The 144,179-nt window shown below is 41.2% G+C and overlaps 6 protein-coding genes and 2 non-coding genes across 12 annotated transcripts; 5 read left to right on the forward strand and 3 right to left on the reverse strand.

Annotated features, from left to right (window-relative positions):
* The first annotated feature begins 13,678 nt into the window (after positions 1-13,678).
* Positions 13,679-74,116, forward strand: LOC100707373 (small conductance calcium-activated potassium channel protein 2). The gene is given in 12 exon segments (XM_074527748.1): positions 13,679-14,257; positions 14,885-15,489; positions 15,491-15,596; positions 15,599-16,005; positions 29,724-29,819; positions 46,296-46,592; positions 47,665-47,786; positions 49,795-49,936; positions 57,186-57,296; positions 66,651-66,778; positions 67,931-68,000; positions 69,491-74,116. Coding segments are annotated over 11 exon segments (2,478 nt in total). The 5' UTR covers positions 13,679-14,257; positions 14,885-14,910; the 3' UTR covers positions 69,911-74,116.
* A 17,605-nt stretch (positions 74,117-91,721) lies between these two features.
* rps27.2 (ribosomal protein S27, isoform 2) lies at positions 91,722-96,911 on the reverse strand. 2 transcript variants are annotated; one of them, XM_013274856.3, is made up of 5 exons: positions 96,860-96,911; positions 96,703-96,758; positions 95,872-95,980; positions 95,363-95,473; positions 91,722-92,795 (listed from the first exon to the last, which is right to left on the reverse strand). In XM_013274856.3, exons 1-5 carry the CDS (start codon positions 96,894-96,896, stop codon positions 92,767-92,769), a joined length of 342 nt encoding a protein of 113 aa, XP_013130310.1. In that variant the 5' UTR covers positions 96,897-96,911; the 3' UTR covers positions 91,722-92,766. The 2 variants fall into 2 exon arrangements, with proteins under 2 accessions (XP_013130310.1, XP_003450940.1); XM_003450892.4 differs by lacking the exon at positions 96,860-96,911 and having other exon boundaries at positions 96,675-96,758.
* LOC112848291 (small nucleolar RNA SNORA13) lies at positions 94,719-94,850 on the reverse strand. Its single transcript, XR_003222334.1, has one exon. It is a non-coding gene; the product is annotated as a small nucleolar RNA SNORA13 (small nucleolar RNA).
* LOC112848292 (small nucleolar RNA SNORA13) lies at positions 95,545-95,676 on the reverse strand. The gene has a single exon (XR_003222335.1). It is a non-coding gene; the product is annotated as a small nucleolar RNA SNORA13 (small nucleolar RNA).
* Positions 96,912-98,579: 1,668 nt separating the features above from the next.
* rab13 (RAB13, member RAS oncogene family) lies at positions 98,580-106,231 on the forward strand. The gene is made up of 8 exons (XM_003450893.5): positions 98,580-99,177; positions 99,882-99,942; positions 101,031-101,091; positions 101,223-101,300; positions 103,983-104,072; positions 104,393-104,458; positions 104,584-104,634; positions 104,741-106,231. Exons 1-8 carry the CDS (start codon positions 99,054-99,056, stop codon positions 104,810-104,812), a joined length of 603 nt encoding a protein of 200 aa, XP_003450941.1. The 5' UTR covers positions 98,580-99,053; the 3' UTR covers positions 104,813-106,231.
* Positions 106,232-108,057: 1,826 nt separating this feature from the next.
* fam189b (family with sequence similarity 189 member B) lies at positions 108,058-119,033 on the forward strand. Its single transcript, XM_005472649.4, has 15 exons — positions 108,058-108,470; positions 108,618-109,578; positions 109,678-109,734; positions 110,141-110,248; positions 110,399-110,512; positions 110,651-110,758; positions 112,002-112,162; positions 112,287-112,386; positions 112,468-112,540; positions 114,315-114,612; positions 114,709-115,022; positions 115,104-115,145; positions 116,555-116,730; positions 116,835-116,975; positions 117,063-119,033. The coding sequence occupies exons 2-15, from the start codon at positions 109,345-109,347 to the stop codon at positions 117,315-117,317; spliced, it is 2,181 nt and encodes a 726-aa protein (XP_005472706.1). The 5' UTR covers positions 108,058-108,470; positions 108,618-109,344; the 3' UTR covers positions 117,318-119,033.
* A 1,264-nt stretch (positions 119,034-120,297) lies between these two features.
* Positions 120,298-124,849, forward strand: fdps (farnesyl diphosphate synthase (farnesyl pyrophosphate synthetase, dimethylallyltranstransferase, geranyltranstransferase)). Of its 2 annotated transcripts, none has more exons than XM_005472647.4 (10): positions 120,298-120,496; positions 120,943-121,095; positions 121,179-121,319; positions 121,764-121,844; positions 121,972-122,094; positions 122,668-122,756; positions 122,859-122,931; positions 123,017-123,094; positions 123,218-123,352; positions 124,336-124,849. In XM_005472647.4, exons 1-10 carry the CDS (start codon positions 120,494-120,496, stop codon positions 124,534-124,536), a joined length of 1,077 nt encoding a protein of 358 aa, XP_005472704.1. In that variant the 5' UTR covers positions 120,298-120,493; the 3' UTR covers positions 124,537-124,849. The 2 variants fall into 2 exon arrangements, with proteins under 2 accessions (XP_005472704.1, XP_003450942.2); XM_003450894.5 differs by lacking the exon at positions 120,298-120,496 and adding an exon at positions 120,657-120,813.
* A 1,702-nt stretch (positions 124,850-126,551) lies between these two features.
* rusc1 (RUN and SH3 domain containing 1) lies at positions 126,552-144,149 on the forward strand. 3 transcript variants are annotated; one of them, XM_005472646.4, is made up of 11 exons: positions 126,552-126,681; positions 129,156-132,479; positions 136,504-136,626; positions 136,745-136,821; positions 137,254-137,428; positions 137,778-137,883; positions 138,800-138,846; positions 139,512-140,032; positions 140,125-140,369; positions 140,533-140,700; positions 141,719-144,149. In XM_005472646.4, exons 2-11 carry the CDS (start codon positions 129,275-129,277, stop codon positions 141,882-141,884), a joined length of 4,833 nt encoding a protein of 1,610 aa, XP_005472703.1. In that variant the 5' UTR covers positions 126,552-126,681; positions 129,156-129,274; the 3' UTR covers positions 141,885-144,149. The 3 variants fall into 3 exon arrangements, 2 of the variants coding, with proteins under 2 accessions (XP_005472703.1, XP_019220483.1); XM_019364938.2 differs by having other exon boundaries at positions 126,618-126,756; XR_002063826.2 differs by lacking the exons at positions 137,778-137,883; positions 138,800-138,846; positions 139,512-140,032; ... (1 more) ...; positions 140,533-140,700; positions 141,719-144,149 and adding an exon at positions 134,518-135,406 and having other exon boundaries at positions 137,254-137,267.
* The last annotated feature ends 30 nt before the right edge of the window (positions 144,150-144,179 follow it).

The following is a 144,179-nucleotide window of genomic DNA, read 5'->3' on the forward strand; positions in this document are numbered from 1 at the left end:
ATTAGAGTCATACTGAGTAGAGAAATAGTGTACACTGGATTCGACTTGATTGTCACTGCGTGATGTGAAAATGCATATATATATATATATCTACAGCAAAGATAAATGAATCAGGACTAGAACAGTGGGGTTGTAATTGCAAAAAAGGATGTGATATATTCCATATAAAAGTAATCGTGGTAAAGTCTAAAAAATTAACTTGAGTATTAGAATATTGGGGAGAAATTGCATGAGATTTTAGTTATGTGTAAATCATAAAAGCAGATTTCTTGATACTTCACGCTGTGTTAGTAGTGTCATAATAGGATGCAATAACACAGTAAACATTTAAGCAAGCCGTTTAGAGCTGTCGCTCCCTGCAACATCTCACTGGGAGAAAACAGTGAGTGGCAGCAATATCACGAGCCAATCAGTGCAGTATTTTTATTACATTTTATTAGATGTGGGTGCACACAAGTCAAATCACGAACACCCTAAGAAAAATGCATTTTAAAAGTCATTTAAAGGCATACAATGCCCCCGCTGATTTATGTGTACACACAATCATACTTAACTACAGTTTGGAGCTAAGAAATAAAAGAGGTTTCTCTGATGTTGTACTCAAAACCTGTACATAAGCATGTTTTTGCTGTTCCCGGTGGTCAGTCTGCTATAGAAAAGGCCTGTTTTTACTTGGGATCTCGACCCATCGAGTTGGATTCCTACTGTCTCTCAAGGCAAGTGTTTGGATGGTGGGAGGGCAGGACTAATGATAGGGGGAGAGGAGGAAAGCACGGGTGGAGGAAAGGACAGACGAGTGGAATGAGGCTGCATGAAGTGAAATATTAGTCCAGACTGAGGGGCTTAAACAAGCCAATCGATGCTCTCCAATGGAAATAAATGAGAGAGGGTAGGGAGAGAATACATGGAGGCTGAGAGGGGAGAGGAGTGGCTTAAAAGCTAAGCTAAAAAAGCACAAGATCATGGTCATCTGAGGCGTGACCGGGTGGAGTGTCAGATCATTGAGGCACCAGGGAGGAAAAGAGAGAGCCTGAAAAGTATCACGGTGCTGTGAGGGTAATGGATGGTATTTTGAGTTAATGGCAGTTGTACTGCAATGCTTCTTCCTGTGGCACAAAATGATGTATGCCTGACATGGTTAATGTGCCTAAAACTTGCAGTGTTAGTGCCGCAGTGGTGTAGTCAGTGCAGGGGCATGTATGCATGTAGAGCATTGTTTGCAGTGGTATTGATCATTTTGAAGTGGTTCTCAGAGAAATGATACTTAAAGACTAGTTCTGCATTAAAACATAATGACAAGCTGAACCACTGGAAATGTATTTTGCCACAGGCTGAACCATGAGTAATGCCACAAAGTGTCATTATTAGAATGGTCTGGTAGCTTTTGTATTGACCTTTGGGCTGACTAAATCTATGAAACATATCTAATGCTTTATTGATAATGCAGATGTAGTAGTTGAGGTTGAATGCTACAAACCTATACATGGTATTTTAGTTGTGACCTAGGATTGGTAGAGGTAAATAGATTTTTTTTTTTCTGCTACTGCAACCAGTAAAGCAGAAATACAAGAAAAGCCCATTTATGAAATGAAAAATGAGGGGCATGCCCCCGATTTGGGAATTATTAGTATGTACATAAAAAAATCTGTCCTCGAGACATCAGGAGGACAACAACCAATGGGAAGACCTGAGGGGTAGGGGGTGGGGGGTGGTGAGTCTATTCCTGTAATATAATCAAATGAAAACTGTGGATTGTAAGAAGCAATGCAAAAATTGAAGACTGTATAGCCTTTCTATGGCTCTGAGAAATTTCAGCCTGGTGTACGTCTAAAGTTCTAGATCAAGTAGTTTTTCCCTTTTTGTTACTTCAGATTGGCCAACTGTGAACCTTTTATCCAGTTCATTTGTGAGCGCTACAGTATATCGCTAATTAGAGACATATTTTATAGCCTAATTTATCAGGTTATCCGGCCATAAAAGGGTAGAAAGCAGAAAGATGAACTTGCTAATAGGGAAGAAGCTTAAGAAAACAGTTTAAGAGCCTGAATAGTTAAAACTGTATCTAACTATTTATGTACTACTATCTACTTTTTAAACCATAACGAATACATAGAACCAGTTATTTGTATTTTACTTAATTCATATTAACCCTCTCAGGCTCAAATTAAGTTTTAGTTACAGGAAAAATCTGATATTTGGGGAAAATTATCAAAAAAAAAAACCCCCTCATAAAATATGTATGTGGGGTAATCAGGTTGTTAGTTTTTAACTGTTGCAAATCGGCAACGCCTGCCTCGAGAGGGTTAACATACTGGCATTTGAGGTGTTGATTCTTTTGCAGTACCAGTGATTTTTTTAGGTCGCGTGACATTGTAATTTGGACTCTGCCGTGATTGTCAAAGTACCTTAAATCAAGGAAAATTGACTTTATTGTGCAATGGTACTGTTGTGACCAAAATAAATCCGCGTCGCTCAGCTGAGAGACAGTAGACAGCTGACTCAGGAATATTGCGGTCACCTCAGAGACATACGATCACCAGCGCTGCATGGATTTTACTGTCATCGTGACGCTTTAAAACTGGGCTTCGCCTCTGAACTCCCTGTAATACTTTGAAATGTTAGCATGAGGTCATCTGCACACACTTGCAGGCATACTTAGTGAGCTGCCTCTTCAATCCAGGGTGGCACGTAGCGCACAGCATACCACAGCATTCCTTTTCTCGGAGGCCTGGAGGGAGCCCTTGACCTCCTGCTACCTATACATAAAAGAGATCTAAATTTGAGACCACCTCTGTGATCTGTGAAGAAAGAGAAAAGGCCACATATCTCTCATACCCCCTACATCACAAAAACCATGACCGTCGTTACTATCAGTGGGAAAAGGACAGCAGGGAGGGAAATAAGAGACAAGCACATTTTTTCTTTCTCTCTTTTTTTTGCAGTTGATCTGTAGATTCAGAATAGTGGTGAGGTCGATAGAGGCCTGGAAGTATTTTAGCTAATAACCTGATCATCTTCTGTTTGCCTTTGTTGACGTCTTAAAAAAAAGCCTATGTAGTAACATGGACTGGTCCTATATAGCGCCTTTCTACTCGAGCGCTCGGAGTGTCTCATTCATTCGTTCACACTCACACATTCATACAAGCACTTTTTTCTGTATTTAAGTGTTTCTGGCTAACATTCACAACTCAGGATTTGCCATCTTGTCCAAGGATACTTTGGCATGCAGACCGGAGCAGCTAGGGATCAAACAATTAAGCTTCTGATTAGTAGATGACATGCTCTACCTCCTGAGCCGCAGCCTCTCCCGACGAGCTGTGAGGAAACAGAAACCTGGACGTGTCAGGAAAAGTTAAAGTGATAATTCAGAACCTGCTCTGCTACTTAATCTTGAGGGAATGAGTAGCCATTAAAGTGGGCGTAAAGAAACTTCCTGTGGAGGGGGAAGAAACTTAGAACGAGGATAATTCCTCCTTTAGAACGTGCCAGTTTCTCTTCTCCTTTAAACCAAGTGTTTCTGTAATAAAGTTGTCTATTTTCTATGTGTTAATCTCCCCGAAAGACCATTTCTGCATGAGAAAGCCTGGTCTCACAAAATTTCCATAACAAGCATGACTCCAGATACTGCTCCCATATTTTCATGGACTCAACCAGGCTCCTTAATGACCGCTTCTGCTGGTTGGAGCAAAAAAAAAAAACACAGATTAGGGGACAGGAATGTCGTTTTCTTCAGGCCTGCGGGTTTAAGGCACAAACCATGAAGCGCAACATCCCAACCAGGTACCTTCACTTATTATCATTCATTTTCTACACCAAGTAAGAATAAAAAATCCCTAAAGATATCAGCAACAATTCTTTAGTCAGTACAGCTTGACGATGACGTCAATGGGACAGTAAAGTCATTTATTTTTGGAAAAAACACTGAATATGGTGACAATAATTATGCTGTGAAATGAATTCTATCCATCAACCCAGATGAAGAACGTCTAGCTCGAGTCTTTGCCACAAAATAACTTTGTTGGGGTCGGTTAGAAGCAGCTGTAGGCAACAAGAGCTGGGGAAGCAAGAAACAGCACATCAAAACACTCCTTTACACATCCAAGACATCTTGAAAGCGTATTGAATTTCATTCAGCAGAGAGGATACCAAGCCAGAAATTGTTTTAGAGGCGCTGAGCAGCGTGGACTATAAAATCTGGAAGAGAGACGTTCAATAACGGAGTTACCGCCTCCAGCCACGATCTGGGTTGACAGTGCACCCCGGAATATGAGCTTACCAGCTTCTCCGGCCCTGTGATAGATTTCTAAATCGAAAGCCAAAACTAATTACTAATTACCTTACTTGTGGTATCCCTGACTTCAAACCTTAAAGCCATGCATGACTATGAAAGAGGGAAAATGGTCCTTGAACTTGAAAGTGTCAGGAAAAGTGTGAATAAGTGGAAATCCGGCAGTGACACTAGTCTGCTGACTGCTGGGTTTTTTTCCTTCTTTTTTGTAGTCAGCAGACAGCTGACACAAACACTCATCCAGTACATCAGCATCACCACAGCATACACTTTGGTTTCATGCTGACACTGTGAAACTGTAGTTACCCCCTGAACTCTTCAAACATCGACTATTACTAACGTGACAGCTGCACACACTTGTGAGCGGCGCACTTAACCAACCGGCTCTTCAGTCGGGGGTTGATGATGCCCTTTTCTATATACGTTTTAGAAAAGATGGAGTGGTGACTAATATTTTGCTTGGCGTATGATACGGTTTCTGATAGACACAGATTCTGATAAAGCTGCGCAAATATGCTGTGTTTACATATGTTTGTGTGTCTGAATTTGTGTCAGTCCTTTCATTAAAAGGGCACAGTTGTTTGGAGGCGAGATGTTCTGCACTGATTGCCCGCCTCTTAAACAGGAGAGCGCGGACGCATTACCCGCGGCTTTCCGCAAGCTCCACCATTCACTCCCCCTCTCTTTACGCCTCACCCTTCCTTTATCTTTTACCCCCTGCAGTCTCCCATTCTCTGGATTTGATTAGTCTGTCTCAGGCAGCAGATTCAGGGAGCTGTTTGCTCCGCAGAAATCCATCTGCATACATCCATCGTTTCTAGGCTGCGGGTTAGACTACACAGCTTCTAGGGCTCTATAGTGCAATCTGAGCCATTAGCCGGTGTAGGGCAACGATTAGAGCATGTCTGATAGAGTGAGGCCAGCCCAGTGGTCTATTAAGAAGAGTCATGCAGCTATGCAATGCACTTACTCATCACTTCCCTGACATCTATCATAAATGCAGTCAACAACAGCTTCATTATTTGGACACAGAGAAAAATCGGCTTCTCCATTTCCTTTCATTCAGTGGCTTTGTAGTTCGGCCAGAGTGGGTTTATCTTTCAGAAAAGGAAATGTTTGCAGAACATTTCCTTTGTTCCATTTTTTAGCTTTACTTGTGTATTTTGCAACCCCAAGTCCAAAAGGTTGGCACACTGCGTGTAAAAAAAAACACACAAAAAACCCAGAAAGCAACGATTTTCAAATCTCATGAACCCATTGTGAAGTATGCGATACACACGATGTTTCTGCTCACAAGAAATGTATTTATTTGACAGTTCTGGACAGGTAACAGTCCGTTCCGGTCCAGCTCTCTCTCCCGCTCGACTCTGCCGTCACTATATAGGCAAACAGAAAGAAGACACTGTCATCACACAATCGCCACCACCTGTGGCTCACCTGCCTCCCGGTACCGCCCCCTTGAGCTCACTGCACCACTCCTCCCCTGCAGCTGCACCAGGGACCACACCTCCACCACACCCATATTTTATTAAAAAAGAAGATAGGAAATGTGCAAAGTGTTTAATCTGAGATTTTACTATCTTAGCTCATTTTGATTGTGATGGCAGCAATACATCTCAAAAGATTTGCGACAGGGCAATGTTTACCACTATGTAGCATCCCCTCTTCTCCAAACAACATCAGTAAACATCTGGGAACTGAGGAGACCAGGTGCTGGATTTTCTGGGAGAGGAATTTAGGATGTAGGTTGTTCTTTTTGTTTCATGACGTTTTAAATTGGTGTATACATTGTGCAGTTTAGCACTGATTTGCTGAGATTACTAAGACTTGCCTGAAAAAGTCATTTGGATGTGCGCTATGATGCAAGCTCCCAGTTCCATAGGCACTAACGCACCCACATACCGGCAATATGCAGCCTTTTGAACTAAGTACTAATAACAAGTTGGATGGTCCCTCTTCTCTTTAGTTCAGAGGACACAGCATTCATGTTTTCTAAAAGGAATTTAAAATTTTGATTTGTCTGACCACAGCAGCTTTCCACTTTGCCAAATGAGCTTTGGACCAGAGGAGTGTTTGTGGTTCATTGACAGAGCTTTATTGTGCATTTGTGGCTGGTACAGCGAACTGTGTTCTCACACAGTGGTTTCTAGGCATCAAAATTAAAAATGATATAATGTTTTTTAGGTAACGATTAAAGTATCTCGGTTCAAACATTTGATATGTTTTCTTTGGGTTTGTGAGATTTTCACATCATTGCACTCTGTTTTATTTACACAATTTATACCTCCTCCTTCCTTTCCTCCTTCCTTTCCTACTTCCACTCCACAACATTCCTTTAAAATGTTTTAGCAGGTCTGCTCTGTTTTTGTGTGACAGTGGAGAAACTTGTTAGACATAAATATCTGTCAATATTTAAAAATATGATGAGTTGTAATTCATTAAACTGCCCATTGGTGTATGAACTACTTGAAATTGCTTTCTTCCCCTAGCTGTGCCATTAAAATGATGGCTATACATTGATGCAAGCATAAGACTGATTCAGTCATAAAAAAGCATATTATAGAGGCATTTGGTATAATGATTTTTTACACAGTAAATACACTTTTCTGTTTATATATTTAATATCTTTATATGGTTTCTCAAGCAGAACCTTTTACAGCAGAACTTTTACTTGTGATTTAATTTTTCAGTGTGCTACTTTTGATTAAAGAGGGAAAATGCAGATATAATGAATGCGTGTTTCTTATCACCAATGAAAATTGAATGCCTAAGCAATAAAGCCCACCTTTCAAAATGCAGAACTGTCGCAGTCCTTATCTTTGCCCTGCTTTTGTTTTTATTCTTCCACTCCTTCCTTTACCCTATCCACCCACTAGCTCTCCAGCGCCTTCCTTCTGTTCCCAGTCACCTGACACACACCCACGTCACTTATTCCCAATTTCTCAATCAGCCATGTTGTATTTATACCTGCCATCTTGCTATTGTTTTCTGCCAGATTCTCTCACACGCTCATGCTGTGTTCTCAATTCCTAATTCTTTTCTCTTGCCTGCCAAACTGCCTGTAAATCTCTACTTTGCATTTTGAATTAAACCAGCTGGACAAGTGAGCATTTAGTTCTTCCGGCTTAGTCACAGAAATGTTAACAGAAAGTGAAGGTAGCACTTCTTAATACAATCTGTGACTTGGGATATAATTTCCAAATATTTGCTGTATAATTCTTTAAGTTTCAGATGTAATTTTTCAGTACCTAAAAATACCAGGAGGTACAGCAGAACACGGGGGTAGAATTGTAGTTTCGAAGGAAAAGAGGCACAAGTTTTCTACATGCATGGTTAACCTGAATGTTAAAATTATGGATTTTCCTTTCCTTTAAATCGGTTATGTTCCTTCCTCTTGTGTTTGTGTCCTCTTTCCTTCTTTTCTCTCCTCTCTCTCTCTCAGCCGATTGCACAGCCCCAGACTAGAAAAAGTTTGTGACCAGACTGTGCAGCTCTCCAGCATCCTCACATCACTGGGGTTTTTTTCATGAGTATTTTGTTTTTTATTTCCTTTCAGGATTGAGCCTGAAAGGTAGTCAGTTTTTTGTGGCTTTATTTGATAATCCAGTTTTGTTATTTCATTAGTTTAGGAAGGGAATTTCTGGGTCCTACAGCCCATTGTGTGTCCTCTTTATATGTTGATGTCACTGAGATGAGTTGAGCCTTTATGTTTGTGGCTATAAGTCTGTCAACTGTTACTCCCTTGTTTTTACTACACCTACAAATTTAAGCATAAAAAGGTCCAGTAAATAGTTTTAGGTACTGCAAAATTGCACCGGCCCTAAATTTATTAACAGTAAATGTTGGGACGTTGTTTTTTGGCCGTAGTGAGAAGTGCAACCAAATTACCACACATAGTTTGTTTGTGTTATTGTTTCCTCAGGGGTACGGGCACCAAAACCCTTTTTGTACCATGCTGTAAACATGTAAAAACTGGGCGTTTTAACATGGTGAAATTGACTCACTTTCAGATTTAGCCTCATTTGAGGAGCTGCAGTTTTTACCACTTTGTATTGGCTTCATTTTTTCACGTCTAGAGATTCCTGCTTCAATGATCAGCAGCATATGGAAATGCTGGTAATGTTTGTAACCTTTAGATAAATGCTGCGCATTATGTATTAGACTCACTGAATCAGAGTGCTTACATTAACAATCTTCCAATTCATATAGTTTTTTATCTAAATAGTCTCTACATATCATTTGTGCTGAGAGTTAAATGAGAAGACCACTACCACTCACATATCTGTAGTAAATATGAATGTTCGTTACCCCGTCTGGTGAAAAAACCCACTTCCCACAACCCTAATGGTTCACTGTGTCACATCTTGTTCAAGAAGGCCTCAGCTATATGTGCCTCCCTGTTCACTTCCTGTAATGACTACACTGCAGGAAGCTACAAGGCTACACCTGCCCAAGAAATAGTTCTAGTGGTGGTCACATAAAACCACAACGTGCAAAACATTTCAGCTTTTTATGCAGTACTGGTAAGCTGATTTTGTTTCTTTAAGCAAAGCCAGCCTCACTATTTCTCCTGTTTCCAGTCTTTGTGCCATGCAAGCACAAGCAATTTCATATTTACTGGAGAGACACGAGAGTGGTATCGATCTTCTCACTCTCATCTAGCTATCCCTTCTAAGTACAGGACTTGAATGGAGTACTTCTTCCACCCCTCTTGTTGTTGAAAGGGAGACTTAACAGCCAGAAGGTGTAAAGGGAAAAGCAAACCAGTGTTTTCTGAATGAATGAACCTGTATATTTCACCAACAGGAAATAAAATGTGTAAAACAAATGTGAGTAGGTTTGTGAGAAATATGAACGGAGGAAATGCACGTGTGATTGCTGCTTTGTGTGTGGAGGGGCAGAGGGTCAGCTGTCCTTTCAGTTAGAATCTAATCAGCCGCTCTCTCTTTTCACTCATGAGCTTCCTCGTCCAAATTCTCACATTTCCTCCACATCGCTTTCTCCTCTGTCCGATTGCACATTACTCCCATCTTCCATTTCCTCTTCCACCCACCTGCTTGTTGTGTCATTTAGAAGTTTTATGTGATTTATACAGTATCATTTCCTGTAGTCGGGCTTTTATGTGGCGCTAAACTCAGAGGGAGACCAGGAAGAAAGATGGATCGGCAGAGTGAGAACTCATCTGTACGCTACAGCGTTGGCATAGCAACTGTCAACCCACTTTATTATTTCTCTTTGTATTCTATTATTCACTTTCTCTTTTACATATTTCTCACACCATACATATGACACATGCTGCAGGGCAAGACTGCGGACTAACCTTTTCATTCAAAGGGCCCATCATTTCTCTTCCTCGTCACTCCCCACTCTCCATCTTTTCCTCCTGCACCCCAACTGCTGCGGACAATATTAAGACTTGTGAAGGGTATACATTGTGGCCGGCCACCATTCCCATTTCCTGTCAGTTCTAATCTCCCCCAGGGCCTCTGGCACTCCTTTTTCCATTTACCAAGCTTCACTGTGTTGTGTTGCGTTTGTCAGACTCCCCCTCTTTCTCTTTCTCTTTTTTGTTTTCCAACTTTCTCCTCTGTGTTCTGCTGACCAAACACCTGTTTGAAAAAATCATGCCAGAACATTCAGGTTCAGGTGGGATTAATGCTGTTTTACATAATGTACTTAAGGGTTTTATTTCAGCAGATGAGATGAAACAACACATAAGCGAGAAACAGACCGACTTTGCCGGCTAACGCTCCTTCACAATCAGCCTTCGCACCGTCTATTGTGTCATTTTAATCGCCTATTTCTAGATATAATGCGGTTGTTTGAAAAAGAAAAAAAAATTGATCTGTTAAATTTTGAGGAATTGTAAAAATGTTCTCGTCAAGAACAGTTTTTATGCAACATGACATCTGAAGGAATAGTTCAAATAGTTGGTATAAAGGATGGAGCTGGAACTGAAAAGCGTTTGATGAAAGACATAAAAGACATGAATTATATTAAAAAAGATTTGGAGAAATTTTTAATAGAAACATTTTTGCAGCTTTGCATTCCTCATTTGAAACTTGAAGCTTAATCATAAAACTCGCTTTCTACACTAAAACGCACACATCCTTTTCCCCCCTTGTTGATCTAACTAACTCTCACTCTTAGGCTACAGCAATCCCATAAATAATCAAATAGATATTATTTGTAGAGGAGCATGCATTACCTTTGACCCTTACAAATAATGTGTTGAACCAGCCACTTTCCAACCGTTACCCATACATTTATTCCATGTCATGCTAATGAAAATCATGAATAAAATATCACATTTAGAGCATTCAGACTGGACAAGATATACAAACACAGAGGCGTACTGAGAGAAGATTAAAACTTAGATGTATAAGGTCACCATCATTTTCTCTATCACTGAAGGACTACTGTCTTTCTTTCATAGTGAGCGCACAGTGAGCGAGGTGTTGGTGTATGGCTGCTGCTATATAAATACTTGGACTCATCCTTCACATGCTATGATTTGCTTTATTGATGTCTGTCATGTTGCATAATGGCAGGATAGGCTGACCTGTCATAAGGAAACGGTCTAATCCGCTCCCACACAGTTCTGTGTCTGCTCTCATCAGATTACACCGTACCCAGAAAGCCACAGCCTAATGTTAAACCGATTAGGCCAGGTAGAATAGTCTAATTATATAAGATTATACCGGAGGATATAGACTTGGCTGAATTGGGATTATAACCTGATAAGTCTATAGGAATCAAATCAGAGAATCCCAGTGAAAATCTAGTATAAGTAGTCTCCTATATATTGTAGATCTTATAGATTTTTTTAAATTATTTTCCTGTAGAATAACTATAATATGTCAGTGACGTCATGCAACAATCTAAAACCCATTGCCCAGCAGGAATATTATTGCAATAACATAAGTAGTGATACTCGTGTTATACTTAACCCTGGTCAATATGTGGCTATCATCCATGACTATTTCATTTTTATTTATTTATTTATTTCACACCTGGTACAATAGTTCAAACAAACCAACCACACTTTCTATCAATAAAACACTACAACCATGTGTGAAAAGGAGCAGGAAGAAGAAAAATATTCTTATTAAACCCTGCCCCCTATCTATCTATGCATGGTACCTTGCATGGTACAAATATATGCATCTAGATTTCTTGAAGATGAAACATTTTCCTGGTGCTTTATAAAAGAAAAGTGCTGGATGCCAAGACTGCAGATCATCACAGCTTTACGGAGTCTGACAATAGAAGCAGGACAGCAGCACAAAATGAGAGGACAACAACTTAACGAGAGGACTACAGGAGGAGAATTCAAAAGATTCTCGACCAGACCCCGAACCTAAATGTGTTTTTCAGCTCTGCAATTTTCATGTAACTCTCCTCCGCACTTAAGAAGTTATGACGGATCATAATGCTGGAAAAAATAAGGCGACTCACAGAAAGTGCCAAATTTCAACTTACCTCTAATGTGTGCACTTTTGGGACTGTAACTTGGAAAATATTCACAGTAAGAAGTTAGAATTTTGAATAGTTTCCTTAGATATCTCAGAGTTCTCACAAAATATACATACAGTACTGTGCAAAAGTCTTGAGCCACCCTTCGTTCTTTGTATCTTGCTTTCAAGGCACCAGAACCTCACATTTGTTTTAAAGTGGTCTTCAGCAATAGTTCTCCAATAGTTCTCTTTGGACATTGACTGCTTTTTCATTTTTTTCAGTCCCATCCTTATATCCTTATCCCATCCGAACATTTTTTGTTTCTTTGTTTGAAAAAATCACCTACTTCAAGGGATGAACCAGAGTTGTGTCTACACACAACAGACAACTTAGCAAAGAAAAGCTTTTAAATAACCAACATTTTTCCCAAAGGGCTGTTGGCTGAAAAGTTGCCATATTTTTTAGCTTGATGTGCAATGTGTCCTTAAAATTCTGAGCAAAGCGGCAGCCTTTAAAAAGCTATCTAAAGCAAATGAAAAGTACCTGAAAGTCGTTTCCTTAAGCAATAATAAAAAATCCCTCAAAGATCTGACACCGGACCTGAGAGATGCAGCTCTCCCTTCAGTCGATCCATCCACCATTCACTGAAGCCTCATCAGAAATGGTCTAAATGGAAGGGTGGCTGTCAAGAAGCCATTCTTACAGAAGGGCAACAGGGGAAAGGCTGAGGTATGCCAAATTACACAAGAACTTCAGTCAACAGGATGGAGTGCTGAATTCAAATGCAAAATATTTGGTTTACATTATTGTCAATATGTCCAGAGGAGGTCAGGAGAGAGGTACAACAGTGTGTGTACAGCCATCTGTTAATCACAGTGGAGGCTCTGTTGTGGTTCGAGGCTGCATTTTAGCCAGTGGTGCTGGGGATCTTGTTAAAACTGTTGGAATTATGAATGCAGAAAAGTACCATCAGATTTTGATCCACCATGCAGTGCCACCTGGAAAGCATCTGATTGGCAGCAGCTTCATTCTTCAGCATGAGAATGATCCCAAACACACTGCCAGTGCAGTAAAAGCCCAGATAGAAAAACACACAAAGGAGAACTCTTAATCATGGACCGATCTCCCAAGAGGCAGAGATCATCTTGGCAGAGAAGAAAAAGCAGCCAATATGCAAGAAAAAAACGAGCCTTGACTGTCCTTCAAGAAGCCTGGAGAACTGTTTCTGGAGACTACTTATAAAGACATTACAAGAAAGTTTTAGTTCAGGCTGTGCTAATGAATAAAGGTGGTCGTACTAAACCCATTTCAACCTCATTAGAACTGAAAAACTATATTTTTACCTTATATAGTGTATTTCCATGTAAGTCTCTGAACCCCTCTGAAAGGTGGCTCAAGAACAATATACCAGCTAATGGTCTCAGATTTGACTGATTACATATCAGAAGTGTATCGGCATTATCTAAACTGGTTTTCTGAAAGTAATTCGTTTCACTTTATAATCAATCAAAATGTGATGAAATGATTTCAAACATATATTGCATAAGCTATGTTGCAGGTTTGCTTTTATAGACCCGCGTTAACATCTATATTTGTCTTAGGCATGCGTCTCCCCTCCACTCCAGTTTTGATTTACACGTGTGTTTGTTCTGGAAATGTTTCTCTGCGTGTATTTCTGACGTGGATTTGGCGGTCCCAGCATCCTTCAGTGCCGTATTTCAACAGGTGCCATAAAGAAAAACAACAACAAATGGCTCATATAGTCTTTATTACAGAGGCAGCAGCTACGAATGCCACACGGATCACTGGTTTTCCGAGGCTACAGTAAAAATAATAACCCCGAAATAACCCGGGTACAATAAATCTAGACAACCGTTTGGTGGCCACATCTTACAAATCCTGCCACCTGTTATTTCGCCTTTCCGACTCCGTCCAATGGGAGTGAGCGGCAGGTCTGGAGGCGGAGAAAAGAGGGAGAGAAGTTGGAGGAGAGAGTGAGAGACAGAGTCGGAGAGACGGAGAGCCGTAGATTGAGTGTTTGTCGGTGGAGTCACATATTAAATCGCAGACTTTACAGCTCATCTGGGGACTCTTACTTCACATCCACGCCGTCGTCTTTTTCCCCCACCACCTCCGGTTTCATGCTGCTTACGTGCAGCCACAGGTTGACCGATTTATCCCAGTCACCATGGATTATTCCTCTTCATCCACTGCCGATTGTCACTGACAGGATCAAAATGGGAACGATCAATACATCACCGATGACTGGGAGAGAGACAAACTGATCTTATCAAGTGAGCGGAAGACGGAGCCATCATCAGCGGGGAAGCGACGCGCATTTTCGAGAGATAAGACCTGTGGAGGACCTATATGAAGGGAGACGAAGCGAAAAGATGATGGGATGGCCGTGACAACATGAAAAAGAAAAAGTGCTGTGGTCTGCTTTCATCCAGTCCGTGATTCGACACAACTAACCTGGGGGGAAAGGGACCGAGGCAGAAGAGGTCGGAGGTAGGTATATGGGAAACAGTCAAGGAGGAGATGGGTGGTCGTGAAGGTGTCTGGTTATATCATACTGGAAGTAGGCTGTTGTTTTGGATCAATCAGAAGATACCAAAACGCAAGCCAACTTATGGTTAACTGAGGCTTTCGCACAGTCACACTTCTCCTGCTCTGATCTGGAATTATTATCCTTTAGTCTCTGAGGCTGATCTCATTTTCATAGTGTAAAGCCAGAGGATTTGCACCATCCTCCTGGCTAACAACACAGATGACATTTATGGAATAGATTGCTGGAAGCACTGTGGGATGTGAGAGAACAAGAAGACACTGGGAAACCGAGAGGGGAAGCGCTGAGAGAGGCTGACTGGGCAACTGACTCAAATGTGACTCAAGGAATAACATATTCCCCAATTATGACCACTTGTCTTCACTCTGTGTTCCCTCTTTGTCACACATCCTCAGCTTTTGGAGTTCAGTCTTCTCCCTCATTTGTTTTAACCATCCATCACGATGTTTTCCCGCTCCTTCCTTTGTTTTTTCTGTATGTCCTTCATTACCACATTATGATAAGGAACCTGTATTCTCTATCGTTTTCTCTGCGGGCCACTTTATATTTCTTCTCTTTTCTCTTCCTAGACAGGTGTGCAGCCACAGCTGTGATCATGGAGCCTCCCCCTTCTCTGAGCTTGGCTCTGCTAGGAGGGAGCGAGGATGAGGACCAGCGATTCCTCCTTCCCCTGGGCAGTATATCCCATCCTTCCACCGCTGGCACCCAGCCAGGATCAAACCACTCCAACCACATGGGAGGATCAAGCCTCGACCGTCTAAACGGCAGCACCTCATCCCCCTCGCCTGCCACGCCCAACTTGCCCCCAGCATCTCTCCCGAAGTTACCACTTTCCTCCGCTGGAGCTCAGCCTTTGCCTCCACCCATCCCCAATGCCCTGCACCCCACCAGCACCCCACTCTCTTCCTGTCTGGGTTCACAGCACAGCCTGAGTGGGGACAACTCCCCAGTCTACAACGCCCTTTTTTACTCGTCCCATTCGCCGTCCATGGAGCGGGAGAGGGACAGAGAGCGCGACAGGGACAGGGAGAGGGGGTGCAAACACAGACAGGCCAGCCCTCTGGTTCACCGTAGGGACAGTAACCCCTTCACGGAGATTGCCATGAGTTCCTGTAAGTACACAGGTGGCGTCATGAAGCCCCTGAGCCGCCTCAGCGCATCCCGGAGAAACCTAATCGAGTCAGACAGCAGCAGTGAAACCAAAGAGGGCGCCGTTTCAGCTGTTGCTGGCGCAACTGCTGCTGGGGGACATGACCGGCAGCGAGAAGCCCCCCCTACCTGTTCGGTGACCCAGTCCTCCACCAACCAACCCCCAATTCAGAGCCCACCAGAGATTGTGATTTCATCCAAAGAAGATTCCCCGTACCTCAGAGGAGGTTATGACATCACCGACTCCACATCCAACCAGATGTCCATCTACCACCAGAACCACGCACTAGTGGAGAGCAGGCGTTCGCAGTCAGGGAGGGGCAGCAGGCAGGGAGGGGTTGGGGCAGTGGGCACCGGGGCCAGGGGCAGCACCTCCAAGGCTCCCAAACGAAAGAACCAAAACATTGGGTATAAACTGGGGCACCGCAGGGCGCTGTTCGAGAAGAGGAAGCGGCTGAGCGACTACGCCCTCATCTTTGGAATGTTTGGCATCGTAGTCATGGTGATTGAGACAGAGCTGTCGTGGGGCGTGTACACGAAGGTGAGGGACACAAATGAGTGACGCTTAAAAAGACACACCAATAAAGATCACTTACGCTTAGCGCTAGGGCTGGGCCATGTGTTGAAATGTTCTAACCATCAATAAAATTAATTATTTACTGAGTTGGAATCTTAAGGAGGCAGACCACAAAATTAGAAACATAAACTAACAGCTCTCACTCAGAAAATACTGCCCAGAAGTCATCCAATCGCTGATAACTGAGCGCAGTCGGTAGTGCATTCTCTTTGGGGAAACCAAGCTGCACTCCAGCCATGTCTTAGAAAATAAGCCTGATGATGACAAAGCACAGTGAAGAGGGTTACCTCAGCTCACACTTGAAAATTAATACAAGAAAGCATGCATTACAAACTTGGAGTGTGGACAAGCCTGTGAATTTATCAGGCAGAAGGGTCTAGAGAAAGACATTATGAAGTTCCCCTGTGGGAATTGTAGGAGCCAGTGTCTTTAGCTAAGGACTGATACTCACAATATCTTTGCCTCTGCTGCTTTAGTTTTGGTTGTTGTCTGTCATCAATCCCCCAGGCTTTTAGAGGTATGACACAAAATTACCAGAGTGCCACATTAATGTAGCTACATTGCATATGAGTAACAATTATGAAACCAGGCTGTCGTGTCCCAAAAAGTTGATTCTGTTCATCTGGACGTGGTGTTTTCAGTGGGAGAAACCAAGTGACTTCATCAGTCTCAGCTGACTGCAGGTTTCCCCAACCTTACAAACAGTACATTTGCATAATGACTGACGGCTGTCATGTATGTCATCATTATACCTCTGGTGTTTATCTGGAATCTCCTGGGTTAACTTTGTCTCATTTGGGCTTTTTTGCCTTTTGCTTTTTTTATTTTTTTTATTTTACAAGCAGCCCATAAACACTGACAGGAAATGTAGGGGATAAAGAAAGAAAGAAGATTACATGTCCCAAAGGTCACCAGGCAGATTTGAACATTAGGTAGTACGATTATTGACCCTCCGAGTCACTAGGACACCCCATTTTTTCCCCGGTTTAGGCAGTGCAGATTAACCTTTTAGTCACTGAATTCATGATTGCAACAACTATTGCAATGACCAAGCTTGACAGTTACTGCTTCTGGGTGATGTAATGCAAGGATGCTAAGGACATGGAGGGGGCAGATTATCAGAAGGAGGCCAGGATCTCATTTGTTTGTGTAATGGGGGGTGTAATAAGCTGAATAGGCCCCTGGCTGCTGTTGTCTGTTTATTTTGTGTGTGTGCGTGTGTGTCAGGAAGCCTCGGACCATGTTGTGCTCACCTTGCTGTAAGACACTTTTGTCCTCATTCTAGCCTCCTTTTTTGGTCAGAGATATGACACAGGCTTTGCTTTCTTTAGTTCATAAGGTGGAAACATGACTTCTGCTTATGCAGCTTGTCATACATGGATCACTGATGATGTGAAATAATCTGTGAGATCAGCTGAGTGCACAGATTAACAGATAGCCTGTTAGAATAGCCCAACTGGGTGTGTCTCCCCATCTTTCTCACCCTCCTCCTGTGTTTCTGTTTGCAGTCTGCGATCTCCGGACTCCTTCTGTTAATGCCGTTGCTAGAAGAATCTCCCTACTGTGTCTTTTCTTCTACTTTGCGAAAATCACTGCTTTAGAGGTCCTTTTTTTTATTAATGAAAGTGCACGGTCTCTAATTCCCTTTCAATCCCTCCTCTTCTCTTTTATTCTCTTCTGTCTGCCTTTTCTTTCTTTCTTTTCCTGAAGGAGATGGCAGAGACTTATGCCCTCTTTTTCTGCCTGGGCCTTTTCTATTTCAACTCCACGCCTGTCTCTTTGTCCTGTTTTCTTCATTCCTTTCTTTCTTTAATTTTTTTTTTCTCCCTCACTATCTCTCTCCCTCTGCTCCGCTGCTCTTCCAGTGGGCGTCAAACTGGAGGAGTGTGATCGGAAGAGAGAAGCGGCTGGGTGAGAATGAAAGTCTGTGGAAGGAGAGAAAAAAAGGAAAAAGGCGATAATGAAAAGCCTGATTTAGGTTCTTAAGCTACAATCAATTTAGCCCTCATCTCAAACAGGCTGCGTTATCTATCAATACGAATCAATGGACTGAGTGATTTCGAGCAGGGTAATCAAAGTGTTTGTCAGCACTCTCACCATATTAATTAATTTCTGATCATCAGGGCATATTGAGGGAAAAAAATCTTATGTGAAACGTAGCAAAACATCGCGGTCTGTCTTCAGCATCTTGCATTTCTAAAGAGAGAATCCAGAGAGTTAAGTGTGCATCAAAATTCATCTTAAATGGAGACTGTAAAATTTACTGTCTTCTTTATGGCTGCGCATTTGGTTTGACTCCAACAGACACTGGAGTCCCATCAGACAGCTAAAACCCTCACTTAGATAATTGAGGTGGATAGAAGCCTGCTGGCTGTTGTGAGAAAAAATGGATCGAGATCCCGAGGATGAAAGAACGATCGGGCTGGGAAGATGAATGGGTGGAAGGAGGAGAGGTTCGCGCGCTGCTTTAAACGAGTCTAGGGGGCGAGGTTTGAGTGATTTCTTCCATTGATTATTGATAATCACACCCACACACATGCACCGTGCACCTCCGCATACACATGCTGTGCAAACTGCTTTATTGAAAATGGATGCTGCCTTTCAGAGAATCCATCCTTGAGAGCTGGTGTTGAAATATGATCGGTGAAGATCATTCGTCATAGATTGAAAATATATAATGCACGCGTATAAATATAGCCTCTTAATGGCTCCTTTAGGTCTCCCTTCTTTGACAATGGCTACAAAGCAAATGTCAGTGTATACTGATCAGTCTGTGTAGCTCTACCTAAGCTTCTGCACTTTTTTTCTGAAGGTCCAGCTGCTCTAGCTTTGCTCCCAAAAATAGAGATGAAGAATAAGAATGGAACCAAACAGGGTTGGCTGGATTGTGTGGAGCGTGCATGTTTCTATGTGTTGGAAGGGTAAATGGAGAGAGGTTAACTGAGGAGGACAGTGTTTCGTGACTGTGGGTATTGTGAGTAAGCTATATTCATGTGCAGAAAAAGCACAAACCCTAGCAGCACACTCTTTTTGCCACATCTAAGACTTTTCCATTCATTGCTGTGCAGCCTCTATCTTCAGTTATCAGCCTTTGCAATTTAAGTTAAGTTCAAGTCCATGATGAAGGCCACTTCTGTAGGACAAAGTTTGATTGCAGATAAAAATTATTATCTTGTACAGCCTTCAGCGCTCTAAGGCACAGCTGTAAATTCCTGCATTGTAAATATTCAGGCACGGTTGTTGAGCCTAGATACATTATGTAGAGCGAATATTAAATGATGAAATAATTCATGAATGTGAAATAATTTAATTTTTGGCTCATGGTGACTTTTTGCCCAAAAGGCTTCAAAGAAAAAACAAAAAAAACTGAGCCTTTAATTTGTTGTCGTGCATTTTTAGCTCTGCATGTTCTGTGACCTCTCCTCGTGATCAGTGTCACTGCCACACACCCAGGATCTTGACATGTTAGAATTTTAACATCAGTGTGAGGACAGCCTTCTATATGCTTCTATTATTATTTTGATGAGGAACAGGGGGTCCTGGTCTGACACGTGTCTCTGTCTGAGAATAACTGGGGCCCTTGGACACTTGGGACCTTAGCATGTGGGCTGTCACAGTCAGATCAATAGATCTTTCACAGAGGCTCACATAGCTCCTCGGGGCCAAGCTCCAAGCCACATTTCAGGCTTGCAATGCAACGCTGCTATTCTGAGGCGATGCCCAGCAGTTGTCGACTTCACCTGTCACACTATCAATGCGTGCACTTGTCATGTGTGAGGGTATCAAGTGTGAGTATGTACCCTCTGTCTGCTTCTCAACACAAGCATCAGCAATGCTGCCTCCTATTTCCCCTTTGCTTCCTCGATTCCTTCCTTCCTTTCACTGTCAGAGAGTGTTTAAGTCCCTCCCTTGGCGAGTCTTAAATATGCCTCCATTCCCCCACGAGAGTCATTGCCTTCTCAGCAGCCTTAAAACCTCTTCCTCAGTCCCTCTGCAGCACCGCCATCCCTCCCGTTCTGCCCTCGCTCTGCTATCTCTGACATTTACTGGTAGACCTTTCTGCACATTTTCTCTGCTGGTCCACTTACAGTGGCTGCACGCTGCTTTAGAGACAGTACATGAGGTCGATCAGGGAATTAAACTCCCACCATATTCTCTAAAGGAGCTATCAGCCATCTCTGCATTTTTGTGCAACTGCACCTCCTCTCCTTCTCAACCTTCTCCCTTTTCCTTTAGTCCATTACACACTGCCTTCATCTTCTAGATCACAGACTTCTAAGCGACTGTAGATCCCAGAGGTCCTGCAACTAACAGGTACAAATATGCTTGTTTGAGCATAACAAGGCTAAGCAACCTCTGGCTGTATGTGGAAGTGCTGGTACTTACATGGTTATGTTAAAACTTGTGTGCTCTGATGGTAAACATTCACGTCACAGGGTGTATGGTGTCTCCTCTGTGTACACGCACACATATGGAGTGCGTGTCTTTATGTATTTAGCTCTGTCACGTTAGTACCCATGGATGCACCTGCTAATGTGTGTGTGTCCACATCTCCCTTTGTCTGGATTTAATTGAGTGTGTATGGCCGTAATGGTGTGTGCCGATGTGCATTCGAGTGTATGCGTATTGTGCGTGTGTGTGTGTTTATCCTGGAAGGGTGACATCGCTTCTGTCTATTGCCTGTTTCCCTGGAGACTGATTGCAAGAAGGCATCACTCTGACAGGGAGAGACCCCCAAGGCTAAGCCATTACATCACAGGCAGACACATGTGCACACACACGCACACATGCACAATCATACTCATTACAACCGCATGGTAAGCGACATGTATTTTCTCTCATGTCTGTGTCAATAAGGTTGAGGTAGGGGCAATTGGGGGAAACCCTCTAGATACTACCTGTCTGTGTGTGTGTGTGTGTGTGTCTCCCTGCTAATTGAACTAAAGAAGCTCAAAAAGCTCATTATCCCTGCATGCTGTCCACAGAGCCAGTGATCAATATACGCTAATCACACACTTATGCACAGCTGGCTAAGAAAGAAAGGAAAAAGAAGAAACACAAGCATATGTAAGTTGTATTTCCAACAAAGGTGCACCAAAGAGCCAATCATCAGCTTCAAAACAGCCAAACCAGGAATCATGTCAGTCAGTCAGGGCCCTGTTAACATACCCAGGATATCTTTCTGTTATCTGGCTTCACTTACACTAACATTGGCAATCAGGCTAAGCGGTCACACCAGTGACAGTGCTTATTGACTCAATTATCAACAAAGCTTCAAGCACGTTCACATGAAAGAGTGCCATTAGTAGCATCTGACCAATCACAAACATGGATGCGTCTACTGGCAGCAGAGCGCCTGGTTTTACAAAAGAGAAAAATATAATAATACAAAAATCTGAAGAAGTTAAACACACAATGCAGATTGAAACCATCGCGGCAGCTGAAGGCAAATCAGCATGAGCATGAGTGTCTGCAGCAGGAGAAGCACTGAACTGTAGACGAGACTTAAATAGTACTTTATGCACGTGCTAGTGTTTTAACTGCTTTAGTCGGTAAGACTAGAAGACACATAGTGCATTCATTAAGTTTAGCCTATTTGAAAGCAAGAAGGAAAGCTGATAAAATCCTGACTGTGTAAGTTAGGATCAATGCTCGGTCATTAGGGCACAGGACAATCTGTGTTAGTCCACTAAAGTAATATTTAGATGTGAACGAGATAGTTTTAGTTTTTATTTTTTCTGCAGCCCTGGTGCAGTTTAGGGCTCTGAGAGTAGCCGAAAGATTAAATATAAAAACAAAATTCAGTGTAGGAAAATACAATTGTTTCATCTAAGAATCTTCGAATTCTTATTGAATTTTATCAGAGAAACAAAGACTTTAGACACTGTTAAAAAACTGTAGACCCTCATGTTATCCTTCCACAGAGTCCAAGAATTGTGACACTATTTGGTAGGTGGTGATTTTATACATCTTGATTCATAATCTTGAACATAACCCGCTCCAGAGCAGGTCATATCGGCAGCAGAAGTTACCATGACGATGTCCCCCAGTAGCAACTGAACCACTTTTTTAATACTGAAAACCCCGAGTTAAACTTCAAAGTTACCTGGATAAGCCCAAATCATGCTTCTTTGTTTTTGCAGAGATGGACGCACGGTTCATGTTCACAACTGTTTAAAAGAGGTCCTTAATTTAAATTGGAGTATTAAACCAAATATGTGCACATTTTGGAAGTTTGCTTACTTGCTTACTTCTGTAAGCTTGAAGACTCAAGGGACTGTTTTTACTTAGCAAACCTTAATTTAGCCATGCTGAGTTCATTATTTCAGTGTTTAGGCTTTGATTATGGTGGATGTGCAGTGAGGTTTCTAGTATCCATGTGGCTAAAAACAGTGTATTAAATAACCTCTATAACTAAGTCTTCTGCAGCCATTAATGAAGTTAAGACATTGTTGTTGGTGGGATGGGCCAGAGGCATCGAGTAATGTTAGCACCGTGGATTGAGCCATAAATTAAGCTGTAATCTTGTGTATAGTAAAAGTAGAACATGCAGGGAGCTTTTTAACACCTAATTTTAGACGATTTACCAAACTTTTTTTTTATCTGCTTTGTCTGTTTTCATCACATTTGAATGGTGTTTTTATGTCCCAGTGGCCATTGAGGTAAAAGTCATGCCTCTCTCCCTGTTTTATTATACAGTCATACAGGCTTGTTGACCTAAAATAGTCAGATGCACAAGATATGGTCTATATGAACCATATCAGCCACTTTTGTGTGGGAAAGTGAAGTGTTAGGTTAACATTCACCCATTTTTTGTCAACGCTGTTATCTCTGAGGTCAAAATGCTTCTATGTTTATATTCCAGTTTCCTAAACTGTGCTTGTCCAGGATGAGGGTAAAGCACAGCCTAACCCTAAACAGGTCACAGGTGACTCTATGAATGTTAAGAGGTTAAGTGCGACACAGAAAATTTCCCTTCAGCTTGCATACATAATTTGCGGTAGGAGCTGCATGCTGTTTCCATAGATTAGCACAGCTAAAGCACAGGTGTTACTAAGAGCTTTGCAATGATTGCACTTTTTTCAGGTCTCACTATAAGCGATGGCAGTGTGTTATTGAGCCTACAGTAAAAGTACTCTTAAAACTAAAGCAGCCAAATGAAATTCAGCCATTTATCACTTTTTTTAATGAATTACACCTGTGTTTGCACATTGCTCGTTGCCTGGCAACTCCACTGTGACAAAAATCCAGTTGATGTTATTCATCACAAAATCACTTGATGAGCATGTAACTCAATAAACAATTAATCCTTACATTTCTGTTTATGAGCAGATTAAACCTCAAATGCATCTGCTTTTCTCTAACCAGCAATCCAGCAGCAATACGAGGCAGGTTAAGCCACGTATCAATATCATTCTGCTTGCAAACATAATTTAAAATAACAATACCAAATAAAGTTGAAGTCTGTTTTGATCATTTGTTTCTACAGGCAGCCTACTCTTTCATATGCTGTTGTAACAAAATCCTTTGGGAACCAAGTTTCACCAATCAGCACCCGTCTTTTTAACACACCTGGGAAGTTACTTCGTCTTAAAAAGATTAAGACCCAATGGAAATGAATCAGAAGAGGCAAAACTGCATTTTATTTGGTTGCCAACACATTAAAATCGACTTGAATTCCAAGTTAAACTGAACAAAAACTAACAAACAATCCCGAATATGTCCTCAAATGAGTTCAATTAAAGTGAAACTTTTCCCTTTTAGATTTTGTTCTACTACACACACTTCGACACACTTAATGTTTACAGTAAACCAAGAAAAACTATGACTTTACAACATGTAGACATTCCTGCTACCACACAGAAACTGATCCTCGACAATTAGCTGGGGTCGTGAATTAACATGATTGGTTCATTTGCAGGTGATTGGCTCTTTGGAGGGAGTGGCAGCATCTTACAGATTTCTTCCATAGATTTGTATTCAGCACTCTCTGAGTGGCATGTCTCTCTCATATAAGGTCTGTAACACTGTATGGACTGGGATCTACAAATCCAAAATTAGTCAGCACAGTAAACACTAATCCCAGTCAGTTGCTTGTGGTCATTTCAACTTGGCTGTGCAATATGCATGCATGCTTTGCAGAGGAGCGCAGATGGTCAGTGTATTTATTTATGTCCCCAGTGAAGTCAAGCTAGAAGAGATAACTTTAAGAGCTTTCACCTTCTTAAAATAAGGGAAAAAAGGAAAACTCTGGAGTGACATTTACTTTTTATTGGAGAAAAAAAATGGAAAAATGAACAAAGCTTTTTGTCATTTATGAAATTTCTGAACTTCGAAGAAAACAAGGAAGCTGCGAGCTTAATTGAATTACATGATTTAATTAGACAGGGTGTAATATTGTCTCATGGTATATATTTAAGGATTAAACAAATCGTGGGTAAGGAAAGAAAGCCATCAGGACACGCCCAGAAATTTCCCTGCACATAATCCGCCTGTGAAACCGCAGCTTGTCATTAATTAGTGAGGGCTAGAGGTGCCGGCAGGTGGGAGCTTTTTGAACTTTGGACAGACCATTACAACCGTTTCCCCACTGCTTCCAGCCTTCATGCTAAGCTGCTCTCTCAGCAAGATAGCAAACATTTTCCAAGTGGCAGAAAGTTAACTTGTTCCAGAAACATCACAGTTTCAAAGCTTTTTAACTTTTTTAATTAAGGCACAAGTCATGCTTGTTGTAAGGAATCATGTGATGCAAAGTTCATCATCTACCCGTGTCTGCAAATATGTGCACAGGCTCTAGAAGTCGAAAGGAGCGCGCATACACAGAGCACAGACTGTGGCGCGTGTGCAGTACGTGCGTGCCGTCAAGCCTGCACCCTACCACTCTCGCATCTGTACTGACATTAAAGTGAAGCTGCTTTTGTCTATAAAGACTTTAATGCTGGTGCATTCATTTACAATGCAAACACTTGAATCAAAAGGTGGCTGGCACTAAAAACTAATAGACCCCTGCCAGCCTGTTAGAGTTTAAAAAAACAATCTTGACTTTAAAAAAGCTGAAATGAACAGAAGGCGAGCCAGTAGGCGCATATATCTCCTTTTTGCAGTTAAGTTATTCACTATACAGGTGGAATAAGTGAAGTGGAAACAGGCAAACAAAATGCTTTTGACAGTGTAATGGGACAACTGTCAAAAAATCCCAACGACCAACAGACTGCCGGGTGTACGCGAACAGAGCGAGAAGGGAGACCGTAGAGAGAGAGAGGGAGGGAGAGAAGGGGGACGTAATCTCCCATCACATTGCAATTCACTAGTGTGACTGTGTTTAAACAGATATGGTGCTGAAAGCCAAGAGTGAAACCAGCATTTTTCTCATTAGCACAACAATGTTGGCTTCCTTTGCACCTAGTTTGCTTCAGTGGGTACAAATGAGATGTTAGCAGCAGTGGACAGGGAGACCGAGACAAGACAAGCAAGCACAAGCAAATAAAGACAGAAAGACAACAGAGCTTCGGGTAAACTGATAGAGGAAACCAGGAAATCAGTGCGAGGCCAAGCTAGATATTTTCCCTGTGTCGCGCGCTGGCTCATAACTGCACTGACATGAGTGACAAATGCGAATACATCCATACAGCATGTGCACTTTAGTGTATTATATGAACCCAGTCTCAGATCCATTCTCAGATTGCTCTAATTACAGTCAACAGAGGAGCACGTCAGTGTGTATTAACCAACTAGACTCTGTGCGTGCTTCTGCGTGTTTGTTTGACATTGAATTAATACCATTAAGGCAACGAAGCATTGACAGAGACCCTAAATAAACACAATAACACACTAACACACTCTATTTTCCAGGAGGCTGAGTTGCAATATATATTCATGAACCCAAAATGCAATGTGGATTCTGCCTAATAACACCACGGAGGAAAGACTGAGTAATATGCGTCTAAACTGAGAGTGCAGACCCGGATTAAAGAGTGGTGATCAATGCTCAACAGTCTCCCACTTTACCCCCCAACCTATATCTGAGTAGAAGTCTTAAGGTGGCTCAGGTCTTTCCTGGTGGAGGACATAAGGCTCATACGCTCGTTGCGTGACCTTGCTGGTCCCGCGAATGTGCTTTGGGTTTCTTTTTTCTTCTTTTGATGTGCGTGTCTATTCAATTTTGCATTTTAAAACACAGACCTTGAGCTGATGTGGACAAATGAGTCGGATTGGCAAGCTTTATTTTAAAGAATTAGAAAATGAATCAAGCTGACTGTTTTGTTTGAGTTTCTGAGCTTTTGCTTTTATGTGCTGACTTTTTTTTGCCTTTGAAACTGAGTGTTTGCAATGAATGAAAATGTAATGAACTCCTTAAACCCATCGAGTGTACTGCTATGAAAAAATGCAATTTCTGATAAAAGGTCATACACTTAAAACTTGTTTTACCGGTGACGGATGAAAAGGAAGCGTGAAAACAGTGTAGTTTGATCTGAAGCTTATGAAGTTTTAATAGGTTTAGTAAGTCTGTCGATCTGCATTTAATACTGTTAGCAAATGTACACTGAAATCTTTCTTTCTCACATTCATCCACTGATTCATTCTTGTATTTACATTATATTAACACAATGGACAACCAGACTCTCCAGAGAGCAGCTAACAAATTAATCTAATGCACTTTCTCCTTTGAATCTCTTTGTGTAGATCAGATGTGTGTAGCTGAGTGTATTCTGACCAAATGTACAAATGTGTTGTGTACATGTGTGCAAACATGCGTATGATAGCTCACGTAAGTGTTGCTGCTCTCGCAGTGTGAAAGGTGAGGGGGTTAAAGAAGCCAAAGAAGTGCTATGAGTCGTATTGATTGGAAGATACTGCGTGTTGATTATAAGCCCTGTGAAACCAGACAAGGACTTAACGCTCGACTGCAGAAAGATATTGACAGGCGAAAAGCAACCATTCAACTTCTGTTCTTTGAAACTGGCTTTTGAAAGGGTTAGTTTGTTTTGTCTTTGCTGAGAAATTGCAACAACAGTGCTGATGCTATTTTAGCAAAGGAGTGAGAGAGGAGTGAGTGAGTGAGTGAGTGGGACATCTGTGAAACCAGCCTAGTGACTGAGTCTGGACATTCAAGTTTTTTTTTAAGACTCTGTTGTTTTAGATGACTAAACTGAGTGGAAATAAAATCAGTGTAAAATCAAACACACAGCTTCTACAAAAGATTTTTCAAGGATCAGGATTTGGGCTTAGTTAGTGAAGAGGTCCTTTCACTTGGTTCCAGTGAAACAAACTCTTAATGCTTCAGCATAACAAGACATTTTGGACAATTTCATGCTCTTAACTTTGTGGGAGCAGTTTGGCGATGACCCCGTCCTGTTCCAACATGACTGTGCACAAACCAAGGTCCATGGACATGGATAGACGTTTTTCTTATTTTTTGTTTTGTATGCATGCATGCACACCTGTTCAAATGCTCATTAACATAAATATCAGCCAATCATGTGGCTGCAGCTAAATGCGTTTAAGCATGTAAACATGTACTCATAAAAGACAGGCTGAGGTTTAAACTAAACATCATGGGGATAAAAAGGTGATTTATGTGACTTTGAATGGCACGGTTGTTTTTATCACACAGTATTTGAAAAACTGCTGATCTTTTGGGATTTCCCCACATACATTTGTAGGGTTTACAGAAAATGGTTTGAAAAAGAAAACATAGCCAGTTAGCAGCAGTTTGGACAATAGAAGAAAAACATCGTCTGGTCTGATGAGTCTTGATTTCTGCTTTGACATTTGGATGGTAGGGTCATCCGAATGTAACAAACAGCATAAATGTATGGATCCATCCTGCCTTGCTTCAGTGGCTCAGGCTGCTGGTATTGCTGCCGACCATGTCCATCCCTTTATGACCACAGTGTACCCAACTACTGAGGGCTCCTTCCAGGAGGATAATGCACCATGTCAAAAAGCACAAATCTTCACGATACTGGTTTCTGGAACACAGAAAGGAGTTCAATGCACTCAAATGAACTCCACAGTGAATGGATTTTAATCCAATAGAGCCCCTTTGGGATGTGGCAGAACAGGAGATTCACATTGTGGATGTGCATGTGTGATGTTATCATTGTAATATGGAGCAAAATGTGTTTCCAGCACCTTGCTGAGTCTACTCCATGAAGAATTAAGGCAGGTCTGAAGGCAAAAGAGGTCCAACCCAGTATGAAGTGGGTCTGAGTATATATATAAACTCACCGGCCACTTCATTAGTAAGAAGATTTGCTGTGGAAATTCTCCCTATTTCCCGATCTAACTTTGAATTACCCTGTTGAAGTGCTTAAACACTTTTTTGACTGCACTGTGCTAAGTGTAAAGTTTTGTGGAGGGGGATTATGGTGTGGGGCTGTTTTTCAGGGTTTGGGCTTAGTGTATGAAGAGTTCCTTTCACTTAGTTCCAGTAATAGGAACTCTTAATATGTCAGCATTCAAAGACATTTTGGACAATTTCATGCTCCTAACATTGCAGGAACAGTTTGGGGATGACTCATTCTTGTTCCAACATGACTGAGCACCAGAGCACTAAGCAAGGTCCATGAAGACATAGATGAGCGACTTTGGTGTGGAAGAACTTCACTGGCCTGCATAGAGTCCTAACCTCGACCCGATAAAACACCTTTGGGATGAAGTAGAGTGGGAACTGTGAACCGATCAGTGTCTGACCTCACAGAAGAATGGTCAAAAATTCCTACAAACACACCCCTAAACCTTGTGGAAACCCTTTCCAGAAGAGTATAAGCTGTTGTAGCTTCAAAGGGTAGGCCGACACCATATTACACCGTATGGCTTAAGAATGGCATGAGAAGGCAAACATGCGAACACTTTTCATCCATTGTTTCAGTCAATAGGTGAACCAAGAGACGGCACCACAGCCCAGCATCAGATTAATAAGTATTACTTTGAACTGTGAATCATGCTGCCAAACATAAAAACATACAGAGTTGGAAATAGTCATAGCTCCCCTCTTAATCAGGCTGGGAATCTCATACTATTCAAGTTCACCTTGTTCATGCAAAACTAATTTTTGATGGCAACTTTTGTTGTAGCAGGTACCAAACTAGTTTTGTGACTGAAAAGCATGCTTAGTTTTCAAAATATCCCATGCCTATGGATGCACTCTGCACTATTGAAAATCACAACAGCAGTAGCACATACTCACCCAGCCTTGTACGTGTTATAACTACCCCTTACTTTTTATGAAGATCAATATCCACAGTTAGTTTAAATGTTAAATAATTGTCTTCCTATTCAAGCATTAAACATTTCAGTCTCAAAAAACTGCATCCAAATATGCACATCGCTCACTATAATAATATAAGCAGTATAAGTAATAATATAAGTAGATTAGGCTAACTGTGTGTGCATGTGTGTGCGTGCCAGTCTGTGTGTGCTTTAGCAGAGGTCAGTGCGAGGTCGTTGCTGCATGCTATATATTGCTAGTCAAGTTGACTGTTCATGGCAGGTCAGAATGACCCTCAGGCCACAGAGAAATGTCCCGGCGCTCCCGAAGGGCTGTTAGCGTGTGTTGTCGTCCGTCATTGTACTCTGAATATTAAACCAACTGTCATGGCAAAGTCAATCTGTGCGTATTACATTTGTGCTCTAATGTCGTGTCTCCAATGATAAGTGTTTCAATTTTCTCTCTACAGAGCTCCATGTACTCTCTGGCCCTGAAGTGTCTGATCAGCCTGTCCACTGTCATCCTGCTGGGGCTCATCATAGCTTACCACGCGCGGGAGGTTCAGGTAAAACATATGTGCATGTGTTGTGCCTCGCTCTACTGATCCAGACAAAAAGATGAAGTTAAAATTTAAAAAATCACACACACATAGCAGACTGTAAAACAACAAGTTGCTATTAAATCTCTGGGTAGGCAATATCTCTTTTGCACCCCTGGACAAAGAAAATCCATGATAACCTTTCTGCATATTGTAATTCAAATTAAGAGGGAACCAGACGTCTGCACCTCCCCTGGGCTTTGCTTCCGGGCTTTAGAAAATTTAGCTCATAATGCCAGCCTTTGGTCAACAAAGGGAGTCTGACAAGTGAAGGTTTGTACCCCTTAAACCTGCACTTTTTTCTACTGGCCAGCCGGGGGCAACCCCTCAGGTCACAAAAACAAGCCTGATTTTTATTGTAGCATACAACAAAACAAAACTCCTTTCTTTATTTACAGTAAACATGTTCTAGTGAATGGCGTCAAGTCTTATTTTGTAATTTATGGTCCAATTTAGAGTAAAATAGTCAGTCTGGAGCTTCCTCAGTTCTCACTCAGATATGTCTTTTACATACAGTCTGAGGTCTCTTAAGGACAGACGGAGTGACTTGTGTAAGATGTTATAAAAACCAGAGAAATCCAAGGATGGAAATAAGATGTGATGCACTGGGTTCGGCAGAGAGCTGTCAGTTTGGAGACCAGGGGTTGAATCCTTTGTGACGCCAATAGCATATGATGCTCATCTGGTGGGAGGGGAGAGCTGCATGAAGACGGGTGTCTAGTTTAAAGTTGTTGCATTTCTTTTTCTTTTTCTAGATTTCTACATTTTAGCATCTGGGAAGTTCCTGAAATGGCAGCTATGTTTCTTGTGTTTCTCTTTAGGAGTGGTTTTCTTGTGAGCCTCATCTGTGCTCTGTCCAGATTGTACACATTATGTTATCATCCCTTAGGCCTCTGAGACAAAGGGACCCAGATGTGTGTCGAATCCAGCCAATTAATGGCATTAATGACAGTCTTTGTGGGATCGACAAAACCGTCCGCTTGGCTTTGCGTGAAGTACATACACACCGAATGTTAAATACATATTCAGCCAATTACAGCCCTGTCATTCAATAGCTGCACAAAAAGCACAAATAAATATGCAAACACTCACACACGAGTCACACAAACACAGCCTTACAACCCCTTGTAAGTCTGAAATGATCAATCAGAAAGGCTTTCATGCTTCATGATATCTGTTTTGCTGTTTGTCATTTTACTAATACAATGGTAGCAAAGTCATTTAGCCGGGGATTTCATCCGAAGCCATTTGCAATCGATGTGCATTGACTATTTATGGGAGCCTTGCGGGAATCAGACCCAATGAGTACCCCCACACCAGCTATTACACCCACCAGCGAAACCACGGAGCCACACTCATCCATCTAACGATGTACTGGTTTAATGCTGTGAATTTTTTTTTATTACATCACAGCTTGGCTGTTGCTGGAAATGTCTATTAAAGTTCTGCTCTGAGGTTCAGGCGCTCCGTTCGCAGATCGATAACTGCACGGTGATTTTTTATTCACTGTCGTACACAGGCACTGATAGGCTGGTAATTAGTCTTGGACAGTATTAAGAAGCCAGAACAGTGCGCGCAAGTGGTGCGAGTGAATAAACGTGGATGCGGTTTCGCATTCATTGATAAAAGACCCTTCGTTTCTGCTCACAAATTTGTTGTCTCATTCACATACAGAGTCAGTCATCCACCCACACACGCTGTGGCTTCCACACGTGACAGGAACGCTAATACCGACAGAAGAACAGGAGATTGAGAGCGGCTACTGTCAGGCCAACAGAGAGAGATAAAAGGGTGTTCTGTTAATCTACTTCAGGAATAATTCCTTTTGATTAAATGAAGTTAGGAGTTTGGGGAAAATACCATCAAGGTATGCTTGGGTGGGAATGCCAGATGGATGGGGGTGGTAATGTTGGGGTTTACCTAAAATCACTTTTCATGGGTGAATGAGAATGGTGATAATTTACACACATTACACAAGCTGACAGACGTTTACATATTTGTTCTTTCTTCCTTTGGATGTTGTTTCTAACACTAACAGTGCTAACACTGTACTTACAAGAATTGCTAAGCCTAGAGACCTGGTTGCCGAGTTCCTGTCAACCAGTGGTTGCTGAAGGTTGCTGGGAATCACAATGAAATTGGTTGCTAAGACCCAGCCACCTGTCATACAGCCTCCCCCCATCCCCGTTGCTAAGTGAAACTGGTCGCAAAGATGTGTATATGGTGGTCTGCTGTAAACCTGCATGCAATTGCTTTGGTTGCTAGGAGACTGATGCAGTCGCCCATAGTTTGTATGGAAGACATCAACTTGTCTGCAAATTACTCGCTAACAGCAAACTTATGCCATATGGGTGACTTGCTCCACCAAGTGAGCTAAACCAGCGCCATCAGATTTCTTAAGTTTCAATATAACTAGCTGGTTAGTTGGCTAGTGTTTGCAGCGTCAACATCTTCCATGCAAACTACAGCCGATAATGGCAGTCTACCTCAAACCAAAGCAATCACAAGGAGGTTTTTAATGCAGCATCATCTTCACAATCAATTTCTCCCAGCAACAGCGAGCAACCACACGCCAACTAGGGGGGAATACATATTTTTGTGATCTCTGAGCGGTCTCTAGCCCTGTGTGACTGAGACCTAAGATCTGGCATTGCTGTTGGATGACTTTAAATAATACAAAAAACAGTTTGGCCAGATTTTCTAAAACATTCCATTAAGAGTCAAACCAAAGTTGAGGAAACCTGAAATAATCGTAACTTTTCCTCAAATGTTTGACCAGAAAATCTGCGTATAGAAACACAACTAAAGCATAGTTAAACTACCTTTTAAATAAAAGAATGTATTCCAGTTTTTTTCTGGTCTAGAAGTAATAATACTTCCTAGAACAGACCCTTTCTCAGCATTATATCATGTAGAGCTCGTGACGTGCCTGCCTGCTCCTGGTAATGCGCGAACCAGAGCAGCCACAAAAAATTAAGGATGATTAAATATTGATTGTGTGTATCTCCTGTTTAGAAATGTTACAGTGACTGATGTTGACTACCGTTTTGAACCTTAGGGTGTGTTTTGTCTTTCCACTTCTCCATCGACTCAGTCACTCCTCCTGCATTTGCTACAAAGTGAACTTATAGAGAACAAGTGCTGACAGCTGCTGCTACATTATTTACACTCCACTTGATGTAATGCTGCCACATAACTATACAGCAGATATTTATAATTATATCAGTCACATAAACAAACTGCAGAACGCCACTTGTACTTGAGGCCTTAAAGCACAGCTGTTTTTCGATAAGTACATGTTGTAATTGACATATTTCTCCACAACACAAAGTAAAGATTTATGACACAAACTTCTCTACAGGTAAACTTTATTTACAGAACACTTTCAGTGAACTGTTTCCACCTACACAAACACAGTGAAGACTGCAGCTGTACAAATATATAATAATCTTATAAATTATAAAATTATAAAAATAAAAGCGAATTGAGTACTCATTTAGAACACTCAAATGCAATAAAGTAACCCTTTTTATTTTCGCTCCATAGTTATAACCCGTGTGCAAATATATCTTTAGCTACTTAACTCATTTTAATAATCATTTTTGAAATCCTGATTCCCAGGAAGAGACGAACCACTGCAATGGTTGAGATGGCTGAGAAGTGTTATACTAACCAGGCACTGATGACCAGTAACAAAATCTTTATTTCACTGCTGCTTTTGTTGTATCTAAGCAGAGACAAATAGACCAAAGGTTTGGAGTGTACACTAAAATAACAGCTCGCTCATTATATAGTGTACTAGCGAACAACTCAAATACAGTCCTGTAATTTGGTAATGTGGCCGTCACATTCATTTTTTAATGTGTTTTAAAACCACAACTGGCCAGTTTGTACTACAGCTGGAGAATTATCAGCTAATCCGATCACTGGCTTACTTGCCTATTTAGCAAGGTGTACTATAACTCACTACAATACTAAATGGGATGTTGATCTTTTTTTTCTAGAAAAATAGGCTTAGATAAGAGGTACCTGCTTGAGATACTGAGCAGCTCTCTCTTCAGTGTGCCTTTCGTTAATGTAGAAAATGAGCCCCTTAATTATGGGTGACTTGGATAAAAGTTTCTTTGTACACTCATCACAAATGGTGAAGTTAGCTTTCAGAGGGCAAAACGCTTTTTATATGAGACTGTAAACAAGCTTATTTGCACTGTAAAGCTGAACATTTTCACAGTAGATTAGTCAGTGCCATTGAATGGATCTTTTTCCCATAAATTTGTGATTTTTTTTTTTCTGTAAACTTGCAGGACTTTTCTAAGACATAAAACTTTTCAAGTGTTCTCTCATAAATTTTTAGTTCTTTCTTGTAAATTTGCATGGGGTTTATTTGTGGGGTTTACTCCTAAATATGTCTTTGTTTTGTTTTGTTTTCCATACCCAGCCCCTTCATTATTATCATTTTTGTCTTTATTCGACTCTACTATACATTTTAATTTACAGACTGACATTTTGTTTTGTTTTTTGTTTTTTTTTCAAAACAAAATGTAATTAAAACAGGAATTAGAATATAAAGTGTGTCATGAGAGTGAGAGGCAGCGGTCTGTTTTTTTGTAGTTTTTTTGTACACATACAAATGTGCTTAAATGTTGAAATGCATCCACTAAATGTATGCTAGTTATACTGGCTGCTCAAGGCTGCCTGTTTGCTTAGATGCATGTCAACATAAAATGTGCCCGTGTGCCTCTGCCTTTTATTGTTGGATGGCTGAAATACACACACACACACACACACACACACACGAGAAGTAATGCTGTGCAAAATGAAAGGTATTGTTCAATAAAGATCTCATTTTCACATTATGACACACTCTGCTGGTGCATGTTGTCCAGCATGTAACAGGATATTACAAGTACACACACACACACACACACACACACACACACACACACACACTCATTCATGCACACAATCACCAGCAACATTAAAACTGCCAGTCTAATACTGGATTGGTCCCTGCAGTGATGCCAAAACAGCTGCAGCCCGTCAGAGGACTGGCACAGGACCACTCAGGGTGTACTGTGATATCTGGCACTGGGATGTTGGCAGCTTTTCCTGTGGGTTGCAGGGTGGGGCATTCATTGATCGGGCTTGGTCCTGCTCATCTCCCAGACTGGAGCTACTGGAGAACACCTCGGGCTCTTCTTTAGTAATTTTTGGGGTGTGGTGAGCTGTATTTAGAAACCATTAAGCGTGCGCTTGTGCTAATGTTTAGGTACATTTCAAAGTAACATCCAGATGAATGCCACCATCCAAGGAACATAACAAAGTGATAAGTGTTACTACTCACGTCTTTCATCAGTGATTTACTGTTATGGCTGATCAGTGTATATATGGTTCAGAGTAGCTGCAGAGTCACTTGAGAGCAGTTTTGGGTTTAACTGGTGGTTATCATTCCACATTCATCCCCCTCACTTTCTTTTACTGCTTTCAGTTCCTTTGTTCCTGTGTAAGTCTTTATTCTGCATTTCTGTTTGCCCCCATTAAGATGTTTCTCTTTGCCTTTCTTTCTTCCTTCTCTCTCCTCCTGCTTTTCCGTCATTATCACATTAGATCTATCTCCCTCCTTCTCTACTGAGCCTCAATTCAATTTTGTTGTTAAGTTACATATCCTCCTTCTCCCAGACAGCTCTCCTCCCTTGTTACACAGCATTCAGCTTCTCACCTATTCACCCTTCTCCTGCTGTACTTTAACACTCATCCACATTTATCTTCCTCTTTTATCTTGCCCCCTTTTCACAGTGTGTTCCGCTGCATCTTTCCTCCCTGCCTTCCTCTTTTGGAAGTTTCTCTCGTCTTCCTCCTCTTTCTGTCTTGTCTAATCTGTCAGGGGACAGCCCAAAGTAATTGTGCTCAGCATGAAACAAGGAAAAACAATCCATCTTGACTACAGTGCAGCTCATCGGTAATCATCACAGATTACAAATATTTCCCCTTATTCGCAGCCATCAAAGGGGGAAAAAAGAGCTCTGACAGTAATAATCTTGTTGGCGAAAAGTGATAATTAATAAAATGAAGCAAGGCCACATTGTCAAACAAATATAATAGGTGATTTAATAGAGACCAGGATCACCTCAGTACTTGAGTCTGTTTTGATTAAGTGGTGATTTTTGTTATAAATATCCTCTACTTGAAATACAGCCGTGCAGAGCAACGCATCTTGTAGCTCAAACTGATTGTGATGACTGTAAAAATATAGTTTTAGACCATAATCATTTCTCAGTAGCACTTTATAATGTCACACTATTAAGCATTAGTAAGCTATTAGCAAGCACCTCATATCATTACTCCTCCTTAGTCTTATTATTAGTAACTTTTGATATGTTTATCCATCTTTTACTGTTACACCATGTACACCTATAACTGCTAGTAATGATATAACTGTAAATATTAAGGAGGACTGATGCTAAATAAATGATGAATGAAGCACTTGCTTATACCTTAATAGGGCTTAATAGTTTGACATTAAAATAAATGCTACCAATTTGTCTTTTTGGGGGTTTTTTTGCTTGTACATTGCTTTAAACCTGAGAAAACCTTCGCCAAAGTCATATTACTTAATCGTGGGCATACTCTAAGGTTGCAACCACTAAATACTGTAATTGTAATCATGTGACATTTGTTTCCAAAAATTGGTAATTTCACTAAAATGTGTTAGTAATTTGTTTGAAAAAAATAAACTGTTCGTTGAGATTGGTTAATTCTCTCCAACAACAAAAAGAGGAGTTTATTATCACTTAGTTCAATTCAGTTCAATTCAATTCAGTTCAATTCAATTTTATTTATATAGCGCCAAATCACAACAACAGTCAACTCAAGGCACCTATAATAATACATACAGAGAAACACCCAACAATCATGTGACCCGCTATGAGCAAGCACTTTGGTGACAGTGGGAAGGAAAAACTCCCTTTTAACAGGAAGAAACCTCCAGCAGAACCAGGCTCAGGGAGGGGCGGGGCCATCTGCTGCGACCGGTTGGGGTAAGAGAAGAAAACGGGATAAAGACATGCTGTGGAAGAGAGACAGAGATTAATAACAGATATGATTCAATGCAGAGAGGTCTATTAACACATAGTGAGTGAGAAAGGTGACTGGAAAGGAAAAACTCAATGCATCATGGGAATCCCCGGCACCCTACGTCTATTGCAGCACAACTAAGGGAGGATTCAGGGTCACCTGGTCCAGCCCTAACTATATGCTTTAGCAAAAGGAAAGTTTTAACCAAATTCCTCCAAACTTCAATGAACTGAAGCAACATTGTAAAGAAGAGTGGGCCAAAACTCCTCCACAACAATGTGAGAGACCGATAGAGTCGTACAGGAAATGATTACATTGAGTTATTTTGCTAAAGGTGGTTCTACAAGCTACTGATTTATGAGGTGCGCTCAGTTTTCACGGTGCTGCACAGAATCCTGTGAAAACTTTCTTTTTTGCATGAATGTATATTGAAACTGGGGGAAAATGAGTAACAGTAACTCAGGAGGCTCAGATTTACACTGGGAGTAACCAGAATGGACAAGATTAGAAACGGGTATGTCAGTGGGATGGCTCAGGTCGAGTTTGATGGGATAGTTAGAGAGCCGAGGCTGAGATGGACATGTGTAGAGGAGGGACAGTGGATATACTGGAAAAAGAATGTTGAAGATGGAGTTTTCAGGCAGGAGGAAAAGATGAAGACAACAGAGGAGGTTCATGGATGTAGTGAGGGAGGACACACAGAGGGTGGTGTGACAGAGAATGTAGGGATGGAGATGGAGAAGGAGGCAGATGAGCTGCTGTGTCGGCCCCTAAAGGGAGTAACAGGAAGAAGAAGACTGAATGACTTAAGTCGCCTGCTGTTGCTTTGTTAATTGATTCATTATTTCAGTGTTTCGTTCAGCTGGAGCACTGGTTGGCATCTGGGTGCCTGCAGAAATAACATAGGGGTAAGTAGGGGTTCAAGATGAAGTTTTTGCCCTTCAGTGTTAAGTGAAGCAGAAGTGTTTGTGTGTGCGTGTTGTCACATTTGGCTTCACAGTGAAAAGTGACAGTGAAAAGAGACAAGGAGCTGACATGAGAAATGTTTGATTTGTCAGAACATTTTGTGCTCTGTCAGCTGAGCCTCGCTGACATTCCTGGGTTTGCTTCTTTCATTTTTAATTCAGCAAACCGGAATGCTACAATACTGCCCCCCCCCCCCCCAAAAAAAAGGCAAATACAAACTTTCACAAGATGCTCCTGTTGTAACTTTGATTTTCATTGCTTCACTGTATGTTTAGATGCAGTCAGTGGAGTACAAATTGGCCTGTTCACCAAAACTGCCAAACTGCTAAAACACCCAAATGTTCCAATAACGTTCCAGAATTTTTTCCCAGATTTTTGCTGGGTTTCACAAAAACCTTCTGTCTTATGTTTTCTCGGTTGTTATTACACACTTTATTGAGCTAATGCACCTCAGAAATCCCCTTTTAAACCTTTAATAATAAACAAAGAAGCATCTTACTCTCATTGTTGCACATAAGAATTATTAGTTTTAGAAGATTTCTAAAACTAATTCATGAATTGTTTTTGCAGCACAGATGGGTTTGAGACCTTCAGTATTAGAGCGTGTGAACTGTATTTGAATGTCTACATTCTGTTTTATTTATTTAAAATTCCAGACAGATGCTGGTTTAATCTTTAACATTAGTAAATTATATTAAGATTTTACTAATTATAGACTTATAGAAGAAACTGCCTTCATTGATAAAACAATACGTGATAAATAAGGCTGTGTTTTTACCCTATATTTCTTTCAGACATTCTTAAAGCATCCACGATGCTGCATTAATCCGAGTCCCTATGTCACAAAAACCTACAAATTGCTGAAATGTTGATATGATCCTCGAAAAACGTGCGAATCTGTACAGCTGACCAAAACGTTTCCTTCTTTTCTCCTTCTTTTCCTCAGTGAGGAATAATAAAGTCTCTTCTTGTTCTGATAATGTCTCTGCAAAAATCTACACTTCTCAAGTGCTCTTTCAGGTGCTCATTGGTACCTCTTGCCTGATATTTCCAACTCCACTGTATGATTTGCATCAGAGCACAAGAATGGACTGCAAGTGGCCATCAGACCCTGCTGCATGGGGCTTGTTGAAGAAGTTATGACATTTTATCAGAGAGCAGTCTGGAACAAATACTTTGAGCTTCTAATGGAGCAGTTTATTCCTTCCAGTTCCAGTTCAGATGCCTGCTGGGTAGTATTGCATTAACAGCTGTGATGTGTGTTTTTTGTTTTTGTTTTCCTTTTTTGGGTCTTTTTTGTCTTTGTAGTAGTTTTAAGACTTCTTTAGAGGGTTAGTGCACAGATTTAGCTTCTCCTGCATGTGTCAGAAAAGCATGAAACTGTCCACAGGTCATTTTTGCAAATTGTATTATGGCCTATAGTTACATTGTAATGTTAAGTGACCTTCAGTGGATGAGGGAAAAGTGTGCTGGGTGCTGAGCAAGTTACCACCCTGGAAATATTTTTCTCTATTTGAACCTACATCATGATGCCTAAATCTGGTCAAAAGTCAAATGTGTGCACACTTTCTGTTCTTTTTGTATTTTCAGCAACACTTACTGTACACGTGTGCTTCAATTACGGGGACGCGGAACATATAAGATTGTTTAGTTCAAATAAACAATCATATATGTTGTTGTATTTCTGTCATTTTGGTTCCAAATGAATCTGTGTGAGGTCTGTTTATTTGCCTGAATTGACGTGATCCCAGTCAGTGGCTACATAAGCATGTACTATCATAACCAGTGTTGCTGTCGTTACTCCAAGAAAAGTGATGTATTACACATTACTTGTTACTTTTTATAAAATGAGTGCAGTACATGACTTAATCTCTCACCAGAGAAAGTAAATTGTTAGTCATTTTGTTACATTACTTCCTCATTACTCTTTAACAAATGCCTTTTCACACAACCACCAGAAGAATCCCAATCCTAATCAGGACACATGGTCTGTCTTTAAGTGTATCCATCTGAACACAAAGCAGTTGAAAACCAACCCAAAAAGACTGAAAATGATTTGCACTGTGATTCTACTTTAGAAGCACGAATAGATAGAAATGAGGTCTACAAAGCTGCAATCTGACAGCTCATCACTGCCTTTGTTACCCGTTGAAGATCAAGCTCTGGCTGCTGGGCTGGGGGTCAGTATACACTCAGATTTAACATGGTTCTTCACCAGTTTATGTTTGCAAAGAGTCAAAGCAGTGTTGTTTCTGTGCAGTTTGCACTTTACCATCGCGCACTTGTCTTTACTTGCAATAAAACTAAAAATAATGGGGGGACGGGGTTCATATATCCACCCGTCACGCAGATAACTGAGGATCTTTTATAACACAAGTAACAACATAATTGTGACTTTAATGTGTTTACTGAATTTAGTACGGTAACTCGTTAAATTACTGAAAAATGTAAAGGTATTATGGTGACTTGTTACAGCCAACACTGGTCATAATATCCTAATTGACTCGTATTAGTCGCCAGTTTCTGGCGGCATAAGGATGAATGATAAATTCAGCAAAATTGGGTAGTATTCAAATTAATTCCTGGGCTTCAAGCAGAATTTTAAGTGGCAGTCGACACCTTCCTGTGCACCCCCGCCTCTTGCGCTTGCTTAAAGGTCCACATTCTGTTTTAAAACACCTGCTCTATTTGGCTAATGAGTAGAAAGATTTTGTTACCTACTGATCTAGGAGAAATATTCCCAAATGAATGTCACTTTTTGAACCAACTCAATTACCAGAGCACTCTCCACTGAGTGAATGCCCATCAAAGGAAAACTTTTACTTTCCGGTTCTGTCACTCTCCATCTTCTCTTTCTTTATCTGCTCACGTAGGTCCCTTCTTCCCTTTTGCCTTCGTAGAGTTTCCAGAGTTACTCCAGTTGTTCTAACATCTGCTTTTTGGCCTACTGATAGCTGGCAGTTGCTGTTATTTTCCAACTTGATTTTGTGACCAGTGGTAGTTGCAGAACTTAGAAGTGGGGGTTAGAGAGAACCAATCTAGGTGCTGATGGTGTCATTATTTTATAATAACAATCAACATTGTGCAATCATGTGCTGGAAGTAATATTTGATGGGATAGTGCACAGATAATGTGCATTATCATGTCAGTTATTATCCTGTGAGTACAGGATTAGAAATGAGCATATCAGAGGGACGGCTCAGGCTGGAGCTTGGAGACAAAGTTAGAGACAAAAGGCTGAGCTGGTTTGGACATGGACAGGAAGGATTGTGGATGTATTAAACAAAGGGTGTTAAAGATGGAGCTGCAAGGCAGGAGGAAAAGAGGAAACCCTCAGAGGAGGTGAAAAGGGGTTGGTGTGACAGAGGAGGATGCTTGGAATAGGTGAGGTGGAGGCAGATGATCCGCTGTGGTGACACCCAAAGGAAGCAGCCAAAAGAAGAATCATTTAGTCATTTTCTTGCAAGCATAACAGAAAGCTCAGAGTTGATTGTTCTTGTTCACCACACACCTTAACTTAAATTTAAATGATGCATGAGTATGGATAGAAATAACGGAGAATTACTGGAGATTTATGTACAGTAGCATTAGTCTAGCCAGTGATGAATTTTTAAAGCTAAAGTTTGCAAGCATCCTTTGGCTGATTCAAAAGATAATGATAGATGATTTCAAAGGCTAAATGTTTGCTTAGAAAAAGAATATTTCAGAAGGTTTCACCTTATCTCAGCTGTGTTTGATGTGGCGTCCAGAGACTTCCATGTATTTGAAGTTCTGTTATCTGATTCACTCTGATAACTCACGAGTTGCCTCTGTTCTTCACACACACACACACATGCACACTTTTACATACCCAGCAACAAGTAAGACACTTCTCTAAAATGAAAGCATTCATTTTAGCTCATAAACTTGAAAGAAATCCAGACGTGAAAGGCAAAAATTGAATTGTTGTTGAAATTAATCAAATAGAAACGCTAAGAGAGTGTGTGAGAAAGGGATGTTTCTCCAGTCCATTAGTGCACTTTAAGCATTACAGAGCTGTACTATTCAGTTACTTTTGGAGAATTTTAGGAGCAGTCCATTGATCAAGAAGACACGAGCTTGGCACTCACAGCTACTCAAATGCAGGCAGGATGGCATTAGGATAATAAAGTGAGCAGCAGCCCTCCAAAAAGGCTGTGTTCTGTTATTAAAAGTGAAGTGCAGCCATAAGATGTCTAATAGTGGGACGGTCATTTCATGATGTCTTGCTCTCACTTTTGGCATAATGTACATCTGCCCTTGAAACTACAACCAAGAGGTAAACTACAGCATCCACTTTAGACTCGTAACACGCAGGAAGCATTTTGACCATTTACTTCGAGGAATTGTTAGTTTATCACATGCCATTTGAAGCCTCTGGCCATTGCTCACATCTCAGTTTGTCTTTCGTGTATTCGCGCTGAGGAAATTCCTGGTCTCCAGACAACGCTGCTGGAAACCTCTCCTCACTCTCTCCCACTTACTGTTTTTAGACTGGTGGCAAACGAGGCAGCATCACACATGCACACGTACCTTTCCTCATCTCTCGCACTTTCCAACACTTCCTTTTCACTTTGGTGAACCCTCTCCCCTTCGTTTCCTCTTTCATAGAAACAGCCACAGGGGTGTTCCCTCAGAGCTGCAATCACAGTCAGGGAAAGTGTGTTATCCTCTCTGAATATTCACGTATATCAGGGTGTGTGAATCTATTTTCTGCCTGTTCTAGGGATTTCCATGCTGTAGGACCCAGATATCCCCCCAGAGCTGTGACTGTGTGTAAGAGTATGTGTGCATGCTTTTTAGTGTACGCTCTATCATCATCTCCTTCAGTGATTAGGACTGTCTCTGCCCCAGACTGGGGTTTAGTCTTTTTTCCCTCCCATGGGACATGGAGACTTGAGGCTGATTTGCATGCAACTGTCTCTTTTTTCAGTCTGTGCTGCACTTTACGGGATCGTCTGGATGTGTGCATGTGCACGCGTATGCGCGCTTGTGTGCATGCAAGTGTGCAAAATTGTCCTTGCTTGCTCGCTTGGTAGGGTCTGACCAGTGCTGCATCTGGTTCCGTGATGAGAGACATCTGCAATCGGGGACTTAACCCGATTAGAGAGGTACGATGGCCTGGGGGGAGCAAGAAACGGTTGAGGCATGGTTGGATGGCTGGCTAGCTGAGAAGAAAAGATGGAGAGGTCACAAACTGACTCGCGGGTTACAGACGGAGCAGCTGGAGCAGGGAATGCTTTAGGTGGAGAGTGTCCTGTCAGACCTCACACCTTCACCTGTGGAGAAATCTCAGTCTGTCTTTGGTGCTGTCATTTTCGCACATTTCTCCTTTTCCTTTTTATCCCCCTTGTCTTTTGCTGTCAGGCTTATTTTTTTCCTCTTCCTTTAACCTCCTTCTGTCCTGTCTGCTTCCCATTATATTCTTTGCCCCTTGCCCTCAGCCTGTAATGGCACAGACTTAAATTTATCTATTTTCTCTTCATCCTCATCATTGTTACCAGGCGCTTTATGTTTTGTTTCCCTCTCTTCCTCTCTTTTTTGTCTCCTGATGGCTTTCATATACACAAACACGTGCACACATGCATACACTTTTCCCACACTCTCTTCCCTCATCCTTTCCCTCTGTCTTGGTCATGTGGGGGCAGTGGCACTCACTCATTCCAATTGACAGATTACTTTCCTAATGGAATTTAATTATTTATCCCTTCCTCATGGCGATTTAGCCAGGAAAAGACCGACAGCAGCAGCAGCAGCAGTGTGCGGGAGGACAGGGCAGAAGGGGAAGGCGAGGAGGGGGGGGGGGGGGAGAGAGGAAGGGAGAGGTGCTCATTTCCTCCTGTGGCAAGAAACTGGATCACCTCCGTTTTGATTTGGAGAAATGTCATTCAGCGAGAAAGGGAACAGGAGTGAGGGATGGTGAAAGAAAAATGGAGGCAGAAAAACACCAAGAAACACAAATTCATACAGAGGGAGAAAAGAATGAATGACAGCTGGCTTGTGGGCAAAACGTGTGAGTATGAATGAATATACATACATTTTACTGCATGGATAACACTCATGTGAACACAGAAAACCTGTTTTTATCACACAGGAATTCACGACTTACATCGGATACTTATTCTAAACTTAAACACAACTATGGCTACATAACACAACTCCCAAACATGAGCCATAAACATTAAGTCTATTGCTCTAAATGGCTGGTGAGTCCCAATAATGTGACAGTGGGAACAGATTTTTGTCACCTAAATCTGAGGAGTCACACACACACAAAACCATTGCGGGGAACATGGGTGCTAGACAACCTGTCTGTGCTTTCGTGTCTGTACCTCTTCACTCGCTGTCGTACACACCTCAGTCTCCTTTCTTGTGTCTCCTTGTTCCGTCTTCTTGCCTCGTCTCTCCCTTCCATTTCTATCTTTTTGGCTCTCTCTCTCTCTCTCTCTCGCACTGGGGATCCTAATTAAGCTTGGCTGCTCTTTGATGTTGTCGCCTTGGCAACAGTCACCATGACGAGGCTGGGTCTGCACACTCTCTCACCAACTCGCCCAGGCATACACAGATACACACAAGTACAGTGCACGCACACACACACACGCACATGCAAATACGCGCACACACACACAGACCATTAAAGAATACAGCCAGCGTTTGACCCTCGGTTCAAATGATAGCTTGCAAAATGGCTCAGGTGTGTGCGCAGGCTACATATGTGTGCATCTGTACACATGTAGTCAGCATGTGTGCATACATGTAATAAAAGTAGAACAACATGCAACCGACTGTGCTAGACGACGGTGATGATTAATATGGAGGTGCATGCGTGTAGGTGGTTGAGAAAGCTTCAGTTCGGCTTCATCACGACAGTGACCAGGTGGCTGTGACACACATACAGCTGTCATGTCCGCTTGCTCTTTCATTTGACCTCTTGTTGTATTTGTTTTGTTTTCCTAAATAAATGTTGGTGTGGGCTAAAAGCCCTTGAGATGAATCATGTGGTAAAGAGCAATTGTTAGCACTGGCTGTTTCTCCAGGCAGTACATCAATTGGTAAACTCAGCTGACTTCCAGCAGGGGAGTTCCTCATTTCTCTCCCCATGCCCCGACCTTTCTCTTTAGTCTCTGCTTTCTGGTTCTCTCTCGCTCCTTAACCTTTTCTCCCCCCAGCAGTAATCTCTTTACAAATTTTACAATTGAGTCCTAGCATTTTGTTTTAAGATGTGAAAAATGTATGCCAGTGCACTGCGAAATTCCAACTTATCCCAAATGCAGAGCTTCAAAAATGCTGCTTTCTTAAAAAAAATTATTATTTTGCGTTAACAAAAATAATCCTCAAATAAGTCAAAAGTGTCTAAAGCAGAAAGAGATTTTTTGCAGTGCCCTTTCTGACCAGATATTTCCTCATTCCTATCTTTATCTCTTCATTTCCTCTGCACTTCATCCATCTCTTTCCTCTGCCTTCCCCTCTCATCAACCCCACCACCTCCTCCTCCTCCTCCCTAACCCCTAGCTCTTGTCAGCACCGTCTGGAGGACGGCCCCTGTAATGAAACCTGCTCTTACCACTTCCTTATAACGATGGCTTTGGTGACAATATCAAGTGTAACCACAGCAATTACGAACCCGAATGTCAACATACGAGGAGGGAAAACCGCAATTAAAGTGGCCTTTTTTATTAAACTTAAACTTTGTGGCCCACTTACACAGCTGAAAAATGTTCACACCCTACAACACAATTTTTCAATTTTTTTTTTACCAATAGTTAACAATAAAAAAAAAGCATCCAAGTTTAATTTTAATGAAAAAAGTCAGCTCCGTACCATCTGCAGACTCTTGTTTATTTATTTTCCCTGCAAAAAGATAATCAAATAAATCATATTCATTCAACTTAGTTTCGCTCCATATTTTTCCCCTGGTCGTCCAAGCCCCATCTGCAGTGGCTCAGTGTCCCACCGGTTTCAGAGTCACGGCTGGCATGTGCCCATGAGACCGGCTGAAATCACAGCATACTGCCCTTGTTTTTTAAATATTGTCTCTCTGATCATTAGAAACCTGTTTAGCTTAAGAGCCACTGCTCCAGATGAATCAGCATCTTTGGTTTAATTTTAGCAAGAGAAGAGTTGCAGGTTATATGAAAATGAGCCAAAGCACTGTGTGGGGACTGAATAGATTACTGATTAAATGGATGGTGTTTTCCGTCTCAGGGAAGACATTTATTCTGAATTGCGGGTGCGTTCTTTAATCATCAGATCAGTCAGCTGTACTGATGAGAAAAGGACTGTGCCAACAGAGCATCACGATGAAAAGTTTTCTCAGCGACACATTAAAAGAAGTGTAACTCCTTTCCTCAATTGACTCTCCATGTGTCCTTCCTGTCCCCGCAGCTGTTTGTCATCGACAACGGAGCAGACGACTGGCGAATCGCCATGACGATGGAGAGGGTTCTGCTAATCGCCCTGGAGCTGCTCGTTTCTGCTGTGCATCCGGTGCCTGGGGACTTTAAGTTTCAGTGGCGGGCACGGCTGGCCTTCTCGTACGCGCCTTCGCAGGCCGAGGCTGACCTGGACATGGTGCTGAGCGTGCCCATGTTCCTGCGCCTCTACCTCATTGCCAGAGTCATGCTTCTGCACAGCAAACTGTTCACCGACGCTTCCTCCAGGAGTATAGGTGCCCTCAATAAGGTCAGGAGCGTTTTAATCTTGTAGATGTTTCTCTGAGCGGTATGCATTCAAAAGTGTGGCTGTGAAAGGTTTCGCTGGAAACAGGTGATGGAGTTGTAAAGGTATTAAGGTCAAGAGTTCTCTCCTCTGAATTAAGCCTGTGTCTATGTTGTGCCTTTTATCCTTGGCCTCTTTCGCTCTAACTATCTGAAGTTCTTCCTTCCCCGTCTGTCCTTCTAGTCCAGCTGTTTCTTTTCATCTACCGCTTCAAATCCCCTTCCTGTCCTTTTGTTGTCACTGTGCTTAGAGACTTAGATCTAAGCTGTGGTGGATCTCTCATAATACAATATGAGATGAGAGCGTGAAATGGAAACAAGTTATTGCATACAGCTCAAATGGGCCATGAAGAGAAAGAACTAGAATGAAATTGCAATATGAGTGCAGAGAAATATGTTGAAGTCGTGCAACAAATGGCTGATGCCAGATTTGTAATGACTTTGTACGACAAACATTGCTGTAAGATCAGGAAGTAGAGATGTAGCATGTTGCAAATGTGCAAACTAGGTGGAGGAGAGCAAGTGCAGCAGGAGAGCTATAGAGGAGATTTTTTTAGATGAGTAATTTAGCAGGTGGCGCGTGTATCGGCGACGGCTCTCTTCTGACCCTCAGGCGGCATCGACGTGGAGGGAAGGTGAAGCTGCCGCTGAAGTGCAGCTGTAAATGACAACTCATTTATCAGCTGCTTTAGCCTTCCAGGGCTCAAGCATCAAATGATCCATCTGCCAGAAGTTGATGGTCTGCCTCTTATTGATGAATGAGCCAGAGATAAAAAGTACACTGACACAGGCCAGTTACTCAAAGACACCGCATAGCCTGACCCGAGTCAGAGGGCAAGCCCTGATCTCGACTCCAATTATAGTGGAGATTCTCTGAGTGCTGCCGCTATCAAAAGCTACTCAGAGGACTAATTAGTAAAACATCAAGTCCGCTTGGGAAACAGTGTGCAGGATAAGGATTCAGAGCAGCACAATATTAACTCCTGGAAAAAAAAAAAAAGTGAAGCAATGTGTGTGTGTCTCTAATTGTCTTTTAGGTCCATTTTAACACGCGGTTTGTAATGAAAACCCTTATGACGATCTGCCCTGGGACGGTGCTGCTGGTCTTCAGCATCTCTCTGTGGATCATTGCTGCCTGGACCGTACGAGTGTGTGAGAGGTTAGCACTAAAGCTGCTCCGTTTGCGATTGTGATTTGGTGTTTATTGCATGCACATGAGTGTACATGAGTGTGAGTGTTGGACTGTGATCAGATGAGGAATTCAACTCAGGAATTAAATTCAACTGGCAGAATCTATAATCTGAGACGTCTGTGCAACATAATCCCTCTTTAGACTTCAGTTTATGAGGCTTTCTCAGCAGTTGTTCAGGCAATGGATTTGTTACTTCATTTGTCTGTTTGTCAGACTAAAAATAAAAATTAAAAATCAATATAATAGTGTCTGAAGAAAACATTCATTAACATTAATGACCCTCCAAAAAAGCATTTCTAAGCAATAAACAATCTGATATTGCTACGGGACACTAGAACATAGTTTGTCAGACACTAAGGACCTAATTAAGGACTTAATAGTTGATCATTTGTCAAGAGTAAAAAAGAAATAGCAATAACAGTACAATATAGCTCTCATCACCACAGTGTAATGAAACATTACATGAACAAACACGATGCCAAATCCTCATAGAGATTCATAGATTTACACGAGAATAACTCATCCACAGGCATGTTTAAACACCCACATCAAAAATGTGTATTAAAATTCCTGAAGACATTCTGAGCTCAAATGTTCCTTCCTGACCTTGGAAATATTACGTTGAATAAGCTTACTGACTTTTATTATGACAGAGATGTGACTGATGCCGCTTTTAAGTCTTTCTTTTTGATTTAAACCCACAGCGGCGGCTGTTAGATCAGCAACTGACATGTTATATCTCTTTTTTTTTATTTAATGCAAAAATGTACACAAAAATTGTGGTTTTACAGATGCAGTGACTCTGAAAAGTGGACAGAGCTGAGGTTTTTGTTTTTTCCTGGTTTTTATGATTAGACAAGCAAACGTGCTTCTGGCTGTGATCAGAGTGGTATTTCTCAAAAAGTCAAACAGTTCCTGTATTTTAATACACCAGTTGCAGATGTTTTACTCAAGGATGTATTGTTGTTAACAAAGATATTAATTAACACCTAAAAGTATGCTTATATCAGCTCGTTGTTACAGTACAATGTGTTACAGCTTTATTTTCATTTTTCCCCGTTTAACATCTCACAATATGTGTTTTTCATGCCATATAAGTATATGTATATATATATATATATATATATGACATGAAAAAAACATTAAGAGAAATCCATATCATACTCAATACAGCAGCAAACATATGGCAGTACAGACTGGTGATTTATCGACCGCTCTTGCATCCAGCAGGCAGACGCTCAGAAATGAAACGGCTTACAAACATATCTGTTTCTCTGTTATCAAAGAGCACTAAATCCAGTTGTTCAGTTACATTTAAGAGATTGATAATTTAATTTTACAGATTATTTAATGCTTGTAATGTGCCATCAAGTGCAAAGCAAAAGGAGATGTATTCAAATGTTTTTGGAGATAAATCAAGGAAATGTAGGAAAATGTCAGCTGGTTAATAGGCTTGATTAAATGCATCACTGCCCGGCTGCTGGGGAGTCCTCGGTTGGTCCGTATCCAACTGGCAGAAACTGGCATTTTGCTTCTTTCCAAATCAAATTAATGAAGAAAAAAAAACAAAACACTAAAATGGCTTCAAACAGCGTCCAAAGATGTGACTTTTCAGTCTTAGAGAATAGAGAGACTTCAGAGCTAACATATCTGTTGCTAGCAAGCAAGGTTACATCTTATTATATTTCTGCTGAATAGTTTATTGAAAGAAAAACTTTGTTTCAGATCTGCACCAGGTTTGGTTGCTATGGTAACAGTGTTGCGTGTAGGGCAAGAACGATGGAGGCAAAAGATGCAGTTATGTGTTATGTGTCAGACAAAATTGCTGGAAACATTTTTTAGGTTAGACGCCCACATTTGCAGACAGGACCAGTGGGACAGTTATTGTTTGGTTTTTTATTCATTATTATTATTTAGATGTTTTACTATTGACTGACTTTATCCTCTAACAATAAACATGTTTTGGTTTTTTTAGGTATCATGATGCCCAGGATGTGACCAGTAACTTCCTGGGAGCCATGTGGCTTATCTCTATTACTTTCTTGTCTATTGGCTATGGAGACATGGTTCCTCATACTTACTGTGGCAAAGGAGTCTGTCTGCTCACAGGCATCATGGTCAGTACATTTCCTCTCCTTCCCCTCTCTCTGCTCTCCCAGCAGTGCTGTCCTCCCCTCGTTCAAAGGTCAGCAGATTAGAGCGCATGCTGTCATTTGCAAGAGAAATTCTCCCATTTGTGTAATTTGGGCAATCCTCTCTGAATTAGCCTGCATCTGTGCTTCTGTGTGTTTTGGGTGTGTAGGCGTGCAAACAAGAGCATGTTAGTGGTTTGTGTGTGTGTGTGTTTTTTATGTGTGTGTGTGTTTCTATGCGTGTTATTCCCTTGTCTGTCCTCATTGCATAATGAAGGTCCTACCTTTCAGTGTGCCATGTCCTCCCACTCTCATTTTTTTCCTCTGTCGGTCTTTCATTTTTTTCTTTACCACTTTCCTCCTCTCTTGTGCTATCTCTCCTTTTTTGTGTTTCTCCTTCTATCTTTTTTCTCACTGTCCATCTCCCCTTCCCTGAGGCCATGTGTTTATTTCTATCTACCATCCATCTGTCAATGTTTAAGCTGCCGACTGATCCTCTATTTGCTTCACTTCACAGGTGTTCTTTCCTCCTTCGAACATTTCTTTCACTCTGTTTCTTGCTCTCCGTCTTTGTGACTATTATTTTAACACTTCTCTGAATGAGTCGAGGCAATTTGTGTCTTTTGAAATGCAAGAAAATTTTATTTTTTTTAATAGCTCTATAACTAAATATTGCATATTCTCAAATTAAATGTGATAAGTATGTTAGCCTTTGCAGATAAGGTCAGGAAAGGAAAAATAGGGTTTAAAAATAATAATATGATTTTCTGGGAATACATTTCGCAAAGGACACAATGGTCCTCATACTTGTTGCCAGAGGAGAATACAGTGACTGATGGGAGACTTTATTCAGATTAAAAGCTGAACTTCACTGTTCAGTGGTCCCTCAGCTTATTTGGGGGAATTGCTGTAATTAACAGAACACATATTCATTTTCCAAATTGGCTTTTGCCCATTATTATTGCCAAGTTCCAATTTATCAATGTGTTTCTTAGAAATCCTTAAGTAGAGGACATGAGAAAGATTGTATTAGACACTGGAAAGGTTGGTTGCCATGAACTGTAAATAATAATGTAATATGCTGTTTGTCTTCATTCATTCTTGAAAAGAGAAGACATCGTTACATATAAGATTTTTCCTTGTACTTATAAAAGCAGTGTGTTCATATGAAAGAAGACAATTTAAACAAAAATACTTAGAACCAGTCCTTAGATGAATCAGGGTATAAGGTAAAACTTGATCACAAATATAACCTGAGTATATGACATTGACAAGATTGACACGAGTAGGTGTCATGTGAGTACAGTCATGTGAAAAAAGAAAGTTTCCACGGGACTTAGGCGCTCTTGCTGTTTCCATGGGAATTAGGGTAGGGTGGAGGGTAGCTGCTAATCAAATGCATTTGATTACTTGATTATCAGCACGTCTGGTCACCACTATAAAGCGCATATTTTTTCCAGTTTGTTGGTCTGGAGCATTCAGGTGTGTGTTAAGACAGTGCCACAATCTTCCCAGCAGTGGACATCCCAGCAAATGCGCTCCAAGGTCAGATTATGCAATGCTCTAGAGAAACAGCAAAAGCCCAAGAGCTACAGCTAAGTTTATACAGACCTCAGATAACGTGTTAAATGTTAAAGTTCATGACAGTATAATTGGAAAAAGACTGAACAAGTATGGCTTGTTTGGAAGGCTTTACAGCAGAAAGCCTCTTCTCTCAAAAAAGAACATGGTAACACAGCTTAGGGTCACCAAGTTGCTTTTGAATAAACCACAAAACATCTAAAAATGTCATTTGGACAGACAAGATGAGGCGATAGCTCAGTAGGTAGAGTGTTTGCCCAACGATCGGAAGGTCGGGGGTTCATTGGTTGGTGGGGAACCATTGTTGGCCATTAACTCCTCTGTATACTAAAATATTACTAGAAACAACTAGTACTGCTAAAGCTTAGTCCATGCAACAACAATGCCCCAAATACAGCAGCAAATCTACAACAAAATAAGTGAAAAAGAAATGAATCAAGGTGTTACAATGTGTTACCCAGTCAAAGTCCATGTGTCCTTAAGATCGCTGTTTATAAATTAATGCCTACAAACCTCAATAAACTGAAGCAATGCCTCCAAAAGCATGCTAAGAAGAATGTTATACTTTAAACCACAAACTAAGTTAGTGATTAACAACAACTCCATATGACACAGCTAAACAAGCTTCAACCAAACAAGTTTCAGATATCCCAGACAAGCCCCCAAATTAGTTCAAGATAACTAGGATTCCACGGACACGTAACACACTGTATTGTTATGATTATATCAACCATCTTTGCAAAAAACACAAGTGTAAAAGTGGTCGATGTCAGATAGAAAACTGGGCAAATGGGCCCAAACATGAGCCAGCCCCCACAGTCTGAAGGACCAGGCACATCCCAATGTCGCCACTGTTAGGCAGCTGTCCACATGAGCAGACTGGGACCTTCAAGACAGTTGGAGGTGTTACACAAATTAAACAGTTGCATAAAGTGTGCAAATGCTCAGTTTGAAATATTTTAAGAGCCTTCTTTTCGTTATGGTAGTCATAAGACCACCAGGAAAAAGGATTAGAAATGTGAAATCTCTCCACTTTCTTTGAACACCTACAGCGTTTTATTGCCAATGCCATTTATAACAATATTGAAGGCAGTTGAGAAGTGCCTTGAGATGTAATTTAATGACTGCTAGACGATGGTTTGAAGAAAAAAAAATCAAGGGAACAACTTAAAATAACTCTCACAATCAAAACTACATTTTTTCTTTTCCTTTGCATCTTCTGTAGTATGTACTTTGGTCTTTGAAGTTATCTGTTAGATTGAAATAGTTAATTCAAATGGATTTCTTATCTCCATAAGAGCCCAAAACCTGCATGTGTATTCTTTCATCCTCACTTTGTCCACTCTCTCTGTTTCTGCCGGCTCACTGTATAGCCCATTAAATGTGTGAATAAAAACACACTTACACACACATACCCCAATTTTCTGGATGAATCATCCAGTCTGTGTTTGAGATAGAGTACTTCTTTTACCATAACACGCACACAAAAACAGACACAAAATGGGGTACATACAAATGGTCCCAAGCCCACTGCTACAGACTCCACATCCTCCACACAACACTGACACAGAACTTGACATACACTCTGAGTACAGCTCCCACACACTCGCTCCTCTCCTGTCACACACAAACACACTCTAATCACACTCTTCACAGTGGTCAAAGTGCTTTATTTTTGTTGATCATCAGAGATGGAGTGAGGCTGCAGGTGGAAAGAGAAAGTTAAAGCATAGCTATACGAGAAAGAGACCAGGTGTAGCAGTGTTATGGAATTACAGGGATTGGTGGGTTGGAGGGGAGCGCAGGGGTGACAGGTTAAGGCAGAAAACTTTTATTTATTTATTTATTTAATTTCTTGTTGTTGTGGTTTTTTTGACTGCCTAAAATTACTGTAATGAGAAATTCTCACTGTTGTTACTATGACAACACATGAAGGCCAACGGTGTTGGAATATACCACTGCCCTGAGGCTACCTGGGGGTGTGCCAGGTGTTAGTGTGTATTTGTGTGTGGTCGTGTGTTGTTGTGTGTGGGTGGATAGAAAGATGGAGGTTAGGTACACTATACCACAAATGTTGTGTACAGCATATGTGATACTGCAGTTCATGTTGTACACAGGTATAAGTGTTTATTAAACTGCACTGAGAAGTAGGGCTTGGTCTATAAACAAATAAATGAATGGCAGTATAGTAAGGCACAGCTGTAGTTATATGACATTTTATTATTCAAGGACTTGTTGTTGGTGAGCACTACTGTATACATGAATAAAAATGTAATGTGCTTATGCTTTGCCTATTTTTACTGTGAAATAATACAGTGGATTCAAAAAGTCTATGTTTACATGCCAGGTTTTTGTGGTGCGAAACCTTGGCATTCAATCCAATTGTAAAACAAACTGAAGTCATATAGTGGGGAAAAAATAATATTTTCTAACAATAGCCTCTTTTCATACATATATATATATATGCATGTTTAAATTAAAGATAATGTACAAAAGAAGCAATTTGCAGGAAGGTGCTGACCAGGTATCAATTGAAGTCAATGAGATTAAGTGACGTCAAGTGAGAATGGGTGAGTCCTGAGTTGAACTTTTCTCAGCTTCTCAGTCAAGGCGACTGACTGAAGCAGCTATCATTGAGAGCAAAGGATACTGTCGATCAACATTTGACAGACTGGTAAATACATTAGAAGGTTACCTAGGCAACCGGAGCCTAGAATTGCCACTTGTGACCAACTGTATTGCAAATTTATGTATGACAAGCTAATCACTGGTTGTATGGATGGCTCATATTTGTTCTTTTTTGGTAGGAGTCTGAAAGTATGGCACATCATGACTTGACAATAATTAGCAGTATATTTAGCACAAATTGACTTGCAAAGGTGCTTCAAATCTGTCAGATTACAAAGGCATCTCCTGTGCGCACCCCTCATCAGCTGATCTGGAGAAATATTTAATTGGATATTGGATCAGGCTCTGCCATTGTATAACCATAATCTTCCAGTGAAGCCATTCTTTTGTTGATTTGGATGTATGCTTTGGAATGTTGGTTAGCCACACAAGCCGTATTATTTTATGGATAAGTGCATTTAAAATGCTTTAACCCACAAAAGCAGTTTAGCTAAATCAAATCAGCAGTGGCAAAGCTTAGCATATAGCTTACGCTAGAGCCGTCTGTATTGGCAACCATCTGTCAGTCAAAGCTTTTGTTCCTTGATGTCCACTCTTCAGATTAATCTCTGACTCACACAAGTAGAGGTGTGTTTAAAACATTTCCACTAGAGATCAAGAAATTATGTTTTGTAGAAGATTTACAATTTGTTTCAAGAACATCCACACTGGTTACAGGAAACTGCAGTGCCCATAAGAATCATTGTGCTGCAGAAACAATTCGACAGACAGACAATCAGAAGAAGGTAGGCTTTCAGAAATGGCTCTTTACAGAGATTGCCTGTTTTCAGTAGATGATTTCAGGGGGGCTACATGAAGAGCCAATGTGAGATAAATAAGGCATTTTTGAACTGTAAATCAAGAAAAGAGACCTTAAAAAATATATATGGTGCTGGAAAAATAACTCATAAAAATAATATTCATTTATTGTGATTGCATGATGTATAGTATGAATTCAGGAGCAAGAGGTCTCCTTTAAAATGTCCTACATTACTTTGGGCTATATTTCCAATATTTTTAACATGTAGATTAATCCTAAATGTAGGCGTTACATTTAAGTTTTACCATATGACTGTGCATATTTATCTGTATTTCCTACAGCTTCTTAACTGTAGTCATACTGCAGTTGTGGATGGCTTGCAGGTTAAACAGATGCAGACAAGCTATCATTTTTAACCTTTTTGTGGCTTTTCTCTTCTAAGTGCTTGCATTTTGAACACTAATTGAGCATATTAAATGTTTTTTGGGGGTTTTTTCAACCGTATTTTTTCCTCCCTCTGCATGTTCCCACTGACTGGTTTTGGAAACAATTTTCCACTGCTATTTGCATTCACTTTTTACCTGGACCGCGTGGGTGTTACACAAAGGCACAGATGGGTGATTCCCCCTTTTCTGAGTGGGTAGACGGCTGCGCTGTACTGAAGAAAACAAGGGGAACACCCTGGTAAATGGAAGAAATCACAGCAGCACAGCCGTCATCAGTCGTGTCACTGCATGGACATTTCACAGGGAGCGCTGCTGGAAGCAAATAGATGCAGATGCATGTGCAAACAAATTGACACATACACACATATACAGCCACTTTGTCAACACATGCTTGCACATACACACACACAAAGGCTGCCCCGACAAACCAATCAGTGCCCCGCTGTTTCTGACCAAGGAGGTCACTTGTGAACACGTGCACACAGCGCTGCATTTTGTGCTGTTTGTTAGCTGAGGGCTCTGTTCCCTAAAGCGCAGACATGTACAAATGCTCTAAGGGGTTTCCATTGGCTCTCGTCATATTTTATTCATAGTTTTTGAATAAACACAAATAGAGTGGATGAGTGTATAGACGTGGGCACTAATGCCTGTTTGTGCGTTACATTTCACTGAACCCAGCCAAGGTTATTTTTGGCAAACCTGTCTTGTCGTTCAGGAGTGTGCATGATGAAGTCCCGGCTATTTCCTGCACGCTTCAAAATGTTGCGTGCTATCTTACTGTTGCTCTAAGTCACTATGTTTCTCTCCTTATACTTCTTTATTCTGTCACTCCTATCCTCTGCTAACTGTGAGTTTCGCACACTTACAAGCAGGAAGGAAGGCACTCATACATTTTCATTAAACACTCTTAATCTTAATTCATTACTTATCAGGAGATATGTGACCTCATTAACATTGCCTTCTTCTCCATCTTTCTCTCCTCCTATTCCGTGCACACACCCTCGCCTCATATATTCATCCGCCCTCTGTGTTTCTTCCCTTCCCCATTTATATTTACTCATTGCTCTTCACTTTCTTTATCTTTTCCTCCCCTCTCTCCTTTTTTTTTCCCTCTCGGTGCCTGCCCCTTCAGAGGAACCTGTGAGCACTCAACAGCCCCATTGAATACAGTGTCTAATCTAAAAGTTAATTAAGTCTGTCTTCTTCCCTGTGTTCCTGCTCCTCTTCTCCTCTCAAGCATGTCTTTTTTGGTTGAGAGACTGCTGTCATTCTCTCCCAAATGAATTTGCCGTGAGTCCCACGTGGGTTGAGCTGGGATACAGACAAACTAGTGCTGTTTTACACTTTTACACATCCTGCAGGCCTCAAGCCACCAGTGACAGGAGAAGACTGACACCACGTAATTCGGATTGACAACATCCAATTAAATTAAATTAGTTGGTGTCAATCGGTGATATTTTTTTTCTGGTTTTATCTTTAAGGGGCACATTTTCAGCGTCATATAGAGGCGATATAGAAGGCATCTCACACCAGATGGATTGGAGGTGAAAATAGATTTGGCTTGCGTCTCAACATGAGGAAATGTGGATCTGGAACAGAGCTATTCCTCCTAATCCTCTCCTCTCTCCCATTCACTTCTCCTTCTGTCATCTTCATATTTGTCCTTGCTCCCTTCAGTCATCTGAACTAATTCCCTGTCCAAAAACCACAGATTTACCAATTCCACCTCTGTACTGGCTGACTCTGTCCTCCTCCCTCCCTCCCCTCTTGTCTCTCATAGGGTGCGGGCTGTACGGCTCTGGTGGTTGCCGTGGTAGCCAGGAAGTTGGAGCTGACCAAGGCCGAGAAACATGTACACAACTTCATGATGGACACGCAACTCACCAAGAGGGTGTGTAGGCTTGCTCGATGTCGAGTGCGTGCGTGTGAATGAGTGTGTCGTCCGTAGCAGCAATAAAGCAAAACCACAGAGTGTAAAGAGCACTCGTTCTCCCTGCAGCTGTCATTTGTAAAAGTGCGGTTTTTATGTGCAGTGCAGGTGATTTTACACTGTAGAATTTCTTTGGCGTCGAGAGCCCGGCTAAACGGATTGTTCTTTCACTGCGTCACCCTCCCCAACTAGCACATTACACCCTGTATTGTTGTGACAGAGTGCCATGTTATTTGAGTGAGCGAAGGCAATAAAAGGTCATCTCTGTCTCACTCTCTCTGTTCCGCTCCCTCACTTACCGCCGCTCTCTTTTTCTTTCCATCGCCGATCTTTTCCCTCCCACACCTCCCCTCTCCTCTGACATTTGTCTCTCTTACAGTAAATCCTTTTCTCTCTCTGTGTGTCACATTTGCTTCCCTCCTTCCTCCACCGCTTTCTCCTTCTTCTTTTGCCCCCTCCCAGCCTCCGTTCCCCACACCCCATCTCTCCCAACTCCCTCCTCTGGTCCTTTTCAATTTTTCATACAGTTGAAAGACCCAAGTTTTAAAAATAGCTCCCATATCAAATATGTAGGGTGCATGATGGCAGCAGGGTTATCTGGGTGACTGAACGGAGCGGGGTGATCAATAATTTGAGCGTGGATAAGATATCGACAAAGAAACCAAATAGACTCTGTGTGTCAGTTGTAGCCAGGCTCTCTCTTCATGTTCCTGCGGTCTTTGGCCAGGTCTGTTTTCACAAGATGTTTACCATCCTTAACCATGTGCTCCACAAGTGTTTGAATTTTAGGCATATATTCCTTAGAAGACGACTCAGTGAGTTTGGTAACCCCCTGATTTTGCATGTGACGTATCAGTTTGAGATCTTTTGGCTTCCTGCCTTTTTAGTTTAAAGATGGATATTGCCCACGTGACCATAAATTGTTTAGTTGGCAGCTGTATTCAAGCCTCCAGTCTGCATTTTGTAAATGATTGTTGGTACACAGAAGTAAAACCTCTTCCTCTGCCCCTGAAACAATGTTTGGCTGCCATGAGTATTTCAAAATTCACAACGAGAAAATGACAGAGAATGCTGTTACACACTAGCGTTGTCTTAAATTATCTAAAGTTAATTTAGATATTGTCACACCTGGGAAATATTACATTTCAATGTATTCTTTTCTTCCATATTCAAGCTTTAATGTCTATGAAGCTATTTGCCCAGTTTGGACTGTTTTAAAGAATATTATGTGCTTTGTGTATGAGAGGCTGTAAAAAAGAATATCAGTCTCCACCCTGCAAAATTGTGGTTTTCTACAGTCCTCCAAAAATGTTGTCAGAGATCAGACTTTCAAATATTTTAGGGACTTTCAAGCATCGTCAATATTTTGTTAACTTGAAATTCATTCCTGAGAGTCCATATTTACAGAGCAGGAGTACCAGATATTAACCGTGAAAAATATGAAGGACCAAGTTCAAGCAGTTTTTCTAGATAATGGAAATTTAAAATGGCCCTTAAAAAATGATGCTGGAAAAACATTAAAAAAAAAACACCCCTACCTGAAATGTTACATAATATCTGCTGAAAAACAGATTTTTACCTTGGATTTTTTTCAAGCAAACCAATTGTTTTCCCAACCGACATTGTCAGTTGGGAAGTTTTTGGTTTGTTTTCTGTTTTTTTGTTTTTGCTTTGATAAATTGTCAAATTTGCTATAGAAACCAAAAATATCAAGCTACGTATATCTCTGCTTTAAAGCCAGGCATTTTAACTCATGAGTCTTTGGAGATAGACTTGCTTTTGCAGCTAATCTCAATTGAGCATCCAAGGATTTGCAGTTTTTTGACCACACTGGCTTCATTTTTCAACTCAGGTGGTTTTCATTTTAGTTTAATAAGGCCTCGGTCACACCAGCAGCAGCAGCTCCCCTAAAAATCTGTTGTCACTAGGGTAAAATCTGTATTCCCTGACCAGTTTCCAACATTTTCACTAAGTGAAAGCAGTTGTATACAGGATGCTAAACCAAAAATGTTGTTGTGATTGCTTTGGTTGCAGGCATGTCGTAATGGTTGTCCATAATTTTCATGGAAGGCACAAATTTGTCCACAGTCTGTCTCTAACTACTCGCCGAGTGGTGGTGACATCGTTTGAAGTGCAAAGCAAACCCGAAACAGGGAGCGTTCGCTTCAAAGTAAAAACTGTACAGGCCTTACTGCTACAGTCAAAACGTTTTAAAAGGCACAAGTGTTGCTCTCGGTTTATGGTTTATGTTGCATTTTTTTTTATAATTTCCCTAACGTGGCACATAGTTTTTGAGTGTTTGCAGACAAGTTACCATTTTCCATGTAAACAACAAGCGATCACAGCAGCCTGCTAGTGACCAAAGCAGTCATAAGGGTTTTTTTGATGCAACACCATATACCTCTTTACAACCAAATTCTCTTAGCCACAGAAGCAACTTGCAAATATGCTCTTTTCTCTAGTAACCCATGATTAGCACGGGGCTCACTGACTCGTCTCATGGCCTGTGTGAATAGGGGGCTTAGCAATTCACAGCGACTGCCACCAACCTCCAGCAATCACTCCCAAACAGTCGGGTATACACCTTTTTCCCTAGCGACCAGTCGTTGCCTGGCAGTCAGTGTGGTTGGGGCTTAATTATCAAATTAATAGCTATTTAAATTTTGCAGCAGTACTCAGTGCTTTGAGCTAATGTTAGAAGTTTTGCTAATCAAAGTGTTTTACCACCTTGGCTGTGGAACCTTGACTTTTGTTTTAATGTTCAAAAGTTTCTTTGTTAGTACAGTGAATGTGAGTTTTTGGGCCTGCTAACAGCCTGGTGAAACGGTGCAGCCTGATCATATTAGCATGATCAGTTTAGCATTTAGCTCAAAGCACAGCTTCACCGCGCTGCTAGCAGGCCTAAAGATTCTTGTTTCAGCAGGTTACCTTAATTTGCATTCACACTCCTCATTGAAATGCAAATTCATCTTCACCTCTTCAAGTGGCAGACAATGTACATATCAATCATTTTTCCATTAGTTTTTTAGCCTTTTCAGCTTTTCTGCTAAACTCGATGCAGATCAGGTTATGTGGAGGCTGTGTGGTTTGTGTAGCTGGTAATTGTGACTGTAAATGTGCTAAATACTATAATCAAATGAATTTTTATCGTTTATTCAGCTAACCTACAATTTTTTCACAATCCCCTGGTAATTACAAAAGTACCTGCTCCAGTACATGTGCACCTTAAGGTTTAAAGGTTGATGAAAGTCACATCAAATCCCAAATTTTTAACTGGTAGCTAAAAAAGTATTGTATTTTTTGTCACACTGATCAATTGTATTAGCCCCTCAAGCAAAAAGATTATAGCTCAAATTTTAAAGCAAATGCCATCATCAATACAGGTAATTTATGATCTTAATAAACCCGCTCATCAAGTAACGGAGGCCTCCTAGAGCAATATGCAGCATGCTGCTTGGTGACATTTCCCTTCAAAGGGTCTGCGGTTTATGCTGCGGTAATTGTCTCCTGCCCTCTATCGCTGAGAAACCAATGATTGAAGCTGTTGTGTGCACATTGATTTACATAGCCGGGGCCATTCTTTGCCACATCTTTGTACCAAGAGAATACAATCAGTCAAAGCTTTATAATAAATAATGCAACAATAGCTTCAACATCTTGCCATCATCATATGTGCGCGCACACACAAACAGACAGGAAAGCACACAGTCTGTCTTTCTAACTCGCTGCAATGCTGTCTACTTCCCTTTGAAGGATTAACAAGAATGTCAATTAAATGCCAGAGAGACGCTCTTAGCTGATCTGAACGAGGTGTTGTGCAATCTAATGTAATTTTGTAATGTTCTGTAAAGAATAGGTAGGGTGTGGTTCATCACCAGCATGAAAATCTGCGCCCAAAAATCTAGCAAGCTGTAACTTTTCCTTATGATTTTGACACTTTTTGACAAATTTTGAAAATCCTTTCTATTTTCATGATTAATGAATACTTGCTGCTTTCATCATCAGATCAGTTTTTTATGCAGCACAATGTCAAGACTGAAGTTGATATTTTGAACTCTTGTGCAGTGCACAGTGCATGTGGAGGGCCTAATAACCTTATCAGGGAGAATGATTTCCTTCCAAAGATTGATACACTGAGTTAATTTTCATGCAGTGCTCAGTGAAGTCTCTCCCTCTGATAGGATTAATGCAAATGTTAATTAAATAGCAGTTAACCTAGTCCTTAAGTTGACTATGTCTGTGAGGTGTGATTTGTTGTTGTTTGATGCCAGGACTGGTTTTTTTTTTTTTTGATGCTTGGTTTGTTGCCGCTGTTTTTTGTGGCTGTGTACTGAAGCACTGGTTGATTCAGAGCATTGCTGGAAGCCCATTTGGTCAAAATTTCACCCTCAACTTTCAGAGAGCGCACTCAACACCGAGAAAAGCAGGACATGCTTGCTCAGGCGCTAAGTCAGTGGGCTAACATTTCCTTCCTTTTGATGGCGCTACGATGTCAAATTCCAGTGTTAAATTCCTTTTATTGAAGCAGTAAGCCAGTTGACTGTGTGACTGTGGCTGACACTGTCTGTATCTGAGGTCATTACTTTTTTCCAGGCTTTTAAACTCTCGTTCCAAGTTAGAAGCTGGAAAAAAAAATCTTTCTAGAAATTTGCACTCTGGATGCATATTCTGCTTTCACACTGGACAACTACTTAATTCAGGGCACTTTTACGAGTCCCTCCGGCACATTTCAGAGCTTCGGCCTGTCTGAATATTCAGAGTGCACTCTGGACTCTGGCCAAGGAGGAGGTGCTGCAGTGCTTTCCAATGTTTACACCAGTAGCCAAATGGGAGCAATCTAACCCCCGAAGATTTCCACTAAGCTAGCTTCCACTCCACATAATAAAAATAACTTTTAGCGGCCTTTTCATTTATAAGCATACCGTTTTATTCATTATTATTATAGTCATATTGTGAAGCATTCATTCAATGCTTCACGAGTGCATTTACATATCTCATTGATGTTTTCAGTTTTAGCCAGTTGAACCTGCATGTGAGCTTCCTTCTAATGTAGAAAATGTGTTAGCCCCCTAATAAGATCCAGTGATTATTTTAACTGTAATTTAATGTTCTGTGATTTTATTGATTTGTTTCACCTTTTACTTGAGCCTAAGGGCATCACTCTCCTTTGCTTTGGGTGCTGAAATAGCGATTATTGTCCTTGTGTGTGGCCATGTTTGTGTGTCTGCCTAAGTGTCTCCTTGTCCCTTTGTCGCTGTGTCTGTGAGGGGAAGGTCAGAGCAGGTAAGGCCACGTGTCACAGTGGCACATGGACGAGTTTGTTGCCAAGGCAATTCGTCTGTTTGTTTTCTGATCACCGGAAAAACACCATTGTGTGTCCAGCATCCCAGAGCCTAATTACTAATTGCATGCACAGGTCATTAACCCCATAAGTGCTAGGCTTTTATTTAAATGTCCAATTGAGTAAAAATCTCCAGTTCTACTGTACAGCTATAAAACTGTAGGGCCAAAATGAATACATTTAGGATTAATTTTGATATATAATGTTTCTGCATCTGTGAGACTTGAAAATCTCCAGCAAAAAAATGTATTATCTCTCAACACTATAAATTACTAACATGACATGATAGTTTTACGCAGTTGCTGCAGATTTGTCGGCTGCACATTCATTATGTGAGTCTCCCATTCCACCACATCCCAAATGTGCTCTATTGGATTGAGATCTGGTGACTATGGATGCCATTTGAGTACAGTGAATACATTGTCATGTCAAAGAAACCAGTTTGACATGAATGAAGCTTTGACATGCTGAAAGCAGCAATCAGAAGAAGGGTACCCTATGGTCATAAAAGGGTGGACATGGTCAGCAGCATTACCTGGGTAGGCTGTGGTGTTTAAATGTTCAACTCATAATAAAGGGCCTAAGTTGTGCCAAGAAAATATGAATCATTGACTGAAGCTAGGATGGATCCATGCTTTTATGTTGTTTACACCAAATTAAAACCTTACCATCTGAATTTCACAGCAGAAAGCAAGACTCATCAAACCAGGAAACATTTTTCGTATCTTATGTCCAATTGTGGTGAGCCTGTGTGGGAATTTTAGCATCAGTTGCATCAACATACCTGACAGAAGTGACACCGGTGTGGTCGTTTGCTGCTCAGGGATGCTCTTCTGCATACCCTGGTTGTGTTTTCTTTTTTAACTCACTTTTACCTTCCTATCTGCTGAAAGCAGTCTGACCTCAGACATCACCAAGACCTTTTCAGCCAGAGAACTACTGCTCACTGGATATTTTCTCTTTTGCATGCCACTCTTTGTAAACTTTAGAGATGGTTGTGTGGTAAAATCAAAGTAGATTAGCAGCAAATCTGGCACCAAGAACCATGCTAAATTTAAAATATCTTAAATTCCCTTTCTTCTCCATTCTGATGCTCAGCTTGAACTTCAGCAGGTCAACTTGACCATGTCTACATGCCTGAGTATATTGAGCTGCTGTCATGTGATTAGATATTTCCGTTAATGATAGGTTAGGAACAGGTGTACCTAATAAAATAGCCAGTGAGGTTATGTAAGTCAGTGACACTAATGGTGTTGAACCTGGTCTAAAAATTCTCAACAATTCTACATCCATTTTAGTCACAGCAGCAATAAGTAGCTGATTTCATTTTAAGTGAAAGTGCCACTCTTGGCAACCTTTGAAAATGGCAGTGGTTTTGTCTTTATAATCCTGGTATGTGGACCTCCAGGGTGAAAAAGGTTGAGTCTTTCTTGGTTTAGCAATTTAGCTTTACCTCTGATCTTGTTTCCAGCAGTACAGAAACTGATGAGAAAAAAAAAGTCTATTTCTCCTTTTCCCTTCTTTTCCCAGTTTTGGTATTTCAGTTAATTTTTTTTTAGTAAATGTAAATGTTCTGTTTTTTAATGTATTATAAACAAGGATTACATATATATAGTAATGTCAGTAAAATGTTTCTATTTCTGCTGATTAATTTATATTCTGCAACATGTCATCATCTGCCTAGCATGCTGAGAAGTGGGAGCTCCATGCTTTAACAGACTTTGCATGTACCTGCCATAAGGTGTGCCACACAGGGGAGCAGCCAGAACAGATCTTTGACCCAAACCAGCCAGATGGCCCTAACATGGTTGCCCGAGTACAAGCCATATGGTCCAGGAATGGCTGCCGCTGCTGTCGTTTGGTTTCTCGTGGCGTATTCTTAGCGGTTCATGTTGAGTCTGTTAGCTTTGTTAATGGAGTAGCTGTCTTTGCATCAATATCTACATTGATTCACAGGAGGAGAGAGACGATTAAATACTGTGTGCCGGTGGTGGTGGGGTATTTGCAAAAAATGCACAGTTGGGTTTCATTTTTTGTTTCCAGGATTTAAATGATGCTTTATAATCATCTGCACAAAAAAGAAAGAAAAAAAATGGCCAGCAGCGGTAGAGACTCCCTCTGCACTGCTGGACCTGTGCTTGAAAATTGTGGAAAAACTTCCGCAGCCTGCCATTCAGTCAGACACAAGATGCCATCAATCATCATCTTTCATTCACCCTGCAGCCATTAATCATGTGATAAACAAGATCTGGCATTTCAGTCTACCAAAGGGCTCACAGCTTTAAACAGTACTGAATGTGCTCTTTAGTGCCTGTAAAGAAAAAAAAAGAGCAATAATGAACTCTATTTATTCCAACATAATCTAAGTAAGTTAATACTAATTAACCTTACATGTATCCTTTAGCAGCATATGTAATGTAATGTAGTTTAGATGTGGTGTCTCAAAAAGTGCTGCCATAAACTATAAACTATATTATATATAAACAGTATTAGCCCTCCAGGCCTATTAAACAGCATGTCATGGTTGTGATGCCTCTTTAAGATCTTTGCAGGTCTGTCACTGCCTGTGTTTGCCACATGGTTGGGAGTTCTGTAATCCCATTGATGCACACTGGAAGGTGATGCTCGCACATTCAAATTATGTCATTCCATTAATTTTAACATAAATGTGTTTTATTTCGTAGGGTTGCTGTAAGTTTTGTTGTTGTGTTTCATTTTTTTTAATTAAGCAGTATAAAGGTAATTTTTTTATCTTTACTGTCTTTAAAAATGGTGGATAACGTGTCGAATTTGCTGAATCACGGGGGCCTTATATATTATCTATAGTTCGCTCGATGAGCTCTATTTGGTTTGACTTCCTCTGTGTTATTGAAAACACATCTGCAAGGCCCACGGCCTCCTACTCTCTTCATCTGTAGCCAATAGTGTGTGTGTGTCTGCATGTGTGTATGTGTAGGCGTGTATGTGAGTGAGCAGTCCTTGACTGCGGTGGATGGGTGCTGATTAGCCAAGCTGCCGGGGTCTTTTGTGCTCCTCAGACGGGGGTATAATTGTTCTTTGTTCAATGCTCAGCATCTCTTTGAAGTCTCTCATTCAATTTATGTCCTTACAGATTCTCTCTCCCTTCTCTATGGTGTCCACCCTCGCTTTTTTCGATGGGTGTCAGACCCCTGTGTTGTAATTACATAGCAACCTATAAAATACATGAAACATACAGGAACAAGTATGGAGCCACGAGAAAGCAGAAGAATCCCGATATTTATCTATAGAAAATGACCAGCAACTGACATTTCAAATAGGCATTTTATTAAATCAAAGAAATCTCCCATTCTGCTGGTCCAAACAAATGAAGTGAAGAAAAATAACCGTCTTGGAGTGGCTCGCCACAACTGAGCATCATTACATAGGCTAATGTTCCTCCTCTGTAGAGATGGGGAATGCCTTTGACAGCTAGTTTGAGTGCAGTGACTGTGCAGCGATTGTTGCTTTCAGTTGTTGTCATAATTAAACAGAAGATCACTGGTTTTAATACACTGCGATGGTGCTGCGCTGAATTACTTCAGCCAGCCAAGATAATGCAGCCCCATTTGAATAAGGCTAAGATATAATGTGGCATGTAGACAAACCAAGAGAAGAGAGAAGTGTGTGTGAGGGGGAGACTCCTGTTGGTTCTCATTGCCAATCTCCCTAAGGAGAGAGCTGTTTATGCACACATGAAAAGCATTGGCAGGCAAGCCGGTATGTGTAGAGAGAGAGGGAGTGTGAGAGAGAGACAGAGAGAATGAGGGCAGCCTCTAAGAAGAGAATGATGGTTTAGTGTTTTTTTTTCTTCTTTGCATAGATAATAGCAAAACCAGGGGAAAAAAGAGAAAGACGAGAGGGCTGGGCAAACCTGTTGCCAGTTTCAGTTGCCAAGGACCACCTGTTGCTAACAATAAGTGTGTATATGTGTGCTTATTCTTTTTTGGGAGCAGATAAAGAATGCAGCTGCTAACGTACTAAGAGAGACTTGGCTCATCTACAAACACACCAAGCTGATGAAGAAGATCGACCATTCGAGAGTCCGCAAACACCAGCGGAAGTTCCTCCAGGCTATACATCAGTGAGACCGCACCTCACACACAACTACATACACTCACACACGCAAGCCGTGCACACGAGCACATGCGCATGACAGCGCTGCTGAGCTGATGAAGCCTTTGAAATCAGCTGTACTTTCTATCCACCCACAGGTTGAATCAACGCTGATCATCAGATAAAATGCATTAATCCCCGCACACACTAACACACACACACACACACACACATGCATGCTGTGATTCATCATCTACGAAAGGGCAGGTTCAATCCAGGCAAATACACTTGTGGGAATGGATAATCAGTGCATTGTGTGCTGTTAGAGACACTCCGATCATCCTGTCGTCTCTCCCAAAAAGTGATGCTGCTGTTACAAGTGCACAGAGCGTAATTCACACACATAAAGAAAAAGATTTTTTGTATATCCTCTGTCCAGCATCTAAATGAAGGATCCCTTTAATGTTTCCTGATCCTTTGATCTTTAACGGTTCAAATCAAGGACAGTTCAAAAGCCAGAGTCAAGAGATGTAAGGCTGTTTTAATTCTAACATTCAAAGGCTAATCCTTATGCATGTGGACTGTGGACTGGCTGTGTCAACACAGTAACCGGGCTGACTCGATGGGAATATGGGTACATTCTGTGGTTAAAATCTGTTAGCATAACAGGGAGATGGGCTCAGCTGGGGGTGCAGTCTCATAAAGTCAGCCTCACAGGGTTTGCTTTATGAAAACACAGGTTAGTTCACCAATTATTGTATTGTGCTTTGAGAGTCCAATAGGCTTTTAATTGGACTGAAGTACAATGATTTTTTTTAATCTGATTTTTTTCCTGTTGGTTTATTTCCCTGTAGGTCTTGTGCCCCTGAGGTTTTCCTTAATAATAACTATCTTTTAACTTTTAACATTTCTTTTTCTGCGTTCATTATATATATACAAATATATGTATTCTCTACTTCACGACAAGATTACTGTGTTTCAGTCCACACCGTGTGCTTGCTGTTATTGTACATTCAAATCAAGGGACACACTGCAGGTAGAAATGAAGCTCAACTTGGCAAGGTGACCGCTCCAGAGTGGTGTTGTCTGAACCCTGAGGGATTAACTCTCTGGTCCAACCACAGCATATTTACCGGGTTTCCACCCTGTATGTGTGTTTTATGTGTGCATCTGTTTGCAGATTACGCAGCGTGAAAATGGAGCAGAGGAAACTCAGCGATCAGGCCAACACACTAGTGGATCTCTCAAAGGTGAGGCACACATCAGTGCTCTTCATTTTTGCATACAGGTCAGTCGCTCATACCTGACATGCTTTTGCTCCCCAAAAAAATTTAGCACAGCATTTCTCCGTTTCCATGCTGACCTGCCTGTTTCTGTGGCTTTGCGTCTCCTAGCAACCAGAAGAAGTGTTAAAACAGGGATGACTGAGTGAGAGAGTGAGGAGGAAACAAGAGGAGGGAGGGGAGTGCTCGTGTTTTTTCTGTTACTGTGTGGGTGTTTGAGTGAGAATGTAAGCGCACGTGTGTGTGAGTGTGTGTGTGTGTGTGAAAGAGAGAGACGCAAACAGAGGAGAGTGAGTGAGATACAGATTCGAATCAGGAGACAAAGATTGAGCGAGGGTGCGTGTGTGTGTGTGCGTGTGTGTGTTCTTTCAGAGGAGCGATGCCTTTAGCACCAAATATTTTGCAATTTTGCAATCTCAGTCTCAATTGGCCACTTGTGCATTTACCATGGTTACAGAGACAGGGATGTGCAAGGCAGGGACATTCTGTTGGCTTCCTTTCATCCTCTCTTCTCGCTCTTTTTCTTTCTTCACAGTGTTATAAAGCCCGGCCTAGTGTGATTTCTAACTTCTAATCCCTCTTAGGTTTTTTTGTCATTTTTGCTTAGTCTTTCTCTTTCTTATACTTTACCTTATTCTGTAACCATGGGTGACCAGTTGCGGTCTGTCCACAAACTGACTCACCTAAGTGTAAAAATTTGCAGGGACAGGAGGCAGGGCTGTCGGGATTTAAAATACCCCTTGTGAAGACAAAGACAGTAGTTACAGAAAATTGCATACAAAATATGTGAACACACACAAAGTTAAAACAGCAGAAAAACATCATAATTAAAAAGTTTATTATTCGTTTGGCATTGCATTGGTAGTTCTAGACAGGCAGAAAAAATGTCACTGCTCCAGATTTGTTAGAGTCGTTGCCCTGAATGGCCAGTTTTAAAGCTTTCTTACCAAGCTTAAGTAAGGTGGTTAAGCCAAGGAGCCGTGCTGAAGTGCTTCATTTACAACTGTGGCATTTCTATGTATTGTCAGCAGGCTGTCAGTTGTGGAAAAACTGAGGCATATTATTAAAATTTCACCTATTTTTACACCTCAGGCTGTTCATTTTTCATTAAATGTGAACTTTTTCGCAATGTACTTTTTATGCTAAAAGAAAGGGAAAATGTTTCAAGCTGTTTTCTTTTTTTTACCTTTATGCAGTGGTTTTACTCATCCAGCACACTTCAGATCAAACTGGGCCGCATGTGGCCCAGCTAAAATGAATTTGACATCCCTGCTCTACTTACTGTCTCTCCTTATTCAATACCAATGTTTTTTTTGTTTTTGTTTTTTTTTAAAACAAGCATTCATAGAGCGGCTGTGTTATCTTCCTGTTTTTACGTGTTTGCAGTCTGTCTCACTTCTTCAAAGTACGCTGTGTGCACTGACTCATCTCCCACTCTCCACTCTCTCCTGTCATAGATGCAGAGTGTCATGTATGAGCTCATGTCCGAGCTCAACGACCGCAGCGAGGACTTGGAACGTCAGATGCTGTCCCTGGAGCAGCGGGTGGAGCAGCTCACGGCGGGCTTCAACGCCTTGCCCGCTCACCTGTCTGCAACCCTCAGCGCCCAGCATGCTGCCCTGGTTCACCTGCTCCGGGAGAGGGATGCAAGGGATGGTAGAGGAGGAGGAGGAGGTGCTGTGGTCCCACTGTCCCCTGCTGCTTCTTTAACCACTGCGCCAGCTTCAGTGTCTCCAGTCCAGGTCACAGCTCCTGCACCACCCTCAGCTCCGGTTTCTACTTTGGCGTTGGAGTCCCCTCTGTCGCCCCCACCCCTGAGCCCAGAGGGGAGCTTGGAGGCTAGCTCCAACCCCAACACGTGCACCTCTAGCTGCTGAGGACAGCTTTTTTTCTTTTCTTTTTTTTTCTTGGACCAGGAGAGGACAAATATGAGGAAAAAACAGGGAGGAAGGACGGGGGCTGCGCTAGTCCTCACACTTCAGACTAAAGGAGAGAAATGGGAGATGAGAGAAATGTCTGGTGATCCTCGGAAACTAACGCTCCAAGAGGGAGGGAGGAAGACTATGAGGAGAAATAATGGGATTAAGATGGAGGGCCTGTATGAGTGATGAGACATGTTAGGGACTTTGGGGCGCTTTACTTGATGAGGGAAGGAGAAGAAAAATGGGGATAAAATGGAGACTCTAAAAGGTGTGAGGGGGAGGAAGGATGCCAAGAGGGTGAGAAATGGAGGTAGAGAGAATGAGGAGGACGAAAGAGAGAGGAGGAGAAATAACGAAGAATAATTATATGAACTCCTAAATGGAATCCACTCCAATTACTGAAGAATGCCTTTTATTATCTCTATCTCCCTCTCTTCTACGTCTCTCTTTCTCCCTCTCTTTCCTTCCCCCTTCCCAATCCCTCACTCCCGTCATCAGGAATTAATGACCATGACTTTTTATCCTTATGATGTATTTTCTATCTGAATGCTAATTGTGTATTAACGAGCATCCCTTTAACAAAAGGTTCGATCAATACGACCACGATTAAAAAAAATGAAAAATAAAAAAATAAATAACTAGTGGCATGCACCACACACACACACACACACGAATCACGTCATCCACGCAATACAAGCTAACACAGCACAAACACAAACATGCAGACTCTCACAAAGGCCCTATTTACGCTCACACACAGAAAATAATGCACTAGCCCACAAGATGATACTAAAAGCCAATACTGCCAAGCACATGATGCACTGTCAATCTCCATAGAGCACTGCCAAGCGATGTGGACACACTGTAAAAAATGTTCATCGTAACAATTTATCTTTTGTGGGTGTGAGCTGATGCAGTAGTTTAGACTTACGATGCGTAGTTGTGACATTTTAACTACTCAGCCGGGAGAATTGTAACCATTCAGTGAACTACACAAATTATAGATCAAGCTGAAACAAGCTGATACAGAGGGACGTGAGTCATCATAATGTCTGTTTGTGATGATGACGACAGTAGCTGATGGTAAAATAACCTAACACAACTACTACAGGACTTTATTACTGCATTTACAGAATTACAGATTGAAATGAACTGATGTTTAAAGTGTACTTTGCTGTGCTGAAATGAGACTTTGATCTTGTTTCATTTCTGTGGATGTTTCGTATGACAGCAGCAGAAAGTGGACAATTAATAGTTGTATTAAGTGCATTAATACTGGAGGCGGATATTAGAAGAAAGATTAGCTTATTATACACATATTTTTTGTACTGGCATTTAAAAACGGTTGATTAATTTCTGAAGATGATACCCGTTAAAACAAACCCTGCAGAACTCTAAAGTTGGCTCTTTGCACAATCTTGATGCTCCACATTTAGTGCGAGTTCTCGTTTAATGCCACTAAATTTGGGTGTATTGACCCAAAGATCTACCGCAGATACGGTTAGGTCCATAACTTGTTGGGCAAAGACATATTTTTTTTGTTGTTTTGTCTCTCCATGCCACCACTGTGGATTAGAAATCAAACAGGTTGTGATTGAAGTGCAGAAATTCAGCTTTAATTTAAGAGGTTTTACCCAAAAAATGCATTAACTTTATTAATTATCCACATTTTTATGCACAGTCCCTCATTTTCAGAGGCTCAAAAGTAATAATGGATTGCATTTATATAGCGCTTTACAATTCCACTATTCATTCACTCTCACATTCACACACTGGTGGAGGCAAGCCACAGTTGTAGTCACAGCTGCCCTGAGGCAGGCTGACAGAAGCGAGGCTGCCATATCGCGCCATCGGCCCCTCTGGCCATCACCAGTAGGCGGTAGGGTAAAGTGTCTTGCCCAAGGACACAACAACCAAGACTGTCCAAGCCAGGGCTCGAACCGGCAACCTTCCAATTACAAGACGAACTGCCAACTCTTTAGCCACGATCGTATCTTATAAAAGCATCTTCACAATTGAGAAGCAGCTTCATAGCTAGGTGAGACCTGTTGCCTTGTTATTTCATGACATGATTCAAAGAGTGGAATTTGTATTTCATAGTTTTTTATTGTCAATCCAAGTGAGGGGGGGTCATCATTAGGCTTAAAAATTCACAATAAGTCAATAACTGTCAACTGCTGAGTGACCAAATTAACCGTCTGGTACATTCTTGAAAAGAAAGACAACAGAAAACAACTAAAATGGATGATGAAAGAATGGCTAAAAAACAACTTCACAGTATCTCTCTGAGTAAAAAAACTCTCACCAGGATGTACAGTAGGTGATGTCAAAGTCTACATTTGTAAGTGTGTAACTGTTATTACAGAGGGTTTACAATAAGCTGCAAACCAGTGGTTACACTTAAGAACACATAGGCTAGATTATACTTGCTAAACAAAACATCTAGAAATGAATATTTAAATAAAGATGAGCTTGTGGCAGAATTATGGGAAGAGAGAAGGAAGGAGAAGGAAAGAGAGAAACACCTATTGATTTGAACATAACACATTATCTGTCAGAAACAGTGGGAGAAGTGTTGGTGGAACCCCATCACTAGTGTTTATTGATGGCGTGACTCCTAACAGAAGTGGCAGGATGAATTGTAAAGTGTACAGGGCTGTATTCTCTGACTCAAAAAGACATGGAGTATTCGTCAATGACCAAGTTATTCACCTGATCTCAGCCCAACGGAGCAGCTTTTCAGTTACTGAAGACAAAAACTGAATGCAGAGAGACCCACAAACAAGCAGCAACTGAAGGCAGCTCCAGTAAAAGCCTGGCAGAGCATCTCAAGAGAGGAAACACAGCGTTTAGTGATGTCCAAGGCTGCAAAGGATAAGTATTTAAAACAGTCCTTATTTTTAAAATCATGTTAGTTTGTCCAATTAAAGTTTGAGCCTTTGAAAATGGGGGACTGCGTCTAAACAGTTAATGCAAAAACTTAGCAAAGCACCGTGAGTCAAAGCTGAAAGTCTGCACTTCAATCACATCCTGATTACTTGATTTAAAATTCACTGTGGAGGTGTACAGAGGCAAAATCACAAAAGTTGTCTCTTTCTCCAACAAATTATGGGCCTAACTGCACTGAAAACAATCAAAACAATAAAAAAAAATCCTTTACTTGACTAAAGTCAGACCGACCTACATGCAACTCTATAAATATTGTCTGCCATTGGCACTTGTTAAAATCCAGCAGTGATTTAGCTGTATTACTCTAAGTTGTTTTTATTAGTTGATTTTTTTATGACCTTTCATAAAGGGAAGTAGATCTTGTACTTTACTGCCATTCTTTGTCAAACTTGTGGTCCCAAAACAGCTCGCTGTTATCATGAATGTATTCTGTGTAAAGAAATACACTCAAACTCGCTTGCTCAATCACTTAAACTGCCACACAGACACAGGAACAGACACCCACACGCACACACACACACACATACACACACCTCGACAACCAAAGTGCTCTCTCTTAAATGGACTTCAATAAGAGGCAGGGAACGCTGCTGTCACTGGGGACAAAGGATAGCAGGAGGCGTTGCAGATATCTTGACAATATTTCTGAGGGAATAACTGTGAAAATCTCGGCATGGACTTGTTACAGTGCTGTACATGGACTGCTGTAACAGATGATGGTGGACTATGGATGAACACAAGGGAACACAAATAAACCTTACAAAGGATAAATGGCCATGAAGGAACAGATGTTCATGAAATAAATAAAATGAAAGACTGAGATATATCTGAGAGGAATTGTAATGACGTGATGGAAAAAGAGACAAGCCTACCTTTACATTGGAGACAATATTGAAAACTATCTTTTAGCGACACGCTGTGGCCGGAATACTGAATTACATACGCTTGGAATATTGTACAGTATGCTGTTAACGAAATATAGCTTTGTATTGCTTAGTCTTTTCTACCATTATGATTAAACGCAGTTATAGCTGATATCTTACCTTATTAAACTATAGTATTCTTCTCATTCGTCATGACAATTATAATATATGTATTATCAATACGTTAAATAATCACGAACAAGGAAAGTGCCGTTTGAGGTTGAAATTATTTTGTAATTTTATTTTATCAGAGAGAATTAATAAAGTATATATCTATAACATTACAGCTTTCATGTTTAATGAGTCTAAGTTTTTATTTTATTTATTTATTATCATTTATTTATTTCGTTTGTATGTTTTTTCGGGTACTTAATATTCCTGGGGGTGATTCATGTAAATATAAAACTGCTGTAAACACTGACTCACCCTGTAGAGATTATGTTTTGTTCAGTGGAGTAATTTATTAAATATATAAACACTATAGGAATTTTAAGAATTGCTACCCCCTTTTAGTTATTTTTCTGTTGTCTTTGTATCTTTCACTGTCAAAAGAAAAAAATCCCCCCCAACTTGAATGTGAGCGTTTCTCTCGCTCATTCTCGCGATGTTTGGAAACAACGTTGGACAGCGACTTAACGCTGTCTTTAAGCACAGAGGCACACCTCTAGGGGCAGTAGAGAGCTGCAAGTTTGTTTGTTTGTTTGTTTTATTAAAATGGGCTCGTATTTCTTTTTTTGTGAAAGCTTTATGCTAGCTAAGTTGCTCATTTGTTAAGTCCGATATTTCTATAAGTATTGATCGGCTAACTTCAGTATAGTAAGATGCTGCAAAATTAAGCTACTGTGAAGTACCCCATGATAACCAGGCACACTTTATAGCAGTATAGTTTGATTTCTTGGGCTTGTTCAATACTGTTAGCTTGCCAAATCACAGTGGCATTATAAGTCTTATTTTTTAAAAAACGTGTCTTTGCTGTCAACAGTATTAATATGACTTAGAGGTGGCTTGTCTACTTAGAAAAGTACTCACTGTTATTAAAACATACCGGATTGGTACTGAAGAGAAAATATGTACTGTGCCATAACACATAGTCATTCACTGGGTTTTAATAAAGTTAGTGGGCGCTGTGATATATGACTTTGAATGTATGTTAATCCAATTCTAACTGAGAGGACAGTGTTTGGAAGAAAAAACAGAAAGAGACATGATGTATTAGTGGGTGGTGAGTGGGTGTGTAAACATTCAGTGTCCAGTCTTTTCCAGTGGCCAAGCCTCCCTCTATTCATTATTTCTGTGTGTGAAGCAGGTCCTCCTTTCTGCTTTACCAGTGTCCTTTCTGCTGGCACCAACAGCATTATAAATGAATGTGGGATTCTGGTGAGGGTAAGTATAAACTGTCGGTTTATTTCTTTCTGTGGTTTAACCCAAGTCAGTGTGACATTTAACATTGTCATCCAGTTAATAAGGGCTACAGCTGTAACCCTCAATTCATTTGTACTTCTTTTGCATTCTGCACAAATACATGATGAGTTGTTTCTTACTTTACATTGAGTTACAATTAAAGTACATAGAAATGTTGTTGTCACGGTCATATAACAGTAGTTAGTATTACAGCCACATTATAAATGTGGAGGTCAGACGTTTTCATACAATTATCATGGGCATGAACGTTATGACAATTTGAGGCTTTTAAAAAAAAAATTGAACATTTCTTTTTTTCAAGGTGGAATGACGCACACGTCTTTAATGACTTTAAAAAAAAAAACAATCAAATCTTAGTGTTAAAGGTATGCATACAGACTCAAATACACCCTACTAAAGTTTCACCTCAATCAGATGCTTTTGGTAGCCATTAGCAAGCTTCTGGCACAATGCTGTCTGGATATTTGATCATTCCTCTTGACAGAATAGAACAGTTCATTTAAAATGGTTCATTTCCTGGTGCAGATCTGGCTTTTAAGCCTAGTCCACAAATTTTTAATAGCACTGAGGTTGGGGCTTTGGGAATGCTGTTCCAGACGCGTTATGTTTGCCTTCTTGATCCACTCCAAAACCAGTTTTGATATGTTTTTGGGATCATTGTCCTGCTGGAACAAACAGCTGTGTCCAAGTTTCATCTAGCTGTAGATTTAAGATTTGAAGAATTTGGAGGTAGTCCTCCTCCATTATGCTATCAACTTTGAGCAATGTACTATTATCACAGGCAACAAAGTAGCCCCAGAGCACGATGCTACCATCGCCATGCTTGACAGTTGGTATGGTGCTCTTAGATTTGAAAGCCTCACCATTCAGATCTATAAGGACAAAAAACTAACCGACTAAAGAACAGCTTATATCCCTTAGCCATACGCTAAATACTGCTAAATTAATCTGATCCAATATAATCTTCATGTATGATGTTTACAGTCTTTCATCACAGTCTCATATTTACATGTTTACAACTGCATTTTACCAGTGGTACAGTAACACTGGCAAATGGAGACTAGTGCAATATGAAAGCAATTGTGTTTGTTGTTTATACACATATTTTTATATTTATATATTATATTTTTTAATTTAATTTGAATTTTATTGACTGATTTTTTCTTATTTTACACTGAGAGAATTGCACCTCGGTTTCATTGTTCAGTGTTTCATTGCTACAGTGACAATAAAAAATTCAGATTCTGATTTTTCCAGTTCTTGGGAAAGTGGTGACACATCCGAATAACTTGTACTTGCATACATTTGTTTGAATGGATGATCTTGGATTTTGGAGTTGTTTAGAAATGGCTCCAAAAGACCTTCCCAACTTGTGTAAATCTACAGTTCTCCTTCTTAGATCTTCACTGAGTTCCTTGGACTTACTCCAAGGCCTTACTCAGAAATCCATTGTTCTGACTATTGGTCAGTGCAATGACCGCCATACAAATCCTTTATATGGCTGCAAAGAGGAAATACCAGTTGTAGTCAATCATGATCGCTAATGAGAAGTTAATAGGCTGTCGCCTTGTCAAGTTAAAAGACATTGTAGAACCTTCAGGATCACAAAAGATTTAAGTGAGTGTATGTATATATTTGACCCTGTATGTATACTCTGTGACTTAGAGGAAATCTTAAATAAATTCAAACGTGTGCACTCAAATCTTGTTTTTAAAGCCATTAAGAATGTATGTGGGCAATCATTCAGCCCTGGAAAAAGAAGAAAGAAATCATAAAAACCCCTAAAATTACTGTAACACTCATGCCAATGATGAGTGAGTGTAAACTTGTGACCACAACTGTATACGCATTAGAAAGATTTTTGTTTAAGTTTTGTATTGTGAGAATAGAAAAGCGTTAGCCCTGTGATAGTCTGGCAAGCTGTCTTGTGCGTACCCTGCCTCTCATCCTATGACAGCTGCAATAGGCTCCTGCCATCCCGCAACCCTGAATTGGATAAGCAGAAGAAAATAGATCAATGGATGGAGAATAGACAATAGAAAAAAGGAAAAAGGAAAAAAACAAAATATTATTCTGAGGGAAGCAAAAGTTAAATTGTTGAGAATAACGTTGTTTCAAATCCAACTATATCATTAGTGCATCGCTGCTGGATCCTCTACAAAATGCCTTGTGTAGAAGAGTTAATGAAAGCACACTTCAGAATTTTCAGCACACAATCACGGTGTGGAATAAGTATGAGGGCTTTAAAGAGATGGAGCAGAAAACTGTTCAGAAGAGAGAAAGAAACACAAACTTGGAAGAGTTGGCTGCATTTGTGCAGAGTGAAATAACTGGCGCTGGACAAACACAACAATATTGATGGATACAGCTTTAGCCAATACAAAGGATGTATGTTGTATCAAAAGATCAGGCTGTGACTTAAGAAATGCCCATGGACTAAGGGAGTTGACTTCATTCTCGAGATTTTGAAACAGTTAAAACAAAAATGTTTCTTTTTGTGGCTCCGATGCTACTAAGGTTTGTAGTAAACTTGCTGCATCACAGAAGTAAGAAACAACTGACCTTTTGCTGGTGCTGAGAAATAAGACTCAAATCAAATATAAACCAGGATGTAGCATACTCTGCCTTCTTACAAAAGCTTTAGAAGACTGAAGGAACTCTTCAGTGACAATAATGAGAACAAAAACACACAAATACAAGAAGAAAGGCCACGGTGTGCTTGTATTTACTTCAGTGGCTGATATAGCAGCAGAACTGATCTTCGGTTTGGACCTTGCCTAATTAACGTGTAAAAATAACCACGGTGACAGTCTCGCAGGTCGCTCATTCAGTCATACTGTGACACAGTTTGTCTTACTTTACATTTTTCTGTCATTTAAATTGTGTTTGGAAGTCTTTCTTGCTTATTGTTTGTCGGGCATATTCGTTCTAATTAGGTGTAATCCTTTGTTTGGTTGATAATCTCACTGTTGCAGACCTAGCAGAGTGCGTTTGGAGTAAGGTTTTAGCTCATAATAGACATGGAAAAAAGGAGAAGTAAGTTTTCTCTTTGACTTCACTTTTTCAGTTTTGTCTTATCTATTGAATACGCTTAAGTTTGACACATAAATGTGTTTGTATTATTAAACTTACCAAACTTTTTTTAACTGATTACTGAGGATTTGTCTAAGTGAGATCCTAACAGCAACGTTTTATGTGCTACATAGCTTTCTCAAGGTCTTCATTCTTACAGATGAGTGATAGATGTTGATGAGAGTCAAAGCTATTTAAATTAAACACCTTCCAATTAGTTCACACTGATGCTCGTCCCAAAGGTGATCACACCTTAATCTAATGGCTTATTATGAGTAAATAAATTCATCTGTCACAATATTCACACATTGCTTCCTTGATATATGAGAGTGTTTGTTATTTTTTCATGAAACAGGTTTCATATAAACTGGCCTGTTGGGTGTTTAGCCAAGAGTGAAAATAAAGCAGAACAACAGAGGTGTGAAAGCCAGGCAGCCTGAGGCAGTGCTCTGCCCCGGGCACTGCACATACCCAGATGTGATGAGCTTGTTATCTGTGTTATTTACTGGCAGGCTCTACTGCCCCCAGGGCTTTCATCATCTCTCTCAGGCGATGTGAATTTTCATGATTGGGTTCTATAATTTTAAGGCCAAGGTAATATCTGTAGCCTAGTCTTTTTCCCTCTTCCTCTTTCCACCGGTCTGTCGGCCTCTCTCCATTTCTCTGGAAACCCGATTACACTTTCATGATCTCTGTCTGAGCCAAGGGTAGCAAAGAATACAGACAAAATTGAAAATTGAACATATACATTCACTAATTTTTAGCCAAAAATAGTGAAAATATGTCTGCAAGACATTTTATTACGTAGGTACAGTTCACGAAAAGCAAAAGCAAGAAACTTCCAAGAATGAGACACATTAAAGGAGTAAGAAAACTGGCATTTTTAAAGTTTAAAAAACAAAAAAAGACTTAATACTAAAGCTGATCACTTTGAACTGTGTGTTCAGTCTCTGAAATAATGACTAGCTGTAGGCAGGTTGTGGATTGATAACAGTGTTGGCAGTTCAATCCCAGGCTCCTTTCCACACGTTGAGTAAGACATTGGCTTTAACGCCTTGATTAGTGGATTGCATAGTGGCTTGCTGCCATAGGTGTGCTGCCAGTGGGTGAATGAGAGGCAGCTTGTAGAGCACTTACAATAAAAGCACTATATAAATGCAATCCAACAAAACAAAACCACAAATCACTTTGAATAGGAGCATCAGATATTCCACCTAAAAGATGATAACATTGATATTTAATGTGTCTAGATGAGAACTGCTAATCTACGTGTTTTACATCTCATTATCCATACTACTGCTCAGACATCATGAGCACCAGTTTTCAGACTGCAGGCTTTCATGTGGTTCCTGGAGTTTCCAGGTTTATAGCTTTATAGTTAGAGCTGGATCCAGTAAGCCTTAACAATCCCTTAATTCTCCTGCTATAGCCTGCCCTAGTCTCCCTATTTATTTTGTCTTGCTACGCTCTCCTTTTCTGTCTCCTCTTTTCCTCCTCCCCCTGACAGGTAGCTGCCTCACCCTGAGTCTGGTTCTGCTGGAAGTATCTTCCTGGTAAATGCGAGTTTTTCCTTCCCACTGTCACCAAAGTGCTGCTCATAGATCTGATCTGATTGTTGGTTTGTTCTCCCTGATATTATAGGGTCTTTACCTTGCAGTATAAAGTACCTTGAGGTGTTATGTTGCTGTTGTGAATATTAGGTAAAGCATTGCACACAATATCCAGTACTGCATAGAATTTAATTAAACAATAGCTTTCTGTCAAAGAATGAAAGACAGACTTCATGCCATTACTGTATGCAGACGGACCAAACTCCTGTGTGCAGTCAACCCTTGAAATACCATTGAGTGATTTTAGTTTGTAGTCTTAAATAATGGATGAAAATAACAGCACAGAGAACTTTCAAATATTAGATATATTTTAGTGGTTTCTTATTTGCATTTTTATGTGGTGTGTATTTAGGAAGCTGGAACTGATTGAAGGCCATTCATGTGAGGGAAAACATACATTTAGTTTGGTTCCCCAACATGAAAGGTTGTTTCAGGATTGCTTTACCTTTCCCAAAATGATTGAACCGAAAGGCTGGATATTAAATTGTTGCAAATGTGTGCAATATTCAGGACTGTTAGGGAAATGTTTTTAAATCACTTACTTCTGGTGTCTGGGATTTGGGAGCTGTTCTTTGAAGACGCCCATCTGAAAACCAATTTAAGGTTCCAAGCCTTGTGTGTGCTTAGTAGGTGGTATATAAATCACTATATATATATAATGTCGAGTATATCAGGTGTCATCTGGGTTTTTAGTAGTTTAAAGGAGTCTGTTTGACTCACCTAGACTGTAATAGTGGTCTTTTACAAGAATGTGCTGGGCTTACGTACACAGCATTAACCAAGCGTATATATACACAGAAACACACACACACACATATATATATACTACGCTCTATTCATGAATATGTTAGTTTATTCATGCCTTTTTTCTCCATCCTAACTGATTCTACTGCTGCTTCTGCATAATGAACACCAGCTGCCTCATTAAGACTAAAAACGGTCACCTAACACTACACTTCTGTATCAGCGAGGATGACTAATGAGTGTGCGTGACATGGAGCTTTGTAAGTGGAAAAGTTGCTGGAGGTCTGGACTGCTCCATGCTGTACTGGTATACCTGTCAAATGTAATGTCATCATTTTTAGAGTTGGGTCAAATATCACCAGGTTCTGTCAGCAGGAGACTTATGGTCGAATCTGTTATCTCCAGCTTCTTAGAGATAAGCTGTTCTGTACTGGAAGCCTCTGCAAACTAACCATAGTATTGTCCTCAGAAACACACATTTATTCATATGGATTTATGTGAGAAAGGACATATATGTGCACATACTGTTGAATTACTACTACTTTTCATTAGTGCCCTTCCGGTGACTGCAAGGGCTGATGTGCAGATCGTTTTCATGCTCCGTCCAGGTGTTTACCTGATAACCACAGGAACAGATATAACACAGTGCACATGTGTGCTTTGTATATTTACTAGTAGAGGCAGTATTGACTTCACAGCCACTGTGTTTGTTGCATGTGTGTGTGTGTGTGTGTCTAAATGTGTGAGCAGGTAGATGCGGGGAGCCTTTACCCTGAGCCTGGACAGTGATGTTGCTGTGGTGATGATCAAAGGAAAAATACTGCAATAGCTGCGAAAGAAGCTGGGCAAGACTGCAGTTCAGAAAGTTGATACAGTTAAACATTAAAACGGCACCTCAGAGAAGATGAGTGACACACAGATACACACACAAATGCACAGATACAAATACAAATAAAGCTGTATAAACAAAAGCGAAATACGCACTTAGCTCTTGTCTCATAGTGACACCTTTCTGTGTGACTCTTTTTCTCACCATATAACACTTTCCCACTTGCACAGTGTAAATGCTGGCTAATTTGTTGCATTTTGAGAAGATGAAGACAAAGTTAGGGATAATTTGTTTGAAGAAAATCATGCTCGACCGAATCTGCATGCTTCATGCGCAAATCATCTGTGAATCTTTTTACATTAGCCCCTCTCATAGCCAATGACGTCAGTGGTTCCAACTTTGGGCCCAGCAATTAGTCAGCGCTGTGCTCAAGCCAGCTCTTTTGGCACCGACATCAATGCTTTTTCGCTGAATTGGATGGAGCCATTTCTAGATTAGGCACTGCCACTGGCATGAGTAACTAGATCCTGTAATGTTTTTTTTTAGTGGTCACAAATTCACTTACTGAGATTATATATTCATACCAACCATTTCCCCATCTTTATGTGCCATACTGCCTTTGTGTTCTTCCTGTGAACCTTTGAACCCATCTGTGTTAGCCCAGCCTGCTTTTTTCTCTGACTCAGCATCTGCCCAACACCTCCACATCTTTTAGTTACCTCAGCACTTTAACATCTTACATTAGTGGTGGGTGTGTTTGGTCATCAGATTGGCCCAAGTAAGCCGAAGAGTTGTGGAAGCACATCGCCATCCCTCACCTACTTACTCTCAAGCCCTCATTTCATAGACACCTGTATGAGAATTATTTTTTAATGCTTGATGCATAAAATATATTACTAAAGAGCAATATATGTCCAGCCTTTTCTGTTCAATTAACCTTTCTCACGCTAAATCCATTACAAATATAACTAGATCAGCAGGTTCTATAATACACATTCAATCTTAGGAGTAATGTGTTTGAATTATTAATGAGTTGTTTTGTTGGTATTCCAGATCAGATTACAGGCTCTTAAATGTCTGCCTGGTCCATTCAAGCTTTAGCTGAATGGGCAGTCAGCTTCCTCTGCATTAAAATCTGACTAACACACCCTGACTATACGACAGTGATTTTACTTTCAAAGTCTATTAATGTTTTATGTACACATAAGAAGACTGGCCGGTACCCAAAGAGAAATTTATACAGTAATGTGGACTGCATATATATTTTCAGTCAGGCACTTAAAAAGGGGATTATTGCTCTTAGAAAGAACTGGCAAAGTTGAAATGCTTTATTCTCTAGGGAGCAGGCTGCTATGCATGAGTGATCTTTTTCTTGTCCTCAATGTGTGATAAACCTACTCAGTGTGGTGAGGAAGTAAAAATGATGTCTGCATGTCTGTAAACCGTGATGATCGTTGTTCAGGTTGATGTGCAGGTAGAAACAGCGAAGCAAGGCCATGCCATTGTCACCACAGAAGTGGACCGATACAATGTCGGCTCCATGGTAACGCTGGCCTCCCACACTTCGCTCAGCCTGCATTCAGGGGACTTGCCTGTGCTGCATGTGTGCGTGTGAGAGAGAAGGGGGGTATGAGAGCAGAGGTTGCTGATTGACCTATTTTCAGGCTGTTTGTATGAATTGGGATGAAGGGAGAAATGATGGGGTTTTTAATGATGCCGCAGGGGACTTGTGCATTGCTTCCTCCCCTGATACGACTTCCACTGACATAACTGACATAACTGGGCTACTTGTAAACCCTCTGCATATTATACCCACAGTGAAGACCCAGACCCACTTATATCTTTAAGTCCCAGTTCACTTTTTCTCTGTGTCTTATTTGACTTTGTGTGTGTGTGTGTGTGTGTGTGTGTGTGTGTGTGTGTGTGTGTGTGTGTGTGTGTGTGTGTCAGCCCTCATTGTATATGAGGCATGTCTCAAGCTGGCGACTCCAGTCCCTTAGGGGTGAGAGTGTTCTTGGTGAAGGTGGAGACAGTCAGCTAATTAGAGGCTAGGAATAGCCAGCAGTAAACTGGCACTCATTCAATTTCAATTCAATTTTATTTCATTTGTATAGCAGTAAATCACAACTGTCACCACAAGGTCCTTTATATTATAGGGTAAAGATCTTACAGGATGAGAAAGAACCCCCAACAAGCAGACAACCCAGTATGAGAAAGCACTTGGCAACAGTGGGAAGGAAAAACTCCCTTTTAACAGGAAGAAACCACAGAATCTGGCTCAGGAAGAAGCAGACATCTTCTGAGAGTGGATGGGGGTGAGGAGAGAGAGAGAGCAGGAAGACAGTCAAGGCAGAGAGAGAGAGAGAGAGAGAAATGCTTTTATCTGAGTTTATAAGCAGGAAATTCGAGGTCATCCAGGCCTTTATATCTTTAAGACATCCCTCCAGTTTCACATGCTGTATGTCATCTGGCTCATAGATCTATAAAGCTGGTTATCATCTGCATAGCAATGAAAATGTATGCTATGCCTTCCTAATAATATTGCCTAGCGTGAAGCCTGTATAATGTAGATAGAATCTCATTCTTAGCATCCAGATAGGAGTTTATGCCACCAAGTATTTTGTGAACTCAAGCAAAGTCATCTTGGCTGGGATAACCAAAAGTCAAATGCTTTTTTGGAATTTAGCTTTTTTTAAACCCAAATGCTTTGAGTGAGGAGTGGATCAGACTGATACTGTAATATTTGTTAGTTAGTGACAGCTCTGCTGAGGAAAAAGGTCCACTGACTTCACTTTTAAAACACCTAGGCTGTTTCCATTTTTATTTACATGGGTGTGTGGGACTCTAGTATGTTGTTCAAATCTTATGAGATATTTTTAGAAATATAAATCAAATATATTTATCTAAATCATGTATGTCTTTGTGTATGTTCAATAGCTGTTTTTTTTCGGAGTGTTAAAACTTCTGGCCGATAGAACAAAAGGTTGAAAGTGGCCTATAACTTCTTCTTCTCTGTCTCTGTCCCCATCCTCCTCCTCCTCCTCCTCCTCTGTTTGACCTAAATCCCACCCCCAGTCCCAGTACCCCACAAGCACAGCAAGTTTTTTTTTTCATTTAGTTTAATTTCCTCTGCTCTTTTCTATCTGACCTCCCTGCTGCTAGCTGCTACACCTTTGTCTGCTTATCACAGTTATGCACTCACAGACCGACAATGAGCTGCATGCATCCACACACACACACACACACACAAGCAGAGACATGGACAGAATTACATTAGAATTTCATATTCATTTGAACAGTGCTTTGACGTGGCTCCACTCCTCGCTGCCTCCTTCCGACCTTCCTCAGCTTACTTCCCCGAAAAGTGATGTTGGTTTCTATAGTAACCGCCTGTGTCTATGTTAGAGGGGAGTTTCCTCACGCTGACTGAAAACGATGTTGAGCACAGGGAGCCACGAAATACACACACTCTCCCTCACTCACATGCACGCATTCGTAAAACTGTTGATTAGCAATCACCGTGTCCTTCACACTAAGTGTTTATTTTTAATGAGCTCAGAACAATCTGTTGATTGGGTGATTCCAACAGGAATAACACACAGCATTTTTACAAATTGAGTATTCACATCAGATGGAATTTTTGTGGCTCTTTATGTAATGTGAGAAAAGTGAACATGAATGTGTGAAGAGTTCTCTTATTATTTTGCACTTAAGTTCCTTTTAATTGTAGGTTATTTTCCTTTTTTTGGATAAATGCATGAATACGCTTGTCTTTGTTGCACAGTATACTGTGACTGTGACCATTTTTGTCTGTGTTGTGTTTTGTTTGAGGCATTCTTCTTGATATGCTCGTCTCTCTGTCGGTGTGCTGCTGCGGTGCTCTCTTACTTTTCAGAGAAATGTAGGTCAGGTGGACTGGAGACTGTAAATTGCCTATTGTTGTGAGTGTGTTTTGTGCTTCCCTGCATGGAAAGGTCCCAGATATCTGTGACGTATGGGCATAAACAATGAACAAATTAATGAAGCCCGAAGAGCCAGACTGAACTTTCCACCAGCTCGTTCAGACTCATCATTTTCACATTAATGCACTTTGCATAAATTGTTGCTCAAATGCAGAATTGCGATACTTGACTTTATGTAAAACACCGACTGAAATATGCATTAATATACTGCAGAACATTTCTGACAAGGGAAATAAATCATTCAGATCTCTGTGTAAATGTATTTGGTAACGACTTGGACAACCATAAAACAACTAAGAGGCATCTGGCGAGTGATTACATATTTACATTTTCTAAGCCTCTCCCTCTTGTTAAGTATTGACAACGGTCCTAGCACATTATTTGTCTCCTCCATTAAGAGCTAGCCTGTGATTGGCCGACACAAAGCAGGAACAGCCTGTGTTTACATCTCTTCTCTGCCGCCTTGTTTTTCTTCCTCCAACTCATTTCTCTCACTCACTCTATTCGTTGCTTTGCCAAATATCTGCACAGATATTCTGCCAATCATATTTTCTTTCTCCACCTTTCTTCTCTCTCTTCCTCCTGGTGTCATGTAGTAAGGATGTAGAGCTGCAGTTAGCAGAGTGTGACCAGAAGGGGGTACAGTTTGACAACCTCCGATCCCTCCCAGTGACTCTGCAAGCTCCACTCCATCTCCCTAAATGTTCTCGCACACAGGGACATTCACAGCTTGCAGACTATTTCAGCTACATCGTCAGAATAATTAATGCAGGAAATGATCACCGAGACAAGAATGATTAATTTTGAGCTCTGACAACACCGACATGACCGATTGTTGGTGCCGGGCCACCAGGCTTTTAATGCTCACGGCCATCCAGGGATAGCATCCATCACGGTGACCCTCACTCCTCCAGAGATGTGTTCAGTGTGTGTTTTTATGTGGGTGTGAATGCCAGCGTATGTGTGTGTATCATTAAGCATATGTTTACTAATTTATCAGCCTTGTGACTGCGGAGGTAAGGGGTTACTATTCTGAGATAGTAAAAGATATTTAGCAGAGCACAACCACCTGAGACCTCTGCAGCTTTCCTGACGTGACCTGGCAGGGGCACAAGCTTTCACATTTCATCAGATGGAATTTTTGTAACGTGAGAAAAGCGAACTTCAATGTGTGAAGATTTCTCTTATTATTTTGCAATAAAGTTCCCTTTAATTGTAGATGTGACTGTTGCAGGTTTTGGAGTGCACACTAGGTTATAGTTATTTTCCTGAGAGGGGTGACATCAAAATTTAAGATAAATGCATGAATACGCTTGTCTTTGTTGCACAGTATACTGTGACTGTGACCATTTTTGTCTGTGTTGTGTTTTGTTTGAGGAATTCCTCTTGATATGCTCGACTCTGTCAGTGTGCAGCTGCGGTGCTCTCTTACTTTCCAGACAAATGTAGGTCAGGTGGACTGGAGACAGTAAAATGCCTATTGTTGTGAGTGTGTTTTGTGCTTCCCTGCATGGAAAGGTCGCAGATATCTGTGACGTATGGGCATAAACAATGAACAAATTAATGAAGCCCGACGAGCCCAAATGCATAAATTGTTGCTCAAATGCAGAATTGCAATACTTGACTTTATGTAAAACACTTTAAAACAAGCTGTGTATCATTAAGCATATGTTTACTAATTCATCAACCTTGTGACTGTGGACGTGAGGGGTTACTATTCTGCGATAGTAAAAGATATTCTGCAGAGCACAACACCACCTGAAACCAGCATTCCTGACATGACCTGGCAGGGGGCCGTGCTTTTACATTTCATCATCTTTACCACATTTTTACCTTCACATATAAAAATGTTAGCTCTCTCTGTAGCACAGTATGACTAAGGTACTCTTGTTACAAAGTTTAAGGTAAACAGTGCCTATTATAGTGGCAGAATATTCAAGAGTGGGGAAGTATCACTGCCTGGTTTGGGAACTGTGCCATATCGGACCGCAAGACCCTACAGCGGATAGTGGGAACAGCAGAGAAGATCATCGGGGTCTCTCTCCCCTCTATTAAGGACATCTACACCACACGCTGCATTCGCAAAGCCACCAGCATTGTGGCTGATTGGACACACCCCTCTCACACACTCTTCACACTCCTGCCATCTGGAAAAAGGTACCAAAGCATTCGGGCACACACATCCAGACTGTGCAACAGCTTCTTTCCACAAGCCATCCGTCTCCTCAACAAAAAGGGACTGGACTGATAAACACACACACACACACACACACACACTATCACTCAGCTCAACTCAACTACCTCAAAGCATTGAGACTGGACTTACACATCAACCTGTAAATGCTCTTTTTGCACAATATTTTTATGTTTACTGTTCCTGCACTACCTACATACCAGTCTGTCCTGTCTCTAGTTAGCTAGTTTAGTGTTTTTCTGTTAATTTATGTTGTAAATTTATGTTGCATGTAGCACCTTGGCCCTGGAGGAACGTTGTTTCGCTTCACTGTGTACAAACTGTATATGGCTGAAGTGACAATAAAGCCAACTTGACTTGTTGACTTGACTTGACTGGATGATAATAAAAATCATTCATCAATATTAAGTGTCCATATGGTAATAAATTAAACTGAGAGTGCTTGCAATTGTGTTTTGCACAAAACTACCTCCATTTTGGAATGGATAATTCCTTAATCTTGCTTCTCTCCCAGTTTCTCCCAGTTATTCTGCCAAACACAATTAAAACATGCATCTGGAAATAAACAGTCCTTCCATTTTTGATTTTTAGTCTTGCCAGCTGGTACTTTCAGCTAACAAAAATAAATAAAATCTTGGGGTAAATTTTGGACACTGACAAAAAAAAAAATACCCAGAAGTCTGTTTGACATAACTTGTGTGTTGTTGTTGTCTTGTGTCCCAGAGATGCCATCTGGCCTGTGCGCCACGCTTTGTGTCAGCATGTGACAGGACACGACTTGTCACTGTGGACTCCCAGGGGATGCTGACTAGTGGCTCAAACACTGACTCTCCTCTTCTGGAGGTCGTTGCCGTGGAGACGTAGGGTCAGCCAGACCTTGTTCATAAGTGTTCAGGTCAGTTAATTATGTAGGGTATACTAATGATGTGTAATGACTTTGGCCTTGGCAAACGAAAAACTCAAACAAAGAGACATATGTGTACAGATGAACTGTGTCTCACCAGAGGGGTTTGTGCTTCTGTGTGGGAGGGCCCAGTCAGCCTGTCTTTCCTTTGTTATAAGTCACTATTGTGCGATAACCTTGGTCAGTAGAGCTACCCTCACAACACGCACACACCCCCACAGCCTTTCTCGTACACTCGTTTAATTTCTCCACAGTTTCTGGCTCTGGATTTTTCTTTCTTTCTCAACAGCCTTCTTTCACGTCAATTTTTCATTCTACTGCAGCTCTCATTTTGCCAAATTTAACGCTGAAAAGAGAATCCAAACTGCTCAGATCAATACTATAAAAAGTCATCTGCCATGTCTTTCAGTGATTTTTCTGCCCTTCTCTATCGATCCTCCTGTCCCATCCTCCACTCTGCCTCCCACTCAGAGATGACCTGACGCTGATTACTTCAGATTTTGACAGACGTTTTTGGTGTCCAGACTTTGCAGTACAAAGATTTTCAGCAGGGCCAATAACACCTCCTTTAGTGACTATAATCCCCAATAAGTTAATGTTTTCCATCTCTGCATCAGTCCAGAAGGAGAATGCATGACACTCTGTAACAAGCAAAAGGGTCAGCAATGGGTATTTAAAAAGGTGTTACAGGGCAGACCTATAGCATCTTGGGAGAGGGAAAGTTTGCTACAGGTAGAGAAATTTAATGAGCACAAATGGGTAGAGTTTGGGCTGATAGTGTCTAATCAATGGGCTCATGTCCTCTGTCTTCTGGGTGAAATGGAAGCTTCCACAGTCCCTACTCTTTTAACCACTGCAGACAAACACGTCATGGTGGGGGGTTTTCAAGCACACATGAAACTAAAGCATGTGAGGAAAAATTACCATGAGCATGCATCTTTTTCCATCCTTTCACTCTTAATGTCTGTCACTTTTATGCACCATCTTGTAAGAAAGCTCAGTTAGTGTTGCACTTCAGCTCCCCCTACCTTCAATTTAGCATTTTTGCAGTCAGCCCTAAAACAACAGCTTTTACAATTCATGGCTTGCTGCTAACAAACTCTCCCCCCCGTCATTCATTCCCTGCAGTTGTTTACGGACAGTCACCATGTCTGTCTCAGGAGGGGTTTGTTACCAGCTGCTCTTGATGGGCCCTCTCTTTGTGGGGTCAGTCCCCTTTCTGTCAGAGCTGCTCTCAGGTGTCCCAGAGGTGCTGCCCGACCTGTTGGCACTCCACCGATCTGTGTTGCTCCCTGTCACTCAGCCTGGGGTTGAGTTTACTGTGATGGGCAGCAAGAACATGCTTTCATCGGTATGTCACGCAAACATCCACAGAATAGATTATTTGAGCCTTTCGTGTACTTACCCACAAATTAGGACATTTATGAAATGCACTGTGGAAAAAAAACTAAAGCGTGAGTGAAAAATCAATCAAAACAGAGGGAACATGAACTGCAGTCTTCTTGACATCATGTAATTTCTTTGACAGACAAAAACTCTGTTTGAAGTCCATTATCTGCTTTCATTGTTTCGAGTAAAGACTCATTTTGGAAGCTGAAAGAAGTGGAATTGTTGTGGATGTAACATTTAAATTCCTGCTGTTAAAATTTCAAATATAGGTCAATGTTCAGTGGATGCCTGAGCTCCAAACAATAGTTAATTATTCTCTCTCATTCATCCATTCATTGATTGCAGTCTGGAGACCGACATAAGTGAGGGGCAGAAATTTCTATGGTGACACTGAGGTTATATGGTATGTATCCAAACTCAGCAACCTGGACATTCATTAGAGTTAACCTATCGTGCTCTTTTTCTGCTCCATAGTTTTATTTTTTGAGCTATACTAGAGTTGCTTTGCATGACTCACAGTTCAAAGTAATCCTTATTTGTCTTACACCATGTTTTTGTGAAGAATCTCAGTTTATCCTGTCTGAAATAAGTCAGTCTAGCCTTTCTCTCTCCGTTACTGTTAAGAGGTTCTGAGTTAAATCAATATTTAGTGTTAAATTCTAGTAGTTCAGAGAAGTTATTAACTTTTTCAGCTGAGGACAGGTTTTGGCTCTTCTATTTCTTTTTTATGACATGACCACATAGTGACAGCCATACTTTCTCTCGAGTAGATTTCCACAGCTGAATCCACTGAATGTCACCACCTGAGTAGAGTTCAGACCCCGTCTCCACTCCCCCAGTATAATTACACTGAGCAGACATACATCAAAATAGTCAGTGACCTTATGACAGCCTCGTGTCCACTGGTCAGATTCATGGGTTCTCCTGCAGTAAACCAGTAAGCTCATCATTACTGTGCTCAGGTGTGACAGGTGTGTAAAACCACATGCTTTCAGTTACTGGACTTATTTTTCCTGGATATGTAGGTTTCTGTGAGTTGTTTTCCCAGGAAAATGAAAAATAGATGCAGCAATTTATTGAAATGTTGGTTGGGGTCTACGCTCTGGTGAGGTCGATGCATGACTGATGATGTTCTGTTGTGTGTTTTCTTATTCGGGTGCTTCTAATAAATTGGCAGTTTGTTTGGGATCATTGAAGATGCTTTCACAACAGTATTGCATGGTGGATCAAAATTTGGCTGTAGCATCTGACAGATATGCCAAGATCACGACTGATAGGTCTTTGGGAATCACCTTATTGGTGCAGAAATACTATTTTATTCCTGTCAAACGATGTCATCTTTGGCATGTTTCATGTTTATTCAACTTGCTGCTAGTAACAACATGCTATTTAAAACTGGTTCTTTGCAAAGCTGTCTGTTATGTGTAGACAAATGACTGGTTAATCCCACAGGTTATGTACCGTTTTATGATTGAATGATTCATAGGTTAGTATCAAGCAGCTTATCAAACAAAAAAAAAAGCTAAATAAAAAAGCGAGGGGTGCCTCAAGACTTTTTCTGCATCTTTATAAAAGCCTACACACTAAATCTAAACCCCTTATATTTGAATAGTGAAAAAGTGGTTGTATAAGGGTACTATATGATTAAAAGTATGAATAAAATAGAAAATTAGAATGGTAACAGTGGCATTAATATTAAAAAAGATCATACAGAATACAATGCTTATCCTGTGTTAGTCATTCAATAAACACAAGGCACACCAGAATCTCATTTCCTGTTTACCATAATTTTATTTGTTAGTGTCCAATACAAGCAAGACAATAAAAATGTAACCATAGCAACAACAAAGTTATCAAATCCCTCCGTCTCCTGATTTAATTTTCATATTTATTCAGTGTACAAATCACTGCTGTCACATAGGCTGTGCACAGGGCCTACGTGCGCACAAGCGTAAACCACAGGTGAGAGTAACCTGCGGCCACAACCTGCTCCCTGCAGTGTCGGTCCTTTCAGAGCGACTGATTTTTCACAACCTGACAAGAATTCATCCCACATTATCATTTGCACAAACTCAAATATGCACAACCACTGTTCACTGAAATTTAATTAACTTCCTGTTTGTTTTTTTTTAAAGCAGAGCAAACAGTGACCTTCCCTGAATCGACCCTCATTCAGACTGAGGGAACCCTGCACTGATGCCACTGACATCATCGCCTACTTTATAGTGCTGACATCACTGTGGCATTAAAAACATAGGACACAAGAAATGTATTAATCATTATTCATGCAGAGTGCCCTTTTTACACAACAAAACTCTGCTTTCAAGTCAACTTTCTTGAGACGTAGCCAGTTTACTTCCTTTTCTAGAGCTGGCCCCGTTTCCAGGGGAACTTTGCATCTAGTGCTGGGCCTCATCTCTGACCACCCCTTCCTGAAAATCATTGCTTAGTTGATGAAAGGTGTAATGCAAATAAATGCAAGACAAACAGAAACCCCACATGCATCGTGTCATCTTTAAAGGGTTGTCAGCGGACAAAAGATGTGTTTTTCCAGATAAAATGATGAATTGAAAGATACCTAACGAGATTATTTATCAAATGAAACTTTATTTAAAAGTGAAGAATGAATCATAAGCTGTTGGTGGTCTCTCAACAAGGCCAGGCATTTTTCTGCATATTAAGTAGATAGACTCCCTCTTATATTACATGATTTAGCCATTTCCCATTCCCTGCATCAGTTCTATGGCAGTGTCACTTGATGTCCATCAAGTTCTTACTCTTCCCTCAAGGATGTCGAACCACATCTGATCAGGTTAGTGCTGTTTCCTCCTGAATGAGCATCCTAAAGAAAGAGGCAAGAGATTGTGGCTCAGACACTGATAGAAATCAACAAAACAGCTTTATTATAAAACACTTAGAGAAGTCTTGGTTATATTATAACCTTATAATCCTCCATAAATATTGACAGCCTATAAAAACGGCCAATCTTGCAAAAGCCAATCAGTACAGTAAGGTGTATCAACTGGCTCCCTAAGATAAGATGCATATGCTACCATCTGCCCTCACAAAGGCTGAATCACCACCACACTGGTCGTTTTATTGCAGAGAGTTCCTGCTAAGAAGCTCCTGTTACCACAGCAGCAGAGTGCAGGGTGGGTGTGACCATGAGAATATCAGTAAAATTGAACCTTGAGGACATGAAACGCTACACATATAAAGGCTAATTTACATACAGGTGACAGGTTGTTAAACGGACCAACAGAAACTGATTTTACCTCATCTGGCCGGGTGTCAGGCTGAGCGGTGCAATCAGCTGATGCGATCGGCACTATTTTATGCAATAAAATAATCTCCCTCTTCTCAAGCACATCCAGGCCACTACATACACACCACAAATATAACTATGTTTCTTACCGAAGCACGACCAGGAATCCCATCACCACGTCTGCAGGGAAAATAGGTCAATGTGTGCAAAAGGAAAAAAAAAAAAAAAAAGTAGTCGAGGCTCAGAAGAAGAGATGCCATACTTTTTGGAGATCTTTTGTATTTTCCTCACGTCATCTCACTGACTGGATTACTTCAGTTTAGAAGTGAGGAAAAGCAAAGCCGAAATGTAAGTGAAGGAGACTGTAAGGTGGAGATTTTTTTCCCTGCGTACATGCTGATGAGTGTTGGGATTTCCAGTCACATTTGTTAAGAAATAGTTAGGTTTTTGGTGTGATACACATGTAGTGACTTGTTTATTGTAAACTGCTTGGCTGTGTTGGGAAAAGAAACTATTTTATTGCACAGAAAAGTGCTGATTGCATCATGTGAACATCTGCTTTGCGTGACTGCACAGCTCGGTACATCCAGCCTGATAAGGAAAAGCTGGAAATGCTGGACTCCAGCTTGTCAGCCTGGTGTCTCAAACAGGCTCTCCTCCAAACGCTCCTCATTTATAAAGTGCTTTACAAACCCGATTATTACAGCTAACAGCTGGATTTTCCCATCTTAGCGCAGCTAGCCAAACAACGATCACCCAATTTCTGCTAAAAAGACAGACAGTGAAAGTGTATGCTTAACATAAAACTCATTGTTGCAGCCAGGGACAGCACAAAAGTGATCTCCTTAAACTAATTTTTAGCCGTAGCGTCCTTATTTACCTCTGAGTTATTGACTGTCCCACTAGTTAGCAAACAAACTAAAGTAAGTCTATTATCGCAACCAACCAACAACATGACGTCACGTTCCGTACTGACAGAAGATGGCGCTAAACACGTTTTTAAAACTTTTAGCACTTGTTTCTTAAATCCAGCTTCACAGACACAGTTAAAACTGTCACTTTTTGAGAGCAGGACTCAAGTAGCCTTCATATGTGTAGCATTTCATGTCCTCTTTAAAGGAGACCTATTCAGCTTTGTTTTACAAGCTGTCCAAAAGCACACAGAGTTAGGTCCATAAATATTTAAACAATGACGGGTTTTTTTGTTTGTTTGTTTTTTTTTTAAATAATTCGCTCTGTACACCAGGGGAGTGGATTTTAAATCAAACACTCAAAGATGTGACGTTAACTACCAACTTTAATTCAAGGATGTTAACAAAAGTATTGCATTAACTGTTTACCAATTACAACAATGTAAAAGCTCAGGCTAGTAGAGTCCAACAATAAAAATACAAAGCTGGAAATGAGCAATTTTTGAATCTTTTATTAAATAGAAGAGACGATCTATACTGGGCCTACCTGTTAATCTAAAAAAATAAAATAAAACGTGTGTAAATGAAAAGTTGTGCTTGCAGCTGATTGTGTAGGAATGGATCAGTGATGATGAATTCCTCTCACAACCACAAGAGTTACTGTATGCCTTAGTTGACACCCTGTTCATGAAGAAAACAATGAAAGGGCAACACAAAGGCAAATGTGAAAGAGTAACTGAGCGTGTGTACAGTCATGTTCGACCATCTCCGGCCGCAAAATCTGGGGATTTTTGGGAAAAGCTTCTGCCTTGGGTCGTTAAAATATAATTCAGTTTTATTTACGTAGTGCCAATCCAGAGCAACAGTCACCCCAGAGGGGAGACAAATCTAGATTACATCAGGAAGAACACCACCCAACACAACTCTGCTGAAACAAACATGGGGGCAGCTAAAAGTAGCTTCGGTCTAAATTTGCATCAAATGCAAAAAATATTAGATTTAGACAAAAACTCCCGAAAATGTTTTTAAAAACAAGCGTTTAAAAGTTTTTTTTCCCCCTCTCTATTTTTGTCATTAGAGAATGCTCCAAAAGAATTCCAAATTTAAATCTTTAAGTGCCACCATCACCATCTTGTGCTCAGCTGTGCACAAGTAGCACAGGTATGATCCAGTACCACCGGTGCTGCTTGTGTAGTTCTACACATATAGTTGAGATTTCTGGTTTCCCTGTACCTTCTGTCAGGCGAGCTTTCCCTCCTGTCGGCTGGCACAGGACCGTGGAGCAGCCGACACACAGAACTACAGTCTGAGCATGACTGAAGACTGTGGTGATCTTGTAGCACCCTGCAAACAGCACACAAACCAGTTAAACAACAACAACAACAAGATGATGTCAGGAGTACTTCTGGTGACTGGTGTGTCGTTGCAGCCGTTTGTGTAGAAGAGTCACTTGAAGCTCATGTCACAAACGGCCACAACCGTCACTGTATGCCTTACTTGACACCCCAATCACTAACGAAGCAATGAAAGGGCAACACATAAAGGCAAATGTAGCACAGGAGAGGAAGAAGTGCTCAAAATCTTCTTTGAAACATTAAATACTTCTGCACCATGACTTACAAATGGGAAATACACCACTTTGATTTAAAACTGTAATTAGCTGCAGTACTCAAGCAAATGTGCTTATTCTTAGTGGACATTTTTCCATTTAAATCTTAAGTACTACTCATAAGTAAACTGACCTGGACACTTGACATCCATAAAATAGGAGTTAGGACTCTGAACAAGACGCTTTTTCTTGTGTCGCCTCTTTTCCTGCTCGGGGGTTGGGTGCAAAAGATCCTTTGCGAGCTGGGGGGAGAGGAAAGCAACATTTTAATTATTTTTTTTTAAACCACGAGCTTAGAAGATAAATAAATAAATAAATAAATTATTAATGAAAAAAATGTAGGCGGAAGGTGCTGAATTGACTTTAACATGTAATTAAACTGCTGCGGTTGTAGGCCTCAGTTACAGCGAGGCAAAGGTCGAGACCTCGTTACACTTCTCGGATAAGGAAACTGGAAAGTGTTCAGATGAAATTATCGAAATAATCTTGAAGCAATCTCAGCGATGCCGATGCAAAAGAAAAAGAAAAAAAAGGAACCAGATGAAACATCTTTAAAAAGAGTTTAATTAAACCCCAAAACACCCAACATATGTCACAGGTAAACAGACGAGCACGACACCCAGTTATCAGACTGCTGACTAACATTAATGCGCGACATTAACCAGCTTCCTCCCCAATAAAGACATTAAATGCAGTCAATGCTGAGACTTAAAGCTATACTGTGTGCTGTCAGCGAGCCTCGTGGGCTGCTCGCTGAGCACGTGTTTCGCCATATTGCGCTCGTTCAGATCTTTACGTTTACATTAAAGAAAAAAAATTGCTGACGGATTTTTTTAAACGCACTTTTTAAGCTGTAAAATATTTTAACCGTATTATAAAAACACACTTTATCGACTGAGGCAAGTTAAGAGGTACAAAGACGCTTTTGTTACTCACAGGCATGTCTGCGTGTTTGGACTCTCACCGGAAAAAGACTCGCTGTCCACGTACCGGAAACTGCTGACTGACTGGGAGGAAGACCTGGAGGAAGAAAAAACAAAAATCCTCGTCGGTGTTTACGTGAAATTATCCGTTAGATAACATCAAATGAATGCTTGAAAATAACTTAATCGTGTAAATACACCGTGAATACAATTTCCATGTGTTTTTCTGTCGCATTTGATTAAATCTTCTAACTGTATAGCGATTTCCTGACAGAGCAGACGATTATCCTGTAATTTAAATACTTTTTTCAACAATTAGAATTGTTGAAAAAGTAGTTCAGACCCCTCATCATCTACACGTGAAACACTCGAGCTTAAATATTTAAGTGTGTCCGTGTGAGTATGCTCAGTTTAATAATTTTTGTCATAAGTCAGGGGAGCCCGGACTGGGCAATCAAATGCCCCAAATCGATAATCTGCACGATTTTTCAAAGTGTAATTCTAAAGAAGTCTTTAAAAACATGTTGTTTTTTTACTCAATAAAATAAATTCAATGTAATGATGTCAGCATCCACTAGGAGTGGAAAATAAAGGACAGTAATATAATTTGTTATGTTCCAAAATACTTTACATGTAAAAAGCTTTGTGCCTCTGTGAACCCGGTTTAATCTGCAGGGTTAGATGGTAACACACAAACAGAGATATTAGATAAATAAATCTAAGTTGGCTTTAGTGGTCCGGACAAACAATGACTGGCCTGTATGTGGCCCATGAACTAAAATGACCTCTGGTCTAAAGACATAAACACCTGAGAGAAAGTCAGAGGGGAACTGTTGTTACCTGCAGGTGACACCTAGGGAAACTTTACAATTTCAGTGTGCTTCTCTTCCTGTAGGTGGTGCAGGTTAGACTGGAGGTACAAAAGCACTGAGCAGAATTAAGAAAGTGTCATTTTAAGTGTATTCTTCTGTCCAGGCCAACTTTCATGCTTGGTTGTCACATTTTAAACTATGACTCTGATATCCAACAGTCTCTTTCTTGCATGGATGTAGAACATTAGTTGTTGTTTGATTACGCTTAAACAATGTTATCTTTGTATTGCTTTGTCTTATTAAGGGTGCAAAGTATTCACTTAAAATGTACTCCAAGTAAAGGCCCTGCATTATGTTACTTAAGTAAAGGTTTAAGTAAAAGTACTCTTCAGTGAGGGAGAATCACATGACTGCAGAAGGACATTTTACCGTTTTTGAATATTTCTTACTTTAGCCTCAATTCCTGATTATTTCCTTTAATAATCAAATGACTGAGAAGGAATCAAAGTTGAGAAATGCTGTTAGAGTTATCCAACAGCATTTCTCAACAAGAAAAACCCCATGATTATAGATTATAAATTACATTTTTTTTAAAAGGTAACAAATGTCATATTTTAGAAGCTGGGAGCATAAAAAGTGCTTGAAAATAATATCCAAACAACGTTTTTGGCAGTCAGCTCATCAATGTACTGACAGTGATTTAAAATCAAATATTTTCAAAAACACTTTGTGTTTGTTTGCAAAACAAAGAAACAAAAAAACAATACAGCACTATATAAAAAGTTTTACAGTATTTTTTTTTTATTCAGTTGATCAGATGTTCATACGGATACAGTGTAGCTATACCATTTATGTGAGCTGTGCATTTATAACCTTACATCATTTATCTACAGATACAAAAGCTGAATAAGCCTATGACCTTCGACTGGTTTGATGTTTTTACAGGAACGAGGACTTTTTATTGTTATTATTTTATTCCATGGAGGATGTAGAGAAAGAACACGTTGTTTAAACCCACTTTTTCACTTGTAACGGTCCATACACACGTGATTACTGATCAAATGGTGCCACCTAGTGTGCGTGCGGAGTGAGTGCCTGCGAACTGTGAACCGTTCACTCCCATAAAGCTCTCCCATACGTAGCCGATGTGGGATTAGGGCCGACAGCGAGTTCCTTTTTTTTTTTAAAGTGGTATTTTTGCAGACTGGATAAACTTGTTTCCACCCCGGTATGCTTGTAAACGGGATAATAACGACTCTCTAATGGCAGCGGAATGAAACTTTAATACATGAGGGCTGATCTGAAAGAGTCTGTACAACTTTATCCTGCGCAGTCCAAACACAACACGGAGGAGGATCGGAATTTACCGGTGACAAGTCTGAGAGTGAAAAGAGGAAAAAGAAGTGGATCCACTCGCTACATGGAGCGCCCTTTTTCAGGAGTTTGCTTTTTTTAACTCACAAGGAAAAGAAATCGAGATTTAACGCGTTTGGTGGTGGATGAGAAAGATCTCCGGTAAAGAGACAAACCAAACTTTCCCCGCTCCTGCTTTGAGTTCTGCTTGAAGAACAACTCCGACCATGGCGAAAAAGTATGATTTCCTTTTCAAACTGTTACTCATCGGGGACAGCGGAGTGGGAAAAACCTGTCTGATCATTCGTTTTGCTGAGGACAACTTCAACTCTACGTACATTTCCACCATCGGTACGTTTAATGTTTGAATTACAGTCTGCGACATTCCTGCTTCAGCTTATGATTGGCTTCTGTGAAACTTGGGATATGAGCAAGACAAATGTTTGCTGACATTTCAAGCTCCGTTCTGCCTCTGTTTACTGTGCGAGCTGGTTTCCCGGACTGCTTTCATGTCCCAACTAGTCTGTGCTCTCTTATTTTCCTTTACTTTATTTAGTCTCTCGCTCTCTTTTTCTTTTCTCCCTGCTGAATGTGTATGCTCTCTCTTCCCTGACCCTCTCCCCCATCTCTCCCTCAGATCTCATTCCTCTCATTTGGCTCACAGAGGGTCCACCCACCCTCATTCCTATCTCTTTTACCATCTCTACGTTCCCAGAAGAATGGCTGGCTTTCTGGCATGCACAGTTTTGCACAGTCAACCCCCTCTTCTGCCCCGCACTGTCTATGTGTCTGTCAGCTTGTCCATCCAGCAGAAAAAACAAAAACACAAAAACACAGCAGTCTGTAGCAGTTTGCAGGTCTGTATGTCTGATCTTTATGTCTGCTTGTGGATGGTAATTCCCTGGGGGGTAGGTGCGCGGGTGTTCAGTGGCCCCACCTGAGTGAGAGTGACTCATATCAACTGCAATGTGTGAGTTTTTGTCTCCAATAGGGGTATTTAATCCAGTCTTTGCCCCCCCCCCCCCCCCCCCCCACCCCCTCTTGTTATCTCCCAGGAATCGACTTTAAAGTAAAAACCATCGAAGTGGATGGAAAGAAGGTGAAACTGCAAGTCTGGTAAGAAGTGGCATGTGGTTGTTTGTCTGCAAACGGTTTGTGATATGGTGAGGCAGATAAACCCTGATTTGTTGAGTTATCTTTCTCTGCCCTCTGACTGCCTCCGGCTCGTTTTCCTGAGAGGAAGGAGGAACCTCCCTCTTCTTGTCCAAATCAGGATTTTATGACAGGGTTCATGTCCAAGTCCATCACACATGGCCACCACAGAGAGCTACTCCATGTCATTTAAGGGTGCTGCTAGAGAAGATATAGCAGCGTCAAATACCAGCACAGGCAAAAACACGTTTATTTTTGGGGGGGTTTTTCAGTCAGATTTGGCCTGTTTTGATTCCTTCTTCCAGATCAACGTAAAGGAAGTATTTAAAATACAAACTTAAATGTGTTTAATCTTGCTATAAATTCCTCTTAATGCATGTACTTAATCTGTCTACAATTACAGCAAAGAAATATATGGATTTTTACAAAACAGTTTCTCAAAATGATTTTTTTCCCCTCATTTTAGAGCCTAATCTCTCCTTTTCAGTTGCATCTACAGACATCAATCATTACTGAGCGATTCTCTCTATTCTGCTGTTTTTCTTCTTTTTTAAAGAGAGGTTTGCTCATATATAATTCAGAATCAAATTTATAGAAGTTTTCTTCTGAATACATGGTGAAAATAAACTTTTTATGACTGTTGACAGATCTTTTTGATTTATGGAGTACAGAAAATGAGAGATCCAAAATCCCCTCTATAAAAACCGTCGGCTCTGGGATGCCAGCAAAATACAAACAAGAACTTTGATCCTTGCTTCATCGAATGTTTACATTTCTCACCTGTAAAAGTTTGCAAAAGAGTTTAAATTTATACATTTTGATGTTAACACATAGTTTCAGAAAACCTGTGATGCAAAAAAATATTCTTAGTGGAAGTATTTTAGTGGGAAAGTATCTGTTAGTGCAAACTTACCCTGTAGCTTGTAGCCTGTAGCGTCTCACCTCAAATGAATCTTTCTGCATTCTGCTATACTCCAGGTTTTTTATATGATAGAAGTATTCTAAAGACCTTGCAGCATATTTTTGATTCTGAGTGTGTGTGCTTTTTGTAGGGACACAGCAGGGCAGGAGAGATTCAAGACCATTACAACAGCCTACTACAGAGGAGCCATGGTGAGCGCAGTATGCCTCCAGGACAATCAGGCCTGGATAATCAGGCTGACATCACTGCCTCTTTGTGCTCAGTCTGCACCTTTGACTGACTCCTTAAATCCTCTCTCTCCTGTCTGTTCTCTGTTCGTCAGGGCATCATCCTGGTGTACGACATCACTGACGAGAAGTCCTTTGAAAACATTCAAAACTGGATGAAGAGCATCAAAGAAGTAAGCCGGTTTTCTATTAGCCCTTACAAAGATAACTAGGAAAGACCGAAACCGCAAAGCTAATGAGTTTATCTGGTCAGTTCATTTAAATCAAAGAAGCAAAAATGTTTCTTTTAACCTGCATATTCTACTGAGGAAACGGTCATCTCTACGCCATTATGTATGGGGATTGTCCTCAGGATAACCTTCCTTGTTCATAAACCAGCATAAAACTATCCAGCACGGCCTCTTGTACTCACTTTGTTAATGATGTTTTTCAATCAAAGTAAAACTTTTAGTTGATTAAGGCCTGAAGAGGTTTTCTACTCACCTGTCGGCTAGGTGTCACGCTGTGTGTGAGACCTCAGATAGATGTACAAGTTTCTAAAGAACTGGCTAGCTGCTAGGAGCCAAGCTAACAAGGGCATAACATGAAAGGAAAGTTACCGCTGTTGTCTCACAGCAAGAAGGTTCTTTGAACCTCCTGGTCGACTGAGGTGTTTTTGTTAGCCCCGTGCTGGACCTCTGCCCACCCAGTGACAGCTGGGGGTAGGCACCGCACCCGGGAACGCTTAGTTGGATTTTTAATGTTGCTCAAACATCCAAGAAAAACTAAAGCTAGTGCAGGAAGCAAGGTTATTAAAGGCAACTAAAACTGAACTAAAACTAGATGTTTAAAAAATTAGCTAACTAAAATAAAATAAAACAAAAACTAGACTTTTGAAACAAGCTAAAGTTAACAAATGATTTTGTGAACTTTGAAAACTAACTAAAATACAATAAAATATTTGTTACTTTGGTTAAAAAAACGTATCAAACTTGCCTTGAGAGGCTTTGATAGATGTGTTTATTGACACTGGCACATGCCCATCACACACAGTAATAATAACAAAGACTAAAAGTAAAACTGAAACTAGAGCTGGGCGATATGACCCAAAATTCATATCTCGATATTTTTTAGCTGGATGGCGATATAAGATATATATCTCGATATTTTTTTAAAGCCATAAAGTATTAACAAAAAGAGAGTTCTTAGTCAAAGCTGTGTCCCAGATGTCACACAGGCACTTTTATTAACATACAGCATAGATGTACATGAAAAAAACTACTCAAAAATAAATTATGAGCATTTATTAAATAATGATGCTCTATAAATAAAAGAAAACAAGTGTTTTTGTGCATAACAAAGAGCTCACAATTGTACAGTCAAAATGTAAACTAAAAGACGCCGAGCATAATAACATAGACAGATTTCACAGCTGCTCTGTTCCCAACTTCTACTGCGTGACTGACAGCCTGGAGTTTGAAATCCGCTTTGTAACCATGTCTCTGAACAGGTGCCATTTATGGTCCTTATACACACACAATACGGTAATATTACGTTGAAGCACAGTACGTATTACTCCGCGAGGCTCCTCGGTAGCCGTAATGCTCCGACAATCCATCAAGCGGTGCAGCTCCGTAGCTTAGCAAACTAAAACATTTTTTGACAGATTGCTGAGCGCTGTGTATCACATAAAATCGGTTCGCGGTCATCAAGCACAACCAGAATTCATACAAAAGGCGCGCAGTCAACTTTTGAGAAAATGAAAGGATTTCAGGCCGTGCATGGCGTTAGCGTGGTTAGCTCGTTAACACGTTGATGCCGTCCAGCCCCACGCACGGGGCGATGCGCAGTAACTCATTAACGGAGATTTGCCGTGTCCATCTTGTTGCTGCCTGCAGGTGAAGCGATGGGGGAGGAGGGGGAGTTGTGTTCAGTGAAGGAGAGGCGAGGTGGAGTAACGTTGCGTAAAGACAAAAGTGGACGAAAGAGAGGCAAACTTGCGGCTCCGCAACTATAATTATAACGTAACATAGACTATATCGATATAAAGGATATTGTCACATCTTATATCTCGTATAAAAATATATCGATATTTTTTTTTAAAAACTCGATATATCGCCCAGCTCTAACTGAAACTAATAGAAACTAAACTAAAATTAAACATTTTCCATTAAAAAAAATTACTGAAATTGATAAAATGACTGAAACTTAACTGATTTAGAAGCAAAAACTCAAAATGAAATAAAAATAAAAACTAATGAGACTAATTACAAAACTTTAAAAAACTTTTTCAATAAGTGAATGCTGCCTATTTTAATATTCCAATTAAACAGACAATATGCAAACACGTGGCGTTCTATATCTTTACGTTAAGTAAAATTAAGAACATATTATAGCTATAAATGCATAACCCGTGTCATTGTTTACAGATATACATGGCCCTTGCTTACCTTTTTGGGGGGGTTTTACCCATTTTCATGTAAGCATCACAACTGAGCTGAACTGAAAACGGCTTTTATAGCTGTTTTCAGTCCGTTTACAGCTGTTAAACATATGAATGATTCAGTCACATTTTCATAAAGCAACTGTTATGATTTCATCTATTTGTGGCCCGCAAGTTGTCAGCGACTCTGAGAGATTTGTTTTGGGTAACAGGCGGCTTGTTTTGCCTGTAAACAAACTGTAGACGGCAGCACTGACGAACTGTGGAAAGATGGCAATGGAGCATTTCAGGGAAATGGTCTTGGTTTAAAGGGAGAAACCGCTCTGCTGACAAACAGCTGCTGTTAGTGTCTCTGTTGAGGTTTTTGCTCTCTGTGCTCTCTTCACTTTGCTGAAGTCATTTTGATCAGTTAATCACATTCCCTCTTTCCCAGAATGCATCAGCTGGGGTCAGTCGGATGTTACTAGGTAATAAGTGTGACATTGAGGCAAAGCGGAAAGTTTCCAAGGAGACAGGAGAAAAGGTAAGATGTCACTTGTGTTGTTTTACTTGTAATGAAGCAGCAGAGGTGTAGGTGTACTTTGATGGTAGTTAAAGTAGTACAGATCATCCAGGGTAAGGTACACATGGGTACATGGATTCAAAATTCATCTTGTGGTGCTACTTTGCAAAGATTTCATTGTGAGAAAGATTGTTGCATGGGTTCGTCCCTCGTAAACTTTAGAGGACATGAATGCTTGGGAAATGGTCAAAGTTGCTTCATTTACTCGAGATAAAACCCAGGAAGTGATTATTACCCATATCCTGTCCACCTGTAACCAGCTCTGTTCCTATTGTTAACAGCTGGCTAAAGATCACGGCATCAGGTTCTTTGAGACCAGTGCGAAGTCCAGCATTAATGTCGAGGAGGTGAGCAGTTTCTCCATACATTGAGCTTGTTTTATTGTAGCTCTTTTGTCAATGTTTGTTATGTGTTAATATGCAACAGACCTATATTTTCTCTCTTTCTGTGTTTCAATCTATCTGTCCTGCAGTCTTTTCTGGCTTTGGCACGAGACATACTAAAACAATCCAGCAAGAAGCCAGTAAGTCACAACACAAGATCAGTAATGCAGCTCTATAAAAAGTAATTTTGCATGCTCTACATACTGTATGACGGTAACTTCATTTCTTTGTCTGTTTGCTTGTCAGGGGCCCGGAGGTCAACAGGTGAAAATCACCAGCAGCACAGAGAAAAAATCCTCCAAGTGCGTTCTTCTCTAGACGTGATTTCACTAGTGTATGGAAGAAAGAACATAGAAACTTAAGAGCGCCTGTGTTGACAAGGAAAAATGTGGCAGGGTTTGCAAATATCAAAAACAGAGAGGTGCTAAAGCTCTGTTAAACTACACTATACTCCCTTTATAAGTTCTTCCACAAGAATTCTGCTGTCTCCAAAATAATATATGGATAAAGCAGCCCCAGTTTTTCAAACTGAGCATATCCTTTATGTGACATCTACTGCGATAGAGATGATTCCACAAAAAGTTGGAGTCTGACTCCGAGACCTTTTAAAAAAAGAAAAAAAAAATGGTCCCCACCATGGCATACATTGCTGTCACTGAACCGTATATCTTTCTCGCTTACGTTATCGTTCCTACAACAGCACACCAGCACTTAAAAGAACTGCAGATGTCTCTTAATGCTACCATTTCATTCATTTCTAATGTGTGTTATGTGCAGGAGTAGCTTTGTGGAGCTCAGTTGGCCGTAAAACACTAATGTGGTCTGTTTTGATTCACATGATGGACACAGGGTTTTATTTAGAGTTCAAGCGGTCATAAGAATCTGAGAAATTGAGGTTTAAATACTACAGGGGAATTCAAATTTATTAAAGAGGACCTATTATGCTAATTTCCAAATTCATATTTTTTAGTCTTGGTCTCTGCTAAAGTAGCTTTACATGATTCACACCTTTTTTTTAAATGCATGACCTTTGTGCAGACCTTTCGTGAAGCCACATTAGCTGCCCACTGCAAACAAAAGACTCTAACCAGAGGTGGGTGGGGCTACTGTGCTTACAGAGATGTGTGTGTGTCCAAGTCAATCATAAAAGGAATATGTGGTCTCTGACATCATACAGATCCAGGAGTAGAAAAAAATGTATAAAACTGAGTTTTTGGCTCACGTGAATTGCTTGCATAAACAGTGACCTCATTATTGAAGTTTTGGCATTAGCACAGTGGCATATGCATAACAAAAAGGAAAAGCATGAGAGGTCTGCTTTAAGTTATAAATGATAAAATGACCAGAATTGTTAGAGCGAAGGTAAAAACATGACGTACACATTAATGCTGAAACAAGTTGGTCGCTGGACTTGAATGTGAAACAAGTTCTGTGTAAAACAACGCCTTGTTTTAATAGATGAATGGATCGAGAATGTGGATATAGATATTATATATGGACAGTGATAAGTGCAATATGAGAAGATGAGTGGAGAGATGAAAAAAAAGATGGATTAAGCAAGTGAATGGACAGGATGTAAAAGCCTAGGAAGCAGCAGCATGTTCGTGTGTCCCTCATAGCGAATTGATTTAGTGGGTCTTGCCTTTTATCTGAAGTGCCTGGGAAAGCTCTTACTAAACACTACCACATATTAGCGACATCTGACATGGCAGCCTCTCTGTTCAGGCAGTTTGACGATCGTTCAAAATAACTCTGATTGCAGGTCTTCATCTGATTCTGACAGATCTTTTTTTTCTCTGCACACACGCTCTAAATTTCTGTTTTCTTTTGTTATTTCCTCCACATTGTTAGTTTTCTTACACCTGCCAAATTGTATGCAAAACCTGACACTTGAGGAATAAAATTGCAAAACTATAAATATATTGTTTGTTGTATTTTTTTTAAGTTCCTGTTGGCACAGTAACACAATAGTTTTTCCTTCCTGGTCTAGCATTGTCATAAATGTTATTCTCTGTATTCACATTTGCCTTAAGGGGCTTTACTGTCTTTACAGCATCCAACATCCTCTATCTTTAGATTCTCAATCTTGATAAGGGAAAAGCTCCCCTTAGAATCCATTTAAAGGGAAAAAATGAAGGAAACCTCAGGAACAGAGCAGTGATCCCAGATATGTGAAATAGTGAAATGACAGCTGCACAATTTCAATACTGAAAATCATAATGTTATCATTTATGAAAAATATGGATCCAGTGTTGTATTGTGAAAGACTTAGCTAGACAGTCGTGTAGACATGAAAATCTTTTTTTATTTAATTGAATACCTTAAATGACATCAATTAAGGGATGTTAAACTCTGTCCTAGTCCATAGACTGTATAGAAAAGAGGGACATAGGTTATAAAACTGTGTTGTTGGGTTCTTTTGTTTTGTTTTGTTTTGAAAATTCTTCAGTGTGAAAGCAATTTCATGATATTCAACATGTAAGTGGTGGCTTTAATTTTTCAAAAGCACATTTTAAAGCATTCTTTAAAATGGGGGACTTTATTTATTTGTTGTAGGGGGTTTGGGGGGTTTCTTGGCTGTCTGACATACCTCTGGTTATAGCCCCAGTTAAAGCTATAATTTTCTTATAACTGAGTGGGGGGCTTTTATTTTGGAAATTTCAAATGCATTTAAGCCATAGTGAGTATAAAAGATGCACATAGCTACCGTAACATCATCCACTGGTTTGTGAAGCCTTGAGATTTGCTATCACCATCTTGGTTTCAAAAGAAAAAAGAAAAATGATGTGATGTGATGACTGACTGTGAAACTGTGAAACTGTGCTCATTGGCTTGAGGACTTGAGATTAAGTTAAGACAGATTCATTTCGAGACATAATATGACAAAGATTTACAAAATACACTTATTAAAAATTATTATTATTCAATACGACCCCACATGAGTGACCGAGCCTTTAAACTCAGCAGGAAACTGTTGACAGAGTTCAAGTTAGAAAGCAGTTTTGTGACTTCTATAGAACAGGAAGTGGTTTTGAAAGTTATTGCCTCTCAGAGTATTCAACACTTCTACATTGGCTTTGTTTTTCCGACCTGGAAGATATATCCATGTTTTATTTTGTCTGTGGTTAAAGCATACTGGACATTCCACACACACAAAAATTAGGGCTTTTACTGTGAAAATCTATCATCCAAGCCTTGGTATTTATTTTGAGAATCTGACACCAGGATCTGTTAGTCACTATGAGGGACGAACAAGAAACATTACATATGATAAACACATCGCTGGTTGTTTTAGACGAGCCACCTACAGGACACACATTCTCACTACAAAGAATCTCTGCTACCATCTATTTCTCTTTTTTCTTTCTTTCTTTTTTAACTCTCCTGCCAACAGCAACTGCTTCGGGTTTTTGTGTGTGTTATTGTTGTTGTTTTGTTTTTTTAATCGTCGCTGCAGCAGTAAACGCTGGATCCTGTCGCTAGGCAACCACCCCTCCTTCCCAGCATCAGCACCAGGACTGTGTTAACGCTCTCTGCCGCATCACCGAGTTGGCTGCACGTTCTGCGTGCCTTGTCATCACGTATAGGGCAGGTTGTGGTTTGCAAACACGATCCGTTCCTCTGCCAGAGTCACAGCTCGGCTTGGAAACAGAGGAAGAGATGCGAGGGCAGCAGAGGGGAGGGGCGAGTAAAAGCAATAATGAAAGATAAACTTAAGTTGCTGTGCTATGAGGGGGCACGGGAAGGCTAAGCGGCTATATTGGTGTGATGTCTGGTGAAAGGCTGTGAGGTAAACGTCGGGGGTACATACACACATTCACAAACACACGGGCTGAACGGGATGCCCGCGTGACTGCAGGGAGGAAAGAGGCGGCGGAGGAGGAAGAACAAGAGGAGGAGGAGGGGGGTCTAGGTGCTTGTGTGGACCGCCGCAAAAACCTCCGAGGTGGAGTTAACAAAGATAGATAGTCTGCTGGTAAATATTCCAGCCTGGCTGCTATTTTGGTGCAGTTTATAAATCGATGGAACATTTATTTCCTGTTCAAGCCGGGATAGCTAATTAGTCTTAGGGTGATCTTAGGGTTTTGAAATCCTCGCCGTCTTTTTTTCTCTTCCGTGACAGGATAAGGAGCTGATAAAAGGTCGCGGGAGGGGAGCGCACATGTTCAGATGATGTTCCTCAAGACCGGACGCACGGACTGACCGCCACATGCCGCCTCTGCTGGGAGTAAAACTACAAGCGAACAGCTGCTATCTCTGGGATGCTTTAGAATTTGCGGCCTGCTCGGGTCTCCGGTTACCGCAATGCCACGGGCTAGAGGAGGGAGAGAGGGACGAGAGGAGGTGGAGAGGAGGAAGCAGCAAAAAGCAAATGAGTAATAATAGCAATAATGTGAAGATTTCAAAGGAAAACGAATTGCCCAGATTGCCTGTTAGCGTTTTAATCAAAGAATGGCTGGGCAGCAGAATGGCGTAGACTGTACTATATAAGCTACATTGGCTTCTGAACTGAGTGGGGTGAAAGAGACGCTGCGTGGACTTAAAAGTGTAAAAGCTGAAACGTCAGATGAGGTGAGTATGGTGCCTGCGACTGTGTGGTAGCAGCTCATTTTTTCAACTTTCTGCTGACAAAGTTCTTGGACTCACTGACTGGACTACAGTGCGCACCATGGGACATTGCGCAGAACCTGCCAGTGGAGAATTTGGTGCATAACTGTGACAGAGCAGAGCTCTGAAGCCAGCATTTATGTCTCTCTCTCTCCTACTCTCCTGTGCTTCTGCCCACACAACTTGTTTTATGAACCCACTGTAAGCGTAAAAACTTTCCCTGCCTCCTCCACAAGCCAAACATGCCTTCACCTTCAGACTCTAGCAGCGTGGCTTCAGCCTCTGGGTCCCGGGGTTGGTCGGACAGCCGCAGGGGCATGTCTGGCCGGGGGCCTGGTGGGGCCCGACTGCTCCTTTACCTGGGGCTGTGCCACCTGGGCTTGGGAGCAATGGTCCTGGCTTTCTCTTTCACCAGCATGGCCTTCACCACCACTCCCCGCGTAAGGCAGTCCTGTCCATTCTGGGCTGGTTTCTTTGTAAGTGTAACTCGTACTGAAAACAAACAGCATTTATAGTATGTTACAGCAGATATACTAAAAGAAGTATTTCATGGTGCACATGCTTTTTGTTTCCAGGTGGTGGCATCGGGGATTGTTGGAATAATCTCATGGAGGAGACCTCTGACGCTGGTGGTATGTGTAGCACATTGCATCAAATTTTTCTGAGAATTTCAAACTTTTCATCCTTTTTGGCATAAAAGGGGGAGTTTAAAATGTGCATTCTTAGATAACTGATAATTGAGGGTCTTTGTAGTGGGGTGTTTTGTCACAATGTGGTTTAAACAATTCTATATCTGCATGAAAAAATCTATAATATTTTATATTTTGATTACACTGTGCACATGAAGTAATACACTTAGCAGGCTTAAGATTTCAGTGCATTCAGGACCGAAAACAGGACCAGGATCTAAAACAGGCACTTTCATTGAACATGTTCTTTACTCTGGTTGAAAGCATTTTAAACCATGAGATATCCTGCTGTGGTCTTTAGTTGAATGCCACGCTCCAACTCAAACATCATCTCTGTGTATCTCCACAGGTGTCACTGTTTATGCTGCTGTCTGCAGTGTGTGTGATACTCAGTCTAGCTGGCTCGATGCTGTCCTGTCAGAATGCACAGATGGTCAAGTCCATGCTCACCTGCCAGGTACAGTGAGCAATATTATGCAAGCTTTGTCTTCTACCTTCATGCTTAGATGCCCTTCTAGCCAGATGCATGGAGAACGTGACAGGAATAGCTGCAAATATCCACTTTTGGTCTACCGATTAGTGCTTTACACCAATCCAATGTGTTTAGGTGGAAAATGGTCTGTGTGTGTGCTGTGCACGCACAGACCCCTGCTCCACAGATGAGGAAAAGCTGGTCCTCAACCAGGATAATGGGTGCCACTCAGTCAGAAAACAGCTGAAGGTAGGTAGAATATTTTTTGACCACACTGGAAATCCATTTTGCACATAAAAGATTACACAAACTAATGCCTAAAATGCTGAAAGACAACGCTTGTACGATGTAGATTTTGTTTTTCTTTTGAATGCATCGTCTCTGCAGGACCTTTTGTTCAGTGCGTGTGGTCTCAGCATTCTCTCCACCATCATTTGTACCCTATCCACCGTGACCTGCAGTATCCACATATTCTCCCTGGACCTCCTGCACCTGGTAGGAACAGATGCAGCACATTTTACATTTAAAATGTGGACCCTGCAAATGTGCTGGACTGCTGCCTTAAGAGATTAGAAAATATATAGTGCTGTGAAGAAGCATTTGCTCCCTTCCTGATTTCTTTCTTGCATATTTGTCACACTTACCTGTTTCTGATTTTGAAAAATGTTTAAACGTTTAGATAAAGATAACTCAAATAAATACAAAATTCAGTTTTTAAATGATTTATTAAGGGAATAAAACATCCAAACCCACCTGGCCCTCTGTGAAAAAGTAATTGCCTCCGAAACCTAATAACTGGTTGTGCCACCGTTTGCAGTAATAGGCAATGAGTTTTTCAAACTCGCCATCAGACCCTACTGTTCTTTGCAGAAATTTTTTAATTCACCCACACTGGAGGGTTTTCCAGCATGCACAGCCTATTTAAGATAATTTCAATCGGATTTAAGTCTCGACTTTGACTAGGCAACTCCAAAACCTTAATTTTGTCATTTTTAGCCATTCAAAGATGGACATTCTGGTGTGTTTCAGATCATTGTGGCCCTGCATAACCCAAGTGTGCTTGAGCTTCAGGGCATGAACTGATGGTTGGACATTGTCCTTCAGGATGTTCTGATAGAGAGCATGAATTCATGGTTCATTCAGCTAAGGCAAGTCGTCCACGTACTGCAGCAAATCAGACCGTCACACTACCACCACCATGTTTGACCGTTGATATGATGTCCTTTTTATGAAATGTTGTGTTCTTTTAATGCAGATGTAACGGGACTCAAACATGCCAAAAGGTTTAACTTTTGTCTCGTAGGTCCACAGAATATTTTTTTACCAAATTCTTGGGGATCATCAAGTTGACTCTTGGCAAATGATTCTGTTTGAGTGATTTCTTGATTCAACAGGTTTGGTAGAAATCCAGCCCGGGTGTGGCTGACTAAATTAAACTCAACTTTCCAAAAAATGTTAATCACAATGAATTAATGATTTAACAAGGGTGGCAATTCATTTTTCACGTAGGGCAGGTAGGTTTGCATACTTTTTTTCCCTTAATAACTGAATTCATCCTTTAAAAACTGCATTTTGTATTTACTCAGTTTATCTTTGTCTAATGTTAAAATTTGTTTGCTGATCTAAAACATGTAAGTTTGACAAATATGCCAAAAAATAAGAAATCAGAAAGATAGAAGATACTTTGTCACAACACCGTATCTTTTAAAGATGTACCCAATTTTTCATTCCTGCCCAGCTGGCCCCACATCGCTCTCGGTCTGTCAACCCAGAATGCACCACTCCTCAGGATGCCTTCCTGACCAACATCATGGACTTTGAGGAGTTTGTTCCACCCATCCCTCCACCCCCCTACTATCCTCCTGAGTACACCTGCAGCTCTGAGACAGATGCTCAGAGGTACTAAACATGCACTTAAAATGCATCAATATAACTTGTGTTCGACATTTAGTAGCCATTCACTTACATGATTAGGCTACATTTTGTAAAACCAAATGATTGATATTTTTGCATCCACATTTAGCATCACCTATAATGGCTCCATGGAGAGCCCCGTTCCCCTCTACCCCACTGACTGCCCTCCTCCTTATGAAGCTGTGATGGGACAGAGAGCTGCCAGCCAGGTAAGTATGTGTGTACTTGTATCGGTGTTTGTGTGATGGACTTAGTGAACATGCTGATCCTTGTCTTTTGTGACTATCAAGGCCACAGTATTTGACCCCCAAGGCACTGAGCTGTCTGGAGAGAGAGGAACTTCCACCGCCTTCAGTGGAGAAGGTTAGCTAACAGAACATATTTTTTACAGAGCCATTTGCATTTGGAATATTAAAAAACAACTATTATTAGAAAATTATTAGAAAAGTTACTAAAAATCAACATAATTATCATTTTTAAAAGTAGTTCCAAACTTGAAGGGGTAGTTCACTCCCAAACCAAATATACTTGTTTTTATTTAGCCTTGCTTACATGATTGTAAAAATACAAAAACATTAATACACATATTTTAATTAAAGCCATTTTCAAGCCACACAAGATAATATTTTAATATAGGTGTTACTAATCATGTTAATAATACTCTGTTCTAAACAGGTACAAAAAAACAGATGTTTTAGGTACACCAGTGTTAGCCTGCTATTAAAAAATATGACTAGTGTGAACTCTGTCTATCTTTTCTTTTTTTTGTTTGTCATAATTTATGAAACGGGACAGTACTGTTGAATTTTTGGGTTGTTTTTTTCTTTTCTTCTACTTTTTGTTCCTTTGTGCACTGCAAGCCAAGTGCCATCTAGTGCAATTCAACAGAAAGGTCGACATCTCTACAGCCACAAGATGGACAGATACATTTTTTTTAACTACATGCTAGAGTAAAGAAAGAAATAAAAATAAAAAATAAAGTGTGGCTAATTTTATATTGGATTATACCTTGAATTTAACACAAATGTTAAAAATCTTCTGCCAGTGACGTTTTTAAAATGTCAGCAATGTACTAAAATCAGTATTCACTGACATTTAATATATTGAATTAATCAGATCTACATTTCAAATTAAGACAAACTGAAAATGAAACATAAAGTGCTGTGTAAAAGTCTCGCACCACCTCTCATTTCTTTATTTGTTTCTTCCAAGGAGCCACATATTGTCTCTTTTTTTTCAGTGATCATAAGGAATATTTCTCCAGGCTTTCTGAAGTTCTTGCAAAGTGTTTATTTGAGCACTGGCTCCTTTGCCACTTATTTTCAGTCCAGTTTCTACCTGACCATTTTCAGATTAATGTTTATTTATGGGGTTAGGCTTAAGGTTATGCTTATCACGCCTCTTAAGACTGACCATTCAGGCATGAAAAGCCACCTAATTCAAGGGATGAACTAGTGTTGTATCTGCACATAACAGAGAACTTAACAAAGAATCCATTTTTAACTGTGTCTTTAGACACTTTGTTATTAACAGCCTGTCACAAAAACAGATAATTTGTTCACACAGTATTTTTGCACCAACAAGGTGATTCCCAAAAAGAAGTGAACCCTCATCAGAAATGGTCTCAATGAAAGTGTGGCTGTCAAGAAGCCATTGTTAAGCAAGGGAAATAGGGACAAAAGGCTGAGGTATGCCAAGTTACACAAGAACTGGGCAGAAAATCAGTGGCATTAGGTCTTATAGAGTGATGAATCCAAATGTGAAGTCTTTGGTTCAAATCATCAATAATATGTACAGAGGAGGTCGGGTACAATGATCTGCAGCTGCCTGTAAATTATGGTTGAAGCTCTGCGATGGTTTGGGGCTGCAGTTCAGCCACTGGCGTTGGTGATCTTCCCAAAACTAATGAAATTATGATCACACAGAAGTACCCTAGAATTTTGATCCACCATGCAACACCAACTGGAAACTTCTGATTGGTAGTGGCTCATTTTCCAGCAATGAGTCATAATTTTTACTGACAATATTATTGCTGAGGTACAGTAAGGAGTTTTCTTAGATTATTTAAAAAGTCCTATAAATGAAATCAAAATGTAACATTTTCCCTACATAATAAAGGATTACCTTTTTTTCTTAGTGTCCATGGACAGTGGATCTCTGTTAATGTCAGAGATTGTGGACATCCCTGATGATTCATCCCCCTCTGAGGACTCCTGCCTCATGGAGGTTGGGCTGAGAAATCAAGGGGAGAGGCGTAACAGGAACACTAGTGAGGGTGGAGACGGAGGAGATGGTAGGGAGTATATCAACTTAGGTGGCCCACCATCTCAAACACCAGAGAGTCCTCTGGCAGGAGGGCCGAGAGCCAGGCGATTCCTCAGAGGAGAGCGGTCCAACTCATGCTCCTCACCCAGCACAGCCACCACCACATACAGGTGAGTGCAAACGCCCGATGCCGGGTTAAAATCAGAAGTTGAAACTGCAAACACATGCCAACATATGTTTTGGCATTATCCGGTTTTGTCATCCAGGTCTCCAGTGTTGCGGCGCCAGACCATCCTGGCTAGTAGCTGTTCCCAGCTGGAAGCAGTAGGGAGTTGCACCTCTCAACACCAATCCTCGATCCCAGAGATTCGAGTTCGCCCCTCCACCCCTTCAGTCCAAGGAGCCATCCAAGCCTCCTCTGCTACCAGTGAGCAACCCCATCCGCACCAACCCCTGTATCTTCACCAGCGAGCTGGGAAGAATGAAAGAGATGGAGAGAATGTACAAAAAGACCGGGAAGGCTTCCTACGCCTTGTGAGGTCACACAGTGAGCCAGGCCTGGGATCCTCAACTGAGACAGGTAAGTCAGACACCAACATAAACACATGTCTTAAACTAGCTTTATAGTTCCCATAACCTGTCTGAACTTACATTTCTCTAGTTGACTTTGGCTCTGGAAGCAGCAAGGCATCTATAGACACAGGTAAGAGCTCACTCCTATGGACCTTAAAGATGAGGTAAACTTTATCAGGCAGTGTAATGTACAAATGTTCTTAGTTAAAGAGCTGAACCTTTGCCGCATTTCATCTGTCGTCCTTTCTTCCTCTTTTTACTGGAGATTGTCTAATTAGAAGGAGAAATCCCAAAAGAAATCATGTCTAAGTTGTTTTGATGAGACATAGCTCAGCTCATTTTCTGCTAATTGCACTCATTCATCAAAGCCTCTTAGCAACGACTGGAAACTTACGCTTCAGAGGAGACATGGAGATCTAGCCCCATGTGCACGTGACTTATGAAACTTTTCCAGAACATCTAAATTAGCAGTGATTTGATTACATATTGATCAATGACATCACTTTGTGGAAACAGTAATGTGCCTTCTTATCTGCATTTTCTTTTTCAAATGACAGACCCCAATGGATGGATGCTCAAACAGCAAAGTCATGGATACAGTACGTCATGGAAAAATGCAATAATCCATGATTATCCATGATACAGGCCTTAATGTCACCATCACAGGCATAAGATTTTAGGTAGCCTAATTTATTATAGTGGATTATTCCATCAGACACACTAAATAGTGTGTTCTTTACTGTCTAGTAGAGCAGGAGGACAGTCTGGTACATTCTGTAATACCATGCAGCTCTTCCTACAGTCTATATACACTATACCTCTTTGAATCATCAGCAGCAGTATTTGTGTTTTTGCAGTTGTTTCATCTGGTTTCTTTATGCAGCAAAAGTCTGAATGTTTGTAATTTAGCTGTTAAATTTCAGTTATGTCTACCTGTATGTTGTTTCCCTCACTTCCCCCCTTTCTAAGTATATGTTAAGGTTGTTTTTCACCATTTTGGTTTTCTATCGGCTCAGGACTTTTTGGTTTATACAGCAAGAATAAAAATATTCTTGCTGTATAATAACACATATTGTACTGTACTGTGGAGAGATCTACAGTTTTCCTGTGGCATCTCGCTAATCAAACTGCAACTACTATATATTGCTGCAGTCACATTTTTTTCTTTCTGTCTGCTGGTTGGGTAAAATTAGCTGAATGTCTAGAATGAATAGAGATCTATATTTTAAATCAAGTAAATAGGCCTGCCCCTGGCAACTTTTTCTAAGGTGTACCTTGCCTTTTGCCCTATGACAGCTGGGATAGGACGGGAGGATGGATAGATAGATCATTTATTCATACTTAGCCCCCTGCAGATCAGCATTATGCAAGTTGCTATAATGGTCTCCACAGCTCTGTGCCTGTGTCTGTTTTTTAAGGTTATTTTTGACTTGGCATTGGGCTTGTTTTGTCGCACAGACCTGGCAACTCTGCTGCTGGATCAGCTAAAAGGGTACTATAGCTCTGCATGTAACATTTTCTTTTTCTTCTTATGCAAAGGCCCGTCCTCTGAAGCGTGTCTGTTGCCCCGCACTTCTGTGCCTCCAGTTGCTGCTCTGCCCAGGAAAGGCAGCATCAAACTAGCAGCCACGGGGGTGCAGGTCCCCTCCAAACCTGCACCCACTTCACCATTACGTTTACCTAAAGACTGCCACCGTTCTCTCGGAGACCTTAAGGCAAGTCAGAAAAATTCTTGAAGGAAGTTACAGGAGCGGTAAGCTGGCAAATATGAACGGCTGTGCAGTCTGCTCATTCTCTGATCTCCTTGTGTTTCCGTCAGGTCACTCGGGTTCTGGTGGCTCGCTTCTTGCAGCGCTCCAAACGTAACCTGGCACCCCCATCTGAGCATGCTGGCAGCGCAGGGCAGGGACCTAAGAGAAGGAGTGGAGCTGAGGGTGCCAACCACTTGCCCTTGGAGCAGGTATAAAAAGAAGTCCTGATTACGCTGTTATGTCCCTTTGCAGCAAACCTTCTGCCCTTTCTCACAACTTCATAAAAATATCTTCAGGTGTTGCGAACGCCCTGGAGCATAAGTCGCGGACAAGCCAACCATCATTCCCATCATCCTCATCGACGCGGACATCACCATTCCCACAGTGACAGTCGTCACAACCGACACTACAGCAGCCGGGCGCCTGAAGGGATCCACCTGCGCAGCTGTGGAGATTTAAGCTTTTCCTCCTCAGCGTCACTGCGTCGATTAGTGACACCTCATGCACCACATGGGTCATCGGGAGCTCTCTACTCAGAGTCTGCACTGTGAAAAGAAGAGGAGAGTGAAGGAGGGGTGGAGGAGGAAAATAGGTGACACGCAAGATGACAGGGCTGTAGGGGGAAATATCTAGAAGGCTATTGAGATATTGTCTTCCCTCCTTTGTCTCTTATTCACTTCCGTTTCTTGGAGCAAGCTGTGCAAATGGCCTTACTTAGTGGTGCTCTTTATCATGTGAACAACATCTTAGAGCTCCCTCACAGATCAACAGCAGTGCAGTGCTCTGTAGATGTTTATTTCTGATGGGCTCTATTTAGAGAACCTACAGATGATTGGCCAAGATCAACCTACCAGAAGCATCTTTTCTGCCACACCAATGAGCTCCTCCCTCTCAGTACTCAAAATCTTGTCCACAAGACTGGAAACGGAACTCAACTAGCATTCAGACCACTTACTTTTACTCTCAGTCTGTTACACAATGGGTTGCAATATGCTTCTGGCCCTTTTGTACATTGCTATTCATTCACGGGATCGCTCAGGTGAAGTGATCAAGGAAAGCTCTTACTTTGTCTTCCATTGATTAAACAAAATGCATCATCATATAGTCAGCTGAGTACAATGTAAGATAAACGGACAACACATGAGAAATGCTTTCACATTACTGAGTTGCTAATTTTGTGTTTTTCTAATTCAGTCACACTTTTTCCACCTACACGATGGCCTTCGAAAAATAAGGCAGCCAGCATTCAGACACTGACATTAATGCACGCCACAGACACATGCTCAGCCTGTGAAATGTACTCTCTGTGGGTGGCCCCTGGACACGGTCATTTCGTTTGCCCGTGCGCATGTTTTGCTACAACCAGCGATACAGCAGAAACCTTGTGCATTGAATCCTGACTGTCTGTGTAATTAAGTAACATGTCCTTCAGAATGTCTCTATCTGCATGTTTTGACTATGCTTCCTTTATTTTCCTCCCCTTGCACCCAAGACCTGTGATAGTCGGCAGTTAAAATGTATTTGTTTTAATAGCTAGCGCTAAGGACAAGGATCTGCAGCGCTCCCACAGGCTCCAAACATGCCTCTGTATCCAATTTGATTTTAATCGAGTTTCAATATGTGACACAGGCTAAAGCAGCTTGATCCTGTAAGATAAATAGGTGTAACTTGTACTCCGATGATATGAAGAGTCTCTCGCAGTAAATGTACAGATGAATTCATTATGTGGTCAGGCTTCACAAAATGTGTTAGCACATGTCCCTGTGGACTCTACGGGTTGCTGGTGGTTAGTTGAATGACAAAAAAAAAAAAATCTTCCAGATACTCTCATGACAGGGAATTTATGATGGGTCTGGCAGCTCTGGGTACTGAATTTTGAAGTGTAATAATATATTTGTATCAGATTGGATTTTTGTTTTTCATTAGAAAGACTTTCTGGTGTGCTCACCAAGTGATGATACTGAATACGTATCAGTAAAGGCACATTTTGGATACACTCATACGTATGTAACTAAGTTTAAAGATTTACACACATACACACTTACAGGCACATGCATACACTTATAAAGGCACTGAGCTGTGTTTCTACCTCCTGTCTTGCATAAAACATAATTTATTTCAAGAAATGTATATCTGCATTGCAGGCTTAACAGGACAGAGCCTTGAGACCTGAACAATAAATGTAATCTAAGTATGACACCTATTCCAGATTTTAAATGCAGTGTCAATGTATTTCATGAAATGAAATAAATGATAGACAAAATGCAGTATTGTGCAAAAGTCTTCAGCAACTCCTCATTTATTTATATTTTGCTAATAACCTGTGAAGTAGCTTCAGTGTTTTATTGAAATATATGCAAACATAAATGCAAATAAAGTGTATAAGGTCAATTTTAAGCAGCTATTATTTAGCTAATATTAAATATACAACACAGCCTGAACTCTCTTAGGCAAGATTTCTTATAATTTCTTATGTAGTCTTGATGGATTGTTGTCCAGGCTTCTAGAAGAACAATCAAATCTTTTCTTTGGGTGCTGGCTGCTTTTTCATTTAATTCTCTATCAACATAAAGCCACGATTCTTCAATAATGTTAAGGTCTGGGCTCTGAGGAGGCCACTCCATGACTAATCATGTGTGTGTTTTTTTATCCAGGTATGCTTGTAATGCATTGGCAGTGTATTTGGGTTCACTGTCGTGCTGAAAAAAATACGTTTTTAACCAAATCAGATACTTTTACAGATGGTATTGAATGGTGGATCAAAAGACCTGTTTTCCAGATTCAGCTAAAGGAATAAGAACAAATTGTGTTTTTTTTCCAAGAGAATGCAAGTAACAAAGAGCCTCAAGATACAATTTAAAACTGTTTCTTTGCAAAGTTGTCTGTTATGTGTAGACACAACATTGGTTCATCCCATGAGTTAGGTGCATTTTTATGCTTGAATCCGGTCCAATTAAATTGGATTAACAAACAATAAAATAAAATATTTATAATAATAATAATACTAGTAATAATAATAATCTCAAAATGGCCAGATACAATGACTGGACTGAAAATGAGTGAAAAGGTGGTCAGTGTCCAAAGGAAAACAAACCTTTAAAAAAGCTTGAGCTATTGCTCAAGATCAGTTAAAAAAAAAAAAACTTGCTCCATGCAAGCAAAATAGAAAGAAATGAGGGGTGGCTCAAGACACTGTAAAATACCTATGTTGGTGGGATGTACATAAGTACAAACTAAGATGTAATATATTATTTTAAAAATACAGTATAGAAATTGTCTATATACTGAATATGATCATAGAATTTTCTTATATACTGTATACTACTGTGTACTATAATACAGTATAGACATTTCTTAATTTCCTTTATCATACTCCTCTCTCCACTCTTGCCACTCCACTTAAGCTCCGCCTCTTCTCAAGTCCTATTGGTTAGCCATTGTGAAAGCCCATCCTGGTTCGATGCACCAAACCAATGAAACACCTTAATGTCAAATGGAGCCTTTTAAAATCTCCGCCCATATTTAACCACTCGCAAGGAACACTGGGACATTTAGTTCGACTGCGGTGTAATAAAACAGACAGCAGCGAGACAGCAAACTACAGTCTGATATCCTGGTTTTAGGAGACGTTCAGAGTCTCCAGTTTGACAACAAGACTGAGAAAGTGAAGACCGGCATTTTCTGCTGTATTACATCGTGCAGTCTGGGATTACAGGGCGGTGTTATTATGGTGAGTAAAGGCATTTGTATGAATAAGAAACATTTTCATTCGTTATGTTATACCTAGCTAAGAAGACAGGCTGAATGAAGGAAAACGATGTAAGCTAAAGTCAGCAAACGCTTCTTTTCATGATAACGGAACTAGCTAGCTAATAATAGTTTCTCTGTAGCTTAATCCAGTCTGCCGGATAGACCATGGCCTTGTAGTGTTAAAGTAACCTGGTAGTGTTACAGTCACCTGGTTGATCCTCATCTGGAGCAACCATGTGATTTACCTTTACCTATAGAAACGTTTGTTACTGGTCGGCACAATTGCACGATTGAAGGGTAATGAGACGCCTGCTGAGCTGGGTCTCCTGTGCCCATAAAATTATCCGGACCGTTTGGCTGCAGCCAAACATGTCCCCCCTCAGGTCAAGAAACACCTCTCACCTGCTGTGCATCTCGTCTTTGCAGGGAGACAGAGTTTGCAATGGGACGCACAACAAGAAGGCTCTGCTTTCAGACCCTCAGCTGTTTGAAGACCAGTTTGAGGAGCTTGTCACAGAGCTCACAGAGAGAGACTTTACAGATCCCGTGCTGGCAGACGCATTGAAAAGACTGAGAGAGGTAAGTATATATGACTAGTCTCTTGTTTCGTTTAGCAGACGGGGACAATGATATGTAGAGGTTCATATGTGTTTTTGTTTAAGGTTTTGGTATACAACACTCCTGGAGGAAAGAGGAACCGAGGCCTGTCTGTGATTGGCTCACTCAGGGAGCTTGTCCCGCCCTCCCAGCTTACCCAGGACACAGTGCAGCGGGCTCTGTTGGTCGGCTGGTGCATTGAACTGGTGAGGGTTTGGTATGCATGCTAAATTAAATGTCTGGCAGTGTTTCATTTATTCTTTTACCCATTAAAAGTCAGTGTCGGTCACAGGTGATTTTAATTCTGTTCCAACCTAATTAAGCATCAAGATGTTAAGCTGCTTTAAAAGATTGCACTAAATAGTTATGACCTCCTTTAAAGTCTGCAGTCTTCAGTGGGGACTTGGGACCACAATAAGCAGTACAAACAATATTGTTACTATTTTAACCAATAAATTTACACATGTTAAATCGTGATTCATCTTTAGTCATCGTTTAGGCTGGATTTGACTAAATTGGAAGGCATATGCAGCTCTGTGTTCCTTTAATACTTTCTCCCATGAGCAGACTCTTGACTTTAGTGTTGACACTTTGCACAAGTGCTACGTTTTCTAATTTAGGTGTTGCCACTGTGTGTCTGATACTTGCAGCTTCAAGCATTTTTCCTCGTGGCAGATGACATCATGGATGGATCTGTGACTCGGAGAGGGCAACCCTGCTGGTACAAGAAGGTGAGATTTAATATATTCCAGAAAAAGAGACTAGTATGAGTTTGTGCTGTGGTTATTTTCCCACTTCCCTCTGGTTACCTATATAAATCCTACCTATTGGTTTGTTTGTTTTTTGGTTTTTTTATAGGATGGAATAGGTCTGGATGCCATTAATGATTCCTTTCTATTAGAGGGGTCAATCTACAGACTGCTTCGCAGATATTGCAGGGATCAGCCCTACTATGTTCACCTCCTGGAGCTGTTCAACGAAGTGAGTCTTCTTGGCTGACAGTGTGCTTGTGCATCTGGCAGCAAATTAATCACTTTGTTCGTAAAATGTATGCAGTAACTGCTCTTAAAAGCCAACCGAGAGACTGCTAAAGAGGTCATGACTGTGGTTATGCATGATTTCACTCAAATGTCCAGCTTGAGCAATATATTATTACATAGTTAAATCCAGCTCAACACTTAGCCATCTTCAGCATTGTCCACAAACTACTCCTCAGAAAATGCAAAACATCCATCAATCCATTTTCTTTACCACTTATCCCGTTCGTGGCAGTGGGGAGGTGGCTGGAGCCTTTCCCAGCTGCCATAGAGGGAAGAGAAAAAATGTCCTTTACAACATTTTCCTCAAGCCAACACTGTCATCTTGCTGATGTGTGTTTTGTTCAGCCAACAAATTTAATCAGCCTGCATATTTAGTTTGTCATAAAAACTAACCACAAAATTTTCAACACAGTTTCCTAATTCTTTAATTAAAATCTCTCAAATGATTCATCAGCTGTCAAAATATTTGCTTATTTATTTACTCTGTGTGTTTTCTTCTTTCTTTTTCCCTCAGGTCACTTTCCAGACAGAACTCGGTCAGGCTCTGGATCTCATGACTGCTCCACCTACACAAATTGACCTCAACAGATTCACCATCGAAAGGTAAGAAGAGGAGAGAGTGTTGAAAGATGACTGTTGTTTATTACAACAAGTATTCATTTATTTATTTATTTATTTTCTCTCTTTTTTTTTTTTGTCTTAAAGGTATAAAGCAATTGTAAAATACAAGACTGCCTTTTACTCATTTTACCTCCCAGTGGCAGCTGCAATGTATATGGTGAGTGTGTCAACTTTATGTTGCATAAAAATAGAGGTAAAATAATACAGCTGTAAAACACTCTTTGTACCTTTTTCTTTTCCAGGCAGGAATCAGCAGTGAAGAAGAGCACAACAACGCCAAGCACATCTTACTTGAGATGGGGGAGTTCTTTCAAATACAAGTAACTACTTTTCCTCATCATTGACCTTCATAGCATAATATTTCCCATTCGTTAGCTGCACGTGTTGCATAATATGCTGCTGACTGTTCTGTTTTAATGACCGTCTGATGTATTCCTTCGCAGGATGATTACTTGGACTGTTACGGTGACCCTGCTGTGACAGGAAAGATTGGCACAGACATTCAGGACAACAAATGCAGCTGGCTGGTAGTGACGGCCTTGGAAATCATGACTCCTAAGCAGAGAGAAGAGCTGGAGGTTGGGCCTCATTAGATAAATGTTTCTCTTCTGATCACGTGAAATTAATAAATATGTGGCAGCGTTGGGTTGCTGCACATACTGTGCAGGAATTCCACTGTAGAATTTTCATTTTGATGATGCTTAGCTGTGCGTGTCCTTGTTATTTATCCTTTAAATGTGCAATTTGTATGGTTGTTAGTTTTAAAACATTTTTTTTAATCAACTGATATAATGAGCAAAATAGTAATATTAACAGTATTAATACATTATGTTGCAGAGAAAGTAGCAATCTCTCTATCTAGCCCTGTTTCTTACATTCTTGTAGCATTACTTTGTACTTGAGGGGGTGATTTTGAGTTAACATAGCATCTCGTCTAGAGAGAATTTTCATACAGACAAGGGAGTAGCCACTGTTTGTGTATACCGTCGTTACACTCTGCAGTAGCATAGAATAAACATCTAGATCTGCTGCCGGGGAAGCTTCATTATTCATGTCAGCTGGTTGCAGAAATTAGTCCTTGGCATCGCCAGATGTTGCTAGGGCCTCAGTCACATACCATAGAGACCAGTCAACGGTTACACTCTATTGTCTGCTTGTTGTACAACAAGTTGAGATACATCCAACTACACAGCAGCTTGGTTTAGTGCTGGCAGTTATGCAGCTCTATGCTCTAAAGCTCGCATTGCTGGCTTGCGTCTTCTATAAGAAATCAATACTAGTTTCTGGTGGAGTAGTGGTTGAGCTCTGTTTGCGTCATATGACATAAAATTGCTAATCTTACCCTTAACTTTGCTTAGCTGAAACTTTGTTAATAGCAGATATTCAATGTTCTGGGCATCCAGAAAATTCCCCTGATGTATGTAATCTTTGGTACAGTTTAAGTCGGTATTAAAACGTCTACACCTTTAATTCTTTGACCTTCATCTGTTCCCACCTTGTTTAGACTCATGACTGGAGTCATTTGTTAGTGTTAACAAGTTCATTTTGATCTCCTTCTCAGGGATGTTATGGACAACATGATGAAGCCAGTGTGGAAAAGGTCAAAGCACTGTACAACAGCCTGCAGATGCCATCATTGTACCAAAAATATGAAGAGGAAAGCTACCAGCGCCTACAGAAACTCATCGCCAGCCACGCACAAAATCTTCCTCATTCTGTTTTCCTCAATTTTGCCAAAAAAATCTACAAGAGAAACAAGTGAGATGGCTTGCTGCTTTGTAGAAAATATGTTAACAGCATCAAATACATAAGTCTGGTGACTCGTATGAATATGCACAATCAGGTCCTCTCTTATTTAAGTAATGTGTTTCAGACTTCAGCAGTGTAACCCAGTCAGGACTTTGACTGTTTAACAGACGATGTCCTCTGTCAGAGGAATCTGACTGATAGAAGGATAACTTTGGAGTGAATCACAAAGGGTCTGATTTAACTTCAGTCTTTGCCTGAACTGAGGAACACATGAGAGGGATGATAGATTAATGTTTTTTTTTGATTGCATAATAAATGGGGCAGCACATAGTTGAATGCTGATGGCAGAGGACAGATGATGAAAACTGACAAACTGTTCCGTATGTTTTATAGTGTTTAAAGTCCGTACTAGCCAAGAATTTATTGCTTTTAATAAATAATATATAGTGTATGAACAAACATGGTTGTGTACATTTCATCTTTTTGTGTGGTTGCAGATTTAAACAATTGATAAAGCACACTACTTTGATATGAAATAACGTGCTTCGTCACAGAACCACAGTCAATTTAGAATCACCAATTAATCTAATATGCATACAGATAAGGACAGGAATGTCATCACAATAACCCCCCCCCCACCCACCCACCCAATCCTGTTGTGTTGTTAAAGACACAAAGGAATTTTTAGCACAGCTTTTCCAAACATCCTGGTTTTATTTTGTATGCTTACATTGTTTTACTTTCCTCAGACAAATCAAAGTTATTAGCCACCATGATGCTAATAGTCAATTGTGTATCCAATTTGCCGGATAACAGCCTGTAGTCAGTTGTTCTTGTTTTCACCAAGCCTCACATACATCTGAGCAATCTCAGCCCAGCTCTTAAGCGCCTCCAGATTTGATGGCCTTCTGGCATGGACCTCGGTCTTCCCGACAGATTTTCAAAGTCAGGGCTTTGTGCAGACCAGTCTGTAACGTTCACTTTGGCCGTCTGGAAGCAGTTCTTCAACAGAGGCAACAAATGTTTTAAGTCACTGTCACCTTGGAAAACAAAGCGATGACTGCTTGAGGTTTTCTTTAAGAATCTTCACATATCATTATTTCTTTGTGATTCCTTCCATTTTCATGAGATTCCCAATTCCAAATGCACTGAAGCATCCCCACAGCATTGTACCCCCAATTACCTTGTTTCACTGTAGGGAGGGCGTTCTTTGGGTTGTATTTCTCTCCCTTCTTTCTCCAAACATAAGCAGCATCCCTGCTCTAGTTTAGGCTCATCTGAGGAAAGCACACAGCATACTTAGCATACTTTAGTCTGACTTCAAAATCTCTCGCAGTTTTTCTTTCCAGAGTGTTTGAAATCTTTTGCTTCCTACGTGTACGAGACTTGGTCTGTACTGTGTGGCTCCCTTTGAATTTCTTGATGATACTGCTCACTCCAGTTCTTGACACTTGGATACGCTGTTTTATATCCATCTACTGCTTTATGAGCATGAATAATTCTTTTTCTCGACCCATAACTGATATCTTCTGTTTTTGGCATGACTCAAGTGACGGCTCAAACCCTTGCTGACATTTTTATACTGTGTGTAAACTGGAGAATAACCATCAGTTTTAGCTTTGAGCACTACAAAATTAAAGCACGTCATTGCACAGCAGTGGTTCATGATATAGCTCAGTAAAAAGATTAGTTTTTCAGTGGGCTAATAATATTGATCATGGTAATTTTTTTCTGAAATAATTTTGTTATTATGTACAAATAAAAAATATTTTGTGTGTGTGTGTGTTGGGAGGGGATAATAATTTTGTCTTTTTCTATATGTATTTAAATTGCAATTAAAAGCAATTAAATATGACCTTTTTTGTACATGAGTTAATTTTCTGTTAAAATAATCACTAAATGCATAAATCATGATAACTGAGGGGTGAACACTTGAGACTCATTGCTTTAAGGAGGCAAAGCTAAAAAGGACTATAGATTAACTCAATGTGATGATAAGGCGAGGGGTAAGGGGTGTGGTTTGATCGGGGGAGGTGGGGGGATTTCTGGATGCTCGCGAGAAGACAGATGCTGAGGCTGTTCGAGATTCACATTCTCACGGACTGGGGATGTGAGAGAGCCCGACGAGATGGAGACCTTCATCCATCTTTATCTGAATGTGAGTCAAGTGCATTTTTATCAGCTTTATCGTGCATGTAGATATCTTTCAAGCGAACCTGCAAGAGACGATCGGGTAAGAAAATCCTCCTCTCACCCCCCTGAGACTGCGTAGGATAAGACAATAAATTCCTCTGTTCCCGGTGGCATTTTTCGGATTAAATAGCTTTGCGTAAATACGCAAATAACTGTTTTGTCTGTTCTAATTGTAGTGTGAAAATGATGGTTTTTGTCTGAGTTATAATAGGGGCGTATGGGCCCGTTTATCAGAGCGATGCGGGTTGGAGGTACTCCCCTCCTCCCTCCTCCACCCATCCACCCCTGTCTCCATCAGCTCTGTGGGATCAATAAATACAGGGTTAAACTCTGAGCACAGGACGGATTGCATTACATATGACGGCATGCTGTGTTTTATATTTTATTTCAAGGCTTAGTTTGCTAAGGGCCATCCCGACGGAGGCCCAGCAGTGTAAACAGGCACTCCAGTGATTTATATTCTTCAGTGATGTGAAGGGCACTGTGGAGGAATATATGAGCAATAGCCTTCAGTAGATGGGCTTTTAAAAAGCAGGCTGGGTGTTGTTCTCTACCGCTGAATGATTATTTCATGCTCCACTTAAATGTGCATTATGTTCAGCCATCGCTTTAGGTATGTGTGTTTTCTTTGTTATTTACGATTTGTTTCTTTTCATCCAGATTTCCATGAATATCATAGTGAAGTGAAGATGAGCATAACTGATGACAGTTATCAGACTATAAATTAGCTGACTATTATTATTACAAGGAGAATCATTTCATGTGTGTGGGTGGGTGTTTGAATAGTTGGGTGTTGTGTGAAACCAGCAGATGAAAGGAGCGTGCAGGTATCTTGCAGAAGCACTGCATACAAATAGAGAAGCTCTAAAAGTATCTATTTAGCTGCAAGATTGCAGGAATTAAGTATTAGAAATTTTGTATGGAAGACACCACCTTCTGTATTACAGTATTATCACCGTTTGCACCATCTCACAATTATGACAATGTAATTTTTTGTTTATGTGGATATTATTATTCCCAGGGACGCTGGAGCTTACCCCAGATATTGTAGGGTTCACTCTGGACAGGTGTCCAAATCTGAATAATATTTTTGATCATATTAATAGTCATTTTAAGCCCTAACATATAAAAAAAAAAACATTTAAAATGACTATATTTTTCCAAACAGATGAGTCCCAGCTGTGGTCTTTAGATGTCTCAGTACCTGCCACAGTACCTCTAAATCTTATTCCTAAAGTTAACTCTAAAGCTGTCAGAATATTTAATTTTTGGCTTTTAAAAATAATTCTGATAGTCTAAATAATAGAGCTACTTTTAGCTGCTCTCTTATTCACAAGAGGCCGACACAGTGAGTAGCTATTCATGTTTAATTTGGCAGATTTCCTTCCAGGATCAAACTGGAAATCTTTCATTTTTTTAGGCAAAGATGTAAACCACTACCACATTAGAGAACCAGTTTGCCAGGCTAAAAGAAGTCTAAAAAATTATTTGGGTTTTTTTCTCAAGAAAAAGTCCCTTTTTATTTGTATCCACAGCATATGGTCAGGCCTTATCAATGATGACTAAGACCTCACAGGGTTAAATGATTATTTGATTATGACTCTTGCTGATTCACTTTCAGTGAAATTGACTGCTGGAGAGGCTGTGGGATGGAAAGAGCAAATCTTTTCCATATATTTTTTGATTGTAGTACAGAATGGCATTTGGATATCTAGTTTTCAAATCTTATATTTAAGTACCATCACACCGGCTTATATATTTCTATCAAACCTGCATATCTATAATGAACCTGGTTGCTCTGCATGTGTTAGCAGATTTATTTGACTTGCTGCAGGAAAAACTAACCTTTATTTGACCTGTTTAAGATGAATATATTTGATAAATGCTTGAAAGGATGGAGTAAATAATAATAAAAATTCAAACAATGTAAACCAGACTTTGTGTGAAAGTGTACAGTCATAATTTAACACCCTGTTACACAGCAGTGTGATCTGCTGCACATATGTATTCCTGGTTTTAAATATTTTATTTGTTTGTTTGTTTGTTTTTTACTTTTGGTTAGTTTTGCATTTATTGTTTGGATTGGTATGCTCACATTTAATACTCAAAGAAAAATTCCCACCTCAACACACACACACACACACACACACACAGGAATTAAAATTAACTACTAAGAGTTCTCGACATATTTATTTTAAGGGGCAATGCTTGACAATGTGCTACTCTAACTGTGAGTCACAGTGTGTGACTTCCCGAGCTGTGATAATTACAGAACAGAAACCCCCAAAAGCAGTTGCGTTTTAATGAATAGTCTCGATGATGGGTTCGCTTCAAAGCTTAAACCTAATGTGAAAACATGTGTAGAGTAAGAAATCGCTCTTTGATGAGCAGAAGCTGCTCATATTTGTTATTCACTGTGTGTCTTCTTTGATGTTACAGGATCTCGGGAGTCACGCCAAGATGTGACTGTCACGGCGCGTCATAGTTTGGAGGCTCTACAATACTTGTTTCCATAGCAACAGAAATATCAGAATATCCAAATAAGTCCCATTCCCACAATGCAGTCCTCTCAGCCGCCGAAACCGCGGCGCTTTGACGTCAGCAGACGGACCAATAACTTAGCTGCACCAAAGTCTCACGGCCCTGGATTTCAGAGGGAGGATAAAAACATGAACACAATCACCACGCCGTCCCCACGCCGGGCCACCAAGGGCCCTACCGCTCCCTCCAGGACCCGAGTGGGCGTACAGCCTCGAGCTCCAGTAAGCCAGTCCAGGTTAAGCTCACAGAAACAGGGTTCTACTGTCTCTAAACCAGCTAAACCCAAACCCAAGAATGCCCGTGCATCTGCAGCAACCCAAATTGTACCTGCAGCGGATCCGCCTCCTCCGCTTCCCTCGGTTCTTCCCGTTGACCCGAACTGCAACGAGCCGAGCCTCCCGTGTCTATGCTGTGATGGCCGATCCCCGCAGGACAACAACAGCATGTTCAACCACAACCACAACAACAACAACACCGTCTCCCTCAGACATCAACTGCAGCTACCGCCTCCACCGGCCCCGATGCCCCTGAGGCAGGATGGGACCGGGGCCAAGGAGCAGGCACAGGCAAAGGCCCAGATGGAGATTTCTGCCTGCCCTGCTGCCAGTCTGGAAAATGAAGAGAAGATTTCAGATGAAAACACTGAAGTAGACAATAAGAAAAATGCAAAGGTGGAGGAAGATGATGAGGAAGAGAGCAGCGGGGATATTGAGATTGACGATGAAGAGGAAGATAACGATGACGATGACGATGAAGATGATGACACCCTGGTCCCCTCGTGCTGCGACTGTCCCCCCTCCCTCCTGGAGTTCTCGCTCTCCTCTTCTACCTCCTCTTCCTCCACTTCCATCAGCTCCTGTTCTGATCTGGAGTCTGACTGTGCCGATCAATCTGCCTCCATCTGCTCTTCCCAAGATCAAGACAATCTGTCCGTCTCTCTTTCCTCCAAAGACCACTCTCTCCCACAAGGCCCTGATAGCAAGCCTCCTGCTCGCTCACCTCCATCCCTCCCTCTGAACCGAAATCCCTTCTGTTTAACATCTCATTCCCCGAGTCCACCTTGCTCCCCAGATGAGGGTTACCCTTCTGCGCTTGACTCACCTTCCCCTGACTACTTAGGAGTCAAAGATGATTCTGAGGTCACCAAATTAGGCTTGCTTGACTTCCTAGAATCGGTCGGAGAATTTGGGAAAATGGAGCGGTTCAGCCAGGTGATCCAAGTGGCTCGCTGGGATCTGGACGGGGAACAGCACTGGGATGTTCTGCGGGATCGCTTAGATCACCTGGATCGTTTGGAAAAGGTGAACAGGGAAGTAAAACTGGCCTACATCGCCAGACTCCACGAGAAGGGACTTGATCTTGGAGATCTGGATGAGCAGGACCTTTCGGATGTCATGGATGAAATGGGCAACATTGACATTCCCTGGAAGCTGTATAAAACACACGATGGAACGATGGGAGAATCTCAGGAGTTTTCGGATGCTGGGGTCGACTTAACCGCTCCGTCAGACTGTGAAGATCCCCTCGTTCCAGATTCCCTCACACCTTCCCCTGTTGAGCCGCCACCTAGACCCCCAAAACCTCCAGCACGACATGCCAGCGTGAGCTCGGACCTCCACACCTACATAAATATCAGCAGAGAGACCACCTCCATGGCTGTTTCCACCTCTCCTACATTGTCTACCTTCTCACCTAACTCCTCATCCCCTACATTCACCACTTTTAGGTGTGAGAAATCCCTTCCTTCATCTCCACCATCCATTCCTCCTCTCCCTGCTTCTAAGCCAGTTCCTTACCTCACTCTCTATACCACCCCTTCTCCACCTCCCTCTATCCCCACCCCAACACCTCCTATCCCTCCACCTCGAAAGCGACACCTCGCACGGAAGGAAGCGCAGCGCCTCGCTGCTCTTCAAGCCGAACAGGAAAAGACCCCCATGTCCCTCCCGCCACCTACCACCCGGCCCCCACCTCTCCCTCCTCCACCTGTTATCTCAGTCTCCTCTTCCTCTCCTCCTGCCATACCACCTCCACCTACGCTGCCTCCTCCGCCATCCTTCCACGCATTGGATGTAGAGATTCGGAAACTGCTCATGCTTGCTGGACTGACCCAAGCCGAGCTCCTCAAGCTCAGCCCTGAGCTTGGCGTCTGTGTCGGGGGGTTAGAAGACGAGGGAGATGGAGATAATTTCATGAAACCTAAATCTCTGGAGTCACAAGAGTTCAGTCTGCGGTACAGAGAAGAGGAAAGTGAGCCTGACACACAGCTGGTGGCCAGAGATCAATGGATTGGCACTGAAAAGTTGGAGGGAGATCAAAAAGCAGATATAGCTGAAGAAGGCAAAAAGAAAGAGGAGGGCAGAGACACACAGAGAACGACGTCATTTACTGAGATGGCAAGGAGAAGGAAGAAAAACACCGGCTTGGCATTCGACCAGTACTACAGTTTAAGCAATACACATGAAGATAAAGCAAAGAATGTGAGCTTTGGGGCTTCCCGTTATTCTGCTGAGCCACCAGAGTCACCGCCGCCTCCTCCTCCCCCTCGCCCTCTGCCACCCATTCCTCCATCTTTGCCATCCCTCAAAGTCAGCACTCTGCCCGCCAACTCTGAACAACCTGAGCGTTTTGATTGGCTGATAGCATTCACACCTGAGTGTGAAGCCCCACCACAGCTGCCACCCCTAGAAAAGAGAAAGGCCTACGTGGAAACCCAAAAGAAGCCCAATTCGTCAGGTACCTCGCCAGGGTCAGCTCCAAAGGTCACAACCTTTAAAGAGTTGCGTTTCCGCAACAAGAGCGCCTCTCCTCCGACTAAGGTGATCACTGAGCCCGATCCTGACCCCACAATAATCACTCCAGATCCAGATATACTCTACAATTTAAAGTGGAGGAAACAGAAGGAGGGAAGTGATGGCAACCAGTGGGAGTACACCTCTCAGGCTCAGGCCCTATTCATGCAGCCGCCGCCAGCCCTCACCTCAATGGCTGCTCTGCAGGAAATGCTCCAGAGAGCTGATAAGGAGGGGGGGCAACTAGAGTTGTGCCCATCACAGAAGATTGGCTGCTCAGTCAGTGACAACAGCCTGTGGACCTTGGACAGAGAGTGGGAGGGGGAAGAAATTAAGAAGGAAGAAAAACAAGGGAAGGACAAACAAAAGGAGGAGGTGGAGGTGAGAGGACAAGCTGATGGAGGACGGACTTTTGAATCAAGAACTTCAGGTGAGTGTGATTTTAATGGTAGGAAATTGGAAGTTATATTCAGTTACACGAAGTACATTCCTGCCTGTGCATGCGCATAGAAGAAAGTAAACACACAAAAATAAGTCAGACCAAATTGGATGACAAAACAGATCTGGGACGGGCAGATGATGGAGAGGAACAGATGGGGAAAAGGCACACTAACAGTCGTCTTGCTCAGTTCTTCAGTGATGCACAAATAATATCCTTTGACATTACAATGAAAAGAAACAGAAAGCCATGGGAATTGAAAAAAAAAAGTACACTCATTTGTGGAAATGATAAATGGAGCCACGGAAGAGAGATGGAGCGCGAACATGAGTCACCGAAAAGGATGATGCAATGATGTGATGGCAGGGGATAAACAGGGTGATTTTAGATAGGGGAGTAAGAAATGTGAACACAACAGTAAGAGATGGAAGAATATAGTGAGGCTAGTGAAGGTAATATGAGGAGAAAGGGGAGGTTGGAAACTTTCCAGCCAGTATTTCCTGTACGGGTTATCAGCGTGTGATGTCATCACAGACTTATTCAATTATTCATCCACTCTTCAGATTGAGGGGGAGAGGAATAATGGAGCTCGCTACCGTCCTCGCTTTAAATCCGACTTTTTCCTGTTTCCTGTTTTTGTTTTTTTCTTTCTTTGTGGGCATCCTGAAATATTTTCCTTCTCCCCTCTCTCTCTGCTTCTTTAATAGTTTTGAATCCCAGTTTTGGGACATTTATGTGCTTTTTACTTATGCTGTCTCCACCCCACCACCCCAGCCTTTGCTCCCTGGAGCGGCACAGATAGCTCAGATCAGGTTACGTAGCTCATATGGTCCTACATTAGGCTACATTAAAACTAAGTTGTCCATGTACAGCAGGGTACTTAAAACCAAGTGACTGGGTTATTTTTTCTAAATGATTTATAGGTTAAAAATTCCAAAAGTTTCAGATCTTTTCTCAAAACCACTGCAGCGAGGTAGGTTTGGGATAGGTGTATACACCTTTAAGAGCTCAAGGGGTGGATCTTAGTACATGGACCAATTACTGTGAGCCAGTGTCAGAAAACTAGGAAGTATCATGTATTTGTTGCAGTTCAGACACAGCTCAAGTCTAACTAAGGTATGGTTGCTTTCTAGCTCCTTTTTTAGTTTAAGGTAAATACAGTGTAACGAGAGTCGTGGTGCCACTCTGAGAATTTCCACAAAGGCGGGCCTGATGATTGAGCAGAAAGGAACAGAAATCTGTTATCTGTTGACTGACTCAGCAGTACAGTTTTTGCTGTACTGGTGGAGAAGGGAGGGGTGGTGGGGAAGAAGGTAGAGAGAGATAGAAACTAAAAGCAGAGAGTGAGAGAGAAGGTGATCCAGAGGTGATGACAGCACGCACTGCAGTAAAGTACAAAACGTTTAGCAGCACCAGTCACTGACTGTGGTTAACACTCATAACTCTCAGGTGTCAAACAGAAATCTGATGTCACAAAGAAAACGTGGATTCTTAACACGTGTTGTAGTAGGATGACTCTTCAGGAATGGCATTTTAATTATGATGAGTTAAGCGAGTGAATGACAGACCGAGTCCTTCTACCGTGCAGCTGTGAGACTGTTCCGTAATTATTCTTTTACAGCCTCCGTGTCATTTCCTGTCATGTCAGACCCCTCCAAAGCGAAAGACTGTGTTTATTGCTCTTCATAAATCAGCTCCATTGACTTCCATGCACCGTCGGTGTGTAACTGTCAATCAGACGTTTGACTGGAATAAATACTGCATGGTGTTTTGAAGATGACTGCTAGAATACACATGTGCATTTTTTCTCTCAACAGACACTAACATGTTCTGCATCTCTCTCTCCTTCCCATTTCTTTGCCACCTCTTTCTTCCTTGTTTTTCTCACTTATCCATCCCGTTTGGTTTGTTTCCATTCGGTTGTCTCCATTTTGGCATCGCTCCCTCATTACCATTTATGCTTGTGCGTCTGCCCTCTCCATCCGACCTCCTGCACTTTTTGGCCTTGTTCTCCCTTTGAACTAAGCAGTTTCCTCACCCCCGCTCTCCCTCGCCCAGTCCTCCCAACCCTACTTCCTCCACACCGCTATCCCTTCCTTTCGCCCAGGCTACTGTTACTCCCACCCCCTTGCAGATCCCAGGCCCCGCAGTCATGTAGGCCAAGGGCCCACAGACACACACAGAAACACACGGTGGACCCCTGCTGTCCGCTCAGCTTGTATCCACAGAGATGAATCGAGCTCTGTTATAAGCTCTGGGTTTAAAGATGAATCCCCGGCTGCTTTTGGTGTAGAGTCTCCACGTGACTGTGGGGATAAGTTTAAGCAAAACACACCTTCAGCTTACCAATATAACAGCGATCCCAAAACCAATGAAAGGGACTTTGCAACCGACTCAATCTGCAATCTTGACTCCCTTTACCAAAGTGATTCAGAGAAGCAGAATGATGCCAACGCCGTGTCTGTTAGCAGCACCGCTGAAGCACCAGATTGCACCACACCGTATAAGAATATTGATGTTATGATGATGTATTCAAACAGCATCGGTGCTAGGGATTCGATGTATTCAGAGAAGCGCTCACTCTCACACACAGACCAGGACAGCATCAAGGCTAGGACATCCAAAGAGCTCCCTCCCCTCCCCACCTATTACCTGTACCACCCTAAGAACTGCCCTCTTCACAGGGGGCTCCCCCCGCCTCTCTCCTATCGGAGCCCTCTCCCCTCCCCATCGCTCCGGAGCACCCCCTCCCGGTGCAGCAGGCTCCTCCCTCAGCTCCCCGCTTTTCCCCCGCTCGCACACCTTGCCTGCCCTCGCTGCTCCTCTCTACTATCCAAACCTCTACCCTCCTATACCGCCCAGGGCGCCCCCCCGACCCCCAAAACTCTACCAGGCTCCTTTGCAGTCACGCGTGGCGAGTAAGATCGATCTCTCTCTCTTTCCTTCTCTCTCTCCATACATCTTACACTTTCTCTCCTTGTCTGACATCTTGCTTGCATGTCTGTCTGTCTCTATTTCTGTCTCTCTTCTCTCGTCTGGATGTGGTGGCCTACACGCTTGTGTCACCTATGGCCCCGGGGGTTTGCAGATTTGAAAGAACTAGGTAACTGTAGCTGTTTTATATATCAGAAGGCGCGTCCCTGCAGGCCATCTGATACGTCTTATCTGCTCTGTCCTTTCAAATCTGCAAAGGGCCTTCAGAAGGGTAACAGCTGTTTCTGTCACAAGGTGTCTAGAGTCACTCTCATCACTGTCTCTCTCTCTCTCTCTGTCTTTCTCCACCTGTCTGTCTCTTTGTCCCGATGTTGTTCTTGTCGTCTTTTTGTTTTTGCATGGTGTGCCCACACAGACACGTGCATTTCATGCAAAGCGAACCTCGAGTAGCTGCTTGATGATGATGTGATGCTAATAAACAAATAAAGTTTTCATTTTTATTGTTCTGTGTTCGGTTAAGATCCACGGCATCCTGTTCATTGTACACATTTGCATTTATCGATCTAGTTTATATAAATACATTTATATAAACAGCAAAATGTACTTTACACCTACCTTTTGCACATGGATGTACTTTCTTCTGACCCGGTTCTTGTGGTAGTTCCTACACTTGTTTGTTCCTAGCTCTGCAGTTCCTCCGTGTATGCCTATATTAAGTATGTGAGTATTTGTATAACTGTGTTTGTGTGAGTTGAGGTTAATTGCATGGGATCCTGTTTAGCCCTGAAGCAGACAAAAAGTTGTGTTCACAGATCCAGTTGTGAAAACCTCATCACAGTAATCCTACAGGATGTGCTCGCTCACTGTTTGTCGTCAGCAGTAACGACTGCTTCCATCTGCTTCTATCTGGCTTCTTCATTGCTTAACTGCTCCTGCTAATAATGCTAATATTTTAGTTGTTTTGTTTCTTTTGGTGGTGATTCATTTTTTTTAAGTTTGTTAATTTGTATTTTTTTAACACTTGCATACAAAGTAATTGCGATATATATTTATTTGTTTGTTTTTTTACCATCGCTGTCAGCTGTTCGCAGCGTCTCATTCGCTGGCTCTGTGCTGAAGACAGACACACCCTGGATGGGCGAGGATGTGAAGCATCCAATGAGAGGTCTTGGCCTATCCTCTCTGTGCCTACAGGAAAAGAAAGGTGGGATTGGACGTACATGTGCAGGATGTGCGTTTGTTTGTCCGTGCACGCTCTTCTAACCAGCTGTTGCTTTTACTGTTTAACTTCTTTTTTTTTTACACCCGGTTCTCCTCTCTAGCCCTGGTAGGTGCGGTTAGTGTGGCAGTGGAAGCCATATTGGCCCAGTTCAGTTCTTCAAGGACTGTGGTTCAGAAGGTCAGTACCTGCTGGTTTGATGACAGTAGCTAGAAGGACTGTGTGCTTTTTCATTTGTCAGTCATCCTTTATAATCCATGTGTTTTTGGCTAAACGTCATGGTGTATTAAATTTATTGTTTCCTTCTTGTTTTGACTATTGCGTGCCTTCCTCCAGTCTTCCTCAGTTAACAGGGTACTAGAGTATCTTAAGATAACCCAGTTTCTTAGTCACAAGAATTTCTTTGTCAACTTGCTGCTCACTCACCGCCCAAATCATCCCTCATTACATCATGTTGATCATCACCACACAATCCTCCTTTTCCACCCCTCCCTCTCTCTTTGAGTCATCCTTTTTCATCTTCTTCTCCAATCACTGCACATATTCCTCCTCACCCAACACCATTTTTTTGCCCCCAAACCGTGCTCCCTTCCTTTCTTCTCCTCTCCTCAGGCCTTATCAGGAGACAGCGCTGTAAATCCATCACTGGGCCGTCTGGTGCTGCAGTGCCTCTGCCCCGCCCTCCACAGCTTGCTGACTGATGGCTTGAAACCTTACCAGAGTGACCTGATTGCAGGCAGGAGGCCAAACTCCGCTTGGAGTCTGGTCCAGGCTTCAACCAGGGCAGGTAGCATACCATGCATCATAGCCGTGGATATTAAAAATTAGATATTATCCTGTTGTTCCTCTGAGGTTTGGTTTCCTGGTTGATAGTGATAAACTCTGCAATTCGTCTGTCTCCACTTTTCTCCCACATCAGTCAATACTTGTTGATTTTATCGTCTAAAATGCTGAATAAAGTGAACACCAGGACACAGATATTGATTGGCCTACGAGTGCCAAGCTTCACAGCAATTTTTCACTCACTTCTGTAAGGTCCTTCATTGATCTCTCTCTCTCTCTCTCCCTCTCTCTCTCTCTCTCTCTCTCCCTTTCTCTGTGCATTTTATCCTCTTCCTCCCAACCGATCTCCCAAGGTCCTAAAACTCACGCCTTGTTCAATCTGCAAGTTCGAGTTGGAGAACTACCCCAGCTCAGACAGAGCAAACACAGGTTCAACGCATTCCTCCTCGGCCTACTGAAGTAAGCAGTGGCTATTAACAATCCTTGATCTCCACTGACGACTCGTTTAAGAGCGCGTTGTTCATTTTATTATTGCACTCATAAGGCCAGATTTACTCATGTTTCTGCGCAAGCACAAAACTCTTTTGTGGCATTCATTTGAACTCAAATTGCAGTAAATTAAACATAGAAAAAAACTTAACTTATTTACTTTTGCTTCTCTCTATCAGAGCTATTACATACCATATTGGCATGTGGAACTGAAATGAAAACGGGATCTTTGTTAGTGTGTTAGAAAAATGTCTTAATCTTACAATATGTAATATTTACTGAAATAGGTATTTACCGCTTCATACAGCCTGCAGGAAACAAAAAAGCAGATCATGTGGCACAGTAACAGTATCCTCAATAAGACACCGACAATAAATAGTGATTTGTGTTCTCCTACACATGGTGCAGGTCAGCTGTTACACATAGTTTGTAGTAACGCAGCTCTCGTCTGCGCTCCACCTGAGTCTCAGTCCTCAGGTTCACACTCAGTCTTTCTAACAGTGGAGTTCAACCTTATATTAAAGATATTGTCTCCTCTCCAACTGCTTATCATTTTCCTGAATTCTCTCACTGTTTGCAGTGAGAAACACTTGTGTAAAACCTGTACTTGCACTGTATTACTACACCCTCATCGAGGCTGCTTGTTTTTAACCTGCTAATTTGTGCTGCTCTTGCAGAATGCTGAAATCAAACTGCCTGCATTCTTGTTTATAAATTAGCACATTGTTAGTAGATCACCCACATAACTTTCCACTCCCATGGGCGCATTTTTGCGTTTGGTAATTTGCTCCACTTAGTAAATCCGGCCTAAACTGCATAATAATTTCTGTGCACGTATCTTCTTTGTATCCTCGTTACTCATCTTCTTTCTGTTTTTGTCTCGTAGCACCAAGCTTCTTGACTTCTGGCTGTCTTACCTTCAGTCTTGCAGTGGTAAGTTTTCCTCTCTTCTAGCAGTTGTTGCAGTTATGAGCAGGGTGCAAATTTGCCAGGGTGGGGATGCAGATGCAGGGGATTTTCCCCTCTCTGATGAATGAATGAAATAAACTCAGAGTATCAGGAGACCACTTGCCTGATCAGAGAGAAGGAAAGCGAGGTGCTTCAGATGACGCGGAAAAGCAGAAAAAGTCTGTCATCAAAGCAGGCTGTTTTCTCGATGTAGGTATATGCTATACAGGACTAATTAAGCTGTTTAATATTTTTCAAATTAACAGCATTTCGTTCTGTTGAAATTTGTGCGTATTTCTTTAAAAATATTGAAGCTTAATGGCAAAATACTATTAATTGGATTTGGGACTTTATTCTTGCATGTCAAACCTTTTATACTGCTGCGTTTGATTGAGAGGTAAACATTAATATTTCTCTAGAGACTGTTAATATTCCTCATGTTAATTTCATTGAAAAAAAATCATGACAGTATTCTTGTAAAAGCTGTGGACATGTGTTTAAGTCCTGAATTTGTTTAGTTGAATTCTGTAAACGTTACATTGACAGCAGCGATAAATGCCATTATTTTCATGTCGTGGTGCAAATCTGGTTACAAGCATCAATGTAAATACTGAAACTGACCTCTCTCTCTCGGGCTCTCTCTTTCTCAGATGTGCTGGAGACCTATTACCACCCCACCTCTTTTATGCGTCTGTCGCAGACCGCCTGCCAGCCTCTGTTTGAGGAGCTGCTCCTTGTGTTGCAGCCTCTGAGCCTGCTCACCTTCAACCTCGACCTGCTCTTCCAGCACCACCATTTAGAGCCAGAGAGTCACAGGCCAGAGATCCCCAGCCCTCCCTTTCCGGATCCTGGATCCCAGCTTTCAACAAAGGAGACAGCAATAAATGGGTCTCAATCCAAAACTCCAGACAGCAGATACAGTGAAAGCCTCTCAGAAGTAGACTTTGGAAGCCCAGATCATCAGGCAGCTAAAGATGCTAAAGCATTACCTGTGACTAATTCAGAAAACGGAGGATCGGGAGCGTCAACAGATACCAGTTTTGGACCCATAAAGGCTTCAGTCACTCAGGAGGAGACGAGTCCTCAACTGTTGTGGGTCCAGGAAAAAGAAATTGAAGATTTGCCTCCTCCTAATGTTGAGGAAGACAGCCTCGCTCAGCAGGCAGGACAGGTAGCCACAACTGTTCAACTCCTCTGTCTTTGTATTCAATGATGATTGTGTGATTATGCAGAAATACATGGATCTGTTTTTTTTATTTATAGGTAATTCAACAGGGATGGGGTGCTGTTGTGCGCTGGGGAGGCCGACTGAGTCAGAACCTGGCTGAGTTGAGCCTCTCTGCAGTGAAGAAGGATGAGATGAACACAGATCTGCCAGATCTCCAGGCTCAGGCAGGAAGCGACTACACTCCAGTCAGCGGTGGTACTCAGGTTCCCTGGGGTCTGAGCCGGCTCTTTGGAGCCTCCAAAACTCCCACCAGCCCGACAGGTCACACACAACCAACCAGGTCAGTCATTAAATATGTAATAGTTATTATATAGTCTAGACTGCAGAAATTGGTTTTACTGATAATCATATCCTCTGTTGAATAAATTTAATCAGCTTCTGAAGACACTTGTCTGTGACTCATGCCTGTTTGTAATTTTCCAAGTTTCTGTAATTTCCCTCAGACGTCCCTCTCAGTGGTTTGCACCTGGTGTCACTGCACTGACCCGAATGGTGAGCAGCAGCTCCACACCAATGCCGAGAAGGATCCCCGAGACTCTGGGAGAGACCGGATCAGAGTCCGAGGAAGATGTCGACACACTGGAGATGAAGGACAAACCCAGACCACTCAGGTACAGCAGACATAAAGTGATGGCAATGATGGATGAGAACAATGACACAGCATTGCTGTTTTCTCACAGTTACTGTTGCAAGCGCTGATTCTGTTTCCAAGTTTTAAATACATTTATATGACCTATATTGGCCTTTATAATGTAGACCAGGGCTGTCCAACTCCAGTCCTCGAGAGCTACTGTCCTGCAGCTTTTAGATGCGTCCCTACTCCGACACAGCTGAATCAAATGGTTGGATTTCCTCTTCAGCACGCCATCAAGTTTTCAAAGGCCTGATAACAAGCCATTCATTTGATTGAGGTGTGTCGGAGAAAGGATGGGTCTAAAAGCTGCAGGACAGTAGCTGTCGAGGACTGGAGTTGGACACCCCTGATGTAGACTGTCTTCATTAAGTGAATGGTAACATCTCAAAGCCCAAAACTGACAAAAATCAGATGACAGCAGTGTAATTTTGGGTCAGACCTTTAAACAAGTGGGTTCCTAGTCTGCATATGAAAGATGGATCCAGCTTCAAGGTATGAGTAGTGATACCAAGCTAGTGCCTCAAATCTGCATGCTTTCTTCTCATCTGAGAAGCCCCATGGTTTAGATGCCTGTGAGAAAACAATTGACCCGTGATATCAGTAAGTTGTCCCAATGATTTTATGGTCTCAATCGCTGGTTTCAAGTCAAATTTTACATTTCCATCCAGAGTAAATTAGATGATAAGGTTTGTCTGCCTTGTGACTGTGCAGTGTCCTCTATTTTTCACCCAGATTTCCCTTCTCTGGTTTCAAAAGACTAACATGGTCACAGTGGGTGACACAGTTATTTTTATGTCTTTTCTTTTGCAAATCAATGTTTTTCCCCACTGATAAGGGCGGCAGGGGTTATACCAGAGACACCAGAATAGCTGCTGTTATCATTTTGAATTCTTGTAAACGGTGACTCATCCAGTCTGACATCATACGCTGACGTTACTGTTTGTGGCTGGTGTAAACGCCGATCACTGCGGCTGAGACAGTGTCTTCTGTCCCAGGTCAGTGCGAACGCTGTGTGACCACGCTGGATCCGGTTCCGAGCTCAGCTTCCGCAAAGGGGAGGAGCTCGTGGTGTTAGGAGGCGTCGATCAAGACTGGATTCGCTGTCGTCAGGGAGACAAAGAGGGGCTGGTACCTATTGGCTACACCTCTCTCATCATGTGACCATAACTGCTGCACTTAATCAACACTAAAAAAATCAATAAATAATTATAAAGTATATATATATATTTTAGGTGAGTATTGAGAGGTTATGGTAAGGCTGCACTACTCTGAAAGGGATATTTCACACAGGCTCGGTTACAGTTTGAGTTAAGGGCATAACACCATCTGTTGTGCTTTATGTGCATCAGAGGCAATCTGCAGCCCCCCCCTCCTGTTATGAACATATTGGAGCTTTTCCCATCACAATCATTTCAGTTTGGTAGCGTTCAACTAATAGATTTTAGCAGCAGGAATTGAGCAGATGGTGCGAAATAATGACTCGACTCAAACTTGGATCATTTCAAACCAGAAGACCTTTGATCCTCGAGTGAATTATCCCTTCAAATGCCTTTTTTCTCCATTTCCGCCTTGCTTGCCGGCCGCTGATCTGAAAGCGATCGCCAAAATTCTTTGCAGTCTGTCACACTCGAGTGCGTTCAAATCAGCGGCTATCTGTCGCGAGGAGGCGGCGGTCGACAGCCTGGCTGCAGGTCGTCGAGTGGGGAAAGCATGTTAGAGTAGTGGGCCGTAGCTCCTGTTGCATACTGCGTAGTAATGTAGTGAACTGTAGCTGTGTAGACCCGTTCTATTGACCTTTCACCCTTATTGACCTCTCATCTTTCTCACCTGGTTTATGTGTGTTTGACATGTTTCTGCTACTGTATTTGACTGTATAAATATACATATAAAAATATATATATATAAATATATAGCTATATAAAACGAGATTGATATTACCAAGATAGATAGAAAGATTGATAAATATGAGAAAGCAGCAGCTTAAGGCTGCAGCCGTATTGATGGAGTGATTATTCATCTTTACATTTGCAACAACATGAAGCGGATGTCATACATGCAAAAACAAATGAATATGTGTTTATTTTAAGTATGCAATCCAGTATCTTCCCTATTGTGCGCTTTATGTATTGCCATTGTCATCATATTCATAACATGATTAGATTTAGCTCATACCTTTTAAACTCTGTATGCACTGTAATGTACCACAAATGCTCTGAATGAAAACATCTTAGATATCCCACAAAGTTATAGACGACAGCGACCTGTAGCCAGCATCTCACAGAGCCTCCGTGGGTTTTAGCAAAAACCCTCACAAAAGTCTGCCCCGCTCTTTCTCGGCACTGTCTGAATTTCAAATGAACGCAGTGAGATGTGATGTCGATTCATAAATGCTACAAGTCTGTAGGTTTGGTGGCTGGTCTTCACCTCGTACCTCAGCTTTTGTATTTATCTCAACCCCATGTTTGCCGATCATAATCATTGATATTAATGGTAGTGGTAGCGGTGGAAGTGATTTGTTTGTTTTGTTGTTGCTTAAATGAAAAGAAAAAAAACTGTTGTTTTGTGTCACATAATTATTAGTTATCTGTATCTATGACTATGCATATATTTAAATGTGCAACTAGAAATGTGTTTAGTTTGTTATAAAGTCGATTTTAATTTGATGTTATCATGCAAGAGGAAATCTGAAGCATAAAATGATAAATGCTTAAATTAAAAAAAGAAGAAATCGAAAATAAAGGAGCGCGATTTTTAAGCGGGCAGGAAAGGCTAACGCTAAAGGACCTCTATTCAATCAGCAGGAAAGTTCCATTGCTTTTGATCAATCAGGGAAAAGATCAGTTCTGCAGAGTTTCAGTGTAGCATGCGATTACTGGCAACAGTCCAGTAGCATTAACTTAAACCAGTGTCATAACTCATTATCAGGAAAAAAAATGCCAACGCAAGTGATTAAAAGAAATAAAAGAAACCAAGTCTAGATACAGATAAAATATCAGTAGACACGTTTAGTTTGTTTCTTTCCGATGTGAGATTACAAATGCATTTGTTTAAAAGCTATTTATTTATGGGATGTATTATTTATTGATCTTGAGGTTTCTGAAAGGAATAGCTCGCTAATTATCCGGGTTCTTCGTGTGCGAAAATGCACGCATGGCCGTGTGTATGTGCGTGTATATGAAGTGAAAGCAGAGATGAGCGCGAGCACTTCTGTGTGTCAGCTCATCCTGCACTTTCACTTGTGTGTGTGAGTGAGTTAGTTCTGTTCCTCCCTCTCCTCCTTCTCCTCCTCTCTGGTGTCATGTAGCCTGTAGACATCCCGTTGTCCTACTGTTGCGTATAGTTGAGTGCCCCTCTAGTGTCAGTCACTGTTCAGCTCCTGCATGTGCTTGTTTGTAAATACACCAAATAAAATATGTATAAACCAAACACGATCACCAGTGGGAGTCATTTTTTTTT

Source organism: Oreochromis niloticus, linkage group LG11 (assembly GCF_001858045.2).
Source record: "Oreochromis niloticus isolate F11D_XX linkage group LG11, O_niloticus_UMD_NMBU, whole genome shotgun sequence".
Classification (NCBI taxonomy): domain Eukaryota; kingdom Metazoa; phylum Chordata; class Actinopteri; order Cichliformes; family Cichlidae; genus Oreochromis; species Oreochromis niloticus.

Coding starts and splice junctions, on each gene's coding strand:
- rps27.2 (XM_013274856.3), bottom strand. CDS start 96,896: ATGCGACAGAAAAACACATGGAAATTGTATTCACGGT. Junction 95,981..96,702: donor GGACAGCGAGTCTTTTTCCG/GTGAGAGTCCAA, acceptor CTCTCCCCCCAG/CTCGCAAAGGATCTTTTGCA. Junction 95,474..95,871: donor TATGGATGTCAAGTGTCCAG/GTCAGTTTACTT, acceptor TGCTGTTTGCAG/GGTGCTACAAGATCACCACA.
- rab13 (XM_003450893.5), top strand. CDS start 99,054: ATGGCGAAAAAGTATGATTTCCTTTTCAAACTGTTACTCATCGGGGAC. Junction 99,178..99,881: donor TACGTACATTTCCACCATCG/GTACGTTTAATG, acceptor GTTATCTCCCAG/GAATCGACTTTAAAGTAAAA. Junction 104,459..104,583: donor CCAGCATTAATGTCGAGGAG/GTGAGCAGTTTC, acceptor TCTGTCCTGCAG/TCTTTTCTGGCTTTGGCACG.
- fam189b (XM_005472649.4), top strand. CDS start 109,345: ATGCCTTCACCTTCAGACTCTAGCAGCGTGGCTTCAGCCTCTGGGTCC. Junction 110,759..112,001: donor CCCTGGACCTCCTGCACCTG/GTAGGAACAGAT, acceptor ATTCCTGCCCAG/CTGGCCCCACATCGCTCTCG. Junction 114,613..114,708: donor ACAGCCACCACCACATACAG/GTGAGTGCAAAC, acceptor TTTGTCATCCAG/GTCTCCAGTGTTGCGGCGCC.
- fdps (XM_005472647.4), top strand. Junction 121,096..121,178: donor CATTGAAAAGACTGAGAGAG/GTAAGTATATAT, acceptor TTTTTGTTTAAG/GTTTTGGTATACAACACTCC. Junction 122,757..122,858: donor AACAGATTCACCATCGAAAG/GTAAGAAGAGGA, acceptor TTTGTCTTAAAG/GTATAAAGCAATTGTAAAAT.
- rusc1 (XM_005472646.4), top strand. CDS start 129,275: ATGCAGTCCTCTCAGCCGCCGAAACCGCGGCGCTTTGACGTCAGCAGA. Junction 136,822..137,253: donor CAAGGACTGTGGTTCAGAAG/GTCAGTACCTGC, acceptor TCCTCTCCTCAG/GCCTTATCAGGAGACAGCGC. Junction 137,884..138,799: donor TTCCTCCTCGGCCTACTGAA/GTAAGCAGTGGC, acceptor TTTGTCTCGTAG/CACCAAGCTTCTTGACTTCT.